This window comes from Nelumbo lutea, chromosome 5 (genome assembly GCF_056320005.1).
Source record: "Nelumbo lutea isolate HS-2025 chromosome 5, American lotus-T2T, whole genome shotgun sequence".
Classification (NCBI taxonomy): domain Eukaryota; kingdom Viridiplantae; phylum Streptophyta; class Magnoliopsida; order Proteales; family Nelumbonaceae; genus Nelumbo; species Nelumbo lutea.
This window is the reverse complement of record NC_142688.1, coordinates 4,649,038-4,790,928: the sequence shown is the minus strand read 5'-3', so window position 1 is coordinate 4,790,928 and position 141,891 is coordinate 4,649,038. Positions and strand designations below refer to the sequence as shown.

Here is a 141,891-nt window from a genome sequence, read left to right as displayed (position 1 = left end):
AAGAGAGAGAGTTTTGAAATAAAAGTAAAAGAAAACTTTCATGGTTATAATACATGAATTACACAGACATATATACATTATAATCATGGAGAATATTGGGAACTCAGTATCTATACAGCTTGAACTTTTAAGCATTTAAGGTGATCCTAGATCATGCACTGCACTCTATCAGTCTAGATAATGTGCTACATCAAGAATTCCTTAGCCAACAAAATTTACTCTCAATTGATGGTCCTACTTGAGGCTACGAACTTTGAAGGATGCTTCCAAAAGCATAAGTTTGGAGTGTATGGAAAAGAAGAATTTTGAAGATGAAAAAAATAAATAAAGCCTGTCAAGCATATGCGCACCCACACCCTCTCACACACAACAAAAATAAGATAGAAAAAGGGATCTGCCTTCTGTTCCTTTCCCTTTTTATTACTCTGTTCTGTCTCTTAAATTTTTTAAGTTAATATAAAATTATAGCTTTCTTTAGTTTCTAATAATTTTTTGACATGCAATTGTTCTGTTAAAATGCTTGTGTTAAAGTGTTGTATTTGAAATATTTAAAAATACAATTGTCTTTTAAACATGGTGATATACTATGTTTTTAGAGGAAGGCCAATGCCATTAGCAAAAAGCATTTCCATTTTTCAATTTATATGCATGCTGATTGGCATGTAAAATTAGGGAACTAGAGTAGAACATGGTTATTTCTTTGTAAAATTCTATTGCAGAAGTGACTAGGTCTTCCATTATCGCCTAGAATAGCTTGGTTACAACTGCCGGGGGGGGGGGGGGGGGGTGTATATCCAACCCTCTATGGTCCATTGGTTCATGATCCTTGAAAAATTTTGAGGAGATCAATATACCTGTCTGTTCTTGAAGCATGATTCCATAACAACTCTGACAATGATGGTTGAGCCTATACTATATGCAGAAAAAGAGGGGGACATTTGTGTTTCATTATGGGAGGATAAAAGATGTTAATCTTGAAAACCCACCCCCAACTCCCCATCCTCCAATTGTGACCAAGGAGTAGCTTGCTCAAGTCCCCACCCACCCCCAACTCTCCTTCCTCCAAGATCACATCTGCTGCAAACTTTTTTTATAGTATAAAATTTTATTAAAAGCCAAACTGCATACGAAAATATACAGCAGATTGAAAGGTACAACAGTGGTCCTCCTAAGAGGAGCCTTGTCACAAGTAAAATAAAGTAGAAACTATATGCTGCAAACATGACCCCTCGATGATATGCAAACACGCTAGTGATTAAATAAAAAACAGATAAGTCTTGTGTTTTAAATTTGAAACAAAAGTATATTCTGTCCACACTTTATTAAGGGTTGCAAGAAAGTTTTTGCGACCAACTGAAAAAGAAAAAGAAAAAGAAAAGAAGTGTCTCCCCCCCCCCCTCTTTCAATACACACACAGACAACCACTAACCATCTCAAAAAAAGTGATCAAGTTACTATAATGAAGACCTAAGCTGACAATCATCCTAGTAGTTCCTACTAATCTCTTGTTCTAAGATTATTTATATGGCACAGAGCTATAGCGTTTCAAATAATGTTCTACTATTGAGACTAGAGATAGTTTAGTGGAAAAACTAAAAAGGATAGGATCAGAAATGAAGTCATCCGAAGGAACCTAGGATAACTTCAGTAGGCAGTAAAATGAGAGAAAAGTAGACTAAAATGGTTTTGTCATGCATAGAAGACCATCTACAGAACCTGTAAGAAGAACCAACCTGTTGCAAGTTGAAGAGGCTAGAAGAGCTAGGATCAGACTAAAAAGGATATGAGTTGAAGTAATGAGAAATGATTTAAGCATTCATAATTTAATGATGGGTATGACACCAAACGGTAATGGGATGGCGAATTCATGTAAACCAACCCCATATAGTTGGGAGTTGGGACAAAGCTTAGATGATGATGAGTCCAGAGATAGTTTTGAATTTCAAAGCTGAGTTATATATCATCATGTGAAACTTGATTAGTCAAATTGAAAAGCAAACACAACATAAAACTCAATCCATAGATTATGCAACTCCAATAATTAATTGGATCAGCTGGGAGAAACTCAAAACTTGAGAATTCAGAGATGGTGGTATGAAGGGTGACAATTCAGAAATGGAGGTAAAAAAAGGCTGTATGCATTCACAAAAGCACAACAATTCAGAATGCAAAGAACAGCTATCAGTTCAGATATAGGGAAAATTATATGATATAGTATATATCCATGTGCAATTCAAAATTTTCATCAAAATGAAAATGCCACAGCAAAAGATCAACTTAGAATGTGTTCATGCTTAATCTGTTTTAATACTTAAAATTGGACCAAATATCTAGCATATTTTACAAGAACATGAATAATTTGTAATTTGTTTTGGTAAATGTATAATGTAGTAGATATACTATATATTCATGGTATCCTCCTTCAGATGTGAGAAGCCTCTTCTGGTCCTTTAATCCACCAAGAAAAGGAGGCAAATCATGTGGGGAAGCACCAGGGTGGCAATAATTTTGACTATACGGGAAGAGAGGAATGAAAGAATATTCAACAGAAAACCAAGGTCTGTAGAGGTATTTTTGTCAGTAACACCACAAAGGTGGTCCAATGGATCAAAACAATGGCCCTTTTTCAGCTCTTAATGGCTGCCACCGTTCCACCTGAAATGTGTGCAATAAAATTAAATCTTCATAGCTGCAGCTTGGGCAATCCTGACCCCTTTGGGTAATGGAGACATTTATAGAGATTAAAGACGATAATCCCAGCCATATTCTCTGGACTCTTGGGCTATGCAAACACAACAAGAGTGGAACTAATGGCTGTACTTCAAGGTACGAAGACAGCTAAGGGTGATCATTTCTAGCCCAACCTAGCCCAGAGTAGGCATAATGAATTTAAGGTTGTAAGCCTGGAAGCCTGGCCAAGCCTTTCATCACCCCTAAGGATAGTAAAGCATAGTTGTCAAGGTGATGCCTAGGTGACGAGGTGCCCATGGAGGGTTGCCTCGCTTAATTGCTTATCTATTTTGTACATGGTACAATGAAATATTTTTATGTTCTTTATTTTTTGAGACTATAGTAATAAAATAGACATTTTTTTTTTATCAATAGCACTTTCATTAATCATCTGTAGAAAATTTACAGGAGGAAGACAAACACACTTATCTTCCAAGAGTCACTAAGAGCCTCATAAAAGAAAGAAAAAAGAAGAAAAAGAGAAAAGAATACAGAATACACTAAAGTTACAGCTTAGCCCAAAACAGTGAATCCCTTTCTGCCCCTTGTTTAGCTAAACCGTCAGCTAGAGAACTAGCCGATCTTTTAACCCAACATGTCTTAACTTCCATCTCCCGCACCAGCCACATGAATTTCCTCCTCTCATTGTTATACTTCCATAAACCATTTTGATCTTTAGTCAGCCATCCTATCACCACCTCTGAATCCCCTTCAATTATGAGTTTTTTGATGTTCAACTCCTTAGCTTTTCGAACTCCTTCCATAACTGCAAGGATCTCAGCTCTAAGGGAGTCACCCACTCCGATTGGCCCTGAGAACATGGCAGAGATGACCCCATTTTCGTCCCTAAAAACACCTCCAATCCCCGATTGCCCTGGATTTCCCCTACTGCATCCATCAAAGTTTAATTCCAAGAATCCTCTAGGTGGGGGAGTCCAAACCACTTTCATTATTGACTTGGTTTGTGTGCAATTTGCAATTTCACCCCACTTCCTCAACATGTCATCCACAGTGTAATCTGTGAAGTTTCAAATATTTCAGCCATTGTACCGCCCTAATATGTATGATAGCCTTCAGATCTGCTGCTCCTCTTTGGATTTCTAAGAATATCCTGGAGTTTCTTTCCTCCCACAATGTCCAACATACTACAGCCCATAGTCCTCTCCACATTATCCTTCCCCTTTTTATCCGCCACCTAAAAAAGGTGGGGGAGAAAAGGCCCTGCAAGTCTGATGGGGGATTCCAACTGTGTCCAAATAAGGAGGAAGCCCAATCCCAAATTGACCTCGCAAAGTGGCAAGACACCAGTAGGTGAAAACCAGTCTCCCCATCCGCTTTACATAGAACACACCACTGAGGTGACAAACAAGTATTGGGTCTCTTCTTTTGGAGTAGATCACCAGTGTTAATTCTTTCCAGATAGGCTTCCCAACAAAAACTAATAAAATAGGCATTATTAAACTAAAGTATTCATGTGGGTTTATATGCTATTTCCTTTTTATTATTTTCTTATTTGTTAGTGTTCAATCAACACACATGTTGGTTTGTGCTGTCTTGAACCCTCGAAGAGTTCAAACCTGAATTGATAAACAAGGAAGAACTTAAAATATTGTCCAATCAACACATTCTTCTTCTATCCATTTTATTTTCTTTTTTCTTTCCTAGGAAAAAAATAGAGGCTCAGCCCTATATCTTCTGAATTTTCTTTTCTTTCTTCGTTTCTTCTCATGAATATGTTGATTTTCTGTCTTAGCGTGAAGTTTATAATTTTTCTTAAGAAGATGATAGATAATTACTAGTTAAAGATGGCTGCTGGTTGCTATTAAACCTAGGGAATTTCCCTAAGGCACTCTGCACCCCCCCCCCGGGTAGCCTAGCCTAGCCTAGCCTTGGTGCCTTGAAAACTATGGAGCAAAGCTCCTTAGTCTTGGGAAATTGACAGTGAAAGGTGATTCAAAAGTAGTAGTGGGATGATTTTTTTTTTTTTTTGATAAATGAGAGTAGTTTTATTAATTCAAAAAATAGCAGTACATTCAGCCTAGGAAGAGGCATGAGGTATTATCTCCCCCTAGGACTGAGTCATAAACACTAAACAAACACAAGCCTGAAACACAGTTACAAAGTAGCCCAAAACAGATCTCCCCTTGACACCCCTTGCTTGGCCAGATAATCAGCCATTGCATTTGCTGATCTGCTGACCCACTGAAACCTGACTGACATATTCCTTGTCAGCCATTTAACTTTCTTTAACAGATTCATGTAGCCCCAACAAGCTGTCTCTGGACTTGTCAACCAGCCCACTACTACCTTGGAGTCCCCTTCTACCATCAAATTATTCACTCCAAGTTGACTGGCCATCTGTATACCTTGTACCGCTGCTAGTATCTCTGCCCTTACAGAATCACCAACACCCACTGGTCCTGAAAATAAAGACATGTTGCTATCTTTGTCTCTCAGAATCCCTCCTATTCCGGATGGCCCAGGGTTACCTTGGCAGCTACCATCAAAATTCAGTTTTACCACTCCATCCGGTGGGGATTCCCATTCAGCTTGTCATTTGTTCTTCGTGGAGACTGTAAAAGCCACTGCTGCCCTGTTTCTCCTCAAGTCATCAAAGGAGTAATCTGCCAACAAGTGTGAAGATTTCAGCCATGAGACTGTCCTTGTCATTATGCATTCCTTGATTTCAGCAGGACTTCTTTCATTTTCTTGAAATATTCTAGCATTTCTCTCCTCCCATAAAGTCCACAAGGTAGCGGCTCTGATACATTTCCACATTAGCTTCCCTCTTTTTGTCAATCTCCCAAAGGCAACCAGAATGAACAGCAGCTTTACTTCGGAGGGCAAGTTCTACCTGCACCCAAATAGTGAAACAGCCCAATTCCAAATATTGGCAGCAAAAGAGCACGATATCAGTAAATGGTTACATTCCTCACCCTTCACTTTACACAAGAAGCACCAATTTGGGGACAAACACAAGTAAGGTTTCTTCTTTTGCAAGTTTTCCACCGTATTGATCTTACCCAAGTAGGCTTCTCAACAGAACGCTGCTATTTTAGGAGGAATTGGCCTTGAACAGATCTCTTTAACAGGGAAAACCTGAGAGGAGGGGTTGGAGCAAAGGGCTTTAAAGAAAGAAGCACAAGTGAAGGAGCCAAACGGGGTTGGAGACCAAACCCTTTTATCCAGGTTAGGGGGGTCCAGGCACACTAAGTCTAGAAGCAACAAGAGCTCTGAAACACAAAGAAGTTCTTCTTCCCTTAACCCTCTTTGAAACCCAAAATTCCAGTTTAAACCCAAAATTCTTTTTAAAGAGGGAGATGGAATAGAGAGAAGGAAAGCGGTCTTTTGGGGGTTGAGTGCTCACCCAAATATCTTCCCAAAAAAGAATGGAATTTTCGGAACAAGCATCGTACCTTACAAATCTGAGGAACTTTGGGAGAATGCCATAAATAGCCTTCCAAGGTGTTGTGAGCAAAGCCCTTCGGGATACCCCCACATCCCAACCTGATTCAAAATAGCTAGGGATACTCTTCACTACTTCATGCCACAACCTCTCCCTCTCCAAGGGCCACCTCCAAAGCCACTTACCTAAAAGAGCTTCATTTTTACTCACCACATTCCCTAAGCCTAGGCCTCCTTCATTTTTGCTTCTATTCACCACCTCCCACCTAATCAAGTGATATTTTTTCTTTTCCCCAGGTTCCCATACGAAATCCCTCATCAATTTTTCCAACCTCTTTGCCTCCCTTTTAGGAATTCTAAAGATTGACAAGAAGTAGTAGTGGGATGATTAGAAAATGATAAAGCAGTCGCATGACAATGCTGTAACATCTTGAGGGAAATAAGAGGAATGGGATGCAGTCGGAATATAAGATTCAATTTGATGCCAAGATTGGTCAATGCTCTTGTAGATGGACCGGCCAAACAAAGGGTAAACAGAAAAATTGCTTTGGGGACCTTCATGTTAGCTAGCATTGCAACAAAGAGGAGGCAATGGGATTATAACTAGTCCATTTCTGGGGATGCTTGGCATGTTTGCATATAACCAACTCTATTCTTTATATCAATCAATAAAATTTCAGTTACCTATCAAAATAGAAAGGATAATATAATAGATATATTAGAGGAAATAATATAATTTAATACTTTACCCTCTTCAAAAAAAAATCAATATAGTAGATATATACAAACACTTGCATAAGAGGAAAACTGATCCAATACATGAGAGGTATCTAATTTATAGGGTTGAAAAAACAGTTCACTGAAGCATCAATACATTAGCACACAAGACGAAGGTTAGAAAATCCCTGTTAGACAGAAGTCTATAATTAGCATTTTGAAGACCTGCATTATCGTACATTAAGGGGGCATTGCGTGGTGTAATGGTAAAAGCTCAGGCAGTGAGGGAAAATGTGGCTTGGACCATTTGGGAAGAAAGGAATGAAAGAATTTTCAATGATAAGAGAAGGGCTGAGGTGGAAATTATTGATTCAATTAAGACAAGAGCTACACACTGGGTGAAAATTTTGGAGGCCTTCCAAAATTTCTCACTGAATGATATGTTGAGAACATGGAAAGAGGTGGTACTCTCAGCTAGAGAAAAAGGAAAGGCAAGTTGTGATATGGAAACCCCCGGTATCTAACTTCCTAAAGCTCAATTTTGATGGAAGTTTTATAGGCAATATGGAATTGGCTGGGTAGAGGCCTAGGGGGCATCTTCAGAAATTCAGAAAGAAGAGTGGTGCCTTTGTTTTTAGGACTCTTGGAGCACAGTGACGCACTAACAGCAAAACTGCTCAGCTTCTTGCAGGGGTTAAAGTTGGCTAAACAATTTGGTTTCCACAGTCTAGAGGTGGAAGGGGACTCAGGTGGTCATCTCTTGGACAAGATGCAGTACCCAAATCCCTTGGGCTTTTTGGCACAAATTTAGGGAGATTGAGAACTTAATAAGAGAGTTAAATGTTTCTTTTAAATGGGTGAAAAGAACAGAAAATGGAATGGCAGACACTCAAGCCAAACAAGGGGCTTAAGACAGCATTTGTTTTGGGCAAATCTGTGAACTCTTGTTGTTTGGGGTGGATTTTACACCCACCTTCTTGTAATCTTTAAGTTTGCATTAATAACATTACTTTCTACTGATTAAAAAAAAGGTAAAATCTCAGGCTGACAAGTGTGAGAAAGCATGTTTGAATCTGAGAGCAGATTCTTTGTGTGAAAAAATAAATGCCAAAGGTAGGTCCATATCCAGTCCACCCCTCCCAAGTCCCAAGACTCCAGATGGTTGGGACAACATTGGGTAAATGGCCTTCTGGCCTTCTGCATGATTTGTATATTAAGTCTTTTCACAACAAAAATAATCTTCTTGCAGAACATATCAGTGGTAGAGCATTCATATACTTTTGCAAAAAATAAAAAAATAAAAATGTGCATAACATGTTTTAATAGAAAAAGGTGTAAACAAGGCTTCTAGTCATGAGTATCTGTCAGCCCAAAAATTGCTGCCATGTGAGCAAACAATGACCCCCTGGAGAAAAGCTAAGTTTTCAGTGAATAATTTCACCTAGAAATTTTCAAATAAAGGGTGGTATTGGAATGATTTGCACCAAGGGAATGAAGACATGGCTATCAGAGGCTCACCTGCCTGATGGACAGCCTGGATTGCTCACAAGATAATTCAACCAATGATAGTCCTAAACCAAAATAAGAACCACATAGGTTCATACAGAGAGAGCATGTTGCCAGGTTCTTGAGTTCTTGCTCAAAACCATTCAAGAACCAAAAGAAATTTCATTTAGAAAAGTATGAATTTTTCAAAAGCCCCTAAATATGTCTTTTCTATTTATATTTTGTCTCCCATAGTTTCTTTTGATTCTTCCAAATATTTTGCAAGTCATTGGATAAGCTTAGGCTAATTAAAGTCCACAGCCTTTTGGATTGACACAAGAAACATTAAAAATATTACACCAAAAAACAAGCTATGTTCAAATTATGAACTTCTATACTTTGTTGGATAAGAATTCAAGAGCTTTGGATTAATTTTCTGGCTAGCAGTTTTAATTAAAGGGTTCTTTATACTGGATCATTGTATCCCTGTAAATCATATCAGAAACAAAGATGCAAAGCTAACATAAAATATCTCATATTGACCAAGTAACAAACAAAAATGGTATTAGATGAAAATGACACATTTTGTAATAATTGTAATGGTAATGCATCAAGGCCAATCATCAATACCTTAGCAATCTTGTCAGACCAAAATAAAATCATGTTGATTTGATACAGTAACATCAAGGAATTGCCTAAGAGAATTGCCAAAAGCAAGTTGACAGTGACATTGTTGGTTCAGTCTATGTGACCTAGTTCGTGACTTGGTTTGACCATTTGACATTTCCAACAAGCATGATAAGTAAGAGAATTTTATATTAATTCTAAATTACAGGTTTTGCAGATTTCTAATAAATAAAAAAAAGTAAAAAAGAAAAGGATACCATAAAAGTGCTTCCCAGACAAGGAAAAAAAATATGTGCATTGTTATGGTAATAATAATGTTTTTATCAGAAATAAGGTAATTTAATCTGATAAATAGTAAAATCTCAATAAAGTACCGTGTAGAGATTAGTACTCCCAAAGGGCTTTACATCATCAACTAATGCTAATGAGGAAAGCATATATACGTACAAAGCTATACACCACTGGAGGAATTAAGAAGTGTAACTTCCCAGTGCTGCTTAAAATGATAATAATCAACATCTAATAAGATAATGGTAATGATAATGATAATGATAAGACATCTTGTAACAGAGGCAAAGATTTTGGCATCTGGCTTTAACTGCTCATATTCAAATGGGTACCTGGATCTATAAATAACCTAGCTGATATTCTAGCAAGAAAAGGGGTTTCAAGAATGGAGTTTTTTATGACTTTTGAGAATGGAGTTAGTATTTGTTCCTCATGATCTCAACAACATGGGGCCCCATATTATTCATGATTTATAAAATCCCATGCATTGTTACTGATAAAAAAGAATGATGATGATAATAATAATAATCACACAACACATGAGCAGAAAAACTGCATTTAAAAGGACCCTTCAAGCTAACAGAATGGTTCAAAAGGCTACCACAACCGCAATAATCAACTTAGATATGAATTCATGTTAGAAACTTATTGGTATGATTTCGTGAATACAGACCAGTGGTAGATTTATGCTTATCGCATTTAATGTTAAATGAATTCAAACTTGGATGAAACACAATTGGTTCAATCAGAACATGGCTTCTTATCAATAACTAAAAAAATAAATAAAATAAAATCTTGAAGTCACAAGTGCAGAATAGAAAAACATGAGAAGATGATATGTTATTCTTTTTAAGAAAAAAGGTTATAATTGTACTTACTTTAGACACAAGTTTTCTGCTTAAATATTCTTCCTCATATAAATCTCTAACCATGATCTCATAACCTTTTTAGACACATCCATATCTGAACCAATATGTCAATACCAATAAGAACTTGCATAAGGTGGGACACTATAACTGGTTCAGCTAGGGTATCTGGTCTTTCTTTTTTTTTTCTGAATTGTCTAATATAGAATCTCCAAATCAACCAACCGATGTTCAATGAGACGAACTGTAAGGAGTAGAAGCATTCATGAAGAGTGTAAAGTTATGTATAATCTTTTGGGGAGAAGGAAAGGAAGTAGTTGTAGTAGCCTTTCGGATAACCTTTCATATGACAACAATGACGACAACAATAATAGGTACTCATAGAATAATGGAACAACCCAAGAAGCAAATTATTCACTTCACTGGTGATCTGTAATACAATATGTGATCATGTTCTTTTACAGAAACTCATCAAATGGAACCAGGAGAACCAAATATTGTATATTATACCATACCACGGTACATAAATGCCAGATATGGTCAAATTTTTTTGCTTATATCTGTGATTCCAGGAAACTATCGAGGTAAAAGTTGGGGACTTGCTGATTCAGATGGATGTATTTTGGGATAAATATGGTGGTTGCTACAAGCATTTTTCCTCAAGATATGTATCAATTTCATGCACAACTTCCATTTAGAATCCATGCATTTTGGATAGATGTAGCAGTTATTGCATTGTCAATTATTAAAAGATATATAGTGGTTATTGCAAGTATTTTTCCTTTAGACACAGTATCAATTTCATGCACAACTTTCATCTCCAGAAAATGATGGGAACAAGTTAGAGAAGCCAAATTTAAGCTACCACCTTATTAAACTACACCAGTAATGAACCATTAAGAAAGTAGAGCTCTCAATAGTTTTAAATTTACCAGAAGACTCCAATGCCCTAATTAGTTGAAGCAGCCGAGGAATTGATGCATAATGTACGATTAAGAGCCTATCCACAAAAATTGCCAGGTGAAGCAAATGTCATAGCTAAGAATACCATATAAAACACTAAAATTCAGCTGAGGATAATGATTACCAAAGCTCCAGTTAAGAAACTGCAATTCCAACAAACCACTCAAATCGACACCTTGTTGAATTGCAGACAGACTCCAAAACAAACGACAGTAAAATAGCAAACTAAAATGGCTAAAATCAAAACCTTTGGCCTCAGTAAAATAAAAATCGACCAACCCATCACCTCGCAAAGGAAACGAAAAAAAAAAAAAAATTAGTCAACATGATGAAACAGGGAAAATCATCCCACAAAGAGAAACCCACACACTCACTTTCAAACGAGGGACTGGACCATAGAACTCAAATTGAGAATTCTACAAGGAAAGCAACAAGAGCGAAACCCTAAATGTTGGTTCGTTCTTGGAAGGTGGGTGGGTTTGTAAGGAGCAGGGAGTACCAAACTTAGAGAATCTACATTAATGCAACGTAAGAGGATAGATAACACGTGTCAGAAACTGTCTAGAAACCGACCAAATTGTTGAATGTGCAGAGCGCGAAAATCATGAGAACAAGAAGATACGAGGTGAACTTTACCTTGTTTAGAATACTGAAATCCTGGCAGCCGCCGAGAGCTTGGAACAAGGGCTTATCCTCGACACTTCTACCGTGTTATCCTATTCACCACCATATCCTCTCTCTCTCTCTCTCCCCCTCCTTCTCTCTTTCTCCCTCTCTCTCTTCTCTCTTCTCTGTGTGTCTTTCCCTCTCTTCAGAACCCTCGCTCTGGCGTGTTCGAACGAGAAGAACGTTTCTTCTTCGCACCGGTTTTTTCTTTTTCCCTTTTTTGGCTTGTTTCAGTGTTGTTAGACTCGGACCGTCCGTTGACTCGAGATGGCCATTGGGTCCCGTGTCAATGGTTCAATCGAGGTTAAACCGTGGTTTATTGCTGACATCATTAAGTAGAGTATCAGGATCTGCTACCTACGACACTCTACCAACACACCTTCCAACATGATCTGTAGCCGCATATCTAAAACATGATTACCGTTCCAAAATCAATCCAGTACAAGTACGAAACATGTTTGAGAGATCCGTTTGCTGATGCATTCGTTGACGTTGAACGTCACCGTCCCAAAATCAATCCGTGCTTACAGCTTTTTGCACAACTGCAAGTCGTTATGAGCACGGTTTTGTGAGCACCCAATCCCCAAAACATTGGTTGTTGGCGGAGTGTTATCTGCTCTTTACACTTGGGCGCCTTACACACACATCCACCATGCATTGGAAACATTTCTTATAAAAAATAACTTTTATAAGTAGGGATATGTTCTCAATACATGATAGTATATGCGTGTGAGATGCGTGTGAGGCGCCCTACGAGAGGAAAAGATACGATCTCACTGTTGCCAGTGATGTTGAGTATGGGATCTATTCCTCACAAATGGGTGCCTCACAGGCACATCCACTATGGATTGGGAACATCTCCGGTGAATGATAACTATTAATTACGAGAGATGTTCCCAATACATGGTAAGATGTGTGTGTTGTGAGGCGCCTGAGAGGCACCAAGTGTGAGGAGTAGATCCGGTCTCACCATAAGAGTGGGGTAAAATAGTAATTGCCCATATTTCTTTTTCGCCATAAACATAGACATGTGCGTTGGTGAATGATCCCATTGAATCTGAATTCCTCTCGCCATTTAAGGTTACCACGGTAAAACCATCCCACTGAATCCGAATTCCTCTCACCATTCAAGGGTTACCACGGTAAAAGCATCTAGGCAATCTCACGGATCTTAAGAAACTATAGAGAATGGGGCAATTGTAGAGAATTCTCACTAGTTCTTTTCTTTCTTTTTTTCTTCTTTGATTGTTTGATCCAATTTGTTGGTACTCCGTGCTTTGTACTTTCAATAACATCAAAGTACAAAGTACAAAATATATTATTGGTTTTTTATTTTTATTTTTAAAATCATTTGGATGAAAATTTTTCAAAGTAAAAATAAATGATGGCACTTTGATACAATAAAATATTTTTATATGTGTGTATGCCACCTGGTATCTGAATGTAAATCAATAATATAGGGTACTACTTGACATCATGTATGAATGTCGCATGGCATTTGAATATGGATCATTGACATATAGATGTTATATGCATGCCACATGACATTCGATGGTGAATAAATGGTATTACATACCGCATAGCAATATAGATGAATATCACATGGCATTTGAAAACGGTGTTACATGCCACACAACATATCATGTGTCATTGAATACATTAATGTGCCTATATTTCCATATGACATTTGTATACGCTACTAAATGGTGGAGTGTATAAGCATCACGCATATGATTGATGCACACGTTTTATAAAATATAAAATATATTAAAGGATAAAAAAATACGAAGTATCAAAAAGTGATTTTATACTTTTCTTGTTTTTTGTACTTTTATTTCGTGTTTTTTTTAAGTAAAAAAAAAAAAACACCCAAACAAAATTGTTCTGGTACTTTCATACTTTTGAAAGTATGAAAAGTACTTTCAAGAGTACCACCAAATAATAACAGGGCCAAAGCTTCGAGCCCTCCCTTGGTCATGTTCAAGCTTCAATATTTTCAAGGTTAGCACATGTTTCACAAACTCTTTCATGGACTAGTATTTCAGTGTGTATACTCTTTCATTACTCAAGTCAGGATGGACATCTCCCATATTACATTGAGATATTGAATTGAACCATCGGAAAATTCAAAAGAAAAATATAAATAGAAGTTGCTTTATTTTGAAAACCAAGTTGTACATAATTTCTGAAGGAATCATGGTTTTGCAATTTTAATGTTTTTATATTTTTAACTAACAAAAATACTAATGAGTTAATCATCCAAGTATGTATGTATGTGTACACACACATCCACATTATCATAAGGTTGTGTTTGCCTTTGGTGTAAACAGTAATTGATGTAAAAATACATTAAAATATATTGATGGAGTTCAACACCAATGAGTTTTAAAATGAGTGAACCGTTGGAACTTTTTAAAGTGTGGCTATCAATGTAAAGTGTGAAAATTGATTTAGTGTTTACATCGATTATCGATGTGAAATTTAACCGTGCGTAAGTTTTAACATCAACTTTTATGTAGAACTTACTGAAAACAAATGCATGAAAATACGAAGTAGGAATGGAGTTTTACATTGGTCCGTATTTACACTAAAAAAAACACAGCCTAAAAATTACTTTGTAGACAAACATCTTGTATTACATGAACATTGCTTAGCAAACTGGGTATGCACTCTACTTTCATCTTTTTACAAATAATAGATTAGATGGGGATTAGACCTAATAGGCACAATATAGTAAGCACTTGATAAATACTATAATTGTCAAAAGTGGTTTTTAATCTTTTTCAATGATAGGCCTCGGGGTATTTTTAAGGGATAGGTGTAGAAAAATTTTCCAAATATTCATTGAAAGTGGTTACAACTTTGTGCATGATTCAGACTGGATTAGCTGAACACAATATCTATATAACAGGTTATGAAATCAATGACAATGCCCCACCCCAATCATAAAATATATATGACCCACAATCACTCAATCTCCTACTTATATTATTTATAACTAGGTATAGTGAGATAGGATTTGAGACCAACCAAAGCCGTTGCCTCACATGAATTTACATTGATTAATTAGTATTAGACCTGTTCATGGGCCGGGTAGCCCGATGGCCTGGCCCGCACCTCAGTCAAGCTTGGTCATGTAATTAGGCCCGTGGGCCTGACTTCAGGCCTAATACAGTAAGCCCGACTGTGTTTCGGGCCGGGCTCAGGATTTGTCAAAAAAGCCTGGCTTGAGCCTAGCCCAATCCAACTCAGCATTATATATTTTATAAAATACATAATATGTATTTTATATATTATATAAAATATATAAATAATGTAATATTTATTGAAATATATTTATAATTTAATATATACATTTTTTATTTTTTTCTTTATAATTCACTCTCTCTCTCTCTCTCTCTCTCTCTCTCTCTTCAGCCACTTCAATAGTAGTAACAACATGGGCTAAATTTCGAGCTCGGGCCCAAACAGGGCTTCGGGCTTTTTATGAGGGCTGGGCTTGGGCCCAAGTTGTAGGCCCGATGGTCGGGCTGGGCTCAGGCTTGGGCCCTAGAAAAATCTGTTAATACAGAGTTAAATCCCGGCCCGGCCCATGAACAGGTCTAATTAGTATACACTTTAGTCTAAGGTAAGTGTAGGAGATCCGGATTGATTGGCAATTAAACAACCTTAAAAACTCATTTTCTTAACCATTTATATCAGGGTTCGACTATGATACAGAAAATATATGATATCTGAAAATTTTCTGACATAGTCAATTGGAATCATAAACGCGATAGCCAATCAGGTGTTATTTATCAAAATTCACGGATGAATTTTGATTGGTCAAAACTCTTTCCATACCATATCTTTTCCGCATCATAGATTTTCCCTTCAAATAACTTAAAATTAAGGAATAGATAATGAAATATCCACCGTTAAAAGGGTTGAGATAATAACTGATTAATTTGAAAAAGTTATGTCCATCTATGAAAAAAAAAAATCGAACAGAGAGGATCTTAAAATTATTGCAAATTCTCTCACTCAAAACTTTTCTCATTAATCCCTTCGACTAATGAGTTTATCTTCACTCCGCTTCAAAAAAGACAAGCGTTAAATTATATTAATTCCATTGATGGATTCTCATCAGTCCCCTTGGGCCTCGACCATTGGGTTTACCGTTTATCTTCAGTTTTTCACTCCTTCGATGAAGGACGAGCAATATTCAACTTATAGACGCATATAGTCAGGTCGAAGGGCAGCATGAAAGAAAAAATTATCAACGAACTGAAGATATTATTTTCTTTACAAAGGAGAACATGATCAAATTAGAAGAAAAGAACTCCTTTGCAAGCGTAAGTCAGCAATGGCAATCATCGGTTGCATACACAATGAATTAAAAGGGAATAAGGAATGTGCTTACCTTGTTTTGCTTAAGCTGCATTTGGTTGCAATACAAATTGATTTGCAGTAATGCAAAATTATGATAATGAAAATGATTAATTAGGTGCAAATTTTGATTTATTTTTGTTTCAAAATTTACCTTATTTTGATTAATTGCATTATAAATGAAATCAAGTAAAACTTGAATCAGAATAAAATAAAACTCAAAATAAAATTAAACCAAAATTTGCATTTGTGCAAATAAGAATGCAATGCGATTAAACACAACGGATTGGGGATAACTGTATGACAAGTCAGCTGATGGTGTCTCAATTGAAAGGATCATTGACTCGTTGTACCAGATATACCTAGGATCAAATCCCACTGCCACCTGGATTGGGGGGTTAAAGGGGATGGAGGATGAGCTACCCCCGCTGTGTAGTCCCATATATGGAGCACCAAAAGAAAATTAGAAAGAAAAAAAGAAAAATTGAATACAAATGTGTGACAAAAGAATAGGTAAGAGGGTGTAACAAAGGAGCTAGGGTTATGGTTTTCAAAACTGGAATGGACCGGATGGTCAGACCGAAAAACCGGGAGTTCTGTTTTCCCTCAAAACCGTTGATTTTGGTCAGCAAACCGTAGAACCAGCTGGTTAACTATTCAAACGGTTTTGACTGTTTTCCAATTTTTTAAATTTTTTTATGAGAATAGACCAATCATTCAGGCCAAACGGTCAAACCGTTCAAACCAATAACCGAACCCCTGTCCGATTTGGTCAGTGATTCGTTTTTAAAAACCATGGATAGGATTTGCTTCTTTCTTTTGGAAAAAGGAACTAAGATCCTGATTCGATGTAGATGTTATGAGATATTGTTCAGATTTTATGGATGGAGATAAATATACAAAGTCCATAAAAAGTTGGTGCTTGGGCCCGTCTTTGAAAATATAGACAAGACAAAATACTGAATCAATCAATATTTTAAAACCAAAAATGCAATACATATCTCTGTTATAACTAATCCGCAAACTTTAGCAACACTTGAATAACTTGCTAAAGAAAAGAAAGTATAAAAATAAATTAGTGAACCCTTGAAGTTTTTGACTGTTGAAAATTTTCCTGAAGTTTAGTTATTGTAATCATCTCTTTTGAATTTTTTGGTATAGTTGCAAGTAGATCTCTTTTGATAGAATCTTCTTAAAAAGGGCATGAAAATGTTCAAGTATTGTTTTTACTGAAAAAGAATACAAACTTTATGAATAATAAAACCAAGAGAATTTAAAGTTGATGCCCATTAACATGATGGGAAATTTTGAAAAATAAATCAATTTCAAAAAAAGAGATTGGAAGGGTTTGGGATATGATTCATATGAAGGGAAGATTTGAAAAATAAACATTTTTTTGTCAAAGGAACCCCATGGATATTTTAGACATTTTATGCCTCTTTTTAGAAGATTCTACAAGGAGTCTAGTTGCAACTATATCAAAGAGATCATGGGAGGTGATTGCAATTATCAAATTTTAAGGGAGGTTTTAACAACAACCAGAAAATTCAAGGGAGATTTCAACAATTTATCCTTTTTTGGTAATCTAGAGATATGACATTGAGGACAAATTATTTTGGTACTCATTCATAAATGATCTCTCAAAATCATCTATATAAGGGAGATGACCTTGGTAATTTTCTTCCTGCTTCTAATTTATTTGGTTAGAATTGGTAGAAGATCAACTTCTGTGGATCTATCAATGCCCAAAAAAAAAAAAACTTCTATCAATCTATATATATAAAAAAAAAGAAACACCAGAAGTATAAGTCACGGTCCAAATGGTCCAACCACGCATAGTCTAACCAAGTTGGAAACACCGATCGGTTTGTTATAGTTCTTTGTTAACTATGGCGGTGTTTGGAACCGGTGTTGTTGCTCTAGAAAACGGTGACACATCAGCGTCATGTTGGAAAAATTGTTGCTTCAAAAAACGTTAACATGTTTGGAACCGTTTTTCCCTAAAAAATGGTGTTCCAAATCATGCCTTGAAAATCGAGAAGGCGTGGTCTAGGGAAACGTTGACTTCTACGTTTTCTCACTTCGGAATTCGTTGCCAACGAGGACATGATGTGACGATGATGTGGACTTATGGGTAATAATGCTGAAAACAGATATGGAACACTGGTACCAAACAAAATGTGTTGTTGTTGCCCTATTAAACATCCTACATGGTAGCAACATTTCAAACAAAAAAAAAACACATTGTTTTCTCTTTCATTCCACACATAAGCACCGGCATCGATGCCAAACATATACTATATGTTGCATGTGATGCAATTTGATTGGCGCTCAAAGCCTAGGCCAGTTTTGAATGGAGTAAAATACAAAAATCTCCCCTATAGTTTCATTTTAACAAATACCTCCCCTAAACTTTTGAGCAACTCAACAAAAACCTCCCTTCTGTCACTATCCTAGACGGAAAATGTTTGATTGATGCACCAGCTTTTTCCAAATATCCATTCTACCCTTTTATAAATTATTTTACATACAAAATTACTGAAATAATCTCATTTTAACTCAACAAAAAAAACATATTCAGTAATTTTGCATGTAAAATTACCGAAATGATCGTTAAAAGAGGTTTTTGTTGAATTAAAATGGGATTATTTCAGTAATTTTGTATGTAAAATAATTTATAAAAGGGTAGAATGGATATTTGGAAAAATCCGGTGCATCAATCTAATGTTTTCCGGACAATGATAGAAGTGAGGTTTTTGTTGAGTTTCTCAAAAGTTCAGGGGAGGTATTTGTTGAAATGAAACTATATGGGAGGTTTTTGTATTTTACCCTTTTTGAATGAGATCGGTGAATATGTTTGTATTAATGTGTGGGGCCCATGTGACGTAAATACTTGAAATCAATGATATAAAGAATTAAAAAGAAATGTAATCATTATTATCATTTCCCCACAAAAAAAAAACAGTATTTTACCTAATAAAAATATTTGGATATATGGTGGATTAATGAAAGATAATCAATTAATTAATTTATTACAATAGAAATGGAACCCATATGCTTACTAACAATTAATCTAGGATAACTTATTTATTAACGAAATAGGGCAAGCTTTTATTAATATTTGTTTTTTTTTTTTAAATCTTCATTCGTCTAAACTAAGGTGATGTTTGGTACCGTTTACGTTTATTCAATAAATGTTTATTGGTGATGCCATATAAACGTTTATTCAATAAACTAAGGTGATGTTTGTTTTATGTGCATGCCAGCCATTTGTAGAAGTTATTTTTTGAAGCTTCCACAAACAGCCAAGTGTTTATTCACTGTTACGCTGAAGTGGCATCTAGTGGCACCCAATTGTCATAAATGGTTGCAACTATTGCATTTCTCAGTTTTACCAGTAAATAAAGTACAAATGTTTATTCAATAAACATAAACGGTACCAAATACATACTAAATCTATATAAAATAGTTTAACTACACATGGATATAATAAATCCAAGTGTTTTTACTCCAATATAAACTATATTAACATAGCTAATTAAACTATATTAATTAAATTGATGTATCTAATCTAGTGAGGGCCGTGTAATATACAAGATTTTGTTAAACAAAATCCCAATTGAAAGACCTTTGTTACATTTTCAATTGGGTAAAACCAAACTAATTCCAACCCAAGCATTAATTTAATTTAGGTTGTCAATTAAATTAAATTTAATAAATTAACTAATTTACTTAATTGAATTCTGTTAAGTAAATTATATCACTCAATATAATAATTAGTTATATTTATTAAAAGATAAATGATCTAAGAGAGAGAGAGAAGAATTTTAGGAAAAGTGGGAGAAAGAGAGATGAGGGAATGGGCATAATGATGGAGAGAGAGAGATTATAATGGGGATGTGAGATACTACTTGAGAGAGGTTTTATAAAAAAGTTTTAGGTAAGGGAGATAGTTCATGGGGAATTTTGGAAAAAGGGAGATGTTTTTAGGTGTGATTTAATGAGAATAAGTTATTAATAAAAAATTAGAAAAAAAGAGAACAATGAGAAAAGAGGGATCTTGACGTGGCATTAAGGAAGGATTAGGAAAGAAAAAGGGAAAATAAGTGGAAATTAAAAAGAATGCATGAAAGAGGTAAGGAACCACTTTGTTTTATATAATGGTATAGATGAAAAGAGAAACAACTATTTATCAAAATTCTCACCACATGTGATCCAAGATGGAGGGGTGGAATTCACATCTGTGCCCCATAGAGGGCGCACACAAACACCCCACAGCATATCCCAACTGTGTACTGGGTACATTTCCCACTGACAATTTTGGGAGATGTTTTCAATTCACGCTGAGATGTGCATATGGGGTGCAGATGTGAAGGACAAGTGATCAATAAAGAGAAATATTCCCATTGCCGAAATGGATCAGCTAGTAAGATGCATCCACCATGTTCATTTTGAAAAACGAAATTTCAGACATGAATATAGCTTATAAAATCACATGCATGCAAAGCAACGGTATTTTTTTTTTTTTTGGGTGATTCTCAATGTTGACCAGGTCAAGAGAGACAAAGAAGGTCTCCTTAGCATTGCTAAAAAAATGGAAATAGAAGCCGATCTTTCTTAGTTAAAGTCTTTGGATCTCATCCTCATGGAATTGGTCCTCACAGTTCTTGTAGTTACACATTGGGAATATTTTTATATTTATACTATTTGTTGGAGATGTTCCTGATCACAAATGCAAATGCCGTGGGGACCAATTCAGTGAGTAGAAAATCCGATTCTTATAGATATCTCTTGTGTGTAGCTATTGCATTAATACACTAATCCTGTTGCGCAAAATATGGCAACAACTCATGATAAAGCTTTTATTTACAGCTTTTGAAATTAATGACCACAATTCCATGTCCGCTGAAATGGCATAAAAACACGTTAGTATAAGTGGAATCGGGATTTTACCATGTATTGGGAATATCTCCCCATAAATAATAGTATACAAATATGGCGATGTTCTTGATGTGTGGTTGGGATGTATCGTAATATAAGTGTGAAGAGTGCTCTGTGAGGAGCAGGTTTGGACGTGCATAAAATGTTGCCCAAATTTGAATTATAAGCAATGATAGATTTGAAAAATCAATAACCAAGACTACCCAGTACTGTTATGAACTTGGTAACTTGACATCATTGACTCTATTCCCTAGCGTAATTATGTGATCATTCTTACTTTTTTTCATGATGAATTTTCATTTTTTTTTGAAAGTTTGATGAATTTTCATTGGTTAGTGTACACTACGTTTTAGTACACTGGTGAGTATGCATGTGTTTTGCACGTGGCAAATTTTAATGGTAGTAACGATGATGATGATGATGACAGTACATAATATGTTTTCAAAATTTTCTATAATTATTTTATATTTCTATGTTTATAAAATTATTCTTTTTTATCACACTTATTTTTGTTTAATATGATAAATATAATGATATTAGAGAAGTACCCAAATGTTTTCCACAATTTATTTTTGTATTTTTATACTTTTGTGTATTTTCATCTATTATTATTGTTGTTGTTGTTGGAATCGAGATCGGAATGGTCTAATTCCCATAATCTGTTTGGTTCAGACAAGAATGGGAATGCAAATTGAAATCAATTGGAATGAGAGTTCATTCCCAAGGGAGGGGCAAGGAATGGCCATTCCCTCGAATGGGGGAATACCATTCCGGCATGAATGGGAATGGGGGTCCGATTCAGCCCAACCAAAGAGGGAATCAAATAGCCCATTATGATTTCGATTCCGGACCCCTATTCCTACAAACCAAACGAGGCTTGAAATGTTCACTCATCACCAAATAGGAAAATAACTTCATTTTTTGGTTGGCTTCAAATTTGTGTTTTATTTCTATCACCAATTAAATTAAGTATTTTTTATCACACTTATTTTTTAATATGATTAATTAACATAGGATTCAATGAAAGAATGGGAGTTAATGCCCTAAATATAAAACTTAATGATAAGGAATTAAATGAGGGAAAATGTACTAGTTCAAATTACATTTTGTGACTTTACAATTAGAGAGGTATCAAATTCAAAAACAAGGGTATTCTAGTCAAGAAAGGGTTCAATAAATGCTAATGGGAGTTAATACTTCAAAGTCCCACTCGTTTCTCGATTCTCAAGGGGGGAAGATTGATCGATGGGATTGTGGTTCCCATTGTCCGATTTTTCCATGTTCATTTTGTAGATTCATGTGGGATCCATGAAAAAGTCAATTTCCTCGGGTCTTCTAGGTGGATAAATAACTTTTCCACTTGGAGGGAAAGTTGTCAACACATGATGGGACAATATTGTCCATTTTAACTCTCATTTTTTTTTCAATGTAAATGATCATAGTATCACTTGTTGGGACAATAAAAACTCACGTAAATTCACTCATGGGTAAGTGTTTGTTGGGAAATACTTACTCAGGAAAATGGCCAAAGAGAAAACAAACGAAGCCTAAATATAAAACTTAATGGAAGGGATTTGCACGATAAAAAAAGTGATTGCCCAAATTATATTCTTGTCTTCACAATTACAGAGGGACCAAATTTAAAATCTTGGGCATTTTAATCAAATAAAAATTTCACACTTTTAATAGCACTAGTAAGCGTTCACGTGCTTTGCACATGGCAATTCTATATGATGACAATGATAGTAATAATATATCCAAATTTTTTTATAAGTTTTATGTATTTTTTATTTCATTTTTATATTTTTATATTGTTTATTATTAATCATATGTAGATTATAAAATCCAAATATGATTACATAAACACATCATCTAAATATGTGATAATCAAATCGAGCTATGAAGTTTCAAGTATCATTGACAAGCCCACCTTCTTACCTAGACTCTTCTTTTTCTAGTATTTTTATCTTTTTTGTGCATCTTTTTTTAGTTCATTTATAAAAAATATAAGATTTAAATAGATGGAATTAAATGAGGTGAAAACTAGTAGTTTACTTTATAATTTAAACCTTACAATTAGATATGAACTAAATTCAAAAAAATTAGTATTTTAGTCAAAATAAAGTTTCATAATTTTATTTATATTTTTAGTGGTAGCATAAATATAGAATTATAAAGATGCTCAATTTTTTCTACAATTTTTTTTTTATATTTTTGTGTGTAAAAATAATTCAGATATATCACACTTACTTCTTATTTAATATGATAAATGTATGATATTATACATGTGCTTGAATGCTTTTTTGAAAATCTTATGTATTTTTCATTTTTATATTTTATTAATTTCTGAAATTAAAGTTTAACACATTTAACTCAAAAGTTGAACTAATATTATTATTTTTTACATTTCATCTTTAGCTAGTTCTAATTTTTTCTATATTTTTTTTGTAATTTTCTATATTTATTTTTATTTTAAAAAGCTTATTACCTTACTATGACTTCATGGGTTGACCAATTTGATTCCGATGGTTGAATTGCTTAGCCACCACTTCCATAAAAAATGGTTTTGTTTTTTAGTCAGTTTTAAAATATATGAGATTATATTGTTAAAACTAGTGGCATAGATCTAATTAGTAACATTTATTAGTTAAAAATAATTTATAATATAGAATTTAATAAGAGAAAATGGGATTTAATACTTTAAGTATAAGACTTGATGAGAGGGGATTACATGAGGTGGAAAAGTAATAAACTAATAAATTAGATTACATTTCCAACCCTTATAATTAGAGATGGAATAAATATACAAATATAGGCATTTTAATAGCCATTAAAACTATAATAAAATGCCTTTCATACCCTTTCTCAAATAAATAAATAGGGATAATTTTAGTCCAAAAATTTTTCACATTACATCCACACTTTTATATAATATAGATAAAATAGAACTAGGGTTGTTCATAAGAAGGCCCAACCCGAGTCGGCCGAGTTTTCATCAGCACGGGTCGGTTTCGGGTTGCACAAATTCTTAAACCGATGATTCAGGTCGGTTTCGGTTTTCACACAAGAAAACCAAAACTGACCCGAACTGAACCAACTTAGTTCCTAGTTCAAACATGAAGTTCCAAAGCCCATTAGGCCACCTAGTTTTTGAATGGTTGCAAGAAACTTTGGATTAGTGGATAGTGATTAATGAACAACTTTTGTGATTAACTTTTCATTTAAATTTTATGATAGGATGGCTGAAATGATGTTCAATTTATGACTATTTTTAAAATTAGCAAGATTTTATCACAGGGATGAACTTAGAACCGAAACCGACCCAAATTGACACAACCCGACTCAAACCGACTAGGTCGGCTTTGCTTAACACTGGGTCGGTTTCGGTTTCTATGTCAGGTAACTCGACCAAGTTGGGTCGGTTGGAAAACCGCAGTAAACCAACCCAACCCGACCCATGAACAGCCCTAAATAGAATCAATATAGATTTTAGAATGAAGCATCAAATGTAGGAGATTCAATCATTCAACTGATAGGGATGCAACTCAAGTGAAGTTGAGTTGAGTTTGGATGAGCTCCCCACAGTGTGCACGCTACATCCCATCTCCCCATGCATTGGGAACATCTCCCGTGACCATCACGAGAGAAATGGTTGTAGGACACGCTTTGTGGGGAGCTCATTCCTTCTTGGTTGAGGTCAGCCACAACCCAAACCAATGCATTTAAAGTTTAAAACCTCGATAGACTGCTGACTCTCATCCAATCAAGTTCAGATCTGCACCCCACAAGGGGATGCCCCACAACGTCCCACAGCACATCTCTGCCGTATATTGAGAATATCTTTTGATGATAGTATCAGAAATGATGATATTATCATTGACATATGTTCCCAATACATGGCGGGGATGTTCTGTGGAACGTTGTGGGGCACCCCACAGCAGATCTGAACTCCATCCAATCCGATTGAGTTTGGGTTATAAGCTTATCTTGCAGATTTAGAAATACATATACATGCATAAATACAAATTTACAATATGAAAATAATATGATAATTCTCACGACAAAATCAGCTATACCATGGTCATTTCTCCTTCCCTCCCACATAAAGAAAAAAAAACACATGCATATACCACACAATAACTTATAAGGCTATATGTTGATCATAAAATGATTTGATTATTAATAAAATCTACCCTGGCCCATCCCTCAACTTGAAATAAATTTTGGGGTTAATTACAAAAAGGAAAAATCCATTACTGAAATGATATGGTAAAGACATTTGACCAATCAAAAGCACCTTATTCATAAGATGAAAACCATCTGATTAGTCACCTATTTTATGATACTAGTGTTTGGCTGTAAAATTTTCTGATATCATGTCTTTGTGGCATGATAACGAAACCCTTAAAAAATGATAACAAACGTAATACATCAGGCTTATTGATGGGAGAGGACTGAGGTTTTATAAATCAAGTCCGCATTAATTGGGACACGCATGACATAATGACCATAAACAACGCCGAACAACTGAATTCATCATTCAGTCATCAGCCATGGCAATGGCAACTTGATAAGTGATTTCAATGAACATCAGTATTGGAATACAACATGATTTCACTAAGGCCACCACCCTGAAGACAATATATATTTCGTAATAACTAATAACCACATGTGTTGCAATTATTCTGAAATCATACTCTAGTTAATCTCTATTAGACTTTGAAAGACAATGCCCATACTTAGATTATGGCTGCGTTTGGAGATAAGCTTTTGGATTCGCACATTTAAAGCTCAAAACATAATTTTTTTGTTAGTTTTGCATGTATTGACATGCTTCGATTTTTCTGCTGTTAGATGGCCACCCATCCATCTGGAATAAAAAGTTTGGGATTAGAAAAAAAAAAAGCTTTGTGCTTTTAAGACTTCAAAATGTATTGCCTTTAAGTAATTATTAGAAGCAATTCTTACCAAGTATTCAAAGCACTTTTTGGCCCGAAAAGCTCAAAACCAAAAGCTTATTCATACACATATAGCTTAAATTGATATTTTAATTGACTTAATTTTACTAAAAATCACTAAAATGATAACTTGCTGTGACATTCTTTGTTTCCTAGTGATACCTACATTTTCCGATTACCATCCATGGGTTTAAATTTAACCCAGTGTTGATTTAATTTTAGGGTTGAGGACGAATAGGCCCAATTGGCATATATCGTGGAATGCTCGGAGATACTATCACGACCTGGGCCTGGGGGGATATATCACAATTAGGAGAGGCTAATCCCAATTGGCCTACGCTATTACACACACGCCCAATTGGCATATACTGTAGATTGCTCGGAGATACAAGATCAAATCAGTCCTCACAAAATTGTCTCCCACAACGTCTCACAGTATATTCTTACTGTATAATATCATCATTTCTAATATTATCATTGGGAGATGTTCCTAATACACAAGAGAGATATGCTATGAGACGTTGTGGGGGAGAATCTTGTGTGGGGTTATCACATTATATAATTGGGGACCTGGGCCTTTGGGGATGCTATCACGAATTGGAGATACTATCCCAATTGGCCTACGCTATTTCACACAGGCCCATTTGGCATATATTGTGGATATTGCTTGGAGGCCTTGGAAAAAAAAAAAAAAAACTTTGTTGCTCTTGGTACAAATGATTTTAGATGGATGACAAAGTCATACTCCCTTGGTTGTCTTAATTTTTATGTTGGATGAGGTGATTTTAAAATCACCATAAATACGTTATTGAACCTACAATTATAATATGTCTATTTGGATAAGCTTTAAATAAGCATGAATACCATGAAATAATTGAGATATTTTAGACATGATTTTTAAATCGGACTGGACCAGACGGTTGGACTGGAAAAATCAGGATTTGACCGGTTCCGTTTCCCCTAAAACCGTTGATTTTGTTTAACAAACTGAACCGGCCGATTAACCATTTGAACCGTTTTTCATTTATTTTTTTATTTTTTTGCCAGAATGGGCCAGTCGTTGGGATCGAATGGCTGGACCATTTGAACCGGTAACCGGACCCGTGACCAGTTCAGTTTTAAAAACCATTATTTTAGATATGCTAAAGGAACTTACAAAAATCCAACAAATGCATCTCAAATTACTATAAATAAAGTATAAATACATAAAGTGGGGGGGAGGGGGTAGCCCATCCCCAACCCATGACTAAAGGTATCAATGGACCTGTCCAGTCCAAAACCAATTTGGATGGATTGGACGGACCAAAGAGACAGTGGATTGAACCAATCCGGTCCAAAATATTTATTAGATTGGACCGGACCTGGTCAGTCCATAATAAATTTATATTGGATTTGGTTAGAGTAAGCTAATATCCAGTCCATTAATATAAGATAAGAATACAAGTGTCAATGGACCAGGTTTGATTTGAAACTAATATAAGTTAAAATGAATTTGAACAAATTGGATTATCTAAACATTGAATTGGACCGGTCCAAAATAGTTCAAATTATTTATTAGATTAGATTGGACCTGATCCATTTGTAACGGACTCACATTGGACCGGATCAGATTGGACCACCAATCCAATCGATACCCCAACCCATGACCTCCCAACCCTGGTGCAGGTGAGATTTGATCCTTGCAACAACCCGCATAAGCCTTACCAACCAGCTAGTTGACATCTTGCGACAAGTTAACGTGAATTAAATATAAGCTACTTTGTTTTAAATAAGGGAGTTAAGGCTTTAAATATAGTGTGGAAAATTTTAAATATGACAATTAATGTGCAAATTAATACGAATCAAATACGAGTTAATGTGCTTTAAATATGGGAGGTTGGCTCTAATTTAAAATTTTATATAAATTAGGTAGGAGTGGGCAAAAAAGTTTAAAATTTAAAATAAGCAAAATGTATTAATAAAAAGGGTTCGACTATGATATGGGAAAAATATCATATGTGAAATTTTTTTGACCAATCAACTGGTATCATAAACGTGATAGTTAATTAGGTGTTATTTATCAAAATTTATGGGTGGATTTTGATTGGTCAAAACTCTTCCATACCATATCTTTCCTGTATCATAGATTTTCCAAAAATATTAGTCGATGCATGAAACATATATAAAGCGACATAGGACTAAGCCATTCCACATGATAAGATTTTCTTTTGCATTGATTTCTCTTAACAACATCCGTGCATCACACATTATCCGGTCGAAAATAGACATGATATTCAATATTTGTAACTTGTTAAGTTTTGCACACTGTTTTCAAAACTGGACCTGATCGGATGATCGGATCGGAAAAACCGGGAACCGGTCACCTATCTGGTTCTGTTTTCCTCCAAAACCGCTTTTTCCCTCAAAACCGTTGATTTTGGTTAGTAAACTGCTGAACCGGTCGGTTAACCATTCGAACTGTTCGAATGGTTTTAACCATTTTCCAATTTTTTATTTTTTTTTGTCAAAATGGGCTGGCCTTTCAGGTTGAATGATCAAACCGTTCGAACCGGTAACCGGACCCCTGACCAGTTCGATCACCGGTTCGTTTTTAAAAATCATGATTTTGCACGAAGGGTTGTGCATTGTAAATATGTCCTTAGACCTTCTTATAATTCCAAAAAAACTTTCTAATCTTGACCACAAATTAAATCAGAAAAGAATTAATATTCCAATTACACCCTTTGGGCACCTCCAGGGCTATAAATAATCCTTATGCCCTCCCTCTCCAAAACGGTGCTAGACGTTTATTATGTTGAACAAATTGTGGTGCATACTTTTTTTTTTTTAACCAACAGGAGATTTGGAAAGCAAATTGCTAGAGACAAAAGGAACAGTGTGAATTTCGTGCAGCAACGCTCTTCTTTGACTGAATATGATGTTTTAGATTCTCATCTTCTCCATATAACGTATATAGTCAAGAATCAGGTATGTGATAATTGTAGACAAAAATAACATGAAACACATGGAAGTATGTATCTACAGGATTAAATGTAAAAAATTATTTATTTCGTTTATATTAATTTTCAACCAACAAGATAGATGATGGTTTGTAATTCTTAACCTAACCAGATCCTCACTTTGGGTTTCATGGAATATTGCCAGTGTATGTATAGAACACACCCATTTTTAACCAATGGTCGTCGTCATCATCATCATTTAAGCCTTGAGCCTTACTATATGAATTATGACTATTGTTTTGTCATTCTGTTTGTTCAGTATATCAATCATTATATAAAATTAACTGAAAACTCCATTTCTAACCCATACCAATGCACGTGAGATGATTATATATAAAAAAAAAAGGTTAGGTAATTAAGTATTGGGATTATATAGCAAAGATATGATATCATGCAGCTCAATTATCTTCCCTTTTCGTATGGTAGGCCAGCAGCTCAATTATGCACCCTTACAAGTTGTCTCTCCGGGACCAGAAGTGTACTGAATGAAAGGGACGACTGTTCAATTATCCTCAGTAGTCAGTAGTGTAGCTCAAGAAAATCCTTGATCCCCTGGTAAAAAAAAGCAGGAAAAATTGCGAATGGATTGAAGTACCAATCCAACAGGAAGAGTACACATCTCATGCCACCGTAGTCGTAGCAGTTGTACATGAAATACGGACAGTGGTGACAAATACTAAGAATCAGTTAAAACTGATGTTTGAATTTAGAAATATCTATGATGTCAGAAAAATATGTTATGGAAAACACGCTAAAAAGCTTCCCCGTGAATTTTGATGAAAAATTTACCCAATTGGTTACAACTTTTATGAGGGCTCGGATCTACTACCTACAGCCTCGAGATCAAATCAGACTCCCACAACATTGCCCCTACAATGTTCTATATCACATCCCCGCCGTGTATTGAAAACATTTACTCATGATAATATAAAAAATGATGATGTCATCAGGAGATGTTCCCAATACACAATAGAGATGTGCTCTGGGAAGTTGTAGGGGGCAATCTTGTGGGGGGCTGATTTGAACTCTATAACCTGTTCCTACAGTGAGTCCAGGTCTGTTCCTTACACCGACCTCATAGTATATTCTGATTGTATATCAAAAATATTTCTCATAATTGTATTTATTATTATTATTATTATTATTCATATAACTAGAGATGAGATTGAATCTGCTCCTGACACCTTACACATACATCCTACCATGCATTGGGAACATCTCCCATACTTATTAGTGAATATGTGCCTGTGAATAGACCTGTTCATGGGTCAGGTGGCCCGATGGGCCAGTTCGGCCTGGCCCAGTCTCCGGATGGGCTTGAATAGGTATATAGGCCCGTAGGCTTAACCTCGGGCCAAAAAGCTCGGTCCACAATAAATTCGAGCCGAGCTCGGGATTTGCCAAAATAGCCCGGCCCGACCTATAAATAAACCTAGAAAACCTAGTTGAATACCCCTCTTTTTTTCACCTCTTTCCCTTCTTTTTCCAACCAAAATCTTCTTTTCCACATCCTCTTTCCCTTTTTTATATATATTTTTTAATATAAATAAATTTTGAATTTATATATATTTTTTAATGTAAATAAATTCTGATTTATATTGATTATTGAATAAGGAAAATTTCTAATTTTTTTATTAGGTCGGGCTTCGGGCTTTTTATTAGGGCTGGGCTCGGGCTTGGGCCTAACATATTTCTGTTAATGAATAGTAAAATCCTAGCCCGACCCATGAACAGGTCTACCTGTGAGGTGCCCATTTGTGAGGAACAGATCTCGTCACGCTAGAGATGTTTCCAATATACGGTGGGATGTGGCTGTAAGGAGCAGATCTCAATTCTCCCAATGCATATGGAGAATATGGGAGATGTTCCCAATACAATGCCACAATGTCTATTGTGACTAGATTAGATTTCTCATGGCACATTAGATAGCCGGGCATTTAGGATAATAGGGGTGTTCACGGGTCGGGTTGGGTCGGTTTATTGGGGTTTTTCCAACCGACCCTACCTAATCGGGTTACCTGAAGTGGAAACCAAAACCGACCCACTGATAGGCCAAACCGACTGGTCGATTTGAGTCGGGTTGGGTTGGTTTGGGTCAGTTTCTGTTTTACTCCTATACAAAAGGACATCTAATTGAATTCTAATTGTAATTCCCTAATGAGTTGCCTATTTGGTGTAAAAGATTATAGAAAGTTAGAAACTAAGATAGATTGCCTATTCTAATTGTAATTTCCTAATGGGCCTTCTAGTTCTAGTAGAAACTAGTTATAGTTAAGTAGGAAACTACTCAAACTAGGAACTACCGAACTAGTAAAAGACTAATTCGGTTCGGATCGGATTGATTTTAGTTTTCACACAAAAAAAACGAAACAGACCCAATATATCAGTTTATATATTTGCCCAACCCGAAACCGACCGGTACTGATGAAAACTCAGCCGTCTCAAATTGGATCAATCTGAATTAGTCCGGTTGGGCATTCTTATGAACAGCCCTATAGGATATCTCTTTTGTCATTCAGGAGGAGCTAGGTTCGATGTAAAAACACTTTACTAGATTCAGAATGCTTTTACAATATCTTTTGACAAGTTATAAGTTTTGACGTATCATATCTTTCCAGCATCATAATAAAACCCAAACCCTTTATTCAATGAAAATGGAGTTTAAATCTGTTCCCCCTCCCACCCCCATAGCACATCCCGTCGTTTATTATGATGATATTAAGAATGATGAAATATTCCAATACACGGCAAAGATGTGATGTGGGACGTTATGGGAGGCTGATTCGGTCTCATGAAAATGTTAGGTCTGCCTTGACTTCAGCTAATGAATGGATAATTATAATATAGATCTACTGACAACAAAACGCTGGTCACGTCACACATCAGAATTTATAGCCGCACATTGGGAATATATACCGGGCAATTATCTCAATAATTGGGGAGAAGACAAAAACAGCATAATAAATACATGCCATATCTTTTCCGCATCGGTATTTTACTGCTATTTCTAAAAATTTTATCGATGACCAATACTATTTGATTGATTATAACCATTTCTGATGTACGTGAATGGATGGAGGGAGAAATGGGTCAAAATTGGAGATGCTATACGAATGCATCGTGCACCATATACATCAACATTTTGTTCGGATCGTTACTTTCCACTGGACAACGAGACCGAATTTGTTCCTCACATGGGCGCCTCACACGCACATCCTAACAACATGGAGGAAACGCATGAATATGTTCATCTTATGACCCGAAATAACTGCAATAAATGACGTAGCTAAGTAGTTAACCTATTGTGTCTTTGTTGTCCTGTTAATACATGTCATATACCAAAGCTCCATACCCGTATGTCTCTATCTTTGGCCCGTTGCTTACCAGATGCTATAGACTAGAGTTACTAGACTGTAGACTGTAGAGACACTGCACAGTGTACACTCACTGGTCATCGTTTGCAAGCTGTTCATTTTCGGTTTTTTTTTTCTTTTTTTTTTTCAGTTCTAGTTTTTAGGATCGCCTATAGAGGAAGAGATTGCTCTGTATATCTGGATCTTCACTCTAAACCATAATACGCGGGGTCCGCTAACTATCCCACTGTAAAAACTTTTTCCTCCTCACACAATTGCCATTAAAGTCAATTACCGAATTCATTTGGATATTTCTAATGGCGGTACTCAGAGATATGCGTAGAAATCGTGGCCACGCACAAAAGAGAAATATTAAACCGAAACCCTAAGCCAAGGCCGGCTGGGAAATGCCAGGGTAGAAAACAAAGATTCGTTTGTCTTATTGTTTTCATTCACCCATTTCGTCTTCATTGCACACGTCACTGCTGTCTCACTTGATATTTTAAATTTTTAATGGCCTTGGTTTCAGTTGTTGGGACTATTAAATCAGTAGAGTTTCCATTGATCGGAACAGAGGAGATAGGACTGAGCAATGGCGAGACTAGTGGCTGCAGCAGCCATTGCTGCTGTTCTGTGCATTTTCATTGTAATTTTTACTTCTGGGGCGGTTAATGGAAAGTACATTAAGTACAACACTGGAGCAGGCATTGTGGAGGGGAAATTGAATGTTCATTTGGTTCCACATTCGCATGATGACATTGGATGGTTGAAGACAATCGATCAATACTATGTCGGGTCGAATAACAGTATACAGGTTATAATGAACATTACGTGTTGCTGATTGCGTTGGCTTCTTGTGTTTTGGAACTTGAGGAATTCGTTTTGAATTGTTTTCTGATTATGTTTGTGGTTTCGCCCAGGGTGCTTGTGTTGAATGTGTGTTGGACTCAGTTGTGGAATCGTTGCGCCGTGATCCTAATAGGAAATTCGTTTTTGCTGAACAGGTAAACAGAAAGTGGTTTGGTGTTTCCCTTTTTATTTGTTTGGTTGCATTTTGTTATTTTGAATACTACTTACTACTACTAAGTCTCAATATGAAATTATTGACTTGCCCTATTATATGCATCTTACCTGAAAAATCAAGGGTGGAAAATGCACATGGTGCATGACTAGATTGATTAACATGTGTTAAAATTTATGAGCAAAAATAGTCCTATTTTTTTGTTTCATTTTTGTTATCTTTTTCTGCACTGCAGTATGTAATGAACTGCACTGCAGTAATGAACCACTGCAGTTATCTTTTGTGAGGAAACTCTTATAACTGCACTGCAGTATGTAATGAACCACTAACGGATGCACAAGAAGCAATTATGGAACATGGAATAAGTTCCTGCATAGAGATGCTCAGTTATAGCCTATAGGTGAATTACATGGGACTGTTCCGAGAAGTTGATAAATGGATCTTACACAGAAGTGTATTTGCATGCATGTATACATGTATGCCCTCTATGTGTGTTCTACTATTTAAGGAACTGATATTGTATTTTATCCTGGCTACGCATACATTATATATCTTTATGCTTACCTACAAATGTTGGTTGCCTTTTTCTAACAACTTTTATGTGGTTGGTAGGCCTTTTTCCAACGATGGTGGGCAGAGCAAAATTTGGAAACACAAGAGGAAGTGAAAAAACTAGTAGATTCTGGCCAATTGGAGTTCATGTATGCAGCTGTTAAGAAATTTTATTTTCATATTAGAGAAAACATTAGTGTCACCATCTACCAATCAAAAGAAAAAAAACATTAATATTACAATCTTATGGTAATGGTTATTTTTGCATATTTGGTTCAGAAATGGTGGCTGGAGTATGCATGATGAAGCAACATGCCATTATATAGATATGATTGACCAAACAACTCTAGGACACCGCATGATAAAGAAGCAGTTCAACAAAGTTCCACGTGTTGGATGGCAGATTGATCCTTTTGGGCACTCTGCTGTGCAAGCATACCTATTTGGAGCAGAGGTATACAATTTTCAAATTGATCTCATATAGTGGAGATGAGATGACATTTCTTAGGCGATTCATCATGGTGAAACATAATTAAACAACTAAATTCAGAAGATGATATAGGTTGTTTCCTTGCAGCTTGATATAGATGACAAAATGGTTCCTCCAAACAAATTACAAGGAAAAAAAGGAAAGAGAAACTATTCTACATTCTAGGGTTAAAGTTCCCATAAGATGGATATGAAATGTTTCTGCTAGAACTTTGTGTGTGTTCTGGAGTTAAAGGGTTGCTAACTTTATTGTTAATCTTTCCACTTCTTTTGGGATTGGAGGATTGGAACAATGGCATCTTAATTATTTTGCAAACAATATTATGTTGCAAGCAAAATTCTGATCACAAGGAAATCATAGTTTTTTGTTCACTTGTTTAATTGAATTAGTTTGAAGATATGCAAATTATGAGAAGATTTTACATAATCGTTTCCTTTGCCTGACACATTCTGTGCTCTCATCTCATGGTCAATGACTTGTACGATAGGCATCAAGTTAATTTCATCTCCACTGATTTAATAATACTTAGTTGGAGTCTTACAAAGTCATCTTCTTGATTACCAAGTAAAACCTATATTTTGTGTCACTGTGTCATCCATATAGCTTGGGTTCGACTCCCTATATTTTGCAAGAATTGACTATCAGGACAGAGAAAAACGCAAAGAGGATAAATCTCTTGAAGTTGTATGGCGTGGGTCCAAGACGTTTGGTTCTTCTTCCGAGGTCAGGATTTAGGAATATTCAAATTTATTGTGTTTTTATTTTACATGTGTAGTTTGTTGACATGCCTGAATCCCCTGCAGATTTTCACTAGTGCCTTTCCTGTTCATTATGGTCCTCCTACTGGTTTCCATTTTGAAGTAAATGATGACTCATCTCCTGATTCTGCCCCTGTTCAGGTATCTACCTTGAACAAGATCAACTTGTCTCATTCCTGACTCTGTTTTATTTTTTTTTTAACTTGTTTTTCAGCTGTACCATCCTTATTCAGTTTAGCTGCACTGATTCATTAGATATGTGTTAGAATTGCAGGATAATCCTCTTCTATTTGACTACAATGTTGAGCAACGTGTAAATGATTTCGTCACTGCTGCTGTGACCCAAGTAAGCCCGAGATTTTTTAAACATTCCCTGTAATGGATGTTATGGTTTCCAATGTGAGTACGTCATGGCTCACAAAAATTTGGTTCATCCTTTTCTTGATTACATTGCTTGTCCTTTCTTGGTTAATAGGCAAATGTGACCCGCACGAATCATATCATGTGGACAATGGGTGATGATTTTCAATATCAATATGCCGAAACTTGGTTCAAACAAATGGACAAATTAATCCATTATGTTAACAAGGTATAATCCACAGAAAAATAAAATAATTATCCTACCAAGTTTTCAATCTTGATCATGGTATTTGGTAAAGTTATGACAGCACATTATGCATATTTGGGACTTGGAAGCAGTTCAGTTCTGCAAGTATATACTTGTTTTTCATTTCTTTCCTTTTTCCCTCCTTGATGAGTAGCACTAAATATGACCCAATTAATATAAAATGGGAACCAGGGACCTGTAAAAAGAATGTTACACAAGGCACTTCCTATAATTGTATGATCAGTGTGTGTGTGTGTGTGTGTGTGTGTATGTTTTATTTTAGGTCTAATTTATAATTTATTTATTTCGTTTTTTATTAACTGAACACAAAGTTATGGCCTATGGAAGTTTTGATATACATGTAGTGTGTAATCCATGACCTGATGACTGGGTTGAACAGTTTTTGGTCAAGTTTTAGAAAAATTAAAGGGGCTGGGTGATGGTTCAACCATTCGAATCAAACGATGGGTTGAAAACATTGCTCAGAACTGGTACAAACAAGGGGAATGTGACTGTTTAATTAAAACAAAGCATTGCGGTGGACCCTGTAGATGCTATACAATGTGATTTCTGTCCAGTAGTAATACTAGATCTTTACTTACTGAATTTAATTTGATCAACTTAAATTTACATCTTAAAACGATCTAATCTTTACAGGATGGTCGGGTTAATGCATTGTATTCTACTCCTTCAATCTACGCTGATGCAAAAAATGCAGCAAATGAATCGTGGCCCTTGAAAACTGATGACTATTTTCCGTGAGTATTACTTGTTTCCCTTGTGATGCAACTGCATGAATTCTTCATCTAAATATATGGTATTTATATGTTTTTTTTGGTAATTTCTGCAGCTATGCAGATAGGGAAAATGCTTACTGGACTGGATTTTTTACAAGTCGCCCAGCACTAAAGCGATATGTGAGAATGTTAAGTGGATATTATATGGTACTTCATTCTTGTCTGGTTGGTTTTGTGCTAAGAAATGTCTTGATACAGGATGGGTGGGGAAATAGCTCTGCCCCCTGCCAGTACTTTATGTTTGTTATACATGCAATTGGAGCATGGTTGAATCACACCATCTCTTAGTTGTAACTTGGAGATTTTCTGATCCCCTGATCTATGATGATTCTAACAATCTATTCAATAGTTTGCTTTGATTTCCTTAAGAATGTCTATATGGTTCATGAGGAATTGTGCAAATAGAAGTTTGCAGATAAAAAAAAAAAAGAAAAAAAAAGAAGTTTGCAGATTTCTAGTTTGTTCAAGTTGTGACCCATAAGATTTCCAAATTTGCAGATATCTAATTTGTTCACTGACTCTGGTTTCTGTTCGAGTTCTTCCCTTCTCTATATGGTTATTGAGTATAAAAAATCCATAACTTTCTAAAATAGGCTGCACGCCAACTTGAGTTTCTGGTTGGAAGGAGATCCTCTGGTCCCCACACATTTAGCTTGGGAGATGCTTTAGGAATTGTACAGCATCATGATGCCGTCACTGGCACTGCAAAACAACATACAACAAATGACTATGCAAAACGCTTGGCCATTGGGGCTTCTGAGGTTTGCAGTCATTCCTGGCTTAAGTCTCTTGATTAATGGTTTTGCCTTCTGCACTATGGTCCATCTTATAATTGACGTTGTTTACTTTCTTTCAATGAAATAACCTTCTTAGGCGGAGAGTGTTGTAAATTTAGCTTTGTCATGCCTAGTGAGTTCAAGATCTGGCAATCAATGTGCAGCTTCTGCAACACAATTTAGCCAGGTAAAGATGTTCTGAATTTTTGTATGTTAAAAATGTTCCTTCTGTCCTAGTAGTTACCTAGGTATGTGGGAAACTACTGCTGCAATTATTTCTTGGCTTGTAGGCATTGTAGATGCAAAGGTTAAATGCTAATAGTGCTTGGATTATATCAATTCAAGAGATATGTTTACTGGACTTTGTTGCAGAAGTCACCCTCATACTACATCTTATACAATTTCAACATGCTTCTAGACTAATAAACATTTGGCTTTATTTATTTCCAAACATTTTAGATCTATCACTTGAAGAAGTTTAATGTCAAGGAAAAAAAAAAAAAAGAAAAGGACTGCAGAGGCAGGTGGTGCCTATTATTGGTGTGGATCCCCAAATTTAGCAGAAGCCTTTATGACCGGGACCTTGATGAGGTGACAGTACTTCTAATGAAACTTCAAAATTACACTGAAAAGGTTGGTATATCTGACCAATGTGTATGGAAGTGGGAGATGTAGGGTGAGTTTTCAATCAAATCTTTAGAATCATAGGGCTCCATCAAAACCGTTTTCTTGGTCTGGACTGTTGTGTTAAACAAATGCCTCAAAAAAGTGCCTGTTCAACCTAGTTGGGAACCCCCTACACATTTGCTAATTAAGCTCATTTTCTACGACTGCAGTAGAGGCGGCCCTGGACCTTCTGGTATAGGAGGAATTTTCAGACATGCTGATGGGAGCATCCTTGGTCTATTTTCTGGTCCAGTTGGTCACGGTAATGCAGTTAGAGCAGAAGTTCTAGCTGCCCTACAGAACCTAAATCTGGCCAAGAGGAATAATTACACCAACATTATTGTCGAAGGGGACTCTAAATGGTTGTGGATTGGGTTAGGCAAGCAGAGAGGTGCCCTTGGCAGTACATACACATTCTGAGAGAGATCTCTGAACTCAAAAGAAACAGAGCTATAGCTGTTCAATGGGTTTAAGATCTGAAAATGTGTTGGCAGATGGCTTGACCAGACAAGGGGTAGAAAGAGAAAATCTATTCTGGGAGTTGGGACTCATTCCTGACTTGTAATTGTCCCTACTATAGGGTTTAACTTGTAACTGCTGCTTGGGGGCTGGTGTTTTGTTCCTTTTGTTTCTTTTATTGGGTCTTGGCCATCTCAATCTCTGGGATGGCTGAATTCTTGTACTATTTTCAGCTTCTTTAATGAATATTTTTCGTTATTCATAAAAAAAAAACAAGTGCCTCGCAAAAGATATTAATCAGAAGGGTTTCGGATTTTCCTTTGACTGGCTTTGTTATGTAATCATGCTTAGGAGTGAGCTGATCATCTCTTCATGGACAAATACCTTTAAAACAATAGGTTTTAAAATAAGCAGGATTGAAGCAGAATATATGCAACATAAATTTAATAATAATAGGATTGAAACAAGAGGAGAGGATGTTGCCCATAGAATTAGAGTGGGATGGGAAAAATGGTGAGGTGCATCTGGAGTTGTGATAGGTGAATATCAGTTAGGCTAAAATGAAGCTTTTACAAAACAGTTGTAAGGCCAGTAATGATGTATGGAACAGAGTATTGTGCAGTCAATAAACATGTCCAAATGAGTGGCAGAAATGTGAATGTTGAGATGGATGGGTGGGAAAACTCGGACGGACAGGATTAGAAAGGGACTCATTCAAAGGGATGTAAGAGAATCATCATAGGTGATAAAATGAGCGAAAGTAGGCTAAGATGGTTTGGTCTCATACAGAGAAGATCATCTACAGAACCTGTAAGAAGTGATCTGTTACAAGTTGAAGGGGCTGGGTGAGATAGGGGCAAGCCAAAAAGAACATGGGTTGAAGCAGTAAGAAATGATTTAAGGGATCATAATTTAACAATGGATACAACACTGAACAGAACGGAATGGCACAATGGGATTCATGTAGCTGACCACCCCATATGGATGGGACAGGACTTAGATGATGATGATGATGAAATGTACTTTACACTTTCTCAAATAAATGAACAGTATAAAATAACCCTTATCCCTGTTGTTGTCCTCTGAACCTGGTGGTTCCACTCAAGAGTCTATATGTCAACTCATGCTATATTACTGGCCAGGTCAATGGCATGAAGGAAATTATTTGGTTTAATAACATAATTTTGCTGGACAATATTCCTTACTAGTCCTTGCCTTTCCCCCCTGTTTTGCGATAAATTTAGCAGTACAGAATCTTTAAGTTTTTCCTTTTTCTCCTGCATTTTTGATAATTGATCAAGTGTATCTTCAATTGATCTGGTTAATTTTATCCCTTTCTGATAGTGTTTTCTCTATATTCCTTCTTTGTCAATGAACAGTGTCATTTACTAAATATAAGCTATTGTCCACCAAGTGAAGAAGAAATTCCAGAAGAGAAGAGTTTGGTAAAATTTTGCCATTGTCTCTGTATTTTCTACAATCCACGAGCTGAAGCATTTAACCAAGAATATTAAACCATTTTATCATAATTGTTAATTTTTCAGGTTGTGGTAACATACAATCCTCTCGGGTGGACTCGCACCGATATCATTAGGATTCCTGTGAGTGCATACTTTTGTTTTGTTTTGGGACGGTGGGGGTGAATTTTGTTCATATTTATATCTATATCTGCATTTATATAATATTTTTTAAAGCTCATGGAAGGCTTCAAGCATTCAAACATACATGGTTAAAGAACTTATATCACCTACATTGTCTAATTTCTGTGTTCGAGTATGGACAAAGAAAAAATATAAAATAATGTGCAAAAGTGAGGTTGTTCCCATAACTAGAACTTGGTGGATAAATTATCAATTAAAAAGATCTTCTTGTCTTTGTTCCCTCAAAGAAACAAATTTGTGTTTTCTTTCTTGATTGGGATGAATGTTGCCAATATAAGCAGATGACGTCTGTGGTCTTTAGCCTACCAACATATTTGTTTTAAGTTTTCATGAGTGCATATGGAAAAGGTAATTCCTTCATTGATTTGAGATACAGGATATTGTCAACTATATTACTAACATCCATGTCCAATGAGCACTGTAGTTTCCCAATCAATTGAAGCCAATGTTTTTTTTTTCTTTTTTTTTTTTTGGGGGGGGGGTTGTTCTCATGGGAACGATCAAGAGGATCATGAAAATATTTGAGCATTCAACCAATGCCTATGTCAATTTTGTATCACCCAAGAACACCCAGCAATACTGATTGCGCCAATAGTCCTCAAGAAACAACTATGAAATTGAGGAAGGCACTTGGAGATCATTTATTATCATTAAGCAGGTTCTTCCATGCCCTCTTTGAGAAATACCTTGTTCTTAGTTTATTTTTGAGATTGGCAGATAGGGCTCTGGCATGTCAAGTAACTTGGGGAATGGGTGATGCAGTACATCTCTTAAATATTGAAAATATTGCTGAAAATTTTATTGAGAAAAAAGAGCATCCAAAATTTCATGAAGTACGTGAAAAGAGAAAGAGGACTGAGAAGGAAAAGCATCATAGTAGCAGCCCTAGCAGCAATTAAGTTCAGTTTCTGTTAGGTTGTTCAATATATCAGTTTTAGTTTTTTAAGAAGTCCTATTAGAAGTCTGAGTTATACCTTTTCTGAAGAAGTTAGTTTCCTATTGCAAGTCAGTTTCTTTTTGGACTCCTATTGTAATTAACTCGTCCCTATTATCTACAAGATAGGGTTGGTAAAGCTTTTGAGAACAGAATTGATATTTGAAATTAATTAGTTTTCCGATTACTGTTCACGCTGCAGGAATCTGCCTTACTAATCCAGGTAATTCTACACTCTTTCTCTTCTTTACTCTTTTATTGAATATAAGAGAGGATCCCAGCTCTTTCTATTTTTGTGGGTTAGACATTGTTCCACAAATTAGAACTTGAATCGTACTTCAAATTTCTGGGCTAAGAGACTTGTTAAGGAATTTATGGTGAGCTAATTGAAATACAGCCTACTATTCGGTGCTGTGCTTCATCAATGGGCTTCCAGGTCATCATCATACATCAATTCCATGATCCCTTTCTTTGTGTTTTTAACCCTTCTTTTCAATTTTTCTCCCCTTAATCTTGGCATTAATGAGGGAAAAGAATGCAATCAGCAATGCCTTGGGGGGGGGGGGGGGAGCATTTGGATTGCATACTAGAATCTGATAGGTTTTGGAGCATCTAGAATGTGCCATCTGTTCGCTGGTAAGGTCTGTGGCTGGTTGTAGCAGAGGTTTGGGATTGAATCCTGCCTTCAATGGGGTTGGGGGGTCTTGGGGTTTGAGGGAGGGCTACCCCCTGTTTTGTGGCCCATTTTCCTACCCCCCCACCCCCCCCCCCCCCAAAAAAAAAAAAAAAAAGATTTGGATTTTTATGTTTTATTAATATTGCCAAAATCTGTAGTCCAAAATTCTAGAAACAGGTTGCAGATGGATTCTAGAGTCAGTTTGTAGAATCTGCACCAAGCACCCAGATTCTTGCCAGAACTTGAATTTCCATGGTATCCAGATTCTATCCAAACATTCTCTTTGTGTTACTCCTACATTCCAGGCTGCCTTTTCTTCCATGTCCATGCAGTTGTGCCCTAAACTGTTCACAGCAAGCAGGTGGAATGGCTGGGGTGGTTATGGAGTAAAAATATCAGAGAATATAGGGGTTTAAAGTGGACCATGAGGATGTTAAGGTTGTTAGTAGGGTTTTCAATGGAGTGTGAAAGTCTGAAACCAGATCCAAATTTGGACGATCTCTTTACATAATTGGATTGGATTATTGAACTGCATCTATTTAATATATTTTTTTGGTTGGAGCATCTGTTTATTAATTGGATTTGATGTGGATGTGACCACATCTGATCCGATTAAGATCCAAGTTCAATTAAATTTTATAATATACATATTATATGTAATTTATATACATATTAATTGGATTTGATGTGGATTATTTTTTAAAATATTTTAAATTTCTTTTAATTTAAAAATAATGAAGTGAACTCGGATTCTGAATCCAAGGCCCTAGATCAGATTGGATTTGGATTAATATTTTACATAATCAGGTCAGATTTGAATGTGGCTGGATCTGATCCAAATCTGACCCAATTACAGCTTAGTTGTAAGGTTGGTTTGTTATTACTTGTGTTACAGCTACAAGCACAACTTAAAGTTCTGAGGCCTGGTGGGGCTGTAAAATAGATCTCATATGGAGGGTCTAGGGGTTAACAGGAGGCCAAATTGTAGGAAATAAGTGTTAAATCAGAAAATTGCTGAAATTACAAGGTTTATAGGGACTGATGCAAAACTATTTCTGTGTGTAGCTAGGTTTAGGGTGGAACTTTAGAAGGCTGGTAGAGGGGAAGTAAAGAGGGGCTCAATTTGACCCTCTTGGATTGTAATGGATCTGTAGCAGCAAAGGATAGCTAGAATTTCTCGGAGATTCCACCTTGAAAATCTCCTTGAACTTTTGTCCTTTTTTTTCATGGAAAGTTCTGTTCTGTTATCTTCATCTCTGCATTAACTGCGATATACTCAGCTATATACATGAACTCCAGAAAACAGATTTGGGGTGTTGACCCATCTCATTAGTGTCCATTCTGCTTTATTGATTTTAACTTCAGTGGAAGAAGCCTTAGCCTAAAAGATTCTGCCATTCCTTTCCTTCCATATAATCCAGCAGATGACAAAAAGGTAAAGAGTCCTACAGCATCTTGCCCTTAACTGAAAAGCCACCACTTCCCAGCTTTACAACAGATCAGCCATTTCACCATTTTTACTTCAATATTTTTCTGATGAAAGGGTCTGCAGTTCTGTTTTCTTGTGGTTGAAATGTTGGGTACTCTCATTTCAGTGTTCATAATTGTACAGTTGATTTAAAGTTTAGATTTACCATAATTTCAAATTGCTGGACATCCATGTTGCATATGTTCCTTTGAATTAATACATCATATGGTCTTTTCTGAAAGATGTTTTTTTTTTTTTTTTCTGTTAGGTCAACGATGCCAATCTTATTGTACAAGACTCCAAGGGTGTTATAGTTGAGGCACAGTATATGGAGCTGGATAATGTCACTATTAACTTGAGAAACTATTATACCAAAGCATATTTGGGAGTGTCACCTAAACAGGTTCGGAGGTATTGGCTTTTGTTCCAAGTATCTGTGCCACCTCTTGGTTGGAACACTTACTTCATTTCTAAAGCTGGTAAGGGAGATAGATGGAGATAGATATTCAACAATTTTCTCATTTTACACAATAGCTTCTTTAATCAATTTTTTCTTATGTCACTTGTTATATAGAATTCTTTTATTATACAGTATTCCTTAAGTACTACTTGGAAATAAGTAAAATTCCATCTCAGATTGACCATCAGAGGCCTAAAATATCTGTAGAACATTTGTAATTGAATTTCTAGGATTCCTCTTTGTACTTTTTTTGATAAATGAATAATGCTTTTATTAATAAGAGAAGAAAGTGTACATTCACCCTAAGAGGAGGCACGAGATGTTACCTCCCCTTAGAGATAAGAATATAACCATACTCTAACAGAATACAACTATAAGGCAGCCCAAAACAATTCAACCCTTGAAACCCCTTGTTTAGCCAAAGAATCAGCCATAGCATTTGCTGATCTGCTAACCCACTGAAAACTGACTGACATGTTCCTTGTAAGCCAATTAACTTTCTTGAGAAGATCCCTGTGGCTCCAGAAAACTGTTTTGGATTCAACAATCAACCCACTATCACCTTAGAGTCTCCCTCAACTATCAAATTTTCTACTCCTAGTTGGTTGGCAACCTGTATTCCTTGTACCACAGCTAGTATCTCAGCCCTTGTAGAATCACCAACTCCCACTGGTCGTGAAAATAAGGATAGAATGTTGCTATCCTTATCTCTTAAGGTCCCTCTTTGTACTTTCTTGTTAACATCTTTCAATTAGTTTTAAATTCTGATATTGGGTTGTAAAATAATACAGAGAGAAGCAGAAATGGGTATCTCTCAGTGCTAAAGTCTCCAGAAAATGAGACCGTTGATGTTGGACCAGGCAAATTAAAAATGTCCTTTTCATTAACATCTGGACAGCTCAAACGAATGATCAATTCTAAAACTGGGGTGAGTTTCTTCAAATTTGCCAAATTTCTGTTCTGCTAGATAATGAAGATATTGTTTGATCAAGTATGTTGGATGAACCTGCAAAGAAGATAAACCGATTTTTTAAAATGTTGTGTGAGGTGAAATGCTTTTTTTTTTTTTTAAAGAACGGTAAAGTATATTGTATTAAATCAAAGGGTATATGGTATGTGATGTGTGAAGCTTATACCCAAGACATGAGGTTTAAGTCTCATGAGATCTCATTGTTTCAAAAAGAAAATGTCAACTAAAGTAAAAATTGCAGAACTATGCAAAAAAGGACTACATTTTTATACAAAAGGAATGAATAGATGAATCACTTTATGTAGTAAGAGCTTTCTTACAAGTCCTAGACTATTCTTCTTATAATAAAGCCCTTCTAGACTATTGGAAAACTATTAATATAAATTGAAACCAACAGATGCCCAGAAATCTTGTCATTTGTCTAACTAATTCCTGTGGCGAGAATCCTACTTCACATGTTTTAACATAAGGAATTTGAAATTATGATGCATATGCACATTATCCTTTTAGGTAAGAGCCTCCAGATAAAGCCCCAAAGCTTTTCCTTAAGCTTTGCCCCAAGGCAAGCCTCAAGAAATAAGCATCAGAAGCTTTTTTTTTTATTAAATAGCACCTTCAAGAAAATAGCCTAGAAATTGGCACCTATAGTTTCTTGAAATCAGCACCACCAAAAAAGTTTAGCACCAATACCAAATATCAGCAAATCACCTTCAGCTTCACTGTAGTTTTGCCACTTGTGTCTGGTCTCACTTTCTAAATATTTTTAGGATTTCTTGGTGTTTCACAAATTCCATCAAGGAGAATTTTAGTGGCTGGTTTGAGCTTTGGCACAATGGTTGGGTTGCTCCATTGTGACCTGGGTGACCAGGGTTCAAATCTTGGAAACAGCCTCTCTGTGTATCTGCAGGGGCAAGGTCACGTGCATCTGTCCCTCCCCAGACCCTGCATTGGTGGGAGTCCCATGCACCAGGCTACCCTTTTAGCTGGCTGGTTTGAGCAGAAGTCAGGAAACATGGAGGTCTTCCCCTTTGCCTATCATGGGAGCATGGTAGGAGAAAAACAACAGATGAGCATTCCAGGAAAATCAGCTTACCCAGGTTTGTATTGGAGGAGATTCAAATTTCGTGGTTAAATTCTTAAAGTTGAAAGATGAGCATTCCAAGGAAAATAAGATCCACCATTCTAGACTAATGGAAAATTGCAAGGAGTAAACTGCTCTCTTTCTTGAAGGCAACATGCCAACAAGGCTGACTTCCTAGTCAGCCAGAGGAAGCAGCCATTCAAGGGTTTTTCTTATCTTTTTTTTTTCATTTTTTTTAAGTATGATAAGCTTTTGAAGGTTTTTGGGGCCAGGATGCCCCTAGATTTGTGTAGCCTTTCTCTCTTGTATTACCAAAAAAATGTAGTTATTTTCTTTCTCTTAAGATGTCAAATTCATTAACCTATCATTTGCATATACTGATGTCTTCTATATGACAGACTTTTCTTTCTTACTTTTTGCTCTTCTGTTTTCTATTTGTTTTCAAATCATTGTAGTTCTTTTATTACCAACTTGAAGAGGTTTATATCAACAAAACCAGATTTTAAGTTCATTGATGTAATGCAACCTTAACTTGCTTTATGTAATCTGTGCTATTTTATAGAAATGTTTTGAGGATTATTTTGGCCAAACCAAAAAGAATGCAAATGCCAGGCTAAATGTTTCTCAAAATGATTGTTTCAATATATTAGGTTGATATGCCAATACAACAAAGCTATCTGTGGTATAGATCAAGTGGTGGTGACATGGATCCACAGGTATATAATGCTTTCTGCATGACTAAGCTTATTTCTTCTAAACTCATCTAGCATTGAGTATTTGTTTGCACATGTGAATATAATTCTGCAGGCTTCTGGAGCATATATTTTCCGTCCTGATGGTTCCATTCCAGTCAATGTCTCTAGATCAGTAAGCCATTTATTTTGTATGTTTCTGTGTATAACAAAACCAACAGATGTTTCATTACATAAAAAATGCTGAGCCTTAGAAAACAATGTTTCATTAATTAGTTATGGTTTTTATCTATTATTAGCTGATTTAGTTTCACTTAACTACAGGTACCTTTGAAGGTTTTACATGGACCACTGGTGGATGAAGTCCACCAACAGTTCAACTCATGGATTTATCAGGTTATTATCATTTTTAACCATTCTTAGAGGCTTTATTTGTCTTCCTGGCACTATATTAGAAACTCAACTGCTCAAGTAGATGATTCATCACTGTTGCTGTAATGGGGTTCTTTGCCATAAGAAGGGCTTTAAATTCAGTTATCTAATCTAGATAATTTTATCTACCATCCCTAAAATCAATTTCAGTAGATAATTGCTTTGCAGATGTTTCAATCCACTCAATCCTTGGAAAACAGCTTCAAATTTACATTCATTTTGTCCAGAGTTACTATTGTTATAGATTGGCTCAGGAAGTTCTGTTTCCAGCTTTTTTTTTTTTCTGATAAGCAACAAAACAATTTTATTAATATTGTCGAGCAAGAGCGAGAGCAAGTGAGAGACAAGAGGAGAGAGGAGAGGAGTGCCGAGAGGACTGAAAGCCCCTATTGAACTTAGGGGGCGAAAGAATGATCTATTATTATTTATACTAGTACAGCCAAACAATGTAATCAAAGAGAAAATTACAACAGTACCCTTATGGTACTAAACCTGAATACATAAACATAAACAATACATAAACATAAACAACTGACAACACTCCCCCTCAAGTTGGAGCATAGATATCAATCATGCCCAACTTGTCACAGATCATGATGTCTGGAAAGGTTTAAACCCTTTGTAAAGATGTCTGCAAGCTGGTTCTCAGAAGTGACATAGGGGGTTCACACTTCGCCTGTGATAACTTTCTCTCTGATAAAATGCTTGTCAACTTCGATGTGTTTTGTTCTATCATGTAGCACCGGATTGGCAGCAATGCTTATAGCTGCTTTGTTATCACAAAATAGAGTTATAGGTTTGGTCACTGGGAAACCCAACTCCCCCAACAAATTCTTTATCCACATGCCTTCAGCAACCCCGTGGGCCATAGCACGATATTCAGCTTCAAAACTGGATCTAGCTACCACATTTTGCTTTTTACTTCTCCATGTAACAAGGTTCCCTCCTATAAATGTGCAGTAGCCACTGGTAGACTTTCTGTCACTTTGGGATCCAGCCCAATCTGCATCTGTATAAACTTCAACTTTCAAATGTCCGTGCTTTTGAAACAACAAACCAGTACCCGGATACTTCTTCAAATATCGGAGGATTCTCTCTGCTGCTTCAAGATGAGAAGACCTAGGAGCATGCATGAATTGACTGAGAACACCAACAGCATATGCAATGTCTGGGCGAGTCATAGAAAGGTATAACAATCTCCCTACAAGCCTCTGAAACTGTATCACATCCTCAAGTGATTCACCACTGTTGTCACCTAATTTATGGTTGGGGTCAATGGGAGAGTCAACTGGCTTCAACCCCATCTTTCCAGTGTCCTGAAGTAAATCTAGGACGTATTTCCTTTGAGAAATGAAAATACCCTTCTTTGATCGGGCAACTTCAATTCCAAGGAAGTATCTGGCGGGTCCTAGATCCTTCACTTCAAACTGAGTTGCAAGGAAAAGTTTCAATTTCTGAATTTCATCCTCCCAATCACCAGTAACAATTATGTCATCCACATAAACAATTAGAGCAACAATTTTACCTTCTCCTTTTTTCACGAATAGTGTGTGATCTGATTGACATTGGTTGTATCCTTTCTGCTGAACTGCCACATGGAATCTACTGAACCAAGCTCTTGGTGATTGTTTCAGCCCGTATAAGGACCTCTTCAACTTGCACACTTTCTTTTCATTGCCTTGGGCTAGAAACCCAGGAGGTTGAATCATATACACTTCCTCTTCAAGGTCACCATTCAAGAATGAATTCTTGATGTCCAGTTGGTGTAAAACCCAATCCAGATTGGCTGCAAGAGAGAAAAGGACTCTAATGGAATTCATCTTGGCGACGGGGGCAAAAGTTTCAGCATAATCAACTCCATACACTTGAGTGAATCCCTTTTCCACTAAGCGAGCTTTATACCTTTCCACTGTTCCATCAGCCTTATGCTTGACTGTGAACACCCATTTACATCCAACTGGAACCTTTCCCTTGGGAAGATCAACAAGTTCCCATGTGCCATTTTTGTGAAGGGCATTAACTTCTTCCCTCATGGCATTTGTCCATTCAGGAACTGAAAGAGCTTCTGCCACATTTTTAGGGATAGGGACACTGTCAATAGAGGTAAGGAAGGCACGGAATGAGGGTGAAATATTCTCATAGGAGACAAAGTTGGAAATGGGATGTTTTGTGGTGCACAATCTAACACCCTTCCTGTGAGCAATAGGACGGTCAAGATCATTAGCAGTAGAGGAATCATTTTCAATAGATTCAAGGACATCATTGGGAGCTAAAATACCTAAGTGAGAATGATCCTCCCTCGAGGAGTCTGGTGGCACTGGAGTTACAACTTCCGGATTCTCTACAGCTCTTGGATTTGGCTGGCCTTTGCGACGACGAGAAAAAACACGAAAAGGTGGAGGGTCAGGGAGAGAGGGAAGCTGAACTAGTTTCTCCTCATGTCTACACTCCCCCTAAGGAGAAACAGGATAGAAAAGTTCATCTTCAAAGAAAGAAACATCCATGGAGACATAGAATTTACGAGAAACAGGATCAAAAACACGGTAGCCCTTTTGAGTGAAAGAGTAACCAAGAAATATGCAAGGTATAGCACGAGAGTCCAATTTCCCACGGGTGGGAGACAGATTTTGGACAAAACTCCGACAACCAAAGACACGAGGAGGAATAGAAAGAAGGGGAGCCTTAGGAAAGAGAAGTTGATGTGGGGCTTTGTACTCTAACCGACGAGAGGGCATACGGTTTATAAGGTAAGTGGAACAAAGAACAACTTCAAGCCAAAACTGTTTGGGAACATTCATATGAAGTAGTAGACCTCGAGCCACTTCAAGGAGATGTCAGTTCTTCCGTTCGGCCACACCATTTTGTTGTGGTGTGCGGGCACAAGAGCTACAGTGAAGGGAGCCATGCGAAGCAAAAAATTCCGTGAGGTCACTATGAAAAAATTCTTTTGCATTATCTGATTGGAAAATTTGGATTTCAGTTTGAAATTGAGTGAAGACCATCCGCTGGAAATCTTGAATGATTTTTGGTACTTCTTCCCTGGTTCGCATGGGGTATACCCACGTAAATCTAGAATAATCATCAATGAGGGTAATGAAATACTTGTAGCCACTCTCAGATGGTAAAGTAACAGGGCCCCACACATCAGAATGAACAATGTGAAATGGAGATTCAGATTTACTGTCTTTGAAGAAAAAGAGTTCTACAATGTTTACTCAACTGACACGTTTGACAAGAAAAGTCAGAGACAGACATTGACTTAAACAGATCTGGGAATACAACTTTCAAAGACTCAAAAGACAAATGACCAAGACGACAATGCCATAAATATACTTTTTTCTTACAGAACTGACTCATAGACTCTGTAACATGAAGACCAGCCTTATTCTCCAGCATGTAAAGTCCATCAGCCATACGACCCCTACCAATCGTCCTCCCCGAGGCCAGATCCTGAATCACACAATGAGAAGGGAAAAAAGTCATTGAGCAATTTAAGGAATTAGTAACACTACTAACAGAGAACAAATTAATGAGAAAGTTTGGAACATGAAGAACATCAGAGAGGATAAGGCCAAGAGGAAGAGAGAGGGTTCCTTGACCAGCTATGGAAGAGTATGATCCATCGGCTAGTCTCACCTTGTCTCTTCCAGAAAGAGGGTGATAGGTTTGAAAGTAAGAGGACGTACCAGTCATATGTTTAGATGCTCCAGAATCAATGACCCATGGAGAGTCATGGGTGTGAGAAGCAACATGGAAAGCAGTGGCAGGGTTACCTGACGTAGATGCAAATGAGGTTGAGGGAGGAGTATCCATCTGACGAATTGCTCTACCATAGAGCTCTAAATGGTCACGGAAGGAATTCATAATGTCCTCCCTCGGGTCAGGTCCAATGAGATGTGTCTGAGTCACAGTAGAAATGGTAGGCTGATGCTCCCGAGTAGCCATGTTGGCCATGTGATGTTTCTTTGTATTTTGCTGCCCGTACTTCTTATTCACCTCTGAACTTTGCTTCTTAGTCAGATCTTGAGCCCATTTTGGTTTCCCATGAAGATCCCAACAGGTATCTTTGGTGTGTCGGGGTTTCTGGCAATGAGTGCACCACAATTTTTCCTTATCTTCTGTTTTTTTCTGGAGATCTCCTTTCCGGGAAGAAGATCCCCCACCAGTAGATACACCCCCTTTTGCAACTAACACAATAGCATCCCCACCAGGGTTGTTCATCAAATTTCTCCTGCTTTCTTCAAATTGTACAAGAGCATAGACTTCGTGAACAGAAGGGAGATCCTTAGAGCTGAGAATCTGAACTCTGATAGATTCATACATAGGATTCAGACCATGTAAGAATGCAAACACCCTTTGCTGGGAGACAATCTGTTTGTACTTCTTAGCATCCTCATCACATTTCCAATCCACACTCTGGTGGTGATCCAACTCCTTCCAGGCCGATGTTAAGTTAGAGTAATAGACCGATAAACACCTCTCCCCCTGTCTACAAGTAGAAGATGTTGCCTGCAGTTGATAAATTTTGGCATAGTGTCTCAATTCTGAATATGTAGACTTTGCTTGTTCCCAGTTTTCATTCGCAGTTTCAGCCCACATGAAATTCTTCCTGATTTGAGGCTGCATGGAAACCAAGAGCCAGGACATAACAATACTATTCTCTTGATTCCATCTATCATATTCAGCACTCCCGGAGGATGGTTCTTTTATCCTCTCATTAATGTAGCCTATCTTCCCTCTTGCAGTGATGTATAACTTGATCCCTCTCGACCATTCTAGGTAATTTAATCCATCAAGAGGAACAACAGCCATAGGGAAGGATAGGTCACCACCCCCACTCATTCCATTCAGCATCGTGGAGATTCCAAATGTGGCTGAATCTTCACTATTCATGATTTCAGGTTTAAGAACACACAACACCCAAGGCACACTGCCTCACAGAGCTGTTACAGAAAAGGGATCTTATGTCCTTCAGTCCACAAAAGAAGAAGCACTTGCTATTTCAGCATACAACTAGGTACTTCTGACCTGATGTTTCACAGAGAGCCAAGAACAAGCACTGTTGCTGCAGCACTTGGACTAGTCCACAAAAGAAGAAGCACTTGCTATTTCAGCATACAACTAGGTACTTCTGACCTGCTGTTTCACAGAGAGCCAAGAACAAGCACTGTTGCTGCAGCACTTGGACTAGTCTGTATGACCTACAATTTTTGTAGGAATCCAATGAACAAACATACAAACACTGCAATGCAGTACATAACCAGGTCTGTATGACCTATGGTTTTACAGTTTTCATACAACTCCTTAGTAGAAGAGAAACACAAGGTGATAGTTCACCATACACCTAATCGGCTGACACCAACTTCAGGGTAGCCGAACAGTCACTGAGATCAATAATGTAGCCGAACAGCAAGAACAGTCAAGGAAAAAACTTCAGTCCATCAACAATGTAGCCGAATAGTAGTGACACACCAGAGGAGAACACCACATTCGAAATTTAGGGCATCAGCAGTCCATCGAAGGGTGCAAGAAGAAAGAACAACAAAAAAAATTTCAGTTGAATACCAGGGCACCCGTTGAACTCCATAAGAACAACAGTACCTTCTTGAACTCCAGCCTCTCTGCAAACCAGAACCTCCTCTTCGTACAACAGGTGATAGCCTCTCTGCAGCCAAGCAATCAATGAAAACAGCATATGGGCTGGAATACGAAAAGACTCTGTACCAGAACTCTTTTCTGCGCTAGGAAGCTGAACAGTCAGGCCGGCACCTTCTTCCTTCTTGAAGTCGAGCATCAGGGATACAGCTTCTAGGAGATGAAGAGGCAATCTACTCGGCATCGAAGAATGACCTCAACTAATTTGTTTTCAGGCCTGGACGAACTTGCTCTGATACCATGTTGAGCAAGAGCAAGTGATAGACAAGAGGAGAGAAGAGAGGGAGAGAGGAGAGGAGAGCCGAGAGGACTGAAAGCCCCTATTGAACTTAGGGGGCGAAGGAATGATCTATTATTATTTATACTAGTACAGCCGAACAGTAATCAAAGAGGAAATTACATCAGTACCCTTATGGTACTAAACCTGAATACATAAACATAAACGACTGACAACAACATCCAAGGGCAGCTTTCTTCATTTTTTAACCTAATCGCATGACTACTTTGGAATCATCCTCTACAATAATGTTAGTATCATTTTTCTTCTTGCCAACCACAACCCTTGCAATTCAAGAAAGAATCTCATCTCTGACTGAAGATCCAAGGCCTCTATTGGTCCCAAAAACATTGTTAATATTATCTCCATTGCTGTTACTGTAAACTCCACCCATCCCTCAGGGGCATGGATTCCCCCTACTGCAACATCAAAGTTGAACTTAATGAAGTGTTATGGTGGAGGAATCCACTGAGGATGTAGTAGTGATGTACTTACTACACTCCTGCTACTGCTAGGCTGAGCTACCAAGTACCAGTTTCTAATGATGTCATCAATAGAAAAGGAGTCAAACAAACACATTGTTTTAACCCAATGAGTCACTTTCCTTGTGACATTAACAATGATAATTTCTCTATTCTTGATCTCATCCCTAAACAGCCTTCCATTCCTTCCTCCCAAAGGGCCCACAATACTGCAGCTCTTGTGCATCTCCAAAGATATTTTCCTCTTCTGGTATGAGCGATGAACTGCTAAAGGTGTTTCTGAATATAGCATTTACCTCAGGAGGGGTCCTGCTGCAATGAAAGAGAGTAAAACCTATTCCCAAATTCCTACTAAAACAGGACAGGAGATTAGTTCTGTTTGCAGCTATTTTCTCCAACTTGTAGGGAAAAGAAGGGCCTTATCAATCGATGTACTGTTTTTTCACACATTACTATGCTTATGCTGCTGATAAAAGAGGATCAGGAATTCAGCTTTGATACTCAACTACCCATCATATAAGAGGGGGATTTTTTTATTTTTTGAAAAATGGAAAGGAATTGTATTGTGGTAGGTTAATATGCAGGACAAGTTAGGAAAATTGGGTAGAAGTTAGTATTTCAGATTAATCGGAACTCAAAATGAAGGAAAGAATGTAAGATAAGATCAAATGGTATAAACGAGTTGGAAAGTTAGGTTTTCAAAGTTGGTCTAATGTTTTATATGGTTAATCTTAAACTTATGGTTTCAAACTTGAAGTTTCAACATAAAAATCAGCAATAGTCTTTAAACAGACAGTGGATTAAGGTTTAAACTATTGGGGTGGCCAGATTAAATTAATTTCCACTTGCGTTTAAGGGAATTGTGTCCAGATATTTCTTCCAATGATAAAGCTGTATGCAGTAGCTAATCATAGTCTGCAGTGAAGATCTAAAGCAGTACTAAAAGCTGACAAATAATTTATATAGATTAAAAGGTTACAATTGGAGACAATGAGTTGCGTTGCTGGTATCAATATGAGAAGTAGAAAAGTATGCAATAATTCTTTTATTTCCTGATAAAAAAGCTTAATGGTACTGACAAAAAAAGAAAAAAGTAAAAAGAAAAGAAAAGCTTGATGTCCAATTAGATACCTAGGTCTCCCTCTAGGAGGTAATTCAAGATCAACAAACTTCTGGAACCTGGTTATTGATAGATTTTCTGAAAAACTATTCACCTAGAAGAACTATGTCTTAATAGGAGGAAAAATAACAGTAATAAACTCCACTTGGGCCAACCTACCAATCTACTATCTCTCTGTCTTTAAAATCACGAGAAAATAATGACAGGCTTTCTATAGGAGCCGAGGGAACCTATGAGGGATCATTTAAGTGGGAAGCAGCATGCAAAAGAAAGGATCAGGGGGTTTTGGGGTTGGGTAAGTCTGGGATAAGGAATTCAGCATTGGGTAAATGGTTGTGAAGATTTCTGGTGGACAAAATAAATTGTGGCATAAGGTAGTGGCTAGTATCCATGGATTGCATGCTTAACAGATAGGATGTTGGTTCGTCAGATAGAGCTATGATGGCTTCACCTTGAAAAGCCATTTCTGGTATGTATCCTCTATTTTTGAGTTCCATCCATTATGATCTCTGTTCTAGTAATCTCTTTCAGGAAGACCTTTGGGTGGAGAGTTCAACTTTAAAAGACCACTTTCCAATCTGTATTGTTCAGTGCCATATCCATTTAGCATTGCTTCCAGTGAACGCCCTACCACGAGCACAAATTTATGAAAAGACAACCAATGGGTCCATTTAGCATGAACACAAATTGTAAATTATTATTGGATATGCCATATCCATTTGACTCCAACTCCTTCCTTCTGAATTATCCTAATCCCTCCCTTCTCAAGGCACAAATCTGAGGAGTTATTCTCTTGAACTTCCTCACCCTTAATCACCAAGAAAAATGTTGAATCCTCCAAGTGCTTGGATTGTTTTGATTGCATCATCTTGTTAGTGAATAAGAATGATATTTCTAGGAAGTGAAATGCCTAATATTATCATTTGCTGCATGTTGCAAGTAATTGGTGCTAGTATCACACAGTTCAATACTAAGTAAACAATATGTGTTTGTCATCGCCTTCTATTTCATTTTATGCTTTTGCTTATTCTGTTTGGGTAGTGATTTAGGTACACCCCATTTTTGTTATACCAGGAATAGCTAAAAGCACTTGACTTAGAATTCAAAAGTAACCTTGCATATTAATTCTTAGCACTGTAAACAGGGGCACTTTTTTCTTTTTCACTAAGTGCATTCTCTCTCTCTCTCTCTCTCTCTCTCTCTCTCTCTCTCTCTCTCATCCTCTTATTTTGAAGTAATGAGTTTATTATTTCCTTGTAGTCATTTCCTACTTATTTCTATGCCATTTTCAGGTATTACTAACTTTTATTTTCTGCTTTTCAGGTGACTAGGCTTTACAAAGACAAAGAGCATGCTGAAGTTGAGTTCACTGTGAGCCCCTTTACCAAACTTTATTCCCCAAGATTTCTCTGTTATGCCCATTATGTAGAAATAAATTATAAGGTATAGTTAGGTTTAGTGGTTCTGACATATTTCAAAATGAAGATTGGCCCAATCCCAGTGGAAGATGGTGTCGGAAAGGAGGTCATTACACAAATGACAGCAAATATGGCTACAGAGAAAGTGTTTTATACAGATTCTAATGGGAGAGATTTCCTAAAACGGGTATTTCTCATGCATATCCTTTTGGTTTTGGTTCTAAAAAATATTCAGCAAAGACATGCACATCTGTTAAAAAATCCTTATTTACCATGTATCTTATTTATGGTTGTATATATTGGGAGTTGGTGAAAAAATGAACCACATGTTATTTTGCATATGTGATCAAGTCCAGATTTACTGTTATAATGCTGATGTGCATATCATAACTTTGATAAGTTGTAATTAGTCTATTCATTTTAAGTTATGTGGGTCAGATTGTAGTTGATCATCGTCTTTTAAAAACTAGATTAGGTTTGTGTTTGTGTGATATTGTAAGATGGTTCAACATGAACGAGGTTTATGGGTAATGGGCTCAAGAAAACTAGGTTTTGACGCTTAAGAGTTCACATTTAATAACATTTCAGGTTTTGAGACGCAGAAGAAAATAGGGTTGGTTGTTATGGGAAGTTTCTGGGCCAGGCCAGACTTTTTACTTTTTATGGAAGACATAAGAGTAATTTGATAGTAAGAATAATAGAGAATAGGTGGTAGTGAACATGAAAAGAATGGGGAAATGGATGCTTCAACTGAAAAGGAGAAATGAACGATGATCTAGGGTGTCAGCTAGGGAAAGAAAGTACAGAAAATGGGGCTGTTTGGGAGTTTCAACAGACCTGCACTGGCTTTCAGGGATGCTCCTGCGTCTTATCATCTTATTGATTTCAATATTGTCCTACTTCATTATCTTTAAACACAAGAAGTCTGAAATTCATGTGGTTTATGTGTTAGATCTTATGGAATTTAGCTAATTTGAAGCCACAACAATTCTTTTAGAGTAGCCTGTATTGGCAAGTTGCAAGATATTCATCCCCTATCCTAATGATCCGCATACTTGGGGTCTATATATCACATGATCATGGATTTTAGATCATCACATCACATCATGGTGGTGAATTCAGTTTTGAATTGGGAGTTATGTATTTGACTTCTTCAAGTAAAAGTGAGCATGCTATTTATTATTTTTCTATTCTATTCTGATAATGCACGCTCTATTCTTTTCCCCCCTTTCATTGTTATTGTTATTGGCTTCATGGGGCTACAAAATGGGGATAGCCTGGCTGTCCCCCAAACTCTGGTGGGGGCAGAATTTGATCCCAAGTCTCCACTACAACCAGCCAGACCTTACCAACTGAGCTAGTTGGCACATTCTGTTTCCCCTTTTTTATGAGTTTCCTAAATTTATACTAGTATTGTGGAATCTCATATTCTCAGGTTTTTAACCATGACCTCAACGTATGCTTTATGACTGTAGGTGAGAGATTATAGGGCTGATTGGTCTCTTTCTGTCAATCAACCTGTGGCTGGGAACTACTATCCAGTAAGCTTTTCCATTTTTTTTTTTTTGATAAATGATTGAAATTTCATTCATGATAATCAGAATGATATTACAATACAGCCTGCCCAAAGGAGAGGCACGAGCTGGTACCTCTCCACAACAACAACAACAACAACAACGTACTACCTCAGACTAGTAAAAGAAAGTTTAGAGCTGCCCAGAATAAATGTTCCCTTGATACCCCTTGTTTAGCTAACCCATCCGCTATGGTATTAGCTGTTCTACCCACCCACTGATAATTAATAGTTATTTTCTTATGTGAAACCTCATTATAAATTATGAAATGAGGTTGATTCAAAGATCTTGGTTCCAAGATAATCACTAATGGAATGACATTACACACATGCAGAGGGAGATAGACCCTCCATTAGTTGGGTGTTAGCACAAATATTCATAACTGTCCGATACTGTACCTATTTTTGTACTACAATACAAGATTGTGGAAGGTCCAAGATGGATCTATATTAAAACTATATAATCAGGTTAACACTTGGGCTGTAGATGCCTCTATTAACAGAACACTGTATATGGGGCCTACTTATCTGTAAGTAGAGTTCTGTAGCATGTAGAATTTCCATGTGTGTATGTGTCTGTTTTGTTGATAAGTGGATAATATTATCACAAATAGAATACAAAGAAGAGGGATACGATTTTTAGGGGATTATCTCCAAAAAAATACCTCATCTTAAGAATCTAGTATAGGTTGAAACAGACACTTGAATAATACATGGAAGCAAGTCATATTAGAAGAATGAAACCATCAATGGATTAGGCTGCACTAATTGCATAAATAAGCTTCTTTTTCTGTACCGAGTACCAACAAAAAGGACAATTTATATAGACATTACTTGTTAATAAACATTGATTTGTTAATGCACTCTAGAGTTCAAAATTACATTGCAAAAATGCTTCATATTTCTAGTTCCTTTACCACTGACAAAAGAAAATATCCACATCTCTGAAAATTTTCAGCTTAACCTTGGAATATTTACAATGGATAATAAATCCGAGTTCTCAGTCTTGGTTGATCGTGCCACTGGAGGTGCCAGCATTGAAGATGGAGAACTAGAGCTAATGCTTCATAGGTTTATTTCAACACTTTTCTATTGCTATACATTCTGTTTTCTATCCATTGCTCGTTTATAATATCTTTGTCATGTTTGCAATAAGCATGTTAAAATTGACCTTTGGTTCTATACTAGGCGTATGATCTTTGATGATTCTAGAGGTGTTGGTGAGGCTCTTGATGAGACTGTGTGTATAGAAGATACTTGTCAAGGGCTTACGGTAAGTTAACATATACTGATGTTAGTTGTGCACCATTGCAATTAATGTTAAGTTAAATCTTGGATCTAATTCCAATGGTGAATAGGGAAAATTAAGACAACAGAATTCTACTCATCCATGCTGCCGTTATTAGTCACATAAACAGTATAATGAATATTTCATTTGTGAAGCATAAAAGCTACACACCAAATAGTTATTGCATAATTTCTTCTTGCCTTGAGCTCAATTGCAACAGAAAACTCTACTTATTTTTTCTTCTTTCATTTAGTGCAAATAGTCTGGATATTAAAGGTTAGAGAAGAGTGGAGAGGAAGAAAACTATGATTTGAAGGGAAGAAAAAAGCTGGGACGGTGGGACCTTTCACTGTTATTTACATATTAAATTTTGAAAAAAGAATTACATAAATACCCCTGGCAATGAAAATAATAAAAAGATATTAAAAAAACTCAAAATATTCAATATGCCCCCTCAAATTGAGCATAGAGATCTATCATGCCCAGCTTGCCAAGATTATTTTGTAAATTAGACTTGGCCACCGTTTTGGTCATTCTATCAGTTAATTGCAACTATGAAGAAACCTCCATCAAAGCAACCTTTATCTCAAATAAAATGCTGATATGCTTCAATTTGTGTACTGTGATCATGTTGTACAGGATTGTAAGCAAAATATTAATTGCAGCTTGGTTGTTACAATATCCCAATAGAGGAGTTTTAGATGTAATTATAAACTCATCAAGAAGGGTATGCAACAACAATAATTCAAAATTTATATCAGCCATAGTTCTGTAATCAGCCTCTGCACTAAACTAGACAACCATGGCTAGTAATTGTTATATAACTTTTTAATACCTAGTAAGAAAAAATCTCTGCACTACACTGCATGACAGCTGCGTATAATGAAATTAATGGTTATTATTTAGAGGGGGATTCTTCATGTCTTTGTTGGACATCCCATGGTGCATGTTGTTTGCTAATGACATTGTTTTAATTGATGAAACTAATGAAGGATTAAATGCAAAATTAAGTTTATAGACAATTTTTTTAGCAGCAAGAGGTTTCAATATAAATAGGACTAAAACAGAACAAATGATTTGTAAATTTAATAATAATGGTAGCAGTAGTAGTACACTTAGGATTGGAGACCAAGAGATAAGTCAATCTGACCTTTTAGGTACCTGGATTTGATAATTCATAACAATGAAGCAATGTTGTAAGACTCAAACCGAACACAAAACCGGAATGCTTTACCGGTCATTAGGGGTGGCCACTAGCCGAGCTTCTCACTCGAGCCCAGTGAAGCTCGGATCATGAACCTAGTATAATAAATAAATATACATACATATACATATAAATATATAAATATATATATATATATATATATAAATAATTTTTATTATGTATAACAAAAAAATTTGTATATAATATTTTTATTTTTTATGTATAATAGTAAATAACTTTTATAATTCTTATTTTTTGTATGTAAAATAAAAACAATTTTTTATATGTATAATTTTTATTTTTTAGAAAAAACTTCTCTTGTAATTGAGCTCAAGCCTAAGACTATTCCAGCGAGCCGAGCTCGAATAGCCAAGTATTCGGCTCAGATTGAATCCACCCCTACAGGTCGTGGGTCCAACGGTTTGACCACGAGTCACACATTTAATATATAATATTTTTTGTAAATTAAAATATGTCTAAGTATGCTGATTGGATGGTTAGTTCATCATTTTCAGTCCCAAATGTCAACCGTCTAGAGTTCAATTCTTGCCATTATCATTTTACGAAAATATACATGTATTTAATAAAATATATACATTAAAGATACATATTTGAGCACAAATAATGAAATGTTAGTGATAATAAGTTAACTTAGCCAATTAACAAGTCACAAGTTTGAATCTCACATTGATGTTATAAGTTTATGAGCATTTTCTGACTCGGGCACAATGTCAAAACTGGAAGGTTGTTAAAATTTGGCTGGTTTTCAATGGTTCCACTGGGTTTCCGAAAATTTGAAACCCAGTGGTTTAAAAAAAATCTGAATGGCCTCCAGTTCCCAGGTCTAACAGTTCGGCTGTTCGGTCAGGTCTTGGTCTTAAAATATTGCAAAGGAGATATTGAGGAGGATGTCACCCCTAGGATAGAGTAGGATTGGGAAAATGGAGGGATACATCCAAAGTCTTATGTGATAGGAAAATACCACTTCGATTAAAAGGAAAATCTTATTGTCTTATAGAGTTGTTGTAAGGACAGCTATGCTGTATGGAGAAGAGTTGGATGATTAAGAAACAACATGTCCAAAAAATGAGTGTGGCAGAAATGCATATACTGAGATAGATGAGCAGAAAAACTAAAATGGATACGGTAAGAAATGAAGTCATTCAAAGGAACTTAGAAGCAGCTCTAATACATGATAAAATGAGAGAAAGTAGCCTAAAGATGATTTGGTCACATGCATATAAAACCATTGACAGCACCTTTCACAAGAAGTGGTCTATTGCAAGCTGAAGAGGTTAGAAGGGCTAGGGGTAGACCAAAAGGGGCATGGGTTGAAGTAGTAATTTAACAACGGTATGGCTTTGAACATAATGGAATGGTGAAACAGAATTCATGTAGCTGACTCCATATAGTTGGGATAAGGCTTCGACAATGATGATCTTCATGCCCATGTAAAAAGATCATTCAAGGTCCACCAAATTTGTTGAGGTTTCTTCTGCATGTTCAAATTTTATCTCTTGATTTGAAATGGAAAACTTTTAGGCTTTTAATTCCTGTGGTAGGTATTAAACTGATTGAAATTACTAGCAAAAGTTCATCTGATGTTCAAAAGTTTCAACTAAATCTTCCATCTGTTAATTTTCTTTATTGTTCTTGATTGTTCAGATTCGTGGAAAATACTATATAAGCATCAACCAGGTTGGGACTGGTGCACGCTGGCGCAGGACATTTGGTCAAGAAATTTATTCTCCCTTGCTTTTAGCTTTCACTCATGAGGTATATCTTACATGTAATGTTTCAACTACATATGAATTTGTTTCAAGCATACATGAAAAAATTAAAAAAAAAAAAACATGTAAAAGCTTCTTTGGGAGAAATTCCAACATGGATTAGGAAAAAAAAAATCAACATGGATTAGAAATATTTGTATAGAATATATGCATGAAGGGAAAATAATCATCACCCATCAGGCCTGGCTTATGGGATGAAATCTTATTATCCGAAGCCCAAGACCCAGCCAATGGTTGGCTAGGTCTACATGCCCATCAGACCACTAGGCAATGGTTGGCTGGGTCTACATGCCCATCAAATGTCTTCTTACCATACTAATCTCATAAACAATTGATATTACAGAAAATGGAGGATTGGAGAGCTTCTCATGCGACAGAGGGTACTGTCATGGATCTTGACTATAGTTTGCCTCCTAATGTTGCACTGATCACACTTCAGGTTATCTTTCCTATATTCTTGAACTGATTTTGCATTAACATTCTCTGCCTTTTCAAAGAGCATGAATGACTTCAATTATATATGAATTTGCTTTTGCAGGAGCTAGAGGATGGAAGTGTGCTCCTTCGGCTTGCTCATTTATATGAGGTAAACAATGATGTATCTCAAATCTCCTTCCATTTCTATTAAAAATGGAGTTAAACGATAATGTTTGAATGGTTAGTAGTCAAAATTAACTGTTGTCCTCAATGAATTATCAATTTGAAATTATTAGGTATTATTTTTCCACCTAATTTTTATGATATGAATTTGATTAGGCTGGTGAAGATTTGGAATATTCAACAATGGCTAAAGTGGAACTAAAGAAGATTTTTGCTAAAAAAACGGTGTGTATTTCCTCTTCCCCTTAATGTCTCACCTATTTGAATTGTTTTATAATACTTTTTCTTCACACGAGCTTTAGACATTTTATGTAAGATTTCATTGCAAGTTGTTGGTTCATAGACATCTATCGCCTGGTTTTTTCATTTTTATAAAATATAATATCATGTTATATGTTACAATTACATTTAATCTTGTGTCTTTTTCTTTCTTTTCGTAGAACTCTGTAGTCAAGTCATTCTATGTTTATGCCTCTATCTATATAGAAGCAGTCTGTCACGTGAGCAAGTAACATGTTTAATAAGATAAATTCTGGGTTGTGTTTTTCTTAATTTATTGTGATTCCATCTTGCAGATCAAGGGAGTGATAGAGACGAGCTTGTCAACAAACCAGGAGAAGTCGAAGATGAGGAAGATGAATTGGAAAGTTGAAGAGGATGCTGGAGAGATGCCTGTAGTCAGAGGTGGTCCAGTTGATAATTCTACCCTTGTGGTCGAGCTGGGCCCCATGGAAATCCGCACTTTCATATTGACATTTTAATCAGATCTCGGTTGTACTCGACCTAATTAATTTAACAGATCTCCTCACAAGCTTCTTCTATCTTGAACGATGTAAGACTAGCATATGAATAAGCATTTTCCCTCATTTTCATCTCGCGCAAACATTAAGACAAGGTCCGAGTCAGCTGCATAACCCCTTTGAAATATTACTGTAGACTATAGAACCCATTTAAGGTGGGTTGGCCATTTTTAAGTTTCTGTTCTCTCATTGCCTCGCTGCAGACTCGAGCACTTAAGAAAATCCAAGCCATTACCACATCAACCAACAAAAATTCCAATTTTAATACAATGCTGAGAAAGTGTCAGTACTCAGTAGTGTGTTTATTAAAAGTCCAACTTACAATGCAAGCATCCCTCGTTGAAGGAGCGAAACTTCACCAGTTTATAATGACTAATGAGTTCTTGCTCATGAAAAGTACGATACTGCTAATAGCACCCAACGGAAAAGCTATTTAACGCCTACTCCGATAAAATGAACCCCACAAACCACTCATGGATTGATTTAGGCTGCATTTAGAGAAGATGCAAAGTGTAAATGCAAATATGCAGAGTGCATTTCGATTTTTCAATCCATACAAATGCAAAGTTGAATTAGTTTTGCATTACAAATTTACTTTCTTAACAAAGTAATATACATTTTTTTTAACAAAAGCTCACTTTGAATGCAAATTCACTTTTTTTTCTTCAATGTAAAATTACATATAAACATGACTTGGATATTGTATTTTCTACGGTTGTCAAAATGCATTTTTGCCAAACACTAGCAAAACTGAACAAGAACGCATATTTACACTGAACCGGCATTTACATTATATTTGCACCATTTCCAAATGTAACCTTAGGTTCTGTTTGTCTGCATACAAACACTGAACCGGGGTATTTATGTACCCCGATTCATATTTGAGAGCATTATTGTACCTATTTTTTGGATACAATTTCTTTTGATAATTAACTTTTTGACGAAAGTCAAGGCATTGGAGCATTTAATGGTGGGCCCACACTTTGCAAAGATTTCAAATAAACAAGACAAGTGCAAAAACGGTTTAAAATATGAACCACTGTTTTCAAAACCGAATCAGACCAGAAAAACCAAGAACCGATCACCTGACCAGTTCAGTTTTTCTCCAAAACCTCTTTTTCCCCCAAAACCATTGATTTTGGTTAGCAAACTACTGAACCGACCAGTTAACTATTCAAACAGTTTTGACCATTTTCCATTTTTTTAATTTTTTTTTGTCAAAACAGACCAGCCGTTCAGGTCAAACGGTCAAACCATTCAAACCGATAACTTAAAAACCATAATGTGAACCCTGTTTGCATTCATAAACTGAAAACAGGGTAAATATGCAATGTACATATTTGAGTTTGCATTGCAACCAAACGCAACCTTAAGTGCAATAAGGATAAGAGAATTACATTGTTTAATCAGGTTAAAACCTGATAGAGGCCGATACAATTACGCGGCATTATTACCTACCCCGAGTTCTCAAACCATTCTCGTTTGCTTGTGCTCTTTGCAACAAAACTCTAACCGAGAAATCACATGGCTGGCATGGGAATTTGAAAGGCATTTTATCAAATAGAGGGGAAGAATAGCCATACTCTAGTGCCAATAACACATCAAATGTTGATAGTATCGTCATGAAATATATCCAGATACACTTGGGAAACTCATAGATGGGTCAAGGTTCGAAGTATATAAAAAGCATGGGAACAGTGGGAAAAAATAAAATAAGCATGGATGCACCAGTGAACTAAAGTAACACCAAATCTAATTCTCAAATGACTAGAAGAGAAATTATGTTTTAATGGCTACCTCTGAACAGATTTTTACCCCATTTCTCTCGACAAGTTTCAGGATAAAATTTCATTTTTCATTTTCACATAGAAAACGCAAAATACAAAAAGATAATATTTACAACATTAGATTAATTATGGAAATTACTCCTTATCAACTTCAGCAGGGAAATGCTACCCTGTGATCGTCCTCTTTCCCCAGTTGATAGTTTCCTTTCACCCGCTCTATTTCCCTGAAAATTACTTCAATGTTTAGTAATTAATGATTTAATCAATGGGTTGCTTGACAAAAAGGCAGATGCTGTCTCCATTCCAAACAAGTAATTTAGGGTTCATTCCACTTTTCATAGCAAACAAAAATCATAGTAATAACGAAAAAAACTTGCATATATCTAAAACAATTGTTAGAAAAAGGTGATCAGGAGGTTAGATTTGTCCAAGTAGTTAAAAATTGGCTTTGCCCATCCAATATTGGTTCACTATCAAAAGCAGATATAGATAGTTGAAAATTTTAGGGAGCAGGTATGCTACTATGAATACCATTTTGATAAATAGAGGGATCACTTTCCAAGACTTGGTTACCATAACTTTCCATGACATAACAAACTATCAGAACAAGAAATGTAAGACACACCTTTGGTTTCTCATTTTCATCTTCTAAGTTCAAACCACTGATCTCTTTCAACAATAAAGATGAAGCAGGTTGAAGTTTCCTTGTTGCCAAAAAAAAAAAAACTAGGTTAGGACTTCGGGTAAGAAAATGACATGCAGCTTGAAGTAAAACCAAAACTGTTGTCTAGTTGTGTTCAATGCAATTACCTCCCAATTTGAGGCCATCTATTTCGTTTGCACAAGGAAAAATAACATTCCATGCATAATGTTTTCGTTTGCACTTACCTTCTGGGTTTCCCCAACTTCTCAGTTTTAGTGGCACGATCTTGCTCAGGTCCACCTTCTGCAATATTTTCAATGGTAGTGGATTCTACATTTTCATTGAGTGATATCCTTCTACACAACACATCCTACAAGGGAGGAAAAGCTCAACACACTAATTCATAAGAATAAAAAAAAGCAATAAACATGTCACCTATGTAAACCAAGGACCTGCTGACCTAAGTTGGAAATTAAAATTTACATTAAAAATTGAAGTATTTAAGCATGAAACAGAACCTGTACCCATATACAAGTATTATAGAATGCCACAAATATTTTTAGAAAGAAAGGGTTAAAATATCGATATGAAATGGGGTGCATTGTATCCATATCAGCAACCATGGAAATGCAGGCTGTAACAGATACTGTCAAGGTTTGGGAATAATGCCTAGGTCTTTCTCATTCATGTAAAATAAAGTATCAGCCATATGTATACACACTAATATCCAATTCTGGGTATGGGGTATATTGATACTTTAATCCTTGCTAGAAAATAGTGAATTTGAAACAATACATGCAAATAACAGGCTACATAAAAAACTTCAGCAAGGCAATGTAGGGGGCAAAAACTTCTGGATAAAATTGCAGATTTTTAATGGGTTGGGGGAGGAAAGTTTAAAGTAGCATGACATGAATTTGGAACTTTAAATAATCACAAAGATTGTAACCTTTCTGTATTTACTAAGCAATTTCTGCTCTGATGTCAAAGTACAACTGTCAACTCCTATTATGAAGCTGACCGACTCAACACAACACTGCCCAAAACATGTTCTCTCTCACAGTCCCTTGTTTTGCTAAGGTATCCGCTAGCCCACTACCTGACCTTCTTATCCACTTAAAGAACACACCAATCTCCCTCGTTATATTGATTTTTTCCCTTATCATCTGTCTATATTTCCATGCTCCCAAACAACCTGACTGCATCCACCCCATTAACAGCTTAGAGTCCCCTTCAATCTCCATTGGATGCAGCCCCAATTGTTTGGCATATCTTACGCCTTAAAGTAAAGCCATCACCTCTGTGCTTAATGGATCTCCTTCTCCTATTGGCCCTGAAAATGGCAATAATCCTGCCTTCCCCATCTCTAAATACTCCCCCAATACCCGATGAGCCTGGATTACCTATAGAGCTGCCATCAAAGTTCGACTTTGTGCTTTGGAAAGTTAGCGGGGACCACATTTCCTGAACCACGGGCTTTAGGGATGTAGTACCTACCACCTCACCCAAACTTCTGTTAATGTCATCAGCTGAGAAGTTCTTTTTTTTATCAATAACCACAGAATTCATAAATATTGGAAAAAAGTAACAGGGAAGAAAAGCTAAAGAATCTCAACTCCCCAGAACAGAAATACATCTGAATTAAACACTCAAAACCTTACAATTGAGCCCAAAACCCAGAATTTCTAAAAACTCCTTGCCTAGCCAATCCATCAGCAAAGGAATTAGCATTTCTTTCAACCCAAGTACATAGGACTTCCATATCCTTAATCAGCCACTTGATTTTTCTTTTCTCATTGCTGTAGCTCCACATCTTGGAAGTGTCTTCTTTCAGCCAAGCAACAACAACCGCAGAATCTCCTTCTATAATCAGTTTCTTAACTTTAATTTCTTTGGCTCTTTGCACCCCTTCCAACATTGCTAACACCTCAGCCCTCAAGGAGTCTCCCACTCCAATTGGACTAGAGAACAAAGCTATTACATTACCTCTCTCATTCCTTAGGACCCCCCAATACCCGAAGGCCCTGGATTCCCCATGCAACTGCCATCAAAATTTAGTTTGACAAACCCAGGAGGTGGAGGGTTCCACATGAGATTTAAATTCTTCTTCCTTGTAACTGAGCTAGCAACTTCTTTCCACTTTCTTAGCAAATCGTTTGTTGAAAAATCTGTAAACTCCTTCATTGTCTTCAGGCAGTGTATTACTCTTATATAAATCAATTCTACCATATTTTCCGAGCCTCTCTCCTTTTCCGAGAAGATCCTTGCATTTCTTTCCTTCCATAAAATCCAACAAACAGCAGCTCTCACGCATCTCCACATAATTCTTGATCTTTTCGTTGAGCATTCAACAAGTGAAGAGGAAAACAAGTTTTACAGGCTAGTTGGAGGTGTCCACCTGCACCCAAATAGAGAAGCAAACCAATCCCAAATATTTTTTTCCAAAACACAAGATATTATTAAGTGGCACCCAGACTCACCAGTAGCTTTGCATAAAACACAACAGTGTGGAGAAAAACAGCTATTGGGTCTTTTTCCTTGAAGTCACCTGTGTTGATTCTTTCAAGGAAAACTTCCCAACAAAAGCTCCCAACCCTCGGAGGTATAGGCATACACCACACTTCCTTGACAGGGAATGACAGTCCAATAGGAATTTCTGGTTGTATCAGGGCTTTAAAGAAGGATGCACAAGTAAAGGATCCAGAGGGAAACAAAGACCAGATCCTACCATGTGTTTTTTTGGGTTCCAAGAAAATCCCATCAAGAATGGACAAAAGAGTAGAAACATTATCCAGTTCTGTGTCCCTGAGTGCTCTTCTCAAACCCAAGTTCCAACCAAACCCAGAATTTGAGTTTGAAAAAATGAGGAAATTGGTAATTGGTTCATTTTTTTAGGGCGGAGATTGCAAATGGAGCCGGAAATTGTTCTTTCAAAGGGGTCTCCCCAACCCAAACATGTTCCCAGAACTTTATGAGATTACCCGAATGTAAATCATACCTGATCAAAGGAGAGAAGAGAGGCAAAATATCTTGGATGGATTTCCAGGGTGATGCTCTTGTAGCCATAGCCAGAATTTTAGAGTCCCAACCATTCTCTGCAAGCCCGTGAATACTACAAATTATCTTAGTCCACAATTTCTCCCTCTCCAAAGCCAAATTCCTCTTCCTTATATTCCCAATGCCTAGCCCTCCATCCTGCTTATTCCTACACACCATCTCCCATCTAACCCTATGATCCTTTTTTTCCTCTCTCAGCTCCCACAAGAGGTCCCTCATTAATTTTTCCAGCCTGCTAGCCACCCCTGTAGGCACCTTAAAGACTGAAAGGTATATTAGATGGGCAGATTAGCTAGGGTAGACCTGATTAAGGCAATTCTTCCCCCAAGGGATAGGTAGTTTTCTTCCAAGAAGCAAGTCTCTATTCAATCCTCTCCACTACAGGAGTGCAAAAACTTCCTTTTTGAGGATTATCTCCTAGAAGAAGACCAAGGTAAATCAAAGGCCAATTCGATACTCCACACCCCAAAAAATTTGCACATTCAAGGATCTCACTTTCCCCCATATTCACGCCTACAACACAACTTTTATCAAAATTAGCTTTCAGATTGGACATTTGCTCAAATAGTTGTACTGTAAGTTTCACATTCCTAATCCAATTCATGTCCCCCCTCACAAAACAAAATCGTATCATCTGCAAACTGCAAGTTTGTTAATGGTATACTTTCCATACCAACTCTCCATCCCTTAAATAGCCCTCTAGAGTCTACCTTAGAGATTAAACTCCCTAATACTTCAGCAACCAAGGTGAACAAAAAAGGAGAAAGGGGATCTCCTTGTCTTATTCCCCTCAATGCTGGGAAGAAATCTACCATCTGCACCAAAATTAGTCATCACCCATCTGCACCATCTATCTCTGAACCCAAAATTAGTCATCACCTCCAACAAAAAGGACCAGTCTACCAAGTCATAAACTTTTCCCAAGTCTAGCTTACAGACCACCCCCTTCTTCTTAGATCTCTTGAAGTCCTCCACACTCTCATTCGCTATAGAATTAGATCAATGATTTGCCTGCCCCTCACAAAAGCTCCTTGATTATTTGAAATGATGGTATTGAGCACCTGTCTAATCCTGAGGGACAAAACCTTTGCAATGATCTTATAAAGATTGTTCACTAGGCTAATAGGTCTATAATCCCTTGGATGTGTTGCCTCTCTCTTCTTGGGAACCAAAGCAATAAATGTGGAATTCAACCCCGGGTTAATCACTCCTTTTCTGTGGAACTCTTCAAAGACCATCATTAGCTCTTCCCTCAATACCTCCCAACAATCTTGGTAGAATGCCAACGTAAAACCATCTGGGCCCAGAACCCTTGATCTAGCCATGGAGAATACTACCTCCTTAACCTCCTCCACCTAAAATTTTCTCTCCAACCACTCCCTATCTTCTGATCTCGACCTTGGCCAATCCATCCACTCAATCCATACCCTATTACTTGTTTTTTGTATATAGCCATAAAGTGGTTAGCAAACTCTCTAGCAATCTCCCCCTGATCATATAAGGTTATCCCCTCTATTTCCAAGTTTGAAATAAAATTCTTCCTTCTTCTCCCACTTGCCAAGCAATGAAAAAATTGTGAATTCCTGTCCCCCTCCTTCAACCACCTACACCTTGACTTCTATTTCCAACTGATTTCCTCCTTAAACAATTCAGCCTCCAGTTTTTTCCGCAAATTCCACCTCTGTTCTTTGTCCTCCTGTGTTAAATCTCCCCTCCCCTCCTCATCTAGTTCTTCCAATTGATCAATTACAATTTGCTTTCTTTCTTCCAACCTCCCAAATTCTAAGTTGTTCATTCCTTGATTTTACCCTTCAATAGTTGTAATTTCTTATGGAATCTTGTTCCCTTCCATTCTACTTCAGGGTCACTCTCTAACCACCACTCCTTGATTTTATTAATAAAACCCAGGTGAAGTAGCCACATGCTCTCAAATCTGAGCAGGGCAGGCCCTGTGCTTCCCATCTCTTCCACACCAATCATGATATGCCAATTGTCTAAAGTTACTCTTGGAAGTGCTCTAGAGGCCAAGTTACCCCAATGTTCCTCCAAATCCACCAAAAAAAGAAACATGTCCAACTTAGAGCATATGGGATTCACTTGTAAATTGGACCAAATGTAACTATTGCGGGCCAATGGAATCTCTTTAAGTTCAAAGCTTTCCACAAATTGATTAAACCTCCTCATGCTCGTGGTCACCCTCTGTCTAGGATTATTTGTTTCTTCCGAAAACCTAATTACATTGAAATCGCCTCCTAAACACCACGGTCCATCCCATTATCCCCTTACATCCCCCAATTCTTCCCATAGATTCCTCCTCTCTCTATAATTATTAGGTCCATACACCACAGTCATCAGCTGAGAAGTCCTTGAACAATTCACTTGTTTTCAACCAATGAATAACCTTAATAGTTATTCCATCTACAACTTCCTCCTTGAATCTTTTAGTATTCTTAAAGATCCTATTCTATATTTCTTCCCACATGACCAAAGAACAGTTGCTCTTGTAGCTCTCCACATGATTCTACCACACTTCTTTGGTTGCTTGTAAAAGTTTGGGTCAAAAAGGCTTACCACGTCCAAGAGAGGGGTCCACCTACAACCAAAGAGAGAAGAGAAGCAAAGACTAAATAAAAGACACAAAAGAACAAGATGTTAAAAGGTGTGTGATTGTCTCACCAAAACCCAAGTAGGGGCTACAAACATGGGGTGAAAGGCAAATGTTTGGCCTTTTTCTTTGCAACAACTCCTGAGTATTGATTTTTCGGAGTGTAACCTCCTAGCAAAAAGCCCTGATTTTGGGAGGTACAGGACCACACCAAACCTCCTTTGTGGGAAAATTCCTTGCAAGGTTAGCGGACTAAAGGACATCATAAAGACACACAAATGAAGAACCCGAGGGGGAGGGTTTGCAAATTCTACTATCCAAGCAAGACCGGTCCAAATAAACAGGCCCTAAGAGCGCAACAAGTTCATCCACCATCTTCATTTCCGACTCCCTTAACCCTTTCCTCGATCCCAGATCACACGAATTATTAATAAAAATGGAAGAGACTACTTTCTCTTTATTTCCTGAAAGGAAGTAAAGGGTAGGGAACCTATCTCTAAGTGAAAACTCACCGACCCAAGCACCTAAGGGTGAGCAAAAAAAAAAATGAAAAAATGAACCGACCGAAACCAAAACGAAAATTAAGTTAACCAATTCGGCCGGTTCAGTTTTGGTTCAATATTTAAAAAAAAAAAAAACAAAGCAATCGGTTCGATTTTGGTTAACCAAAATAGAAAACCGGTAGTTAACCGAACCAGCCAGTATACATATATTTATATTATATATATATATATATATATACTATACATTATAAATTAATATTTATATATTATAATATTTATATTATATATAATATAATATTTATTATTTAAAATATAATATTATATATATTTCTAGTATTTTATTATATATTTATATATTTTTCTATAATAAATATTGTAAATAATAAAAAACCGACGCTTAACCGATCAGCTTTAGTTCGATTTCAAAAACCGGTAACCCCAGTTAGGTTTCAAAAAGCACCCCTACAAGTGTCTTCATAAAACAACACTTTATTCCCTACACAAGCATTAAATTTGAAAAATAGAATGATAAAAGGTAGGAGTTCATGAATAGCTTTCCAAGAACATCAGGAGGCCCTAGGGTTGAGACCTGCATCCCAACAATTATCCATCTTTCCATGTATGCTAACAACCACTCTACGCCAGAGTCTATCTTGTTCCGACAGCAATATCCACGCCCATTCCCCCAACAACACTTTATTCCTTAACCTAATGTTTTCTATCCCTAGGCCACTATCATCCTTACTTCTACAAACCACCTCCCACTTCACTAAGTGATCCTTCTTGGTATCTCCTGGCTCCCATAGGAAATCCCTCATAACCTTCTCTAACTTGTTTGCTACTTTTGCTAGTACTTTGAAGGTGGACATAAAATACATTGGTAGGTTGGCCAAAGTTGACTTAATTAGAGTTATCCTACCCCCCAATGAAATGTAATTTTTCTTCCAATTTGCAAGTCTCTTAGTGAATCTTTCAATCATTGGGTACTAGAAACTCTGTGTTTGGACTTCCTCCCAATGGTACTCCAAAATAGTGTTGTAGCAAATCCCCTACTTCGCACCCCAAGAGCCTAGCTAACAATTCCATATCTTCTTCTTTCCATTCACAAAACAATATGATATCATTTGCAAACTATAGATGTGTAACCACCACTTCCTCCCAATTCTCCAACCTTTAATCAAATTGCTAACTACCACCCTTAAAATTATCTCACCCAGTACATCAGCCACTAAATGGAGAAGTGACACGAGGAAATACATCCCTTTACCCACCTACACCATCTTTCGCCAAAATCCCTACGAGTGAGGACCTCTAGGAGGAAATCCCAATCAACCAAATCATAAGCCTTTTCCGAATCCAACTTGCACACCAACCCCTTTTCCTTCTTCCTTTTCCTAAACTCCATACATTCATTAGCAATGAGAATTTTATCCATTATTTGTCCCCCAAATGCAAAAGCCCCTTGATTTGGAGAAATTAGTGAAGGATGTTTTTTAATCTTAAGGCCAACACCTTAGAGATGATCTTGTACAAGATACCCACCAAGCTTATTGGTCTGAAATCCTTTGGTTGTAATCATGGTTCAAAGTATTGATACACCTCTACATATCGAAAAAGGCGTATCGATATTTAAAAACACACGTAAATACATTTTTTTAGTTTTTGGTTTTTGGAGAGCTAAAAATGGGGTTTTTATTAAAAAATGGTAGGGTCCCGAAAACAGGTGTTTCGGGACCCAAAAGATACATTACAATACACCCGGTACGGAGCATATCATATCAATTTTTTGAACCTTGGTTGTAATGTATCCAATTTCTTTGATATTAAGGCAATGAAATTTGCATTTGCTCCCGAAATGAATTTGCCCCTCACAAAGAATTCTTCAAAAACCTCCATTAAATCAGCTCTTATAATCTCCCAACAATCTTTATAGAATGCCATCATAAAACCATCACTTCTACTTCCTCAAAATTTCTTTCCAAACTGTTCAACAACTCTCTATTTCCTAACCTCCACTCCAAGTCCTCTAAACTTTCCCTTGAACTCCCCATACAATCATAAAGTGTCTTGAAATGGTTTTAAAAAGCTTGTGCTATCTCTTCATCCCTTGTCAAAATCTGTCCATTCCACTCCAGCTTCAAGACAACATTCTTCTTTCCTCTACCATTGGCCAACAAATGAAAGAAATTGGTGTTTCTATCCCCTTTCTTGAGCCACTTGCTTCTAGATTTTTGTCTCCAACCGATCTCCTCTTTCCTTAAAATCTCCTGAAGTTCCTTTTTTAAGTTCCATCTTTCTTCCCTATCTTTTATGCTCAGATTTCTCTCAATTTCCAAACCATCTAAATCCTCCAATCTTTAGATAATCTCAACTTTTCTTTCCTCAACTCATATAAAGGCCTCTTTATTCCAAACCTTGATTCTAGCTTTCAACAATCGTAACTTCTTGTAGAATGGTTACCCCTTCCACCTAAAATCCACGTGATCCTCCCCCCACCAATCTGTCACCTTAGGTATGAAATCCGAGTAACGTAGCCACATATTCTCAAATCTGAATGGACAAGGGCCACCTCCCACCCTTCGTTGGGATAGGTTAATTGGACAATGGTCTGAAATGGGTGTTGGCAAGGTTGTGACAACCAATCCCCTCCATTCCATTTGCCAATCAGTAGTGAACAAGAATCTGTCAAGTTTGCAGCAAATAGGGACTTCTTGAAAATTTGACCAAGTAGAGTTTGCTTGTTGAAGAGGTGGATCCCTCAATTCAAATGTCCCCACAAATAGATTGAATTTTCTCATACTAGAAGTTATCCAATGACTTGAATTATTTGTTTTACTCAAAATTTTGATTACATTAAAGTCCCTACCCTAGCACCAAGGGCCCTCCCAAAGTCCTCCATTGCCTATAAGCTCCTCCCAGAAACCCTCCCTTTCCCTATAAGAGGTAGGACCATAAACATTAGTTAAAACACATTCCCAACCATCGGTCTTTCTTTTCAACTTTAAGGATACCGAGTACTTCCCGATTAGCTACTCACCACATTCCCCCTTTGCATTTTTCCACAATGTAATGATTCCCCCTGAAGCTCCCCAAGATTGTGCATAGGCCCAGCTTAGATCCCTAGCTAACCAAATGCTCCACACCCACCTTCTGTCTACCTTGGGTAGCTTAGATTCTTAAATTAAGACTATGTCTGGCTTTTCTCTCCTCAGCATATCCATAACTACTACTCTCTTTCTTGAGCTCCCCAAACCTCTTACATTCCAGCATAACAACTTCATAGGCACCACTCAAAAGCATACCCTTACTAAAAAACCCTTTCACAACTTCTTCTACCCACGCTCCCCTTATCATAATCCACCTCACATTTGAGTCTTTCCACCTCACTTAATTTCTTTTTTCTCTTCTTTAAAGTCTCTTCTCCCCTATTCCTAAACTCTTCCCCTTTCTTTTTTTAAAGAGCTATTTACTCTTCCTGCTTTCTCCAAATTCTCCATCATCTCCACTATCCTAGGATTCGGAGTGTCACCCTCCTCATCCTTCTCTAGTTGACCCACCTATTTCTCTTCCACTCCAATTCTAACTCCAAAATAAGCTCCCAAATCCTGTCTCCAAGCTCTTTATCCTCTTGTTCAACCGACAACCCATCAATCACCTCTGTTTCTTGCACCTTATCACACAAATTGGCAAACCATATGGTTGGGTTGGTCTCACTTGTAGACATGACACACAAAGGACTACAGGAGACATTAGTATTTACTAAAAACGAGTGAAAAGCATTACCTTGCAAATGGTAAGGACAGTCTAGAGAGTTTGACATATTTTGACCACTAATTGGTCTCACGTTAAAAGACTCCCTTTCAAAACCAACACCTAGAGTGTTATGCAGGGATACTTGTGATGCATATCTCTACTTCTGAGTTTTGGGGTTGTTAGAGTACGCAAAACATGAGTATTTTGGTCATTTGAGTTTATCTATCTGAAAGTGAAAGGTCTATTTTATTTAAGTTTAAGTTATGTGTCCCATCACTTATGAGGGACAATATGGTCTTTATGTGTCCCATCACTTATGAGGGGCAATTTGGAGATATATACAAGTGGGTCGACTAGAGAGAGGACTGATTTTCCACTACTGGTTGAACCCTTCTTCTGTAGGAGGCCTTCATGCCTCCAGTTTATGGTACGGTGGCTGTTTGTGGTGATTGGTAGGAAGCTCTCTATTCGATGGTATGAAGAGAAAAGGTTCGGGTGAACGGTGATCAGCTGAGTACAAGTTGGTTCTGCAGAGTGCAGTGTAAGTGTTTGGTTTAATGGCCGAGTGATTTCAGCCCTTGTATTTGGTGTGAATGGTTCTGCAGTATGCAGTAAAGGTGTTTGATTTAATGACTGAGTGATTTCAGCTCAGCTCTTGTATTTGGTGTGTGAGTGGTTCTGCAATGTGCAGTACAGGTGTTTGATTTAATGACTAAGTAATTTCAGCTTTTGTATTTGATGTGTAATGTGTATTTGAAGAAGTTGGTGGTGATGAAAGTGAGATAAGTTTTGTGGAAGTGCGTGAGGTTGTGCTGAATATTTGAAGGTGAATACTCTACATATAGCAGTGATTTCTTTGTGAGGTAAGTTGAATTAATTAAGATGGCATTGATGGGAGATGGGAATGACAATAAAACAGGTGTTATGATATCTCAAGATTACCTAAATGTTCAAATGGCGTCTATTAAGTTGAATGGTGAGAATTATGTGTCGTGGGCAAAATCTGTGGAGGTGTTTTTAAAAGCCAAGAAAAAAGTAAAACATGTGAGAGAGGAGAAACCCTCCTCTTATTCTCTAGGGTTTAGTGATTGGGAACAGAAAAATGCACAAATAATGACAAGGTTGTGGAATAGCATGGAATCAAAAATTAGCGTGAACTTTATGTTCCTAGATACAGCTAAAGAAATATGGGATCATGCTAAGAAACTATATTCCGGGCAAGACAATACAACTAGGGTGTATCAGTTGTACCAAGAATATTTTAATCTGAAGCAAGGCAATCAAAGCTTGGACGAATACTATGCAAGTCTAAGGAATATCAAAATGAGCTCAATGTGTATCATCCTTTGACACAGGATGTTCAGATTCAACAACAATAGCATGAGCAACTTGATGCGACAAGGTTTCTGGTGGGTTTGAAGGCTGAATATGAGTTTGTCCGAGCACAAATACTGGAGGGGTTTGCTCTTCCCTCACTTGAAGTTTTTACCCGTAGGAGGACATTTATTGTGTCTATAGAGCATTATTCTCTCTCAGACAAATCTGGTTTTGTGGTGACTAGAGGGGGAGGCTGTGGAAATAGAGGTGGTGGTGGTGGTCGTGGACCTCCAAGTAACCGTGGCGGTCCCATGTTTAACCGTGTTGGTGGCCGAAGTGGAGGACGGGACTCAAGGGGAGGTCGTGGTAAAGAAAGAAGTAATGCCCCTACTAAGTGTACATATTGTGGATTAGAGGGGCACACGGTTAATTTTGCTATGATTTACATGGTCCACCCAACACGGGCTAACCATGTTGTGACTAAGGGTAGGGGTACAGCTACTGAAAGTCAGCAAACAGACCCGATCCCCTCCACATCTACTGGTGTTTCTGGAAAGGAGATGGTGAGTGTACCTCGTGCAGTATATGAGCAATTCCTTCAGACATCTTCTCAGCAAAACAAAGCTACCATTGCCCATTCAGGTATGGCTTGCTTGGCTTCCAAGCCTTCACATTGGATCATTGACTCCAGAGCCTCGGACCATATGTCTGGGACTCCTAATGTATTTTCTTCTCTTTCTCGATCCTCCACATTTCAAACAGTTACTCTTGCTAATGATTCTAAATCTCCCATCTATGGTGTTGGTGATGTTGATCTCTCCTCCTCTTTATCATCTGTTTTATATGTCCCCAAGTTCCCCTTTAACCTTATGTATGTTAGTAAATTAACCAAGTCACTTAATTTTTCCATAACCTTTTATCCCTCTTCTTGTGTGTTTCAGGATCTCAAGACGGAGATGAAGATTGGTGGAGGGCATTAAGCAAGTGGATTGTATTACCTTGATGGTGGTGGCCCTCCAATAGCTTTTCAGTCATCTCTTACTCCTCTTCAATGGCATTGCAGACTTGGTCATCCTTCTCTCAAGGCTCTGAAGTTGTTGGTTCCTTCCTTGAGTCATTTTTCATCTTTGGATTATGAGTCATGTCAGCTTGGGAAACATCATAGAGTCACTTTTAGTCCAAGAGTTGATAGTCGTGTCTTGAGTCCTTTTTCTTTAGTTCATCTGATGTCTAGGGTCCGATCAAAGTGATGTCATACAATGGCTATAAGTATTTTGTAATTTTTGTTGATGACTTTTCAAGGATGACATGGATTTATCTTATGAAAGATCAAAGTGAATTGTTGTCTAATTTTCAAAAATTTTATGCTGAAATACATACCCAATTTGGTGTTCATATTAAAATTATTCGCTCCGATAATGCCAATGAGTACACATCAATACCATTTCAGCAATACTTAAGGCAAAATGGGATAATTCATCAAACTTCTTGTGCCTACACCCCTCAACAAAACGGTGTAGCCGAAAGGAAAATTCGACATATCCTTGAAACTACCCGGTCTTTGATGCATAATATGAATGTCCCAAAGCAATTTTAGAGTGATGTCCTCACATCCTATTTTCTATCAATCGGATGCCCATGTCCATCCTTGGAAATTAATCCCCCTTCTCGGTGTTGTTTCCCACCTTGTCTCTGTTTCCTCTCACCCCAAGAGTCTTTGGATGTGTTTGTTTTGTTCAAAACTTGGGGCCTGGTTTAGACAAGTTAGATGCACGAGATACTAAGTGTATCTTCATTGGCTACTCAAGGAATCAAAAAGGGTATAAGTGCTATAACCCTAACTTCCCTAAGTCATTTGTGTGCTCCGATGTCACCTTCTTTTAATCGTTTCCCTTTTTCTCGGATACTATAGTTTCTTCTCCTTCCCCCATAGTTCCTCTTCTCGTCCATGTTGCGGATCCCCTTCCCGTGGTTCTCATTCCAGTTGCAAAAGAGCACCGGTCCCTCCTCCAATTCAACCCTCATTGACAGATCCTGTCATTGCTTCTTACCCCTTGGACCTTGATCTTCCTATTGCCCTACGGAAAGGTAAACACACTTGTACTTCTCATCCTATTTCACACTATGTTTCAGCTGCTCACCTTTCTGCTTCTCATCGCAACTTCATATCATTGCTATTATCTATTTCCATTCCCAAGACCATCCAAGAAGCCCTTACCTCCCCAGGGAGGCAGCAAGCCATGGAAGAGGAACTCTTTGCTCTACAACACAACCACACGTGGGAACTCACTACTCTTCCTCCTAGTAAACATGTTGTTGAGTGTAAGTGGGTCTACACAGTAAAGTATCTTCCAGATGGCAGTGTGGAGCGATTGAAGGCCAGGTTAGTGGCCAAGGGCAATTCATAGTTGTATGGTGTGGACTATATGGAGACATTTTCTCCTGTGGCAAAAATTGGTTCAATTCTGGTGTTGATTTCATTAGCTGCTATGTATGGTTGGCCTCTTGTGCAACTTGACATCAAAAATTCTTTCCTACATAGTGATCTCATTGAGGAAGTGTATATGGAGCAACCGCTAGGGTTTGTTTCTCAGGGGGAGGATGGTAAGATTTGTAGACTCAAAAGGCAACTTATGGACTGAAACAATCTCCATGCGCATGGTTTGGCAAATTTAGTGAACTAGTGAAAGACTTTGGGATGAAACAGTGTTAGGTAGACCATTCTGTGTTCATCCACGACTCAAAAGATGGGAAAATCTTGCTAGTGGTGTATTTAGATGATATTGTCATAACTAGGAGTGACAGTATTGGGATTGATAGGTTGAAGAAATTCCTACAAGACCACTTCAATACAAAAGATTTGGGTAAGTAGAATTACTTCCTGGGAATAGAAGTTGCAAGGTCAAGGCATGGATTGTCAAAGAAAATATGTTCTTGGCCTACTTGAAGAAAAAAGACTGTTAGGTGCTAAACCAACAGAGACTCCTATGGAACTTGATGTCAAGTTGAGTGTTGATGTAGGTGAAGAGTTTGATGATCCTGCAAGATACAGAAGGTTGGTGGGAAAGTTGAATTATCTGACTATTACCCGGCCAAATATATCATTTGTTGTGAGTATGGTGAGTCAGTTTATGCAACATCCTCGGATTCCTCATTGGGAAGCAGTTCTAAGGATTGCTAGGTACCTGAAGGGTGCTCCAGGTCGTGGTTTGCTATACCAAAGTGGAGGGACTCTTGAAATACTAGGGTATACAGATATTGATTGGGTTGGTTCTATATCAGACAAGAGATCAACTACATGGTATTGTACCTTACTTGGTGGCAATCTTGTAATTTGGAAGAGCAAGAAACAAACAGTGGTGGCAAGTAGTGCAGAAGCTGAGTACAGAGCTATGGCTCATACCACATGTGAACTAGAATGGTTGAAGAACTTGCTACAAGAGATGAGGTTCTCGATTGACAAACCAATGAGACTATACTGTGATAACCAAACTACTATTCACATCTCTTTCAACCCAGTCTCCATGAGAGAACCAAGCATATTGAGGTCGATTGTCACTTTGTGAGAGAGAAAGTGATAAGTGGAGTGATAACCACATCTCATGTTAGCTCAGGAAATCGATGGGCAGATCTCTTTACAAAGGTGTAGATTGTCAAGACTGCTATTCTGTCTTGATCACTAAGAGATTTCAGGTTCGATGAGAAGAGAATGTGAAGAAGATGTAGAGGAAAGAGTGGTGGAAGAGCAATAGAACACAAAATTTTAGAAGAATAGAATGTCAATATTCTGCCGCCGCCACTTTAAGTTAGTATATATAGGTTATGCTAGTTACATGAAAGGACATATCTGCCCTTGGTGTTTACATCATAACTGCTAACAAATAAGAAACAATATAAAACTGAAACTAGAGATAACAGAACAGAAAAATAACCACAGCTATGACTAGCTACATTCTACCCTACGGATAGAGTGGGACCACAGTTGTGGGGCCCACATCACTGTTCTCTACAAAAGGGATTGTCTCGGAGCAGAGTAGATTATATTTGTAACAAGCTAGGACTATATGACATATACTCTCCAGCTTGAGGGGGAGTGTTGGAGTACACAAAATAGGGGGAGTGTTGGGTTTATCTATTTGAAGGGGAGTGTTGGAGCACATAAGATTTGGGTTTATCTTCTTCAATGTGGATGAGGAAGCATTGGTGCTAGAAGATGATAGACCAACATTATGGTCTCCTAACTCACGTCCAACCTTTTTCATCAAGTGGTCACATGTTCTATCTTTTGGGGTTGGGCCCAAAGGGTCAGATCTAACATATCTCGGCCCATTATTATTATTAACTCAAAATCTCAAACTCGAGCCTGGGTTGACCCATTCAAAGGCCCATTTAGTGCTCTTTCTTCTTTACTCCCATATGTCCCCTCCACATGACACTAGTTTAAATTTGAGTTTTCCCTGGCCTCACCCCTTGAGCACGTTACCACCTGCGCAAATGTTTTAGTTTTACAGAGAGTCGTTTGAACCTTTTCTTGTGTCTTCATATTACCATCAATAGAAGGAAACAGGATCACGTCTTTCCATTTGGCAGACCCTTCAATTCACATATTTTTGAAACTTGCACAAATCTTATAGTTTTACATAGAGCCGCTTGAACCTTTGCTTGTGTCTTCATAATGGCATCAATAGAAGGAAAACAGATCACATCTTTCCGCTTGCCAGACCCTTCAATTCCCCTATTTTCAATCCTGCTACCTCTCTCTACAACTTCTCCCCATGGTTACCTCAAAACCAGCTCCTGGCCATGTCATCTTCGTCTTCCCCCAACCTCCGAACTCTCCACCATTGTGCTTCAACAGAGGTAGTAATCCAAGCCCTATATTCCTGTTGGAATAGCTTAGTTTGGTATTATATTTATTCTGTTTAGTTTATGGCTGTTTGCTCTGTTAAAACAGTCTTTATTATCATTGTTTATGTACTGTAAGTACAGCAGCGGTGTAATGCTGGTGCCGCCAAACAGATTTGAACTCTCCAAACACCTCCTCTTCCCTTCTCTCTTCTCTCTTCTCTTCTTCCTTGTTTCTCCTCTTTTCTCTGCTAATACATCCGCCTGTGAAGATTCCTAAAGGGCTTTGCTCCAAACAACCTAATTTGCACAGCTCGAAGGTTGAAGCCTCAAAGCTAACCATCTCTCCGCCACACAGTTTTGCAACCATGTTGAAAACCTCATTCGACCAGAGGTGAAAAGGCAGCCCTAACACTTTCAACTCAATACAGCTCATGGATTCTACAGTCTTTTCGTTACAGATTGGGGACCAGTTTTCTACCAGCACTAGACCTTGCTTTGTTACCACCAAAACCGTTACAAAGTCAAGAATAAGTGCCCGTAGAACTGCCAACATCTTCTGTTCATCAAAAGGGAAAATTTGCAGCTCTTCTGAAACTTTCAGAACCTCTTTAATATCTTCACCTAGACTTTTCCAATCTGTAATTTTCTTGTTTACTGAAATCACCATATTGTTCTCCCAGTCTTTCTTAGGTTTGTTCACCCACATCTTCATCAAACCTAGTCTTGCATCAATCTGGACACCATCTACTGAATCATCTTCCTTCTACTCTGTATCCTGCCTTCCAACATCAATTACCATATTTTTTGGACTGTTCCTGAAACTCTTGATTTGCATTTTGAATATTCTTCTTTTCTCTCACAGCCACTAAGAAATCATGTAATGTTTGTGCTACTTCATCCCAACCCGAAGCCTCTTTTCCTTCAGGGAAACAGGTAAACTGTTTCATTCCCTCTCCGTAAAACTCATAGATGCCAAAAAACCTACCTTTCCTGTTCATCTTTCTTTCAGAAGAGTATTTTCGGTCTTCCTCCACAAGATAGCATTTCCATTTTCTTGTTTGTATCGTAAGATAGCATTTCCATTTTCTTGTTTGTATCGTTTATTTAGGTCCCTCAAAGAAACCTTGGAACCACAGAACTGCCTTTCCTTCAAGGGTCAACAAGGCTTTTTGTAGTTCCACCATCTTCAGAACTACTACTCCTCTGGTCCAGACTTCTTCCAAACCAAATCTCTTTGCCTCTATCTTCATAACTCTCCTCTTCTTCATGTTGATGCGAACTCCATCTTCCTCCATGAAATGTGCATCACATCAATGTTCACCGTTAATTAAAAAGATCTTCAGAAACAAATAGTTAAAATAATCAAACATGTCAATTCCATATGTATATGGTTCTCTGATTGATAACCTTCATGGGCAAGTTCAACCTAATAAAAGAACCTAAAAAGTTCAACCTAACTCTGATATCTTTGGGTTTGGAGAAGGATGTGCACCAACCTAATAAAAGAAGAAAAAATCTAGATACGATCACACATCAGAGATCAAAAACACATGTATGATAGGTACAGATTTAGGTAAGCCAAAAACGAGAACCTAAAAATTGAAACAAGAGATGCTATTAAGGTTTTAAAAAATCAAATACCATTTAAAGTTCCACAATATACATTTAAAAAAAAAAACGGTTGGTCTATTCAAAAGAATCCCTTTGGATGTAAAAGCTCTGATGAAGATATTTACACAAACTCACAAGATAATGATAGTTTGCTAACACTTGAAACTGTAAATGAGAATACAACCTTTTTGTCTTCATTAAGCAATTTGTTCTGCTTTGTTGTCAAATGGTCACCATCAACCAGGAGTGTTGACTGAGAAAAGCAGACCATTGATTCTGAATGCTCTAAACTAGCTGCTGCCAAGAGAAAGTGTGGAAAGTGCTAGGTTATACTTGCATAATTACCCTCCACAATGTAATCCATTTTTTCAAATAAAGCTTAAAAAAAAAGTGATGTTCAAGATTAAACCTGCTACATCTGCATCAGAAGAGTTGTCTGTGACCTGCAAATACTTCAACTCTTCAGAATGACCATTATCTTTCTCATCTCTGGGAGATATTTGACTTCTCTGATTTACAGACTGTTGCATCCATATTGAAATTTTAGTTCATTTATGAACATTATTAAAAACAACTAACAGACAATGAACAAGGCAAATGCAAAAGAAACTAATGCTCCCAAAGGAAAATTGGGAATTATAAAAGAAACCATGAGTGAGATTATTAAGATTCAAGCATCAAACAAACCGTTTGCTCACCCCTAACTCTGATATCTTCAGGTTTGTAAAAGGATGTGCACCAACCTAATAAAAGAAGAAAAAATCTAGAAACGATCACACATCAGAGATTAAAAACACATGTATGATAGGTACAGATTTAGGTAAGCCAAAAACGAGAACCTAAAAATTGAAACAAGAGATGCTATTAAGGTTTTAAAAAATCAAATACCATTTAAAGTTCCACAATATACATTTAAAAAAAAAAAACGGTTGGTCTATTCAAAAGAATCCCTTTGGGAATAAAATCAACAGAATAGCTCTGATGCAGATATCGACACAAACTCACAAGATAATGATAGTTTGCTAACACTTGAAACTGTAAATGAGAATACAACCTTTTTGTCTTCAATAAGCAATTTGTTCTGCTCTGTTGTCAAATGGTCACTATCAACCAGGATTGTCGACTGAGAAAAACAGACCATTGATTCTGAATGCTCCAAACTAGCTGCTGCCAAGAGAAAATGTGGAAAGTGCTAGGTTATACTTGCATAATTATCCTACACAGTTAATCCATTTTCTCAAATAAAGCTTTGATAAAAAGAGATGTTCAAGATTAAACCTGTTAAATCTGCACCAGAAGAGTTGTTTGTGACCTGCAAATGCTTCAACTCTTCAGAATGATCATTATGTTTCTCATCTCTGGGATATATTTGACTTCTCTGATTCACAGACTGCCGCATACATATTTAAAATTTAGATCATTTATGAACATTATTAAAAACAACTAACAGATAATGAACAAGCCAATTGCAAAAGAAAACCAATCTTCCCAAAAGAAAATTGGGAATTATAGAAGAAACCATGAGTGAGATTATTAAGATTCAAGCATCAAATAAACCGTTTGTTCACCCCTAACTCTGATATTTTCGGGTTTGGAGAAGGATGTGCACCAACCTAATAAAAGAAGAAAAAATCTAGACACGATCAGACATCAGAGATTAAAAACACATGTATGACAGGTACAGATTTAGGTAAGCCAAAAACGAGAACCTAAAAATTGAAACAAGAGATGCTATTAAGGTTTTAAAAAATCAAATACCATTTAAAGTTCCACAATATACATTTTAAAAAAAAAAACGGTTGGTCTATTCAAAAGAATCCCTTTGGGTATAAAATCAACAGAATAGCTCTGATGCAGATATCGACACAAACTCACAAGATAATGATAGTTTGCTAACACTTGAAACTGTAAATGAGAATACAACCTTGTTGTCTTCATTAAGCAATTTGTTCTGCTCTGTTGTCAAATGGTCACTATCAACCAGGATTGTAGACTGAGAAAAGCAGACCATTGATTCTGAATGCCCTAAACTAGCTGCTGCCAAGAGAAAGTGTGGAAAGTGCTAGGTTATACTAGCATAATTACCCTCCACAATGTAATCCATTTTTTCAAATAAAGCTTAAAAAAAAAGTGATGTTCAAGATTAAACCTGCTACATCTGCATCAGAAGAGTTGTCTGTCACCTGCAAATGCTTCAACTCTTCAGAATGATCATTATTTTTCTCATCTCTGGGAGATATTTGACTTCTCTGATTTACAGACTGTCACATCCATATTGAAATTTTAGATCATTTATGAACATTATTAAAAACAATTAATAGATAAAAACAAGGCAATTGCAAACTGAGCTCTGACATGGTCCTGTACTTGACAATCTAACAGCGAAAAGCTTGATTGATCAATCACAGCATCACAAACTCTTATCTGACCACATGAACAACTAGATTTCAAATCCTGCAATTGCATTTCCAGTTCCAAAGATCGAATTTTTTCCTTTTGAAGGCTTTCCAGTAAGTTGAAGACTTCATTTTCTGATTCCTGTTTGAGATCAAAACTTGCAAATTGGTTTAGTCTTAACTATTTGTTATTACTAATAAATTTATGCAGCCACAATATATCCAGGAATTTTAATAATTATCTACAACAAACATCATGTAGTATTTCTGTTGACAACCTCCAGCACAATATTATTACCTGGAGCTTTTTCTTATATTCGCCCAACATTTTCAGCAAGTAGGCCTTATGACTAAGAGGTCCACAGTCACTCGGCTCAAGAACCGGTTTATCTATTACTCCGTCTCCTTCATGTATCTGAGAGAATATATTTTCAGTATAATGCATAGGCATACTTGAATAATATTGCAGTTTACACTTATATAAGCCTTAATGCATTGAGGGTTCAAAGGGCAACAAATAGCTCTTTTAATATTGATCAATATGACAACCAGAGAAAGACACAAGATGGTTTAGGGAAAAGATTCACAAAACCATTCTGGACAACTATGCTTTACCTCCATCATGCATTTACCACATACTCCCCAAAAAACATTTAACCCTTAAAAGGAAAATGACAGCATACTTATTTAAATTGAGGGATGAAAAAAACAAAATGGAAAGCATAACTGATACATTAATGGAATGCCAAGAGACACAATGGTGGAATTCATGCATCTACTGAAGAAAATGTTTCATCCATCATTGTGTTTGTGCGAAACCCAAGTGGCATAGGCGGCACATTGGCATAGTTTGCAACTGAGCAATTGCCACAACCAATTCCTACCAATCAAATAAGGAAACACATCTATAGTTTTGAGTCTTTTGAGAAAATTCCCATGCAGCTTAGGTGATAATAATAGTTAATAAGTTTTGAATATCCCACTATGTAAGACAATTTATGACTAATATTTGGCTTAGCAATTGAGCAATTTTCACTATGAATTATATTTACCTCTCACTTCATCAAGCTAATTGTATGTCTATATAAATCTCACCTAATAGCTTAAGCTTTTAGGTTGAATGGTTCTTTGAGACATACCAACATAATTAGACCATTGCACCTTAACTGATTTTTATGCCATCCATGTTCTACATACAGAATTCATAATAGCAATTGTTCTATCATAGAAGAACACAATATAAAAGTTAGTATATAACTCAAAACCTTATTTAAATGGCATGAAAAATGTGCTTCTTCGCTAACTATGAAAAATGTTTCTATGTCTAAGAGATAGACTCTTACAGTGGCCATTTCTCAATTCAATTGCACAAGCTATAATATCAAAGCCAGGGAACTAGTTGAAGTAAACAGAAATTCCAGCAGAAGTTTCTATCTTCACAAGGACAGAATAGCAGGATCTTCTATATGTAAAATCCCAGGCTTTTACGTTTACTAAATTTATTAGCCTGAGCCAGTATTGACCCTGTAACTTCAGCCTTCAGGTGTTCAGAATTTGCCCCAACTATTTTTCAAGCTATATCAATTATAGGCAATAAGGTTTCACGTGCATTTGACAAATATAGGATCTTTCCACACAACGGTCTAGTTTTAGGCCTTTAATGACATTCAAGTGGCATAACCTTTAATCCTGCAAGGATTAATGACCATAAAATATACAACAATAGGTACTTCATACAAACATTGCACTTCCACAAAATAAAATCCTACATCCAGTACCACTGAAAACAAAACTCCAACACCAATGATGCCACCTGTTTAATTTTGAACTAGAACCAGGACCATTGCTAATATGAAATGCTCTGAAAAAAGAATATTACAGAATGGACAATAAAATACTACCACAGCATCTACATTGCTGAACTTCCTTCTCTTGGGCTGCTCTGTTCTAGGCAACATGTGATTGTGTCTTTTCTGATAGGGCAAATTGGATGGTTCTTCAATTTTATTGAACCTGACAATGAAAGTACACCAAAGAGAGAGGGGGAAAAGACTTAATAATGAAACCACAAAGCATTTAACTTGATCATAAGAAGAAAACAAAGGACAAATAAAGGATGCATACTTGATTTTCATATAAGGCGAAGACTGCCTAAGCAAGTAGGATGTATCAAGATAATCATGTTCTCCTGGTTTTAAAGTTAAAATCTGCAAGACAATATCCTAGAGAATCTCAACGGTTCTTATCAATTTACTGGAAAGACAAATTACCCTCTCTTTCCATGACAATAAAAGAGCAAAGAAATTCTCAGTATGTTATTTACCAAAATCTGCTTGGTTACAGCATAATCTTGTGTAGCATTACTGATAAGCTAATAAAGCAAAATGGGCAATATTTGCCACCATATGAATGAAAGCTAAATCGTAAGGAAAAGGGTTAAAACACATCAAGTGGATTTATTATGTATAGAAAGCCTCAAGGTGAACAGTTGTGTGCTTTGTCAGAGTCATACCGAGTCAGTCAACCACCTGCTATTTCACTATGGTTTCTCCAGTGAGGTTTGGAATAATGTCAAGAACTTGTTTGAGGTGAACAGTTGTTGCCCGGAATCAGTAGCCTGATTTTGTGAAGGGTTGGAAAGTCAAAGGCCTCCCTAAAGATGGAAAGTTGGCTTGAAACCTGACTCCTGCTGCAGTTTTCCGGTGCACCTGGCAGGAGAGGAATGCAAGGATCTTCAAGAACCAATACAGCTCTTCAGACAGAGTGTTCCAGAAAGTTATGGGAAAAATGTTTTCTTGGTTAGCAGTAAACAATGTATTTAAGGACAGAACTTTTAGTTCCTTTTTTGGTAGGGAATAATTTTGTAAATCAGGGTTTGGGGATATAGTTCTGCTGGTTGCAGTTTTTCATAAATCCATGTGTAAAGCTCCTTGTTGTACATGCTTTTTGTCTCTAATGAGTATTTCACATTACCTGCTTCAAAAAAAAAAAAAAGCCTCAAGGTACAGTTACCCACCAGCTTAGGAGTTTATGTTTTGCATTATGTAGTTTTACGTCACATGACAAGTAGAGACAAATAGAATACATAAATAAAGTGCTCACTGAAATTAATTGTAGTAGTAGTAGTTGTTATAGTAGTAGTAGCCAAGCATTTTTTGCAATAAGGAAAGAGAAGGTGAACATAAAAGAATCAATTGAAACTTGCTATTGAAATGGAATACAACATACCAAAGTTATTCGTCTCTTGCCTTCCAAATAATCTCTTAAATACCTGGTCAACTGTTCAAGAAAAATTATTGTTAATGTCTCTGTTAACAATACAAAATAAAGTACAAGATCAAATCATCACAATAGAATGCCTTAAAACAATCACAGGGAGACAGAGAAAAGTCATGCATGAAAGGAACAATACACATTAAGGATCAACAAGATGAGAATTAAATAAAGTGGAAGCATCACCAAAGAATTTTGGAAGTGCTTCTGCAATGGCTTCTTTGGGTTCTTTTGATGATCCAACAAAGACTGGGGACAGGAAACTGAAGAATTAATGAAGAGACAACAACAGAATGTAAACAACCAAAGACAACTGAAAGAGGGAAAAAAAGCATTGTTTCACTTAATGAAGGACAAGCAAAATCCAAAAAAGCAATGTAAACCAACATACCCTGAGACATAGACTAAAGATCATAGACGTGTTGTTGATGAAGTTGCTTTCCAATAATTGTTTGCCCTGCATTTGACATAACGAATATTGTAAAGCATCAAAACAATGTTCCCTCAAAAAACCAATAGAACTTAAATGAAATAGTCACTGAAACATACTGAAAACGCAAAATTTTCAAAATAATTTGAAGGTTAAGAACCTGATTTCCAGTTCTCTTTTCCCTTTCAGCTCCAGCAAGGTCCACAATTGTCAAAACAGCACAGGATGGTTGAACCTCAGGCTTGCCACTAATCATTTTAGGCGAACTACGGATGTGAATAATGCATTGTGATCGGCTACAAATTTATGAAAAAGAACCCATAAATGATAACACATTTCTAAACCCAAAATATGGTTCTAAATTTCTCCCATTAAATGTTGAGAAAATAATTTTTTAAGTTAATATGGACACTTGTCACAACTGAAATGTTTACCCAGCTTTCATGAATAAAGAAGTATATGTCTTTTTAAACAGCTCCCCAGCATACATCACATTGCACTTTTTCGGAATATCAAAATACAATATTTATCACCAAATGTAATTTGATGCAATGAATACATTGTGTGTGCATGGAACTTCTAAGTTGTTTCATTTTATATGTTAGGATTTGTTGGTCTGTAGAGATTCTGCATATGCATACATAAGTTTTTTTTTAAGAAAAACATTTTATTAAAAGAAAGGATAGGAAAAAAAAAGGTGCAGTACCGGTTGCCGCTTTGGAACAGGAAACAATGCCTGAAGACAAAAAAACTAAGACGAACCAAGATTTTGAGAACCATGGAATGAATCATCCAAACCTTGACAAGCAATTAAGTCCATTCCTAGTTCCAAATTCTCCAACCCTCAAATGTAATGACTACATCATCTATGGATAGTTTGATCACATGAAACTTTTTCACTTATTTCTCCAGTTTCCTTGAGTCATTACCTTCTACTTGGAAGAGTTATAGGATCCGTTTGGTTCACAATTGAAACTGGGATCGAAATCAGAATTGAAATCATTCGGAATCGGAATCAAAATGGTCTATTCCAATAGTCTGTTTGGTTCAGACAGGAACCAGAATGGAATTGAAATAAGCTGGAATGGATTTCATTCCCAAGGGAGGGGGAGGTAATGGCCATCCCCTCAAATGGGGGATGCCATTCCACCAGGAATGGGAATGGGATTCCAATTCCACCCAACCAAACAGTTGGAATCGGAATGGCCCATTCTGATTCTGATTCCAGACCCCTATTCCCGCAAACCAAAAGGGACCATAGTGGACCCACGGATGTGATGTGATTTGATTATCTCGATCGAATTTTTGCTTGAGATAATGAGTGAATCCAGAATATATCTTAAATAGACATTAATTGCATGTATTGTCAATTCTATGTTTAGGAAAACCAAATGATTTGTAGATCTTATAGACTTATGCAATCCAGTTTATATCTTTATAAAATACTTATACAATAGCATATTTCAACCAACTAAAGCATGACGAATGAATTGTCCTACTGAGGTGTTTGGTAGGAACTTCTTCAAGCAATTGTGTATTAACACCTAATAGACCCTATAGGCATCAACTCCTAGAGAAGCTCGGTGGCTGACTATAAGGCTATTCTTAGAGGTGCAAATCAGGCTGTGCCGCCCACGGCTTGGCATGAATTTGGACCAGCACGACAGTCCGTGGCCGTATTGGGCCTAGGGTTTTAGGCACCGCTCATATATATTATATATATATAGTAAATAACATATTAATGAAATAAATATTTTTTTTTAATTTTATCATACCAATTTATTTAATTATTGTATATATAAGCAATTATATACATCAAAATTCATATAAAATTAAAAATTTATGTTTTTTTGTCAATTTTTTTAAATAAATAACTTTGGCCCAGTGCACGGCCCGACCTGGCCCAAGGCTCGGCCCACGGGCCAGCCCGACCACGGCACAGCACGGGCCTCCACGAACCTGGGTCGTTGGCCATGCCGGGCCGACCCCCCAAGTTATCCCAAGGGAGGGCGGCACGGCCTGTTTTACACCTCTAGTTATTCTATCATTCTTTTCCTTTCTTATTCAACAAATCTACTTTAGATATTTGGCATATACATGAGATCCATAGTTAGCCATTGTTAGTCCTATCCTACATTAGTGGACCCAAAATCTTTAAACAGATACCTTTATCAATAATTTCCTTTCTTCCACGCCAACTCATAGGGAACCGCTTCATTTTCAAATGAACTAAACATAAGCTTAATCTCAAATTATTTGAAGCCAGCTATGTGAATTAGCCCACATTTAATTCAGTCTACCCCAGTACCCCTTGCTCTTTTAGACTTCTCTGCTAGCAGCAACTCACTCCTCACTAGTGTAGCAATTGTTGTCTATGCACATGATTAATGAACCAACTTCCACACTTCTTATCACCAATTACTCAATTAGGGATTTAGGGCTACTCTTAAGTCCTCCCAAATGCATTTATTTCTAACTATCCTTTTAGTATTGCCATTCATCTACCCCACCATCTTCAACCCAGTCATATTCACTTATTTTTTGAACATGTTTGCTGATTTCCCATTTATCTTTTTTGCACAGTTTGACAGAATCTCACCCTCTTTTTACATATTAATACATACACAGTTTATCGGAAAAAAAAATCCTCCTATCTGCATCATTATACACTAGTTATACAACACATTAGATGAATATATTTTTTTAATTTCTCCCTCATTATTGGATAAATGATCCAAGATACCAAAAGTGGTTATTTTAGGGCATCTCCTAATCATCAATCTTAATTGTATTACTCATCATTAAAACAATTTTTTACTAAAAGTGGAATGCATATATTCTATCTTAGTCTGGCTTTTCTTAAAACACTTCAATTCAAAAGCACCCCTCTATTGTTCTAGCTTTAAATTCAGCATCTTCAGTAATTCTTCTATCATTCTCATTCAGTCAAACTCAACAAGTGGAAACTCTTAATCACCCTAGTGAAACCAGAAAAAAAAAAAAAAGAATTTCACGCTAAAAAACCATCATCCTTCAACAACAGCATTGACATGGCAGATTTATGGACATGTAATTGAGGCACAAGGGGAGGGGGGTTCCTTTATCTACTCTTTTATTGTTTCCAGCAACTAGTTTTTTTATGAAAAACAAAGGTTTGAGTATATATCATCTTCAACACTTTTGGGTTTTAAGCTTTGGTCTCGAATTGTGAACCCAAACCATTGCACGCATAGGCAGGCTGTTCATGTACTTCAACAAAAAAAATAGAATTCTCAATACATTTTAGAACTACCTCATATTAGAAAACTAGGAAACTAGTATTGTTACCTAGATTGGCTGTTTGCATTTGTCATTGCAGTAGTTCGTTTTAGCATTCCACGTGCCACTACACATTCTGCTTGTACAACATCCGAAACCATGACCTGCGAACAAGATTATGTACAAGCCTTCGGTGCAATAAGCATCCAATTGAACGTATCATGTAAACCGCTACACCTACCTCCTGAGGACCTTTATTAGTTAATTGTTGCGAGCACAAATCAGCTCCATCGGTGGATAAATCAATGATCCTCTCACCCTTTCCTCGGTCGGAGTATATTTCAAGCATCGATATATAATATGACCTGTTCAAAAAATAATTAAACTTGCTAGCAGAAGATCAGTAAAGGAAATACCCTGCTTATTATGTTGGCCTGAGACAAAGCGTAATGAACAGTGCAGCCAAAAGCAAGCAATTACCTAGATATCTTAGAATCATTTCCGTCAGTCTCACTGAAAATACGCCGAAGAGTGAGAGGAACAATTCCAGGTTCCCTCGGACAACCAAAAATTGTATGCGTCTTTCCGGAACCCGTAGGCCCCATAGCTGTTAACATCCCGCTTTTCCCTGAGATGAAATCTGATACCAGAGGATCCATCACCTTCTCATAGATTTCCTTCTGCAAGTGTTTGGGGAAAATAACAATAAGGAACATTGCCACATTGGCATTCCAAATTTGACAAGAAAATGGAAAGGGACACAGGAAACCCTAAAAATGTAAAAATCGAAATAATAAAACGAACACCTGAGAAGAATCGGGAGAAAACACATGGCTGAAGCCATGGTAGACCTCAGTTTTCAGTCGCTTCGAGTCCTGCAGGGACAACGGCGGAGAAAGTGTCACGGAATGCGAGTCATTCGCAACCAAGCAGATCCCTTCCTTCTTGTTCGTATCATTGTTCTTAGCAGCTTTGAGCTTCGATCTTGTTTCAGTGGCCTTGTTCTTCTTTGAGGAAACATTAGTACCTATCAGTGGCTTAATCCTCAAGAAGATCCTAAGGTTCTCGGAATTCCCATTTTCCGGTGGAGAAGGTATAGAAGATGGCATTGCCACCGAAGGGATATGAGGAGTGTCATCGTGAAGGAGCTCCTCTAGAGGGCATCGAGGTATGTCCTTAAGCTTTGACGCAGACGGGTTCTGTTTAGTGGAATCCGGAGCAGTGGTCGAAGGAGTCGCCCTCGCCTTGCGCGGAGGGTTTCTCCTCACCGTGACCATTGCAGGACACAACGGAGGGCTTTTGAACTCCATGCCCTTCTACCCCCTTCCCTCCGACCGTCTCTGGTTATTTTCTTCTCTTTCAAGTTTTGTTTGGCGGGAATTCTTTCTTCCTATTTCAAACGTTTCACACTTCGCATTTCGCTGAACATCTCCGGATTATAAATACAAAGTTACAACTTACAACTTACTTTACCGTTCCAATAGCATTGTAATATCACTCAAGTAACATGAAACGGATGCGACGCGGTGCATAGATAATTTAAATCAATTTTTTACGTCTGAACAAGCTGGTTTGCCCGAGTGGTTAAGGGGGAAGACTTAAGATCTTCTGTACAATAAGTACGCATGGGTTCGAACCCCATAGCCAGCACTCAAAAGTTTTAAAAATTGATGGGTTTTTCTGGCATATTGCTTCAAATGCAAAATAAATAAGTTGTTTTTGTAGTGATAGTATGAGGTTTAGAAACCATGCACCGCTACCTAATGCTTTAATCAAACCATTCCATTGGCGAGGGTGTGGTTTAAAACAAAAAAGAAGTTTGATAAGATCAACGAGGAGCTGCTGCGACCGTTGAAGTTTTGGGATTTGATCTAATCAGATCTGAACCAATGAGTCCATTATAATTTATAAATGGTTCAGATCAAAATTAAATCCAATCTAATGAATACTCTAGAACATTTTCAGATTAGTTTTCAGATCAAAATTAAATCCAATCCAATCCAATTCAATGTATAAACCCCTCAATATGTTCAGATTAGTTTTAAAGGGTAAAAGACTTAAACCTCCCCTGTCAGAACAACATGGGGTTATATTTGAAAAATTACAATCAAAAACATTTTTATCCTTCTTTAAACTTTCAAATAAAACCACTAAAAATGTAAAGTCGAGGGAAACTCTCCCTTTGAGCAAGCTATTTAGGGCTTTATTCAAGTCTATTTGTTTCCCAAAAGACATTTGTCATCTTGAACTGCATCTCATCTGAAAATAAATAATGTTGTACATTCTATTTAATCATAGATAACACAATAAGTCTTGATTCTTAAGTTTTTAGGTTTCAATGCCTATCCATTTGGTTAATGGATGAAGTTCTCAAGTCATTCAATGAAAGCCCATTGGACTTTTAAAACTAGGGAGAAGTAAATCTTTGCAAATTATTTCTGGAAAACTCGTACGAGTTATGAAGTGAATTGACATTGTTTCGGGTTGTCTTCCTTTGTTTTTAAATTACTTGCACATAATGACTGTGATAAATATTCTGAGGTTTTTTCTAAAAAATAAAATTAGACAGTACTCACAAGATAAAAACCAAAAAAAAAAAAAAAACAGCACAAATACCATATGAGACTACTGGATCACGATTGGGGTTTCAAATTGAATTGAGACCCCTCGCTGAGATGGGTTTATTGAACAACCAAGTATTGCTACTGAAATATTGGGGAGCTCTAATAAAAGGATTAGAATGCGAGTTTAGGAATGGTTTTTTGGATTACGCTACCCATTGTTGATCCAAAATGCTATAAATGATCCATTTTGATAGTCATTTGTATCACCTCCTTTGGTTTGTAAGGTGGGATGCAATAGGTGATAAAGGATTGGTTGGTCAATAATTGGGTCAATTTGTATCAGGAGCAACAACGAGCAAGCTCATGTATAGTTAGTAACTTAGTACACTGTCCTCCTATAAAATTTAAAAAAAATAACGATGGATAAAAATGTCATTTCATCCTATAAAGGCACATTTAAAATTTTCAAAAACTTAAATTGCACATTATTTCATGTATAACAAATATGAATGGGAAGTAAATGGATTGGAGGTTTTTGTCCACTCACGTCAACATACAGGGGAAGTCTAAGCCAATTTTGAAAATTTGGGGGATGTTTCATTATTTAAGTGAAATATCAGGAGAAGTTTAAGTCTTTTACCCTTTTAATTTAATTTGGTGGTTCAATTCCAAACCAGTCCATTGACACCTGTATTCTTAGCTTCTATTAATGGACCATATATTGGTCCAATCCAACCTAATCCAATATAAATCCATTATGGATGACCAGTCTAATCTAATCCACTAAAAACTTTGAACCATTAAGTATGAATTGGTCCAATTTAATATGTTTTATTGGCTCGTTCAATATGTCCAAATTGATTTTGATTTAGGGGTTGAACCCAAATCCAATCCATCGACATCCCTAATTGCAACTGTAATTTTGTCCACTAGCAAATAAGTAATTTAATACCTAAATATAAAAAAGAAAACATAGATTTTCAATATTTGTCTCGATTTCTCTACATACCCGAGTACAGACTATTTGTTCCATTAAATACAAGTAGTTGTTTATAGGGATGCAAACGGGGTCAGGTCGGATTCGAATCAAGGTATATTCGAATCCAATCCGATTGGATCTGAGTTTGAACCCGATTGGGAAGTAGGATATGATCCAATTCGATTTGTTTCTCTAAAATTTAATAATTTACTAAAAGAAAAATAAAACATACCAATTTAAACAAGAAAAATAAAAAATACAAGTATTTTTTATTTATTTTCATCACACATATATTCATGTTTTTTATAAAGAGCAAAATAATATAACAATTTTACAAAAAGTGCAATATAAATTATATATATATATATATAAACAAATAACACATATATATGTAATATATAATTATATAAATAAATATATAACATGCATATTGGATTGGATAGGGAGTAACCCAAATCCAATATGAACATTGGAAATAGGGTGATCTGAATTCGACCAAATATGATAGGATCTCAGATAGGATCGGACCATCATCTGATCCATTTGCACCCTAATTGTTTCATCACAATCTTTGGCACAACTACAAAGAGAGAGAGAGAGAGAGAGAGAGAGAGAGAGAAGTGTTAAGGTGAGAAGAATTGGGTTACTATTGAAAGATTCATACGATGGAGGTATATGGTTCAAGAGGAAGTTTTAGAGTTCACATCTGCACCCCACAATGTCCCACAGCACATCCCTGCCGTGCATGAGATGTTCCCAATACACGGTGGGGATATGATGTGGGATGTTGTAGGGCGCATATGTGAACAATGAACTCTTTTTGGAAAAAGAAGAAATGGAAGTTGAAGACTGTGTGAATAGATTAAGACTAAAATGAATCCAGATTTACTCCTCAATGAGTGTGCCTTACATTAACCTCACAATGCTTAGACCCACATATTGGAAGCGTCTCCATATAGTTGTATGCTATCATTTAGGGGAAGATGTTCTCAATGCATGGTTGCAAATGTACCATGTAGGATGGTATTTCAAGTTCGGATTTACTCACCACAAAGTGCGTCTCACACCAACTTCACATCACATTGCAGCCGTGAATTGGGAATGACAACATACACTGATACACATATGGAAGACATTCCCATGCATAACTGAAAGTGCTGTGAGGTTGGTGTGAAGCGTGTTCTATGAGACGTATATCTGGACTAGATTATTTTAGCCTGACCCGTGCTCAAGTATAGGCTATAGTCCATATTGTAAGTGCAATGCCCGGTTTTGCCCGTGATCACCTCTTGTACCAAGTATAGCTTATAATTCATATAAAAGTAACTAGTGTGTGGACATGTGCAAGCAAAGGTAATATCTTATCAAATTTAACTTTTTATGATTGCACCGAAATGCATTTCTTCATAGTATAGATACGAATAGATAAAGTTAGCTGGTGGATTGAAACCACCATGGCACTGTAGAAATTCTTCTTTCTCTCTTCTTTTCAACGCATGTTATTATTCAATCTACACAAAATACAGAACAAACACTGGCCTTTGATACGAGATATGGCAAAAGATTAAAAAAAAAAAAAAATGATATACGAGATCTACAAAATGATCAGAGCACCTGTAATTTGGTGGCATAGATAGAGTCCATGGGTTTCTGATTTTCGGAGTCTGATTCCAAGCTTGATCAGGCATTCTGAAGTGTGTTAGTTTTGAATGTTTCAGCTTTCAACCCAACATGTGATGCCTCATGATGTCCACGACTCCCACCTAACCCATCCAATAATCCGAAGGATAGAAGACAGCAAAGAAGAAACAGGTTGATATTAATTGATGAGGGCAGATTTGGCTCTCCATTGAAACTGCAACACGTGGCACCTCGTGATGACTAAGCGACACCCAGGCAACAACTTACCAAGTTGATGTCCCGTAGGGGCACCGACCTGGCCGACCTGGAGTGGCCTGCATGCGGCTTGCGCGTTGCCTAGCGCGCGGCCTGCGCGACCTGATCGACCTAGATCAGCCCGACACATGATCCGACTTGACCGACCTGGCAACCCATAAGACGCCCACCAATGAAACATAACGGCATACCCTGCGAGCTCGATAACTCACCAAGGAGCTCGGTAGCTCATCAAAGAGCTCGCCAAGGAGCTAGGCAGCTCTCCAAGGAGCTCGTCACCAAGGAGCCAAGCAGCTCGGCAAAGCTCGCCACAAGCAGCTCGGCATAGCTCCCCTGGGCAACTCGCCACTTGTAGGGTAGCTCGGTACAGAAGAGTAGTTTTGCGTAACGAATGAAGATCTCCTGCCTGACAACCTGGCCCAGACACCAACCCGCCAACTAACACAGGTGCCGACCTGACAACCTGGCCCAGACACCGACCCACCGACTAACACGGGCGTCGACCTGACAACCTGGCCCAAGCGCCATCCTAGTCGCCTGACACAAGCGCCAACCTGACAACCTCGAGGAGTTCACCACCGTACCCCGGTTCTGACGGGATATTACGAGTCTTACCGTTTGAAGGCTTTTCACCCACCTAACCCACAAGGACACCACTATATAAGGACTCCGACCCCCAAAGCCAGGGAGAGGAAAAGAAAAGAGGATGGTAACCCCTGCTCTCTAGCTCTCTCATATCTCTCCAAGCTCTCTGTAATCAGGATGCTAACTTAGGCATCGAAGAGTCCCCGCCGGGAAAATACCCCCGGGTCCTCTTATTCAATTCTCGCTGGTCCCTTAGCTCCCACCGCCTACAAAGGAGAGGAAATCACCTCATGCAGAGAGTAGTCGGGTTGCGCTACACCAGGGAGCTCCACATCCTCTGAGTTACAGGCCGCCTAGGAGCAGGTCAAATGACGAGTCCACCAGGGAGCTCACCACCAGGCAGTTCGCCACAATGGAGCTCGCCACCAAGGAGCTCGCCACCAGGCAGTTCTCCACCAGGGAGCTCGTCACCAGGCAGTTCTCCACCAGGGAGTTCGCCACCAAATAGCTCATCACCAAGGCACATCACCACCTGGTCAAATGACGAGGTACTTAGCCAAAAAATTGATACACCACAAAAAATTGGTACGTGACCAGAAACAATTACATCTATTAACCAAAATCGTCTAGCAGCCCACTGAGCAAGCTCATCCAAGGGCTCTTTTGTGACCCTTTCATTATCATACTTGATATCAGAGCTTTTGCTTCCTTGTACCTTCCAACAGACGCATATACATTCGAAAGAACCACGAGACAATCTGTATCTTCTGGTTCCAACTCAAGCAACCTACATGCAGCAAGTTCTGCCAACCTTACATCACTATGCATCCAACACCCACCAAGCAAAGCTCTCCAAGCATTCGGGCCAACTTTTCCCGATATTGTGTTCATAAATATACTTGCATCAGATAAGCGCCCTGCTCGTGCAAGCAAGTCAACAACGCACCCACAATGTTCCCCACTAGGAGCAATCCTCTTCTCTTCCACCATCTGATTGAAAATCATTAACCCATCACCAATCAGCCCTGAATGATCACACGCACTTAACACATTCAGATAAGTAACATTGTCTGGGTGTATCCCGCTTCTTTCCATTTCTCTGAATAGAGACACAGCAGTTTCTCCTTCACTATTGATCCCATATCCAGATATGATCACATTCCACGAGACAACATCTGGAGAAATTATCTCCTTGAATACACTCTGAGCACTTTCAATATCCCCACATTTTGAATATGCTGATACTAAGCTATTTTGAACTGATTTGTACCGAGCAAAGCCAACTACTAAGATATAGCAATGGAGCTGCTTGCAGAGATCTGAAGAGGCTAGTTGACCACAAGCTGCTAGTGAGTTTACCAGTACTACGGAATCGATATGAAAACTTAGTCTTCTTACTTGAACCAGCAAATTTAAACCTTCTTTAGGCCATCCATTCTGTAAGTAGCCTGATATCATTGCCGTCCAAGTGACCAAACTCTTCTCTGCCATCCGATCAAAGACGACTTTTGAAGAATCAAGGCACCCAAACTTGGAATACATTGCAATAATAGAGTTTAGAAGAGGAAGATCCCATCCGTACCCGTGAATTACAGCAAGAGCATGAATCGCTTTCCCAGTATTCAGATCTCCCAATAACGCACATGCTCTAGTGAGATTAACCAGAACTACTGTATCAGGACTGAAACCGCTATCCCTCATTCTGCAGAACAGCTTAAGAGCCTCAGAAGCTAGGTCGAGGTGGACCAACAGACCAACCATCGTAGTCCAACTGATGACATCCATGGATGTCATGTTGTTGAAGACCTTAGTTGCTGCCTGCAAGTCCTCCAAATTCGAATACATGTCCAGAATTGCATTGATGACAGCCAGATAAGAACAAAACCCTGTCTTTAGGACGAAAGCATGAACAGACTCGCTCAATCCCCGTGACTCCAAGGCAATGCAGCCCCGGATAACACTCAACATGGTAACTGAATTTGGCAACACATTAGATGGCCGGAGTTGGTTAAATAGCATAAATGCTTCTTCAAATAATTCGTTGTGGATAAATCCAGAAATCATCGCAGTATAGGTTACCAAGCTTGGCTCCCTCATTTGCTCAAATAATTTATACGAGTCAACAATATTCCCACATTTCGCAAACGCATCTAACATGGCAGTCCCGACTGTCAAATTGGACGCTAACCCAGTTTTGATAACCAATCCATGGATAGAATGTCCAAGCATCGGGTCTAATAAGCCCTTCAAGGTAACTAGAATAGCTACCATGGTGAAGGAGTTCGGGGTCAAACCATGAAGCCGCACATGCGAAAACATCTCCATCGATTCCCTGTACAATCCGCTTATTGCGTATCCGTGAATCATAATCGACCACAAGACAATATTTGTCAGGAATTTCTGCGAACAGCTTCTTTGCATACTCCGCCCTACCGAGCTCGAAATAACCCTTCAAGAGCCTGGAGGCTTGAAAAGAATCGACCACTGAGATAGGATTGTGCAACGAGCAGTAGAGTTTATTCAGTTGCAACAAAGCGCAAGAGACTAGTTTATTAGTCTTTCTAAACGTCATAGAATTCGATTAGATTTCTGCTTTCGTAACTAAACGTAAAAAAGGAGCAGTATCAGATCGGGCTTAAAGTAAAAACCAACAATAGCAAGAAAGAAGAAGAAAAAAAAAAGGTTGCGCCAGTGACATTTATTAGTATTTTAACTATCACAAGATTCACAACCTTCGACAAACGCAACCAAACAAACAGACCAACCGAAGACATTTAAAGACTTGAACAGAAAAACATTATCCCCAGCAATGCCCTTTTCCGTAAGTTTTATACCTACCATATCCTCAATCACAATCGAGGGAAAACAAACCGGAAAAGGGGTAAAAAGGTAAATAGAAAATACTACTCCACGTGAGTAAAATTTCTACTACATGGCCAGCAGATTCGGGGGAGACTTGGGATGGGGAGGGCCGGCGAGCATGTGAACGACTTCCATCATGGTTGGTCTTTCAGCGCTCACCTCTGCAACGCATCGCATAGCCACATTGAAAAGGTTGATCATCCCGACCAATGAATACCCACTTAACCTGGGGTCCACCACAGCCAAAACAGCAGCAGCATCCGACGGCTTTGAGATCTCCGATAATTCCGATATTGTCTTCAGGACCCACCTCACGATGTCAACCCCATCTCCAAACTCGCCCACTGGCTTTCGTCCCGTGATCAGCTCTAGCAACACAACGCCGAAGCTGTACACATCACTCTTCTCGTCCACTCGGAGCGTGTATGCGTACTCTGTTCCACAGCACAAGCGCAATTCGGTCATTCTATTTATTCTACTATTCAATTAAAATCGCGTTGTTTCTAACAGGAGAGCGAGGATCAGATGGTTCAAAGTTGACCACGATTCACGAACCTGGGGCGATATAACCGTACGAACCAGCAACGGACGACATACATTCCGACGCTCCGGCGCTGTGTAAGAACTTCGCGAGCCCGAAGTCTGCCACATGAGCCGCGAAGTCGGAATCAAGTAAGATATTGTTTGACTTGACGTCCCTGTGAATTATAAGAGGAGAGCAGCCATGGTGAAGGTAGCACAACCCCTTTGCGGCCTCCACTGCTATTCGATACCTTGACTCCCACTGTAAATGCGACCCCTTCGATCCATGCAAAAGCCCTCCCAAGCACCCATTGGGCATGAACTCGTATATCAACAAATTTGTATCGTTGTTCGACACAAATCCAAGCAACTTCACAATGTTTCGGTGTCGAATCCTACCAAGAGTCTGAATCTCCGCAGAGAAACCGTGGTCATTCCTACCACTGCTGCTTCCGACCAGTCGCTTTATCGCCACGTTCATGCCGTTAGGCATGGACCCACGATAAACAATCCCAGCACCACCTTTGCCGATGATATTCTCTTCTTTCAAGCATTCGACCACGTTTTCGACTTTGAAATCGAGTTTCTGGAATGGGGTGAGCTTCCAAGCTTTCGATTCCCGGCATTTAATCCGGTATCTGTTGAACTTCAGAGCTGCGGCGAAGAATGACAGGACCCCAATGATTGAGACAACGATGATGGCGACTTTTGACGATGAAGACTTTTGGCCCGAAAGTTCATCTTGGTTCTGGGGTAATAAGCAAGATAAATGGTGTAACGGGCTACAGAGATTGGGATTTCCGGTGAAAGAACTGTCGTTGAAGACAAGGAATTGCCCACCCTCTGGAACCGGACCCGACAAGTTGTTATATGATAGATCAAGTATTGTCAGGCTCGTCATGGAACGTATTTCAATTGGAATTTGGCCTTCAAGTTGGTTTCTTGATAGGTTCAATGTGCCAAGGATCTCGAGCTTCGCAATCGCTCTGGGGATTTCTCCAAAGAGATTATTCGAACTGAAATCCACCAATGTAAGAGATTTGCAGTGAGCAATAGTGGTCGGTATCTTTCCTGTAATGTTGTTATTGCTGATATTCATTTTCGAAAGCTTCTTTAGATCAAATATCTGCGGTGGAATTTCGCCGGAAAATTGGTTTAGTTCAAGGGAGAGAGTCTGTAAATTCGTCAGGTTTGCAATAGCCGCTGGAACATTCCCCGTAATCCTGTTGTTGGAGAGAGTCAGTAATCCGAGTATGCCGCCAGATATTTCATCCGGAAGTTTGCCGGTGAAGTAGTTATCACTGAATTCTAGCATGTCCACTAAAGGTAGGTTGAAGAACCCGGGTGGAATCGTTCCGTTGAAAAAGTTTTTCATGAGTCGTATCCGAGTCAACGATTTACAGTCGCCGAGTTCTTCTGGAACCGGTCCAAAGAAGTAATTATCCATCAATATTAATGTCTCCAATCTCTTACCGTCGCACAGATGCCGAGGTATCATTCCGGTGAGATGATTTGTAGCAACGTCAAGTTTCTTTAGCTTACCATTACTACCGAGATTTACAGGGAGCTCGAAGGTGAAGTTGTTCTCCCATAGCTGCAAGACTTCAAGATAAGGAAGGTCGGCGATGAACGATGGGATTCGACCATGTAGATGGTTACGGAACAAGTTAAGGAGAGTTAGCTGCTTTAGCTCAGAGAAGCCTTTCGGAATCTCTCCCGTCAGTTCATTGTTGGAGAGGTCCAACGATTTCAGACTGACAAGGCCGGAGAGCTCCGCTGGAATCAGACCTGATAATCTGTTAAGTTGTAGAAACAAGGTATGCAACAGCTTCAAACGGCCCAAACTTGCAGGAATCTCACCGGTGAGATTACAGCTTCCCATATCAAGCATACGCAACGAACTTAACGAACCAAACTCGGGCGGAATGCCTCCTTCGTACATGCTGAAATAACCAACGTAGAGTTCTTGTAGATTCGATAGCCTGCTTAGACTCGCAGGGACCTTGCCAGACAGTCCGTTTCCGTTCAAGCCTAAGTACTCCAAGCTCTGAATATCGGAGTAGACAGAGGGAATCACACCGGAGAAGTAATTCCCGCCTAGATGCAGATGCTTAAGCCGCTTCAGTTTGACGAGCTCTATGGGGAGCGGACCCGAGAAGTTGTTGTTATAGATGTCGAATACCTCTAGTTCAAGCAAACCTCCAAAAATGCTCTCTGGGACATGACCGTACATGATGTTATTCGAGAGGTTTAGAAGCTTGAGAGAGGTGAGGTTTGCGATCTCCGCAGGAAATTTTCCAGTAAGGTTGTTGCATGAAAGAGTAAGATTGACGAGATTGTTTAACAGGCCGATCTCCGGAGGAATTGTTCCAAATAGAGGAACGAATGAAACATTGAGAGAAACTACTCGTGAATTCTCGTCACACGAGACGCCAGAAAATAGGCAGTGCGAGGCCCGAGAAGATGAAACTATCCAGTCGTCCAGGCCAGAACCTTTCGGACCAATCATGGCGGTTTTGATCTTCATCAAGACGATAAGATCTGTAGATGAAGTTGGAATGGAGAAAGCGAGACAGACTGAAGCAAAGAAAAGAAAGTATCTGCAACTGCAAATGCCTCTCATCTCTGCACTCTGTAGCTCTTTAGGCATATTGTCAAAATCCAGTTACGAAGCGTAGATGGTTGAAGCCGGATTAAGTAAGAGTTTGCATAACCCTATTCCAGCTTCTAGGAGAATCGACTGTACAATATGAATAAATATAAACAAAAGAAAAGAAAAGGAACAATTGAACAAATGAGAGAGAGAGAGAGAAAAAGGTTCCACCGTTGCAGGCGTGCTTCCTCCCTTGTCGCAGAAGAGAAGACTGAGCTCTGAACGTTAAACGTGAACACGGTCTACTTGTGGCCGCATATCTTGTTTTCGACGGTGACTAACGGAGGGTTGACGGAATGTCCTGAACGTTACCTTTTCAAGGATGGGTTTTGGATCGTAGGATCTCCTATGGCTATGGGTTAATGAGCTTAGTATTGAATAGGTGTGTTTTTGACGGCGTTTGAATGACAGCGGAAGACTGAAAGCAGAAGCTTCGTTGTGGATGTTATGGGAGCAAAGGCTGTCTAGTGTCTCTGTCTTTGGCCCAGTAGACATGATTGTCAGGGTCAGGGTCAGGGTCAGCCGGTCGCTGTGTTTACGACGGGGATCATACCCGTACTAAGTTTCCAGCCCACCCGGCCACCAATGCCAATACATAGCGTTTAGCCGGAGTTAACTTTGGCTGTTGGACTCGACACGTTAAACTATCCATGCCCGTGTTTAGTTTTAACTTTTATGTCAAAAAAGAAAAGAAGGATGACGGTTCAGCATAGGGTCAGAATTTGTAGGTTAAAATTAGCCGGTTCGGAATTGATGTCAATTCACGATCGGTTATAGATGCATAGAGTGTGGGTTATTAATCTTTTGAATATTTATAATTTTGAGTGAAAATCAGAAATATGCATGGAGCCTGTCCGATACTTATCTGAAAAAGGAATTCGGGTGCAATTAGTCTTTTACCCCACCCCATGGTAACGTATGATGGCGTATGTTGTTGAGAGCGTTCCTCGGACATGACACGATACTATGAGAGTGGGATAAAATATTAATTACCCGAATTAGTACAGTTATTCATGATCCGTGCCTCACTTCGACCTTACAGTCACGTCTCACCTTCTATTAGGAATATCTTCCCATGAATAATAAATGCAAATAGGAAAGATGTTTCTGATATACATTTATGATATGCGAGGTTGGTGCAAAGTGCACTTTGGCTGTTTTGGAATTAGTGTAAATCAAGAAGGATGTAAATATTTATATTGGTTCGGTTTTGTTGTGTTTGAAAAGAATATGTAATAATAATCAACTTAAAACTTTATTATGGTTTTGTTTTGCAAGCGTTTAGATGGAGTGGAGTTTTATGTTGTAAATCAATGTAAAACTTCATTATATGTAAAGTTTTACAACATCTTTTAAAAAATACAACGGTTACTTAATGGCGGAGAGTAAAATGTCATCAGTGTACTTTTACACCAATGACATTTTACATTGATTCCAAACACAACCTTTGTGAGGAGCATAAATAGGTTAACATGTCCAACCCAAAAATGCTCTCAACAAAATAGGTTGTTTGCCCCCCAAAGTTATCCTCTTCTATGTTAATCGGATGAAAACTGCTTCAGTACTCACACTGTTTGTACAATCTCTTTCAGTTGTGCATTTGGAATATCTCCTCGTGAAAAAAAGAACACAAATATGGAGATATTCCCAATACACTAGTGTAAAGGTTGTGAGAATAGTGTGATCACTAAAGTTGATCTCTTATCCAATAACCAAAGTTAATGTTTGAAGTTTAGGCTTGATGGTCCACGATCTTGGGCTCCCTAATGGAGGACAACTCGGATGTCGAAGTGGTGGGGTTGACTGGCTGATCTGTAAGAGACTAGAAGTCCAAGTATATGGGGTGCTTTACCCAATGTGGCACTCCAATGCTTAAGTTAACTAAGAGTGTGTGTGGATGCTAGAAAGCAAAAGAACTTGGAGGGTCTGAGAGCAAAATTGTGCTACCTTCTTTGATCAATGGGATGCTTTTATATAGGCATTGGTTGTCGTAAACTTTACGTAGTGTGTCCAAGATCTCTAAGAGGATATGGCTTACCAGTTCGCCTTGTTCGGATGTAATTTCATGCTCGGAAACATATTCTATGTAAAGCGATAGGACGTATGCAGTCACCTCCAAAACGAGCAGGGTGGGAGTCAACTCTGTTGATGAGGCGTTGTGACCCCGAAGGATTCGGAGGCAGCCCACACATAATGGAGGTCAGCCACCACATCACGCAGGTCGTTGACTGGGCCTCAGCCAGGTTGTTGGTGAGAGGTCGCCTCTCACGCTGACCTGATCATATCACAACATCCACATGCCAGCCCTGCCGAGGTGGTGTTGGGTCATTTAAGGCAAGCGAGCTGTGCCTAAAGTGTTCTTGATGTTATTGCCTACGTGGTGGTGTTGGGTCATTTAAGGCAAGCGAGGTGTGCCTAAAGTGTTCTTGATGTTATTGCCTACGTGACATTGAGATGTCATGACTTAGTTTTGGAATACCAAGTGTCGCAATATCACTAAAGGGCAAAATCACCCTTCATCAACGCTGTCTAACAGAAATATTGAAATGCCATGAGGCAATATCTACCCAACCCATCGAGAAGAAAAGAAAAGAATAGGCCAGTAATTTAGTATCTCTATCAAAAGTCTCGTTGGTTTGGCCGATAGTTTTGCTATCCCATAATCCAAGCTTTCATGTCAGAACATATTGTTTGTTTATGTGGGTAGGCAAGTGCAGCTCTCAGTAAGATGGGTCAATGGCTATGTTGTAAATGCTGGTGCTAACCCAGCTTGACTAGACCTAGGATCATATTCTTGTCAACTTTGATCGGGTATTGGGCTGGATTCGGGTTAGTCAAACTTTTTGATCTTTTCAGATTCATTCTGATTGAGCAAAATCTGACCAACCGACCCCCTTGGTTTCATTAAGGTTATGTTTGGTTTGAAAGAAAATACAGGGAAAGGTAGAGAAACGTTTATAAACCTTGTATAGGTTTCCTTATCTTTCCCTTTTTTTCTATACCTTTCCTTCAAACTAAACATAGCCTAAGTTATAGAATTTTTTTTTTAATTTTTCTATGTTATATTTTGTTTATGTGTAGAAAATACTTGGCTCCAGCCTCCTACCCCGATAGAGGATATACAATAAATTTAAAGTTTAGGGTTACGGTTTAAAAGTATGGGATTAAGGGTTTAAAATTTAGATTTCAAGGTTTTATGGTTTAGGGGTTAAGGGGTTTATGAGTTTAAGATTATAGGATTTAAGAGTTTGAACTTTAGGTTGTATAGTTTAAGGTTTGGATTTTTAAAGTTTTGGGTTTAGGTTTTAAAGTTTAAATTTGAAAAATAAATAAGTGGTAGGATTCATGTCCTGTAACAGCGTAAGAGTCAAATTTGAAGCTTCTCGGTTTGGAAGGAGTACAAATATAAACTTGTAGAATATAAAATATTGTATTTTGTATTATTTTGTATGTATTTATACTGTACAATTTTTTATTTGTACTCCTTCCAAATTGAGCCTTAAAATTATGTTTCATCATTAAGAAATCTGACAATTTTTCTGAGATATTATTATTACATTTCATAATGAAAATCTCATAAAAATTAAATCGAAACGCTTGAACACCTAGGCAGCATGCGTCTTCATTCTCCACCAAACAAGTTTCTTATGTGATTTTCAGAAAAAAAAAAAAGCATATTTGGTTCTGCTGTCCATGAAACAAAATTTTATGTAAGGCATCTGGTGTTTTGGGAATGTGGTGATGTGGAGCCAATTTTCCACCATGTAAGTGTCACATAGGAATTTTGGCTTTACCAATTCATCATCCAATTTGATTTCGTTCAAGTGCAATTGTTTGTAAAGTCACCAACTGACATGGCTCAGCTAATAGGATATGTCACTAATTATTAGTGCGCTCTTAGATTTAAAATTCACTTTGGGCTGTTCTATTTTGGGATTTTGATAGGAGTAAAGTTGGTCATTTGATTCTCACTAAGCAAGATACCCATGTTCTTTTTTCAAATTTATGTATGGTTTACGAAAAATTTATTTCATATCACTTATCGAGGTCTCTTAAGTGGGTAAATAACTCTCCCGCCAAGGGGAAGTTGTCAACACTTGGATGAGACATAATTGCCCATTTTCATAATGCTTTTTTATGACTAAAATGGTCAATGTCTTATTTACATGGGAAATAAAAGAACATGGATAAGTGAACTTATCTGGCTAAGTATTTCTTATAAAACAATTACTCGAATAAATAACTTTTTGAAAAGCGAACATGGCCTCAAAGAAACATGACGATTTCTCATTGAAACATTGAACATTTTGTCCATCCCAAATTGTATCTAATAGCATGTAGTGGGGCTTTAAGGGAATTTATATATGATAAATAAACAATTGATTAGTTAAATTCATGCAACAAGGCTTTAAGGGAATTTATATATAACAAATAAACAATTGATTGGTTAAATTTTGGAGTGTTTATTTAAAAAATAAATACTTATTGTAATAAGCTTCTAGTGAAAAAACAAGGATAATATACATATTCTCAAAATGGCATTATGGGCCGGAGAAAGAAATAAACACTTACATTCTTAAGACCAAGCACTTATTTGGACATATTTCTCAAGCATAAATAAATGCTTATTGGCGTGGTCCCAACCCAAATGAATTTATGGCTCATTTGGTTCATAGTTGGAATTAGAATGGTCTATTCCTATGGTCTATTTGGTTCAGACAGGAATGGTAATGGGAATTGGAATCAATAGGAACGAGATTTCATTCCCAAAGGAGGGGCAGAGAATGGCCATTCCCTCAAACGGGGGAATGCCATTACAACAGGAATGAGAATGTGATTTCAATTTCGCCCAACCAAATAGTTGGAATCATAATAGCCCATTTCGATTATAAACCCCTATTCATGCAAACCAAACATGTCATGATTATTCAAATAAACACTCCCAAACTTAGCCTTTTATATCCAAATTATTTTTCTGACCCATCGTGGAGACTTTACAATGTAATAGTCACTTAGAGGTTTATTATCCTGTTTGCCTAGGAGTGACAACGGTATTCGAAAATCCAATTTCAAAAACAAGATTTGACATAATCGAATCGAATTCAAATTATTCAAATATATAAGCAGTCGAATTCATATATCCTATTCATATCAAATAGTTAATCGGATTTGAAATTCGAATATGGCCTAATTCAATTTGATTGAATATTTAATTATTATATAATATATAAAATATTTGACAATTTTATATAATTTATATATAATAATTAAATTATATAAATAATTTATATATTTAGATACTTTATATGAATAAGATATTTATTTTATATATTTATTAATTTAAATTTGAATCAAATCGAATTCGAATATTAATTTTCAATATCCATCGGATATCAAATTTTTTAATCGAATTCAAGTTAAAATATTATCTGATTTGATTCATATTCGATCCGTTTACACCCCCACACCTACCCTTTAACTCAGTTAGATTTGTTCCTCATAGTACAAACAGTGCTGCTCACTGTACAACCAGACATGACCTCTCTTTGAGGCATTCCTGTACTTGGTTTTTTTATCCCTAAGTTCTTCTCTCAGGCTATTGTATCGGATTTGTACACCAAACAAAATTGAATGAAATTGTGCCTTTGGGATTCAATATATATATATATATATATTAAAATTACATTCCTATTGATTTTAATTTGCATTTTCATTCCTGTTTGAACCAAACAAACTATGAAAATTGACCATTCTAATTTTGATGCTCAAAGATTTCGATTCTGATTCCAATTACAATCAAACGGACCCTACATCATGACCATCAATTGTGAACCCTTTTTTTACTCTTTTTTATAATCAACATGGACGACTTTTTGGCGTTACCGTCGGATTTGTACTTGGTAGAATATCGTCGAAGTGCTGTATTCTAATGTGGGATTATGGACCACGATTCAGCAAGCTGCAAGCAAGGTTAATTTGTTTAATTTATCATTTATCATATAGTCTTGATTAGGAAGACTGTTAGGCTTAATATAATTTTTTCTTCAAGAAAGGCTTAAATTAAATCTAAGTTGAGAAGATATTCGCAATTAGGCTAAAAGAGAAGATTTGAACCCCACAGACGTCGTCGTGAGAGGAAAGAAGGAAGCATTTATTCTTCCCCAAGTCTGGACCAACCACGTTGGTCCACCAAGAACATATGCAAATTCTCATTCTTGGGTGAGAAGAAAGAGTTAGAGAATATGAGAGCAATACTCATAAAGTGAGTGATACAGAGAATATTAACTTTGTTTTTTCGAATTCTAAAATAAAAATTTGTGCGTTGCGATTTGCGAAGACTAATGGGTGATAAGCCTTTCTTGGTGGCTTTTAGATGTCTGCCAAACATTAAAGAAGGTAGCTTTCAAATGTCGACAAAGGGGAGAAAAGAAATAAAGGAAGTTAGCTTTTGGACGGTACTTCTTCGCCTGACCCGGCTTTTTTCTCCATTCTGGGCTTTAATTAATTCGTTGACGAACAAATTCGGTTTCTTCTTGTTGTCAAGTATTGACCTAATTTTATTATCCTTTGCCAATTGCCAATTTGCCATGCAACCCGGTCCAGCAGTGACCGTTGAATTATGAAACTTCTATTATTATTCTACGTTATCATCAAGACATCAACTAGTTGATAAACCGAACCGGTTCCGACTGAATACGAACTGCTTATGCCCCGGATCCCGAGTCTCGGCCAGACCAGTGAGAATTATCGAAACTATAACCAAGCGTAAAGCGTCAGTGTAAATTGACAAGACTATCAAGAAGGCTATTAGGGTTCAGATATTGTAGGTCCTCTCTTTTTACTGACTGAGCTTATGTAAGATAACGATATGATTATCTGAAAAGTTCGTACCATCCATAGTTGATGAGGTTGAGATGGTTATGATAATAGATGTAAGCATAGATGAGGTATAGGAATATTAAATAAAAGCTACGCCCAGAGGGTTGTTCCCCTTAACAGTGTTTTACTGTTTTCCTCGATCGATATTGGCACTTCGTTCTTTTCGCAGTCGTCTTTCGTGTGAACTGTGAGTAGGGGTGAGCATTCGATATATTCGGTTAAAAATTAAATTGAATAAACTGAAATATTAAAAATCGAATTGTAAAAATACAAATTAAATCAAAATTGAAATTTTCAGTTAAAACCGAATTTTAATAATATATATTATATAATCAAAATTTAGTATATTATATATTAATATATAAATATATAATATATTATTTTTATATTACATATAATAATAAAAAGTTTGATTAATTCGATTAAACGAAATTCTAATTTCAAAAACAAAAACCAAAAACCAAAATAACAAAAACTGAAAAAATCAAATCGATTTAACCAAAAATCAAAAAAATCGAAATAAAAAATTTCGGTTCAGTTACGAATAATGCTTACCCCTAACTGTGAGTAAAACCTACCACGTACAATAATGGCTATGCGATGGAATAGCCAAGTAAGGTTTTCATGATCACGATCTCAACTTTACACTATTTTGGTTTGGAACTTTGGACAGATTCATTCAAATTTTTGCAAAACGCTAAATTCGAGAGTGACCATGAGTACTGTAGCATCACTCCATAATTTCCAAGTAGATATGGCATTTGACCCGTCTTCGTGGAGTTTTGTTCTGGTTCTAAACTTACCCCAATTATATATATTTCTAAAAATAAGATTAAAAATAATAAATAAATATAAATATAAATAATTAAGACTAGGCATGGAAAATTTAGGGATTCCAGTTGGAATTGAGATTTCTAACTCCAGTGGAATTTGGGGCTGGGTATTACCGTTCAATGGTGGAGATGGGTCATGCAAAACCCATACCCACCCCCGTCCCATTGACAATCCTATTTCTCGGTGGAGAATGGGCTGGGATGGTTTTTATTAATATATATTTGATGGTTATATAAGTACCACCCTACATGATGTTTTCTTAGTGGATGACTGTTTTTGGGTTGGGTGAAATGGAATCATTTTTTTTGTAATGAAGGTTATCATTTGACTGGGTCCTTGAAACGAGCAAACCTGTGATGTCATCAACTTGATTTTTATACAAGTCATAAAAATCAATTTGCATAGCCCTTTGTGATGCACAGGATGGGACACTCTCATTCTCCCTCGCCCCATAAGTTAAAGACATTCTACTCCATTCTTACCCTGACCCTAATGGCATGATAGGTTTGGGGTGAGGTATCCATTCTTAGGAATAGAGAATCCCTAAATTTTCTTTATCTTGAGGCAATTAAATAAAAAAAATGTAATTTATAGATATTTTACAATTAAGATTATGAGAATTTTGGGGTATTTTAGGAATTTGATTATGATAATTTGTGGGTGTTTTATAAATGAAATTATATGATCTTAATTGATGATGCGCGATCAAGGAACTCCTTATTGGAAGGTGACTTGGATGCCGAGCTGATTAATTCATCGTGTCGACCTACAAAGAGACAATATTAGAGTGTCTAAGCTGCTTTACTTGGGATAGGCACTCCGGTGCTTAATTTAGTGAACTTACGTTTTGGAGGGAACTAAAGAGCAATATTGCTAGAGTATGTGAGAGTTGTATTAGGCGTACCTTCTCTCAAGGAGGGGATGCCTTTATATAGGTGTAAGAAATTGAGAGCTTCTTGTAACGCATTTGAGATTCCCAGGAAACCACACCCGCCATGTTTGGAGGAGATGGATAAAATTCGTTCGATCAACTCCGATGCAGGTGATATGGAAAGACGGGTGTAATGGTCGAGTGTCATGATCCCGCATAAATCAGAAACAATGATATGCTTAAGGAAGAGGTCGGCCAGCACATCTCACATGTCACCATCTAGACCTTAGTTAGTCAACAAGTCCTCGAGGTCGCTGCTCATGCCAAAGTCACTTTGACTGATATTGACAAGGTACCACAGGTCGACAAGTCCTCGAGGAGGTTGTTCCTCACAACGATGTCCTTTGAACCAGTAACGACGAGGTACTATAGGTTGGCCCTAGACAAGGTGTTGTTAGCCGCCCTACCGAGATTCTGAAGTTGTATATAAGATGCTTTAGACTGATTCCAGAGTACACCCCCTTGACTCAGTGGGATACAAGTCTATTTACGTGATGGTGAGGTGTCAAGCATCGAAGACGTATGCCACGTGTAGATAGGTGGTTACAACTAACACATGCCAACACCGATGCCAAATACCTACTAAAATTCAAAGAGCGCTTGGATTGGTCAAAACTCTTCCTTTTATCATAGATTTTCCTTATAATTGTAAATCAGGTCAAACGGATTAAGAGTTCAAGACGCATGAGTTACAAGAGTCAACGGTTTTTAGTAGGCGAACAGGATCCGGTTTATAGGAGGTATTAATAGATTAGAAGGAGATGCAAATCAGATTTATGAGGGAATGGCAGCCCAAAAATTCTTTATTCAATCTCCATTTTTTTCGTCGTTTTGTCAGGAATTAATTTTATGTTTATATAAACATGCACACATCTTTAATTCTATCTCATGATTGTTGGGATTAGATTCAACAAAACAACATCCAAAAGCAATTTGATGAGAGAAATAAATAAAATAAAATCCATATTCGATCCGATCCAATTTGACTCGAAAGACTGTAAGCCTGTAATAGGATATGATCTTAGACTCGCAATACATACTCGAATATAAACGAATCAAATTTACATATAACTACTATCCGATTCCATCCGATTATTTTACAGGACTGACATTACTAATTCACACGTACAAGACAAAGTCATAAGCCCTTATTAGTAGTGGTAATGATATTCAAAAAATCAGGATTGGAATTCGAATAATTTGAATATTATAATTGGTCGAATTTAGATATTTGATTTATATTTTAAAATTGGATACGACTTGATTGAAATCAATAAATATTTAATTTTGATCATTTATTTAATTATTATATTTATATATTATGTATATAATAATTAAATTATATAAACACTTTTATATATTTATATATTTTATATAAGTAAAATATTAATTTTATATATTTATTAATAAACTATTGGTCAAATTTAAATCTAATATTCGAATATTTAATCTAAACGAATGCAAATATTAATTTTCAAAAATTCGATTTGAATATCAGAAATGGAATTGGAATTTAAACATTGCATAAATTTGAATTCGATCACCTACCAATAACACAAAAAATATTATTGAAACATAGAAATTCCTATTATCACCACCTGTTTCTCCAAATCATAATTATTTTGGGAAAATTTCTTATTAGTACCCTATACTTTGACTTGAGTGGCAATTTGGTCCTCCAACTTTAAAATGGGATAATTTAGTACTCAAACTTTTAAAATCTGACAATCCAGTTTTTGAACTTTCAAGACAATTCAGTATTTGCCGTCAACCAATCCATTAATCAGCCATTATATGACATTTAAAAAATCAAAAATTACCTAAGAATATTATCTAATTCTCTTTATCAACCATTCAAATATTGACAATAAAATGAACAGTCCAAATTTTAGATGTCATTCAAAAAATAATTTTAACTTTTTCAAATATCACTTGACTGATTAATGGATTAATCAACGACTGAATTGTGATATTTTAAAAATTCTGATACCGAATTTTTATATTTTAAAAATTAAAATATTAAATTGTCGCATTTTAAAATTTAGATACGAAATTACCACTCTAGCCAAAATACAAGATACTGATATTGAATTTTTCCTTTTGTTATTTATCAATCGGCAAAAGCCGTTCAGCAACACCGAGAAAGTAAAGTGAACGACCGTAGCTCGGAGAGCTTAGCTTGTCAAGTTAGTAGTAGTGACGGAACTACAGATACAGAACATTCAGCGGCATGAATCATGATGCTACTTGTGGTATTTACTTGCACGGCACGGAATTAATACGTCGTACCTGAGTCTGAGCCTGGGAATCTGGATGGTCATCACTCGTCAATCTGATGTAATGAGATGAGACATTTTGCATGGAGGGAGCTTGCAAATCTACGGCACATTGCAACATATCAATCTCGTAACTGCTTCTGCCTTCTGCATATGGTATGCTACCGGTGTTTCTTCTCCTCGCTAAAAAATTAAACTAGCCTTTTACGCAACCTGAGTCTGGTTGTTGTCTGGCCTGGCTTGTCAAACAACGCAATCAAACGTATCAGAATCCAGCGTCTCCCTTCTTTGTTTTTTATTCCTGTTGTTACCTTTGCAACGTTTTTAACTTGCTGATTCTTTGTTATATTTGCTCATCTTCTCATTTACTTCAGGATTTGTAGGGTTTAATCAAATCACTCAATCACTCAAGGGGGTAGTTTCCCTACAGGATCCTGATGTGTAACACGGTACATTCCTCTACTTGATTGAACAGTCTGTAAGACACGTGGTCGCTCAATTATTGCTCTACCATGTCATCCTAATTCAATCACGTCGGATTAGTTCGGTCATGTTGGACTACTTTGGCCAAGCTACGTTGTTATTGCGGTACTCCATCTTATCATCTCAGCCACGTTAACTACATGTCATATGGATGAACACAACTACAGATAAAGAGGAATAAGGAAGACGACTTTGCTGGAGAATGAGACTCTATTCCGAATACCTTGGTGGCTAACTTCATCCCGACAACCCCGAAAGCCCAGTCTGTCCAGGACACGGATCTTTGGCTATAAAAATATACTCTATGCTCGAGGTAAGGGATCTAACTTATGAGACCTACACCGCTACTTAGCTCGGACCTACATCCTTATAGCTCGGCCTGACCATCCTACCACCTCCTACTAACTTGAGCGTCGAAGTTCTTACCCGGGGATAACTCATCGGGTCTCTGACTTCTGTTTCCTTGATCACAGGTCTTGAAGCGCGGCCTCGTCCTTGTAGCTCGGGCCCGCCCTGCCAAGCAATGACTATTTGGTTGCTCTCCTCAATTCATGCACTACCTCAGATTGAGCAGCATCAGATTGGCGCCGTATGTGAGAACGACACATAAAGCATTTCCCGAAAATCTCATTCCTCGTTGCGTGATCAAGGAAGCGATTAAGATGCCTAAAAACCAATCTAAACGAGTGACTGGCCGTTCCCCATATCGGGAGAACCAAGAAGTCCCACAACCTTCGGCCATAGTAGATCCAGCACAGTTCTGAGACATGCAGGAATGTTCGAGCACTTTGATATTCAACAGATCCCTCGAGCTAAGAATGTTCGAGTCGATGCCCTTTGAAAGCACGCTGGCCAAACCAAGCATTGCACCATCAGTCGTCATCATCCTTACAGTGCAACATGGTTCATCTTAGATGGACCCCATAAACGAGTATTTTCGAGAGGGCACCTCCCTAGAGGATCGGGTAGAAGCAAGAAGGCTCCAACACAGAGCAGCCAGGTATTGCCCGATACAGGGTCAATTCTATCGTCATTCCCACACACTTCCCTACTTGAGGTGCCTCACCCCCAGCCGAGGTAGACTACGTCCTTAGTAATATATGCGGCCATTTGTGGAGATCACCCCGACGCATGCACACTAGTCCATAAGGCGCTCCAATAGGGGTCTTTCTGGCCGACGATGAAGCAGGATGCCACCCAGTTAGTCTGGAAGTGCAATAGTTGCCAATGCCACTCTAATCTACATCACCAGCCCGCGGCCCCTTTGAGACCGGTTGCCAGCCCATGGCCGTTCGCCCAATGGGGAATGGACATCCTCGGCCCCTTCCCCACCGCGGTTGCACGAAAGAAGTTCCTTCTTGTAGAAGTGGGTAAGTGTCGAAGCCCTAGCGTGCATCACCGCCCACAATGCCCGAAACTTTCTTTGACAGGGAACCATCTACCGCTTCGGTATCCTGCCCGTGCTCATCACAGACAATAAAACACAGTTCACAGACAAGAAGTTCGAGGCCCTCTGTGCTGACCTAAGGATCGATCACCGAACTACCGCGGTATACCGACCTCAGAGCAATGGGCAGACCAAGGTAACCAATCGCATCCTACTACACGGCCTGAAAACACACCCAGATCAGGCCAAGGGAAGGTGGGTTGAGGAGCTGCCGAGCATTCTCTGGGCATATAGGACGACCCCGTGAACTGCCTCCGGAGAGACCCCTTTCAGTCTATGATATGGGGCCGAGGCCATGATTCCTGTAGAGATAAGTTCCCCAACCCTTTGGACCGAGCTCTTTGATGAGGGACAGAATGACGAAGATCTACGCACAGAGTTGGACTTAGTAGAAGAAGCTCGGGACTGAGCACATGTGAAAATGGTTGCACAACAGCAGAAAATGGCACGACATTACGATTCTAAGGTAAGGAGACGTGGGTTCAAGAAAAGCGATTTCGTTCTGCGCAGAGTCATAGTCCCTACACTAGGAGAACGAAAGCTCGGACCAAACTGGGAAGGGCCGTATAGGGTCACCAGAGTCTTCGGACCAGGTACTTATAGACTTGAAGGCCTCGAGGGTCGACCAATACCGAGGAGTTGGAACTCGAGAAACCTCAGGATGTACTACCAGTAGACCCACAAGCAATAAAAATCTCCTTTTAATCTACTTCATCGACCCAGAGGCGCGCCCACGACCACCGCACACACTACACATGCACATACTAAGTCACACCGCCAACTGAGCTGACTTCGCCAATCCCCAAATGGTAGAGCCCATTGCGCCCAGCTTGACAGCACATTGCTAAGCAAGCTACCCAACTCAGTTGCCGACGGTTGAGCCTAAACGTGGAGGAAGAACTCCTCCGCCTGCTAAGGCCTGAGGGCGATCGAGGAACTCCGCACTGTCGCTGACTTAACGATTGAGCTAGCTATGGAATGGCTAGCCCTAGAAGGGCCCCAAAGGCTCTCGAGACCTGAAACTGAGCGTCCCATGGCTGAGAGCTCAGGAATCGAAAGATCTCGGACAACTGTAACCTTGGTCAGCACAAGACTGGAACGCCGAGGCATAGCCCAGCCGGTTACACATCGGCCAATGGTAATCTCGGTCAACACAAGACTGGGGAGGCTGAGGCATAGCTTGGTCGACTACACCTCGGCCAACGGTAACCTCGGTCATCACAACATTGGGACGCCGAGGCATAGCTCGACTGGCTACACCTCAGCCAATGACACCTCGGCCATCACAAGATTAGGGACGCAAAAGCGTATCCCGGCCGGATACACCTCGACCAACGGTAACCTCGGTTAGCACAAGATGGGAGATGCCGAGGGTTAACCCGCCCGACTATGCCTCGGTCGACTATACCTCGACTAACGGACTAGAATCACGAAGTATGAAGAAGACGCCCTACGCACAGCTCGACTAGACCCACACAATAGCCCGACTGGTCACACCTTGTCCAACGAAAGAAAAATGGTACAAGTAACAAGATGCCGAGGCGTAGCTTGGCTCGGCACACATAATAGCCCGACCGGGCATGCTTCGGCCGGAAAAAGGAAAATGCACATGCACAAGTATAGCAACAACAACAGGCATTGTCAACATGAAGAAGAACTGATATTCAATTTAAGATGGTCCATTACATTGTTTAAGGCTCGACATACCGATCCAGCACAAAAAAACAAACACAAGAAATAATGTACATAGGAGGCCGTTGATCAGTCCTCGATACAGAATCAGCAGCACCAACAGCAGCTTCGGCCTCATCCTCAGCTCCCTCGGCGGACCCTTGTGGAGAATTGGGGTCAAAGGCATCCTAGCCTTGCGACTCAACGACCATCTCTGAGTGACGGCGAATGATCCTTTGTTGGAAAAGGTTGAACCCAACCGCAAAGGAAGCCTCAGCATACTCATCCATGTGCAACTGCATCTCCTCCGATGCCTTGAACTTGTTGATGACTTCCTTAGTGGCCTCCTGTCTTAACCGAAGCAGTGCACATTCCAAGGTTCCGCTACCAACCTCGACTGACTCCTGATCTATGGACATGGTCATGATTCCCTGTAGTAGCTGCTCGGGAACCTCGGGCGACTCAAGATTATCGTTTACATGAACCGACCACCTCGGCATGTGCAGACCCAAACTGCTTCTTGCCTTAATCACTGACGCACTCACAGGACGGTGGACCCCTTTGGGGTCAACCAGGATGACGTCCTCCTCCTCAACCTCTCATTGTCGAACTCTTCTTCACCAATGATCTGCCTTGTCTTCGGATCGTGGCCGCTCTTCTGCCTTGGGACGAGCTTCCGACTGCACACCAGCTCATTCTTGCCTTTGTCGGAGCGCCTTCATCCGACGAACTATTTCTTCGTCACTGACCATGCTCACTCCTGTAACATAGGAGGCCCAAGATAAGTACAAGGCATGCAAGATAAATTCAGTTCGACAAACAAAAGTAAAAGGAAACAAATCGGCCACCCTTTCCATCAGCCCAACGAGCATCAGCGTCTCCGAGCATGTGTACACGATAACGTCGATTTCGTGGATCATTCTCAGGGCCGAATTCTCCTCCCAAGTAAGCACCAAACTGGCTACCTACCCGAAGAGGAAGCTCTGTCTCCATCCCAAAGGGACCAACCTCTGCTTCCATAATTTCGGTAGCCACGAAGTCTCTCAGCTCAGGCTCGTAGGTCGAGCCATGAGAAGAGCTGGAACCAGAACTACTGGAGGACCCGGATGAGGAAGAGGACCAACGAGATGAAGAGGACATACCGGGCAATTTGTGAAGTTGAACAACAAAAGCTAGCGAGCTATCTGTCGAGCTACCCGCCGAGCTACCTACCGAGCTATCCGTTGAGCTGCCTACTGAGCTATCTGTCGAACTATGTGACCGACAAATCTGTCGAGTAGTGGATGCCAAACTCTTGCAAGCGATACTGAGGATAGGGAAGGGAGGACCCCTTTTCCCTTTTTTGACTATCAAGGGCATAGATTGAGGAGAGATCAACCATGCAGATGAAGCACCCCTAACAACGCATCGGAAGGCCAACCGATGCGACCAATAACGTACGACAGGATGCCTCAGAAACCGAAGTGGCACCCGCGGCAAGTAGCAATTGTGCCCATTAATTGCGCCGGTTCAGCTACTGTACCAATCCAACCTTCGATGCGGAGACCCACCGTACCGGTCCAGTCTTCGATGCAAATCCTCGGCTAGGCCACTCAAATCTTCGGACTAGGCAGCTTATGGCCACATGGCCGCACAATAGTTTGGTTGAGCATTCCCCCTCCTCGATAGTAGAACTGGGGGAGTGGTTCAGGAACCGAAATTTCGGATCTTATTTAAGTTTTACAACCGACGAGCGGAGGACTCATCGACAATGACCAACACAACACGGACGATACGCTTGCTTGAAAGTTACTCAGCCAGACAACGAGCCTAGGAAACTTCATTCATTGACTTTAGAACTGAGGGAGTGGTGTTCGGGTCATGGCTGAGCTGGCCCTGTGGGACACGTGGCCGCCCAACTATCACCTTGCCACATCGGCATAGCTTGGCCATGTCGGCCTAGCCCAGCCACATTGGCTAGCTCGGCCAAGCTATGCTATTACTGTGGCACTCCATCTTATCCTCCTAACAACGTCAACTGCACGTCATATGGATGAGCACAACTATGGATAAAGGGGAATAAGGAAGGCGACTTCGCTAGGGAATGGGACTCTATCACGATTAACTCCGCGACTAACTTCATCCCGACAACCCCGGAAACCCAGTCTGTCCCGGACACGGATCTTCGGCTATAAAAAGGTACTCCATGCTTGAGGTAAGGGATCCAACATATGAGACCTACACCACTACTTAGCTCGGACCGACATCCTTATAGCTCGGCCCGACCATCCTACCACCTCCTACTAACTTGAGCGTTAGAGTTCTTACCCGGGGATAACTCCTCGGGTCTCTGACTTTTGTTTCCTTGATCACAGGTCTTGAAGCGTGGCCTCGTCCTTGTAGCTCGGCCCCGCCCTGCCAAGTAAGGACTATCTAGTTGCTCTCCTCAATTCGTGCACTACCTCATATTGAGCAGCATCAAGTCCCATTTAATTAATTGCTTGCTCCTTTTATAATCTATGTCTCGCACTTTCACCCATGACAATCCCTCTTTAGGCTGCGTTTGTTTTTTATGTAAACAGGAACAATGCAAAATTCCATTCCCCGTTTGGTTGGAGTGTAGGTTTTACATCGAAGCTTGACACAAACCTCATGTACGATTGAGTTTTATATCGATTATCATACTTTAAAACAATGCTTTCGAATTGCTGTTGATTTGGATGGCCCTGACTATTCAACCCAGAAGCCATCCAGGCAATTGGTTCTATTTTACCCCAAATCCGGTCCCTAGCAAAAAAATTTTATTGGTCAACGACCCTTTAATCCAGACGGTTGAATCATCGACCCATTTGATCCATTCAATGGTTTTGGCCATTTTTTATTTTGATTATTGTTTTTTTGATTTTTTTTTTGTGAGAAGAGCCTATCTGTTCGAACTGGATCGTTAAACCATCGACCTAGAAACCAGTGGCCATAATAGTTATAGTTTTGGGTTTTTTTTTTTAATATCAATATAAATATAATAAGTTGAAATGCGTACGAAAGAAAGTCTCAATTAAATTTTGCTTTTTTTTCCTTCCAAATTGCAAGAATGCCACTCTTTTATTATTTACAATTTTACCATGCCTTTTTACTATTTTATCCAATGTTTAATAGCCTTGTAGATATTTACTCACTAAATCTTTGTTATTTACAATTCTACCATACCTTTTACTCTTTTATCCAATGCTTAAAAGCCTTGTAGATATTTACCCACTATAATTATTTTGAATTCCCAACATTCCATTTATTTAATTGTTTTACCTCCTTTACTATTTGTACTTTTTATTTTATTAGAACAATTTATTTTTTGTTTTTATTTTACCTTTTAGTGTTTAAACCTCTTGAAACTTCTCTCCTAAATCTCACAAAATTTCATTGTTTCTTATATTTTTAATATTCTTTCAAATATTAGTTAATTGGTTAGAATTATTCTTTCTAATATTAGTAATAACATAATTCTTATTCTTTTTAATTATTTTCCATATTTTCAATATTATAGTAAGGAGGTTCCTTAAAATATTTTATTTCATTTTTATTTTTTTGAGATAGAATTTTTTTTTTGAAAAACTATTGAAGTTTTTAATGTTAAATTTCTATTTTTAAAGAAAATTAAAGTTTTTTATATTGATATTTATTGTCTATTATTTAGACTTTAATGCCCTTACTTAGCGTAGGCACAAAAGCCCTGTTAATTCGCATCCGATCTAATAGCTGAGAACCTACATCCAAATCCAATCTAAAATCCAACTGGGTTTAAAGGCTCTGATTTGAATTCGAATTCTAACAGACTCGGATCAGATTTGGATTTAATCCGACTCCACTTTAAATTTTCTAAAATACTTGGAAAATTAAAAAATGTATTTATTTTAAATTTTTATATTTAATAAATTTATATAAATATAACATATTAAATTTATTATATATATAAATTCATATATAATATATAATATGCATTTTTATAATTTTAAATATCATTATATAAAATTTATATACTAAAATTAATAAATATTATAATATAATTGGATTTGGATTCTAAGAGTAACTTTTGCTTTTTTTTCCCTTACAAATTACATAAATGCCACTCTCTCTCGCCCCCCTTAGGAATTACAAGAATGCCACTCTCTCTCTTGCCAACTTTATCTCTCACCTCGACAACTAAGGGAGACCTTCGCTCGACACCTCGCCTGCTAGGGAAACCGTAGCTTAGCACCTCGGTAATTGAGGGAGACATCGGCTACTAGGGATACCTGCAATCAAAGGTCTCATGAGCCTAATTGAGAGTGTACATAGGGTTCCACCTCAGCTCGACACCTTGGTCATTGAGGGAGACCTTGGCTCAACAACTTGATAATTGAGGGAGACCTCAACTCGGCACCTTGTCAACTAAGGGATACCTTATCTCGATACTCGCTTATTAGGAAAACCTCAGCTCAATAGTTCAGCAGCTAAGGAGACATAGGTTTGGCACCCAATTGAGGGAGACCTCGGCAGCTCGGCTCAGCATTTCGATTGCTAGGAAGACTTGCAATCAATGGTAGTTGAGTTCAAACTTCTAAGCTTTTGACTCGAGACGAGCTCGAATTCAAGTCTCTAATTTGAATTGAGCTCGAGCTCAAGTTCGAACTTGATAATTTATGAACGAGCCCCTATAACGCAGAGCCTCATCGCTAGTTACTTTAAAAAGTTTCAATGGTTCACTCATTTTAAATCCATCAGCATTGAGCTCCATCGATATACTTTCACATCAAATAACACTTTACACTGGAAATAAATACAGCGTTAAGAAGAAAACGAAAATTCCCTCTAACTTTCTATTCTCTCACATTTTCTACCAAACCAAACATATAGGCATTGTTATAAATATAATCAATAAGCAGTGATTATATTTATAGTCGGGCAACTTTTGGCTCTAGTGCAATGTCGGTTGCATTTTGATGGGGAATATTGGGGAGTGAAGAGGCCATGTGAGGGAGCACCGAACAGCCTTGCAGAATAAAGCTTATAGTCGTCATAATGCCCACCACGGCACCACGGCACCACGGCACCACGGCAAAGTTGTTTGTACTGTCCAGTCTCTGAATTTTCCAACGAGTGTTCAGCTTCAACATATTAAGGTGATGTTAGTCAACGTGAGGGTCCCAAATACTGAAATCCGATTGAATGATGATCACGCCATGCATATATAGATAGATATCAATGCTTTGCTGTGTATAAGTTATTCACAAGATCAAGAGGCAGATAGGCCGGTTTAAGAGAGGGCTTATCCAGAGAATAAGTGGAGGCAAAATGGTATATTTGAAATTGTATTTTAGGCTTCTTCGATTATATCAATGCAATTCGATCATGGATTAATCGAGAAATGGCTTCTGCATTTGCTATAGTGCTAAGCTGCATAAATTAGAACTCTAGCTGCGTTAACTGAGCCACTTTAGTTGAACACCCATATTAGAACAAGTTAAGCAACTTCGTCTGTTATTTTGATGTTCTGAACGCCCATATTAGCATTTTGAATTTTTACTAATCATATATTCAGATGTCTCCAAGTAGAGCTCAACTCATAATGCCTGAAGCTGCGTCCTCAAAATCCTCTCCAAACGGGCACTCAATACGCAACAGACGCTTTAAATAGAGCTGCAACTTGGGTTGGGGTTAGCCCAAATCCGATGTGGCTTCATATTTAATTATTCATCACACGCTTAATGACCTAATCATAGTACAAATAGTAGCTTAAATCTGATATTTACTTCCAGGGCGAGAATCAGTTGGTACACTCATAAATTGAAAGCAATAAGAAAAAAATTACACCACTAAAATGGATGGCCGAAATCGTCATGTTAGGGTTGAATAATTTTCTCTTTTTTGATTCTCTGAAGACTGAAACATAACTATAAATTTAGGTTCCATTTGGTTTGTAAGAATAGGGGTTTGGAATCAGAATTGGAATGAACTATTTTGATTTCAATTGTTTAGTTAGGTGGAATGAGAATCTCATTCTCATTCCTGCTGAAATGATATTCCACCAATTTGAGAGAATAGCCATTCACTACTCCTCCCAATAAAATCCTATTCCTACTGATTCTCGTTTCCATTCTTGTTCCTGTCTAAACCAGACAGATTATGGGAATGAACCATTTTAATTCCAATTCCAACTGCAATCCAAACGGACCTTAATATAAGCAAGCCAGACACAAATCAATAATAGTAACTGAAGTAGCAACGTAGATTTTTTTTCTACTAACATAGAAAATTTTCTTGAAATAATGCAGAATTACATTCATTGAAGTAGAGAGTCAGATTATACCTAAAGCTAGCATGGATTCATTTGGATGCTCTTTTTATTAATTCATCAAACAGTTGATGGACCATCCATGAGATTTTAATCATTAGACACTTCTTTTGTTTTTTGTTTGTTTTTTTTTTTTTTTTCCATCATTCCTTTCATTTTCTACTTTCCTTTCTTTAGATGCGAAGTATTATTCACCAACAAGAAAGGAAAAAACTATTAATCAATACTTCAAGAGTTAGTGGTAAGGATCCATTTGTTTTGCAGACTAATTCGAATTGGAATCAATATCCTCGGAATTGAAATTAGAATGATCTATTTCCAATACTTTGTTTGGTTTAGACAAGAATCAGAATTTGAATACAATAGAATGGGATCTCATTTTCAATGGAAGATGAGGGAATGAGCATTCCTTCAAATAAAGAAATGCCATTCTACAAAGAATGGGAATGGAATTCCAATTCCATCCAATCAAATGCAATTCTGGTTCCAATTCCAGATTTATTTCGTGCCATAGGTTTAAATTTTGAAAACTTGATTCATTTAAAAGAAAAATGCAACTTAATGAAATACATGACAAAATGCCAAACCTTCGTCTGAAGCAAGTTCACCCAAATTTCACGTTGGCATGCTGCATGTCGAAGAAAACCCAATTGCCTCCTTGGATAATCATTCGCACGCTAGGGGTGCAAGTCAACCAAGCTGGGCTGGGTTTTAACTCAACCCATGCGGCCATGCCCAACCTTAAGAATTGGGTATAAGGTCTGAGATTGACCCGAGCCGAAGGTTAAGCCCGAATTATATAAACCCAAGTCCAGCCTGCAATAAAATTTGATACACTTTGGTTGGTTTGGGCCTGGATTGGGCTCGGGTTGGTCAACCAGTCTATACTAAAAATTCATATTTATTTTGAATAAACATTAAAATTGATATACATGTATGAATATATATATGTATATATGCAACTATATATATATTTATGATTTACTTAAAAATAAAGAGATGCTCTATATGCATACTAGTGGGGACCCATGTGATGCAAGGATTTTGTTAAGCGAAAGCTAAAGAATAGAAATACATAAAAATATATAATTGTTTTATATTTTTACTTTTTAGTAACATATTTGATAGAACTCGACTCAAGTTGATTGGTTTTCTAGTATTTTTGTTCGACTTTGGTTCAACAACTTTCTAACCCGACTAAGTTAGGTCTGTTTCGGTTTGAACATTTACAAAATGACTTGACCATAGATTTATATTAACATTTTTATTTTAAATATGTTTTTTAATATAGGAAAGTGGGTAAATTTCTATATTTCTTAGTCTAAAATATTATATATAATATATATAATTATTTTTTAATAATATCACTATAATTTATTAAACTTAAATTCAATTTTTAAGCTTAAATCTTGTGGACAAACAAACCAAATTAAAAATAGACCCAAACCGTTACAACCCGAATTGATGGGCTTTTGATAATGGTTATTTAGTTTTGGGTGACAAACTCCTGACCTAACCAAGTCAATTTGGTAGGCAAAACAGCTTGCAACCAATTTTAACCAATCTATGAACACTCTTAAGTTTAGCTAAATTAATAGTTTAATATTCATTAATTATTGAAAATTTATAGCAAAAACACACAATTATTGGAAATAAGTTTCTAATGAAGATATAATAATTAAAAAAAAACAATAAAAACTGAAAATATATTAAATTGATCAATAAATAGTGTAATCTCAAATAATAATTTAATCTCTAATAAATATTAATAAATAATATATAGAATATATATAATTACTAAAAATAAATTTATAACGAAAATACAATAAATTAAATTTCAAAATTTAAACAATATTTGTTTAATCTCCAATAATTATTGACATTTTCTGTTAAATAACAAAACAAAAATAGATTTATAAATAATTATTGAAAATATATTTATCAATAAATACAATAAATAATTACTGAAAATAAAATAAAAATTAATTTTAGTACATATAAATATATAATGAATATACACTATTATCGTCAAATTATTACTAATAAATATTAACTTTTTTGAAAGTTATTTTCTATAATTATTAATTGATATAAGTGAAATTAGTTGTTTGCTATATTATTTAGTTATTTAAATAATATTGTTATTTAAATTGTAAAAATATTAATTATTTATTGAATTTAATAATCTATGAAATTATAATTAGTATTATTAGTACATAATTTGTTATTAATTTTGTAAAATTTTAAATTATTATTAATATGAACATTATGAAATCTACTATAATTATTTTTATAGTTTTAATATTTTTTTAATTTATTACATGATTTCGTTATTTTAACTATTTAAATTTAGTCATGTTAAATATTTCGTAATTTAAATATTTAAATAATATGTAAAATATTTAAAACGTTTCATTATTTGAATTTTATTTATTTTAAAGTTATTACATAATATTAAATATTTTGTTATATAATTATTTAGTTATTTTTAATGTTTTGTTATTTAAGATATTTAGTTATTTTGAAATATTTAAACAATGCTTTATTTTTTAATGTTAAATTTTTATTTGAATAACATTTAAATTGAATAGTTCATAAAATTATAATCTAGATTGTTACTACATAATTTCGTGATGTTTTTTTTTGTAAAAAAAACAGAATTATTATTAATATGAATATTATTAAATCTATTATAATTTATTTTTTTGTGTTCTAAATAAACATTTCAAAGTTAGTATATAATTTCATTATAATATTTAAATAAGTCTGAAATTTTTTTAATTGAAACTTTCTTTAGATAGATGTAGATTGTTTAGGAAGATAAATAGGAATTAGAGACAGTTTAGGAGAAAATCTATCTACTAAATTCGAGATAATCTAAGAGATCAATAGGAGTTAGAGGTAGTTAAGGAGATAAATAGGAATTAGAGACAATTTAGGAGAAAGTGGTGCCACTTGGCTAAACATTAGAAAAGCAAATCCCTCTTTCTTTATGGTTGTTAGAAATAGTTAAGCCTATGTTATTTCCTTATTGATTTAATGGGTAATTATGTGGAATAAAAAAAAAAAAAAAGGAAATTAGGAAGGGGGTTTGGAGCAATGATCAAAATGTCATAATGTATTGGCCTGTATCGGCCGATTAATATCGTATTGGAGCCTTCCCGATACGCCCCTATATGGGGTGTTTTGGGTCAGCAAGTGGTTCAATGGGTAGATCGGCCTTAAACTGCTCCATTTGAACCAGTTTTGGAAAAAAAACCACGAAAAAAAAAAAACAGTACTGATACAAGCTGGTGTATCGCCCTGTATCAATATTTTGAACCTTGATTCGGAGCAAGGAAAGGCATGATGACGTGCATATATACATGTATATAATTGGGCTGAGCTCAGTGTGGGATAAGGGCGGGCTGGGTTTGAACTAGCTAAGGACTAGGCTCGAGCCTAACCCAAAAAATTAAAACCCAAGCTTTTGGACCCAGGCCCAGCCTAAAGGCAAAAAATCTAAACCCAATCCATATAAAATTGCAGTCTGAATCAGTCCGGGCTGAGATTGGGCGTACCCAAACTGCACACCTATAAAGAGGGAAATCAAGCGTGTGTTCATTTGCCACCCAGGCCCACCTTGAAATCGAAGTGCAATGGATCAAGCTGCCCCTACGTGGACTCCAAATTACAAATTTTATTCCTTTTTGGTTAAGGCCCAAACTTTCGAGAGAACGGGTAGAAGTTGGGGTAAGAAGAAAATATAGGCTGATAGGCATTTTTTCCATAAGAAAATGTGAACAAGGACAACTTTAAAACAAAAACGAAACAAACACCCCCTTAATCTTACTTTTAAAAGAAATCGAAGCCAAGTGTAGCCAGAATACGCAAACTCAAATTTTGCGACATATGTGCCTCACAGCTTCACATCCTTAGACAACAATGGCCGTAAATTTTTGCCTTTTGCCTCAAAAAATATCTCTAGCATACTTCCTAAAAAAAAGAAAAAACAAGAAATGCATTTTTTTTTAATCTCTATAATTACCAAATTAAAAGGCTCGGTGAATGACATCTTTATTTGTGAATAAAAATTGTCAATCTCTTTTTATCCACTTTACTTGTAAGTTATTGAGTAATACTGCAATAATAGAGAGTTTTTTTATTTAATAAAATCTATTCATATTTATATATTAAAAAAGTTTTTTTGATACCCAGGGATTGATTATGGGTTGGGCCAGGTTTTTATAGGTTAGAAATGACATTTACCAGCATCAAACTTTTCATCAAAGCATGCATGATATGCGAACATATGAGATAAAGCATTATGATGTCTACTAATATGTACAAACTTAACCTGATTCATAGTATTTACAATATCTCGAATTTGTTTTATGCAGATACAATGCAGCCAATTGAATTCATTGTCTCTGCCGCTAATTTCTCAATTATACTTCGAGCATCAGAGAATACAGTGACCTTAGTGTATTCCGACCATTTTGTTATTTTGAGACCTTAGATTATGTTCTATAGTTATGCATCATAACTTCCTCTGGCTTTGAATTTTTAACTCTCTGTTGCAATAATGGAATTTTGATTGGATAGTATAACAAAACCATAACTAACATTACTAGTTGTAGGATCAAAAGACTCATCAGTGAACACTTTAACTACGAGCTCTTCTTGAGATTGACCCTGATTAACATTTTGGTCTAGTTGTTCCGACTGTTGTTGCTCCCGTTAAAGCGTGTAATGCTGAGCTTAATAATCCAGAGTTCGGGGGGTCAATGAATTTATTCTGAAACATTCAATCGTTTCTTGCATCCCATATTAATCTCATAACAATGCAAAGTCGTGCAAAAAAGTTATATTTCCTTTCTTGTTAAGAGAGGAAGAAAGATTATTCCACCATTCCTCAACGATGATGTGCAAAGGTTTTTGTGCAACCAGTTCAGGATTGATTCCCAACTGTGCATGACACCAAACAAATTTTGAGAAAGGGCAAAGGAAAAACAAGTGATGGAAATTTTCTGGATGGTGCTTGCACAGATCACATCTTATGTCCTCTTCTTTGCATTTGTATTTTATCTTATCTTTTGTGATAACACCACCTCAATAAACCTTCCAAGTAAAAGCTTGAAATCTGTATGGCATTTTGGTATTCCAGATCATGGTTTTTAAAATTGACCCGGTGACCGAACCAGTTAAGGGTTTGGTTATCGGGTTGAACAGTCTGATCTTTCAAACCGGATGCTAGGCCTGTTCAAACAGAAAAAATAAAAAATAAAAATTTAAAAAATAAAAAACAATTAAAACCGTTCATACAATTCAAGTAGTTAACCGCTCGATTTAATGATTCACCGACCAAAATCAACGATTTTGGGGAAATCCAATTTTTGAGGAAAATAAAACTGGTCATCTAATCGAATCCTGATTTTTCTGATCCAACCATCCGGTCTAATCCGATTTTGAAAACAATACTCCAGATCTTGGACCATTTGATATAGGAGTTTGATGAAGGTTACTGGTGTAGGAAAGCCAAATAAGTAGATTTTACTGTATACTTTCCTCGTTGGTTTGGAGTTCATAAGGTTGTATGGGAATGATCCCTATGACTTGGGGATACTTGAAGAAATGGTTTTATTAGGCAAAGAACGGCACAATAAATAGAAACTACCAATTGAAGAGGATGGAAGAAATGAATGTGAAATAAAAAGTCAAATAATGGCACAATCAGCAAGATCACCAATCACGTGCATTTCCAGGACAAAAACCACCAATTGAAGAGGATTGAAGTCGGTGATGTCTTTTCACCGTAAGGGTAGTTTGGGTCTTAAAGATTTTCTTTTTTTGAAATTGACTATCAGAATGCTAATAAAAGGGTCATTGTACATTGCATCCAAATGCAGCGTTAAGACTGATTTAAATTCAGTGTAAAACATGATGGGTGGAAGAGTATAAAATTCTACATCGATACAATTAATATAATTTTTATATTATTAATAAAAGTAAAACTTCACTCCATCCAAATACATACAAAATAAACTCAATTAAAATTTTACGCTAATAAAATCGAATCGATGTAAATTTTTTATCTTTTTTATTTTCATCGATCCAAATGCAAATAACTATTAAACCATTTACAGAGATCGCCTTTTTTTTTTTTTCGTTGGTGATTTTTTAATTTTTAGCTGATTCCAATTTTTTAGCATGACATGAAATCTATGGCATTGAATAATTACTTTCATACAAAAATAGTCGGCCCTTCAATATCAGAAAGAGCCGTTTTCTCAAAAAATCAGAACCCTTATTCTCAGACTCAGTCCACTCCCATCAAATCCGCCGAAGAGGATTCCTGGCGCCATTGTACATCTCATTGACAATCAATATAGTGTTGAGCTCGCTTGCAGTGATCTTACAATCGTTCGTCTCCGGCAGGGCAAAAACGTTATCGCCGTTCTTTCCCGAGTAAATCCAGTGGCCTCTGGTCAAGGACGAGGCTGCTGTCAAGGTCGACGACTCCCATTACTTCTTCACTTTCTGCGTTTCGGATTCCGAAGATTAAGAAACCGAAGCCGGCGGTGGCTCTGTAAATTTGTTGAGTTATGGTCTTCCGATCACGTCTAGGGGACAGGAGAACTTACTCAAGGAGCTTGATAGGATTTTAGAGCACCACAGCAGCTTTTCCACCCAGAAGGTTTCTGGGGAAGGGAAGTCGGCAGTCTTGGATGGGCCGGTGGCGAAGGAGATCTTTCCGTCCGAGTTGTCGGAGGGAAACAAGGAGATAATGGAGGAGAAGTCCGCAGCTTACTCGACGACATTAGCTCCAATGTTAGATTGAAGTTGGGAAATGAGTTCTTAAAGAAGAGGATGGGACTCTGTTCAAATGCAGAGATTAGTGCAGAAACTATGAAGAAAACTAGAAGGTTTGACTTTTAACTGATTGAATTGACGTTTGTTTCCTAACACTCCTTTGCCGAGAATTGTACTTGTTTCTGTATGTAATGCTATTTGTATATCTTCATTATACTTAATTGTATATGTTTTTGTGAGGGCATCTCACCCTTTATGTAGTTTTGGCAATGCAATACACCATTTATTTAATTATAAAAGAAGTTTATCTTCCTTTCTCTCTCTCTCTCTCTCTCTCTCAGATATAGATATACAAGCTCTTACTCATACACTGATAGATTTAGTTATTTCTCTGTTTTTACTATAAATTTATAATATTCTGCTGTCCAGTTTGTAATACCACCTGAATTATAATGGTAATTACATGCCTGGTCTTTTATATTTAACTGAGATCATACGAATTGCTTCTAGCTGGAAAATGTTAGGAAGTCCCATGCTTTGTTTCGTTTTTCCTCTTGGTTCTTTTGTTTTTGAACCGGGTAATGTGTACAAGCTTATGGTGTAACAATCTATACAGGGTTAAGCGTCTATCAAAGATGCCAGAGAAGGCAGGAACTGGTGTCCTTACTGGGGTGGTAAGCTTTCTGGGTTCTTTGCAAGTCCAGTTGTTAATTCAAACGTGGGGAAGAAATTCTTCGAGTTCTTGCCTGGGGAAATTGTCCTTGCTTCCCTTGACGGATTTAGTATATATCTTTTACAATCTCTCGTTTTTTTTTTGATTGTGCTCTTTCAAGTATCAGATACAATGATTTCATTCGATTAGTGTATGCAAGATTGGCATCTACTGTAGGTTTTATATTGGGATGATTAAGACATAATACATTATACACAAAATATTGGGCTTTATTAAATGTTTGTCTTTTATTAAGTACATGATATGGGTTATGGATCTTTTATTTAGTTTCCTCTTGAGCTTTCGTTGCTAGTACATAGAGATAGTGGCATTGCAGATATATTCTTTAAGTTCTAATCTTTATGATCATTCTGTTCAATGTGTCTTAATCTTTATAGCTCATAGAGATAGTGTTTCTCTTGAGTTCATTTTTGAAGCTTTTAACTGTGGATCAAGTGAGTGGCTTTGTCCAGGTAGAATGATGCCCTGGCTAGAGACATTGTGATTCTGTCTTCTCGGTTGACTGGTCCTGAGATTATCCCATCTAAACACTTTACCTGTATTAAGTCCCCTTTCCAGGTTTGAGGGACTCTCTCCTCTAACCTGCATCATAAATGTAGTTGTGGCTTTTATGGGACTTTGTCTTTTTAAATTATTTGGTGGTGGCGGTGGTGTCTTGAAAAAGAAAAGAAAAGAGGAATGATAATTATTCTGTGGAAACTCATCTCATGGTTATTTTTACAACTTCATTGTTACCTTGGGGCATCTTAGCATATGTTGGTGTATCTTACATAGTTTACCCATCTGATCATTTACATGCTACAAAGTTTTGATTCTCTACAGTTTCCTTTGCTCCTGTTTTCTAGTATTTCAGAACATAAAAATGTCTGGTCAGTTGGACATAAAAGTCCAATTATTCTAGTTGTGAAATCTGTTCCCACTTCCCCAGCTATCTTAATAAATAGAAAACCAGGAAATGGAAATCTATGAAGATTTTTCTTTCAAAGCTTTCAATGTGTGCAATTATAGTAATTAATCCACTTCAAGGTTGAAAGCCTTCTTTCCCTTCTTTGTGCAAAATCTCTTTCTCCCTCCCTTCCTCCCTCCCTCCCTCCCTCCCTCCCTCTCTCTCTCTCTCTGAACTAAGAAGTGGTCATCTAAGTGTATTACTGCAGCTAATTCAGTGAATCAGAAAAAAAAAGCATTAAGTCCAGTGTTTGTTATGCTTGAAGTTAGTTCAGAACCTCTTATTTTATGAACGGGACAATCAAAGGCTATAGATGTCAGGAAGTTGTCCAACATGAGTTATGTGGTTTGTTATATTGGCTATTCCTGCTGTCTTTAATGGGCCTACTTCTTGCTGTTGATCCGGATTTTAACATGTTGCTATTATTTGACCTGCTTGTTTATCTATGTGGTCATTCTTTACTGAGCTGAACAAGTTTGTGAACTTGCATCAGTTCAGCAGGCTATTTATTCAAATTGCTTGACCATTCCCAAAGTTGAGTCTGCGTTTTATGTCAAACCACTATTTCTAGTCTGTTTTTACCCATTTCATCATCCATCTCAAAAATATCTTGAACAAGTCACACACTGAAAAATCAGTTGATTGGTAAATTAAGTGTTACAAGCAGCAGATCAATAAAAAAGGTATTACAGTTAGCACATAGCAGCAGCAGTTGATATTAGTGGAGTATGGTCCAAGACGAACTTTTCTTGATATTCTGATAGGGGTGCAAATCAGGTGCTTAAAGAATTCCCACTGCATGGGGTCCAGGTTCTAATTTAACTAATTATTAGCTCAGGCTACCATCAATTTTCTTTTTTCCTCCTTGTGCTTTCTTTTCTTTGTGTATGTATTCTAGTGAAGTCCTTCCATTGGAGGCTTGATCCTTCTTTAAGCTTACAAATAGTAACACTTTTTTTCTTAATACTATCAACAGGCAATGTCTGCTATGCTTCATCGAAAATCACAATAATTTTTTCTTAGATTAATATTACTTATTTATTTATTTTCTATAAAAAGAAATTTCTTTAGTTGTTTGCTCCTTTGAAAATGAATTTTCATGCACGAGAGATATCACTTTATTAAAGTATTTTATATTACATGGGGTCCAAATTTTCAGCTCTTATTGAGTTAATGGACAAATCATTTGGCTTGGTTTAGGTTGGTTGACCATGTGTAGAGAACCTTGGTCATTGAGACACTTGTCTCAATCTAGAGGGGCTTGAATTGGTTTTGCTCTCAACGTACAAGTTTGTTATGCTCCCACCTAAAATTAGGGAATGAAACATTGACCTCTATATATATGATTCTCATAATACTGAAATGCATGAGAAAAATGGAAAATTTGAAGGACAAACATCTTCTAATTTATTAAGCTCAATCCGGATTAAGTTATTTCCTCGTAATATTTTGCTTGAGAGGATTGGTGTCGCAGGATCCTTTTGTGTTGCTACTATTCTTTTCTATTTCTGTGCAAGTTTGAAGTGCTCAGGCATTGACCATCCATCATTGTGCATCTAGACATTTAGGTACTAACACAAAAAAAGAAACAAAATGATGGACTATCAATGTTTGAGCACTCCCAACCTGCACATAAACAAAAAAGAATAATAGCCACAAAAAGGACCCTAAGATACCAATCCTCTCAAGCAAAATACAAGAGGGAATAACTTAATCTGGATTAAGCTTAATAAAGTGGAGGATTCTTGTCCTTCTAAACTTTCCCTTTTTATCATGCATTTCAACATCATGAGAGAGAGAGAGAGAGAGAGAGAGAGAGAGAGAGGTCTATCCCAATGTTTCACTCTCTAATTTTAGGTGGGAGCACAACAAACATGTACTTTAAGAGTAAGATCAATTCAAGCCCCTCCAGTCTTGTCTCAATGACTAAGTTTTTCTGCACTTGGTCATCCATTCTAGACCAAGCCAAATGATTTGTCCATTGACTTGGTAAGAATTGAAAAGTTGGATCCCATGTAATCTAAAGCAATTTAATAAAGTGGTGTCTCTTGTGCATGAAAATTTATTTTCAATAAAACAAACAACCGAAGAATGTAATGTCCATGTCGAGGATCATATGAGGGCCTATGGCCACCACGACACCACCATAAGTTGAAGTAGCTGAAAAGAATGTAATGTCCACGACATCAGTTGTGACAGCTGAACTTGTTTCCTACAGGTAAAGTCCCATGTACAACATTGAGGAAAGATGATTTGCATTTCATAAGGAACTTTTTTTGGCCTATTTAGCTTGAAGCGTGATCAAAATATAATGTTGTGCATTGTGTTGGTTGCAGGTATGGAGAAAAAGCCTCTGCGGCAACAAACGAGGGGCTTGATGTCGCAGGACATGCTATTGGGACTTGTTGGGCTGTCCTCAAAATACGCAAGGCAATCAATCCAAAGAGTGTCGTCCTACCATCTAGCCTAGCAAAATCTGCTGTTAAAGCAGCAGCTGCCGAAATGAAATCTAAACATGCAAAATAGCAGTCCTGGAAATTTCTCTTTTGTCTCGCCTATTTTACTTCAGCAACGACAATAGGCACGGAAATATCATTTACAATTTGGTTGGTGAGAGACATGGAAGCTTAGTTTATGCTAGTTTATTTTGACTTTGTTCAGTTGTGAATTAGGACATGCCACCGAACCGGCACTCAATGAGCGTCTTTAGACCAAGAGAGCGTGGGTATTTGTAGTAAGAAATTATTTAATTTCGAATGAACACTACTTAATCGGAAATGTTATAGAGTTTCATCTTCAATTTTATTTATAAATAAAGTTCATGCATCACACGGTGTACTACTAATATGGTATTAAATAGGGCTGTTCACGGGTCGGGTTGGGTCGGTTTATTGGCTTTTTCCAATCGACCCGATCTGGTCAGTTTACCTAGAAATGAAACCGAAACTGACCCAGTATTAAGTAAAACTGACCAGATCGGTTTGAATCGGGTTGGGTTGGTTTTGTGAATGATTCTCTCGGTATGAACGGTAAAGGATTCAAGTCTAAGAAAAGAAAGGCTAGATGCCTAAAAATTAAAAATGATTTGATGGATTAAAACTGATATTTTATATATCAGAAATTTTATATATAATACGTATATTTCTGAAATAAAGCTGATATATATATAATATCTGAAATATATTATATATAATATATATCTAAGTCGGTTTGGATCGATTCGGTTTTGATTTTTATCATCGGTTTATATTTTTTTGTAACTCGAAACCGATCGATACTAAAGAAAAACCGGTCAAATAAGACCGGATTGGTCGGTTCGATCGGTTTAGGTCGTGTTATGAACAGCCCTAGTATTAAACAGGATGAAATGACAAAATGAAAAAAAAAGAAGCTGAGATGAAGGGACAATTACAGTATAAGAAAATTTCAAGATAAATTATGTAAAACCTCTCATCATGACAGTGTAAATGGACAAGTCTGAGCTTTTGAAAGGATAATGGTAAATATAAAATAATCAATTTGTTTTAACTTTAGATCCATTGAAAGTTTTATACGGTGTTTGGATGGCCAATATTGATTGACCATTTTGACATCTTAAATATTTATGCTGATTTGGTCATTTATTTCTCTTACGAGGCCCATGCTATTTAAATCTTCGTATATCTAACACTAGAGCGTTTCACAAGTGTTGGATTTTGCTGATATGTCATTTACGTCACATCATCACATCAACAAATAAACGAAATAAAAAAATCATATTTTGGTAGTTTAAAAAAAAAGTTTTTTTTTTTTTTGTAATGATTAACTCCAGGATTTGGGAAAGGAGGAGTTTCTTCAAATCAAGATTCAAAATATGGATACGTTGGTATGGGCATATCAGGTGAATCGATATTGTTTTTTTTTGAAACCTATTCAGGGGCCCGGTTTAGGTCTCCTCCACCCCTTGAACCTGTCAGACCCTCGATACACCCACTATAGAGGTGTATCGGAGGGTCCCAGAATGATATGTATCAACTGATATGTGTTAATATTTTGAACCTTGCTTCAAACATAGATTGACATTTCTTGAATCTCCTTGGTGATTTTGAATAGCTAAGGTGATGTGACACATTAAAATTTAAAGAAGCTGACTTATTTCTAAGATGCCATACAATATATTATAATAATAAGCCAAATCACTTTAAATGCCCAATTAGCATGTATCTCGATTTTTTTTTTGTATCTTTCAAAAAAAAAAAAGTAAAATGTAACACTAGTGAATCGGGACCCACATGTGAAATAAAATGCTTAGATGTCAAGCACCCACTTTATCTCTCCATATGTGCTTTGTATTTTTACTAGGGGTGGATTTGAGCCAACTCGAGCCGAATAGCTAGTTGTTTGAGCTCAGTTCGTCAAAGTAGTACTTGACTCGAGCTCGACTTGAGAAAAATGTTTTATAAAAATAAAAATTATAATAATTAGTTATAAATGAGCCTATAAATTGGGCTCGAGCTCAGCTCGAAGCTCAGTTGAAACTGAGCTGAGCCAAGCTTTTCACAAGCCGAGCTCGAGTAGCTTGTTAAGAGCTTGACTCATGGCCACCCATAATTTTTACTATCCATAAGAAAGTTTTATATTTAAGAGATGCAACCTCGAAATCGATTGATGGTATTTTTTTCAGGGCCCATTGGGTGCGTCTTTCTGTGTGTTTTTTTGACTGTTTACAAGTTGGGAAGATTAAAAATTGGTCTATTTCCGTTTGGCACGTGGAAGATTTAGCCATCAAAAGATGGGCCGTTGAAAAGACACGTGAAGCCCATTTTGGACTGATTTTGGGAAGCTCCAAATGAACCTTCCCGCGCCTTTCGCGTTTTATCTCGTACGAAAAGACCCAAAACGACGCAGGGAAAGACGCGCATCTACCAAACGGTCTTTGGGCTGCCCAAATTTTATGTCAAAAGTTCAATACATCTTTTAACTGTCAAAGCTACAAGATCTTCTCAAAAAGAATTGCCAAACGGGCCTCAATTTATAGCATGTCCTGATTTCATTTTTAAGCTAAAACACAAGTACGTGGTGTCTTTTTTGGGCAGAAATACAATTATTGTTAAAGATATATATCAACCATTGAGGAGTCTTCATGTATTGAGCGAATGCGTGAGCTGCTATATTACCCTGTCTACAAACATGATATTCTTATCTAAAAAATTAGCGTAAATTAAGGTACCATGTACCAACGTTTTTGAATTTCCGTTGATCCGGACAGTTGGACCATTCGGCTTGGGAATTGTTCAAGAAATCGGTTCCATTTTACTCAATACTTGGAATCTGGTAAAAAACCATTGTCCTGAGCAGTCGAACCGTTGATCCATTGACCCGTTCAATGGTTTTGACCATTTTTTAATTTTTAATTTTTTTTAATTTTACTGTTAGAATAGGCTGTCCATTCAAACTGGACGATCAGGCCGTCAAATCAAAAACCGGTGGTCAGAACGGTTCCATTTCTGGGTCATTTTTTTAAAACATTGCCTTGTACTTTAGGGATAGTGACAGATAAGTATCATAAACTTTCAATTGTAACTCTTGAGTATCCTGAACTTTCAAAAATTGGGACTTTGAGCAGTTAGTTTAGAGAGAAGGTTTGCAAGTAGATAAATTATACGATACACACGTGGCTAATAATCTAACTAGAGGTAGAGGAGAAGATCATCTCTCATATATCAAATGTGCTATCTTTTAATTTTCCAAAACCCCAACACAGCAAAAAAAGATAAAGGGATAAGTAGACTGCACTCCACCAGTCCACCTCAGAAATCTGCAATTATAGCTCCCTTTTAGTCTATTAGGAGCCCTTTTATGAACTGCATCTTTCCTATGAATTTAACATCGATCCACACGGTCTGGATTCATCCCACCTGTAATGTGGGGCTAAGATTTCTGAATTGGACTAAACAATAAAAACGCAAAGAATAAAAGAAATAAAAAAAGTTATCCAACCGACCCACAATGAAGCCAGAGAGAATTTTGATTTATTATGATTTGATCGGCTGAAATTTTCAGTCGTATCTTCACACAAGATCGGCAACGGGCCTGGATATAGACATAAACTGCAAACAAGAATCGAATTGTTGGATTGAAATCTTTATTATCTTTTAAGAGTTGAGAATAAAATGGCATTACTAATAACGAGCATATAGATATTCCATCCAACCTAGTGGTTTCTAAAACAAATTCAATATTCCACAGAATACATGGCTCATGGCTGGCTACACCAATTAATTTAATTTAATTTATTATTATTATTATTATTATTATTTTTATTATTATTTTCTGAGGACGGCCTATAGCCCTATAGTGGAGATTGAAGACGTGGATGACCTAAGAAATTTGATAATATAGTGTTGCTCACTTAATTTGCTCCACACCTCTATCTTCTGACTTGTTTATTAGGAGAATGGATGTAATTGTAAGCACGTAGAGTTTTGTAATGGTTCTTTTTGCAACAAGCGCCACTGGCTTCCAATGCTGAATGTTCATTGGCATCGTTCATGCTAAGCTGATGCCACTTTGAATTTGGACGACTTTGTTTATTGTTGTTGGAAGTCTTTTTCTCACAATAATATTAAGATATGATACCTAATTGTCCACATCTAATCGTAGCATAATTTATGAAGTTGGTAGCTTAGGGAGTAGTAGTGATTATCCTCCTTTTCAGTAAATGTCAGAACTCAGAATGGGAAAGGGAGGTCTCCATTCCCCACCAAGAGCTGTTGGATGGGGATGGTCGATGGCATTTGGACCGGCCAGCTGGTTTTCCCAGTCTGGGTCCAATGGCCATCAACCCAACCTGGTTTAATTTAAGTTCCCATCTGAAACACAAATCCCAGTTTCAGAAGTTGTGCAATTTGCATGATCAAATCTGTTTGGCTTAAAACCAGAGGATCAGTTTCAAATTCTCTCTCTACCTCTCTCAGAGAGAGGATCAGTGAGATGGAGCCACACAAACTGGGTTCTAGAAGATGAAATAAAAGTCAAGAAAGTTTGTGGCACGCTCATAGTTTTGTGATTTTATTATTGAATTAAGTCACCATTAGCATTATATCTCGCAGAGATTGGCCAACCCATTTCCTTAACGTCAAAGATTGGGTGAAAGAGGTTCTTATCTTCATGATTTCATGCTTGTATTTGTTCATTGGCTCTTGAACCAACCCCCAATAAAGCCATAACAAAGTCATTTGCTCAAATTACTAAACTAGCCTCGAATTTATAAATGAAAGTTATCCTCCTCCCCCTCTACCCTAGCCAAGTGCAGTGCTGTTAATGGGTCTGCCCTGTTCCGGGCTAGGGTAGTCCACCCCTGTACAGAGCAGAACTAGTTATAAGGGGGTAACTGACCCAATTATTTATTAACCAGGACTATAATTGAGACAAAATATCAAAATTTAGAACTGACCCAATAATGTATTCATATTTGGGTACAAAATGCAGACCCAGACCATCTATAATTGGATCGTTTGGTTCTGTCAGGTTTTCTCGCTCCATTGATAGCCCTAGCTAGTAGCTAAGTGGGGGAATAAGGTGCTTAAATCATCCATACAACTAGGGTGTCAAATATTAATCTATTACAGATAGACTAACTCCAATTCCAATCCTATGAATATTTTTGACCATTTTAGATCGATCCAATTCAATGTGTAAATCGTCTAGTCTGTTCAAATTAGCTTTAATTTAGATCGATTTCCAACCCAAATCTGGTCTATTGATACCAGTATTCTTATCTTTTATCAATAGACCATATATTGATTCAATCCAACCCATTCCACCATAAATCCATTATGTGTGAATTATGTCCATTCAAATCCAATAAGGCAATAAATACTTACTGGTCCAATTCAATATGTATTATTAGTCCGTCCAATCTCTCCAAATTAATTTTGATTTTAGACGGATCGAACCCAAAACAAGTCCATTGACATCCCTATTCCAGCGACACAT

The 141,891-nt window shown here is 37.4% G+C and overlaps 5 protein-coding genes, 1 long non-coding RNA gene, 1 other non-coding gene and 1 pseudogene across 33 annotated transcripts in view; 4 read left to right on the top strand and 4 right to left on the bottom strand.

Moving 5' to 3' along the window:
• Positions 1-11,946, bottom strand: part of LOC148849956 (uncharacterized) — a 15,660-nt gene extending 3,714 nt beyond the window's left edge. Inside the window, exons 1-2 of one of the 3 annotated variants that reach the window (XM_088947482.1) lie at positions 11,718-11,946; positions 11,051-11,118 (exon numbers count right to left, since the gene is read on the bottom strand). The gene's annotated coding sequence lies outside the window, so the exon portion shown is untranslated. Of the gene's footprint in view, positions 1-11,050; positions 11,119-11,205 lie in introns of all 3 variants that reach the window. The other 2 variants (XM_088947483.1, XM_088947484.1) reach the window with 2 other exon arrangements.
• Positions 11,947-32,317: 20,371 nt separating this feature from the next.
• Positions 32,318-63,156, top strand: LOC148849955 (Glycosyl hydrolase family 38 protein). 5 transcript variants are annotated; one of them, XM_088944098.1, is made up of 30 exons: positions 32,318-32,781; positions 32,896-33,180; positions 33,287-33,370; positions 34,000-34,088; positions 34,219-34,393; positions 35,033-35,152; positions 35,233-35,328; positions 35,462-35,533; positions 35,663-35,776; positions 36,452-36,552; positions 36,645-36,738; positions 37,185-37,352; positions 37,465-37,554; positions 39,872-39,937; positions 40,037-40,093; positions 43,500-43,710; positions 44,483-44,619; positions 46,393-46,458; positions 46,550-46,609; positions 46,759-46,830; positions 55,724-55,771; positions 55,886-56,005; positions 57,294-57,359; positions 58,350-58,462; positions 58,580-58,664; positions 61,549-61,659; positions 62,017-62,112; positions 62,212-62,259; positions 62,430-62,498; positions 62,849-63,156. In XM_088944098.1, exons 2-30 carry the CDS (start codon positions 32,959-32,961, stop codon positions 63,032-63,034), a joined length of 3,036 nt encoding a protein of 1,011 aa, XP_088800224.1. In that variant the 5' UTR covers positions 32,318-32,781; positions 32,896-32,958; the 3' UTR covers positions 63,035-63,156. The 5 variants fall into 5 exon arrangements, with proteins under 5 accessions (XP_088800224.1, XP_088800226.1, XP_088800225.1 ...); XM_088944100.1 differs by lacking the exon at positions 57,294-57,359; XM_088944099.1 differs by having other exon boundaries at positions 32,445-33,180.
• A 1,598-nt stretch (positions 63,157-64,754) lies between these two features.
• Positions 64,755-94,068, bottom strand: LOC148849954 (ATP binding microtubule motor family protein). 19 transcript variants are annotated; one of them, XM_088942718.1, is made up of 22 exons: positions 93,361-94,068; positions 93,035-93,234; positions 92,796-92,919; positions 92,624-92,718; positions 89,457-89,592; positions 89,258-89,323; positions 89,053-89,115; positions 88,822-88,872; positions 87,718-87,800; positions 87,495-87,606; positions 85,892-86,008; positions 85,553-85,735; positions 85,347-85,458; positions 85,122-85,234; positions 84,476-84,587; positions 84,252-84,361; positions 83,896-83,940; positions 83,607-83,718; positions 83,382-83,491; positions 65,749-65,873; positions 65,486-65,564; positions 64,755-65,084 (listed from the first exon to the last, which is right to left on the bottom strand). In XM_088942718.1, exons 1-22 carry the CDS (start codon positions 93,862-93,864, stop codon positions 64,983-64,985), a joined length of 2,754 nt encoding a protein of 917 aa, XP_088798844.1. In that variant the 5' UTR covers positions 93,865-94,068; the 3' UTR covers positions 64,755-64,982. The 19 variants fall into 19 exon arrangements, with proteins under 19 accessions (XP_088798844.1, XP_088798839.1, XP_088798843.1 ...); XM_088942713.1 differs by having other exon boundaries at positions 83,382-83,494; positions 84,252-84,364; positions 93,361-94,015; XM_088942717.1 differs by having other exon boundaries at positions 84,252-84,364; positions 93,361-94,015.
• Positions 94,069-94,120: 52 nt separating this feature from the next.
• On the top strand, positions 94,121-94,204 carry TRNAL-UAA (transfer RNA leucine (anticodon UAA)). The gene has a single exon. It is a non-coding gene; the product is annotated as a tRNA-Leu (tRNA).
• A 4,986-nt stretch (positions 94,205-99,190) lies between these two features.
• Positions 99,191-100,903, bottom strand: LOC148849952 (pentatricopeptide repeat-containing protein DOT4, chloroplastic-like). The gene has a single exon (XM_088944103.1). The coding sequence runs from the start codon at positions 100,901-100,903 to the stop codon at positions 99,191-99,193; it is 1,713 nt and encodes a 570-aa protein (XP_088800229.1).
• A 344-nt stretch (positions 100,904-101,247) lies between these two features.
• On the bottom strand, positions 101,248-104,864 carry LOC148849951 (receptor protein kinase CLAVATA1-like). Of its 2 annotated transcripts, XM_088943231.1 has the most exons (3): positions 104,787-104,860; positions 101,996-104,702; positions 101,248-101,874 (listed from the first exon to the last, which is right to left on the bottom strand). In XM_088943231.1, the coding sequence occupies exons 2-3, from the start codon at positions 104,610-104,612 to the stop codon at positions 101,507-101,509; spliced, it is 2,985 nt and encodes a 994-aa protein (XP_088799357.1). In that variant the 5' UTR covers positions 104,613-104,702; positions 104,787-104,860; the 3' UTR covers positions 101,248-101,506. The 2 variants fall into 2 exon arrangements, with proteins under 2 accessions (XP_088799357.1, XP_088799356.1); XM_088943230.1 differs by having other exon boundaries at positions 101,996-104,864.
• Positions 104,865-131,590: 26,726 nt separating this feature from the next.
• Positions 131,591-133,202, top strand: LOC148849950 (protein EARLY-RESPONSIVE TO DEHYDRATION 7, chloroplastic-like; annotated as a pseudogene). Its single transcript, XR_016098763.1, has 2 exons — positions 131,591-132,348; positions 132,852-133,202. The product of XR_016098763.1 is annotated as a protein EARLY-RESPONSIVE TO DEHYDRATION 7, chloroplastic-like (transcript).
• Positions 133,203-135,258: 2,056 nt separating this feature from the next.
• On the top strand, positions 135,259-136,740 carry LOC148849949 (uncharacterized). Its single transcript, XR_016098764.1, has 2 exons — positions 135,259-136,132; positions 136,251-136,740. It is a non-coding gene; the product is annotated as an uncharacterized LOC148849949 (long non-coding RNA).
• The last annotated feature ends 5,151 nt before the right edge of the window (positions 136,741-141,891 follow it).

What these genes read in the sequence shown, in the direction of transcription:
- LOC148849955 (XM_088944098.1), top strand. Translation starts at nt 32,959, where the DNA reads ATGGCGAGACTAGTGGCTGCAGCAGCCATTGCTGCTGTTCTGTGCATT. An exon ending in TCAACTCATGGATTTATCAG is followed by an intron (nt 46,831 to 55,723) that starts GTTATTATCATT and finishes TCTGCTTTTCAG; the next exon opens with GTGACTAGGCTTTACAAAGA. An exon ending in GGCTTGCTCATTTATATGAG is followed by an intron (nt 62,260 to 62,429) that starts GTAAACAATGAT and finishes GAATTTGATTAG; the next exon opens with GCTGGTGAAGATTTGGAATA.
- LOC148849954 (XM_088942713.1), bottom strand. Translation starts at nt 93,864, where the DNA reads ATGGAGTTCAAAAGCCCTCCGTTGTGTCCTGCAATGGTCACGGTGAGG. An exon ending in TCGCCTTATATGAAAATCAA is followed by an intron (nt 87,607 to 87,717) that starts GTATGCATCCTT and finishes TTTCATTGTCAG; the next exon opens with GTTCAATAAAATTGAAGAAC. An exon ending in TCAGCAATGTAGATGCTGTG is followed by an intron (nt 86,009 to 87,494) that starts GTAGTATTTTAT and finishes ATATTCTCTCAG; the next exon opens with ATACATGAAGGAGACGGAGT.
- LOC148849952 (XM_088944103.1), bottom strand. Translation starts at nt 100,903, where the DNA reads ATGGAGATGTTTTCGCATGTGCGGCTTCATGGTTTGACCCCGAACTCC.
- LOC148849951 (XM_088943230.1), bottom strand. Translation starts at nt 104,612, where the DNA reads ATGCCTAAAGAGCTACAGAGTGCAGAGATGAGAGGCATTTGCAGTTGC. An exon ending in GTACGGTTATATCGCCCCAG is followed by an intron (nt 101,875 to 101,995) that starts GTTCGTGAATCG and finishes GCTGTGGAACAG; the next exon opens with AGTACGCATACACGCTCCGA.